This window comes from Betta splendens, chromosome 3 (assembly GCF_900634795.4).
Source record: "Betta splendens chromosome 3, fBetSpl5.4, whole genome shotgun sequence".
Classification (NCBI taxonomy): Eukaryota; Metazoa; Chordata; class Actinopteri; order Anabantiformes; family Osphronemidae; genus Betta; species Betta splendens.
Genome location: NC_040883.2, coordinates 2912700 through 3055441, shown reverse-complemented (window position 1 = coordinate 3055441; position 142742 = coordinate 2912700). Strand labels below are relative to the sequence as shown.

The window sequence follows — 142742 nt, the reverse complement described above, 5'->3', positions numbered from 1 at the left end:
ATCAGCCAGATGGTCAGACAAGGTGTTCACATGGCAACGGCGATGCAGGATGTTCCAGTCTGCTCCGCCGCGCGTCGGGCTTCGGCTCGAGCCCGTTGCCTCTCGCAGCTCCCGCCTGGAGGCTGCGTCTTAGCTTTAATGCATGCGTACGGCGAAGAAGGCGTCGGTTGAGGTTGAGACAAAGGAAGCGTGGCGTTTGACCCACGTCAGCAACACACAAGCCTGAAGTATCAAAATGAGTAATAATGAGGTAAATAATGGGATCTTCTCTTATTGACCATCTTCGCGACTTGATTTGTGTTTTCACGATGATACGAGGGTTCAGAATCGCGTGGAAACACACAGATGAGCAACAGCTCAAATGGATTCTGATTTCTACAGGAGTCTTAGAAAATGGCCAAGATCCTTTCTCATTGATGTTGTTGTTGTCGGCATCGGGGGGAGTTTCGACTTGAAATGCATCTCTGGCATCAAGAGTTACCAAAATGTCATTAGCTCTAATTAGTTGTAACAGAACAAATTCTAATTCCAATCTATGATAGGTTATAAAGCCACTGGAGAGAAAGTCAATGCAATTACAGTGCGACTGTGATACAATCAAAACAAAGACAATGGCTCCAGGAAGGACAAAGCAGGGCTAATTATATCAGGCTTCTGATGGCGATAGGAAGACGCTCCATTCTGTCACCGTCCACCAACAGTTGGAGACGGCGATAAACAGGCGTGCTTTAATTGCTCTGCGCCGGGGTCACGGCGGCGGCGGCCGCTCGACGTGCGGCCCCGATTCTAAAGATGAGCGCGTGGCATCGCAGATGACATTTCTCCATGTATGATAATGAGCCGGGCTTCACGGGCAGCGCCGCGTGCGTTAGAATGCGCCGCCGCAACTATTTTCCACACGGACAATTTTCTCATATTGTTTGGAAGAGAAGAACCTCGGCGCTGCAAAATCCAAACAAAACGGCACAGTTGGCCTGTTGCGTGAGCACAGACAGCGCTGAGTCATTAGAGGAGCCAGCCTCCTCTGCACACGGAGCTCCACAGGGGGCTGCAGCGGGAACCCAGGTGTTCTTCTGCCTGGAACGAGAGCCCAGGAACTGTGGCTCACATCCTCCCTGCAGATCCACAACATCTAGAACAGCGTGCAGAGCTCCAGGTCTGAACACTGAACCAACAGAAGGCCTCCACTGCTGCTGAGCGAGACAACATTTACTGTACGCTGAGTTAAAGAAGCCACGCGAGCTAAATAGGTTAAAAGCACACGCACGCGCGTCGTCTGGTTTCATCAGGATTGCATCATTTCTCCACAAACACAAAAATAAGCGATCAACACAGTCTCCGAAGGTGCCACGATCGCGTAAGGCAAGAATTCCCACGTAGGAACTTGTGAACAAACCTCAACAGATGGCGAGAGAAGGAAATAATTAGTCCTGCTTCACTGACAGACCCACTGTAAAAGTATTACTCCACTTAAACCCAGAGTGACGCAGGTCCCAGAGTCCTGAAAGCGATCAAATCAACATTAGGCTGCTTATTGTACCAGTGGACCCACACTGAGGCTCCTTATGGGGATCCGTCTCTAGGGGGGGGGCGCTGCAGGAAAGCACTTGTTTCTGCCCATTGTTCTTCAACCCTGCCTTTAATTTCACATCGCTGGGGCAAGAGAGACACGTCTGTCCCTTTAAAAGATATCGCCCTCATGTAGAATGAATAATTCAGATGGAATAATTCTGCAGCGGTTCCTGTGAGGTGGGACCGGTGTCGTGCCTCCTGCAGCAGTAGGACAGCCAGGAAGCTCATACATAAAAGATGAAAGGTTTGATAGCCTCCATTGGATTCGGCAGCCGGGATTGTGCACTGTACACTTTAAAGCCGCCTGGCGCCTGTGAACTGCCCACAGCCTCTCGGGCCCGGCCGCACGGGTTTTCTGTAATATCTGTGCCACATCAGCCCGGCTCCGCGCTGCAGTCAAGGGGAGGAGGTATAAATAGCAACAACATGGATGCAGGGGAGAAGGAGACCTCACGAAACCTCCTCGCTTCTAGTCAGCTCGCTCCAAACCTCCAGGAACAATGCTCTAACAGTGAATCATTCTTTAACCAAATAAAGGTAATAATTAGAGCGTCACCAACAGCAGAGAGCACATTTCCATCTCGGAGCTGGTCTGTTTTTTGCCCTCACTGCAGCTTCATGCAGCTTCGCCTCCACCGCCGGAGCAACAACAGGCGGCCGTGTTCGAGTGAAGCCTGAAGCCTCGGCCGCACAAAAGCCTGACGTGATAACCTTTGACTGGAGCGCATCAAAGATGGGCACGTTCCGACTCGGACATGTCCGGCGCTGATCCGCTCAGAACAAAGGCAGCCTCTGGTGAGGTGGGGATGAACTGACCGCCGGCGTTAACCTTCCAGCGTCCTCACGCAGCCCACGGGAACCTGCAACACTTAAAACCAAAGCTGCCCATAATCTATAAAGGGACACATTTGACTTGAAGCAGAAAAAACAGCTTAACACCAGGAAACCTGCAACTTAAATAAACCGGTAACATCTGGCCAGTTAATCAAGGTTTTTGAGTTTATCTTTGAAAAACAAACTGCTAATTGAGAAACGGAGCTGAATAAAGAGTCTAATGTTGTGGATGGAGGCCAACACATGCTTCTACCTCTGGCTGCAGCTCTGTTCAGTCTGACGGCATCTGGTGAATGTGCTCATTCGTTACTTAGGTTTCCACGAGTTGTCTCCTGCTGAAATAATAGGATGAAGCCGATTGAAACAATTATCTGATCAAAAAGGCACCAAAAGCCGATCCGCTCCGAATCTGCTGAGGCGTCAGATCCGGATAAGAACGCGCTCCCCGATGGCTGTTAGATGACGGAGAGGAAAGCATCCACCATCACTGATAATTAGGAGCCCTTCTATTTAGTGCTTTCGAGGGATGCAATCAGCTGAAGGCGCCATGTCTTCAAATGAAAGCGTTTCTTTGTACACAATTAGAGGCTGTTCTGTAGATTACGGACTCTTCTGTAGGCATTGAACGCCTCACGCTGAAGACGTCAACGAACAGCTTCTGTTTCTGCTCAATAAATATCATCCGTCCTCTGCTGCCATCAACCTGATGGTTCACACTGCAGGACACGCTCCACCTGCTCCCAGTAGTTTTTTTCCCATGCTGAGGTTTCCCGCCGTCACCACATCGCCTTTTGACAACTGAAGGTAAGTGGTGGAGCGTTCTGCGTTTGCTTGCAGTTATATGTGGAGAGAGACTTATCAACCCTGCACAGAGAAAATTGCCTCTTACTCAAACACGACACAATTCTTGGATCCCATGAGTGAAGCATGTCTGTCTTCTGCTCCCTCCGATTACATTTTTTCAAACAACTGGTGCCAGATTTGTCAGTTTGTCTGTTACACTGCAGGTTAGACTCAATATTAAACACTGAAATATTGTAGCTGTGATCGAGATGCATGATATTGTAGGGTTCTTATTCTATTCCAGGGTTGGGAGATCAGAAAGTAGATGGACATGTTTAGTATTAAGACGTATTAAACATCAGAATCTTCATACGCTCAGAGTATTTGGACTTCGCTCCATGGAGACAGAATAAATGTGACTCTATTTGGCCGATGAAGCGTTTCCCACGTCCTTTAGTTGTCATCAGCCGTCGACTGTCTGTTCTCTGCCGGTTCTGCGGCGCTGGAGCTCTTTCAAGTCTGATTTCCAATTGTAAGCAAGTGCAGAAACGGAGTGATTTCGATTTTCCCGTTCATAACGCGCCCATTTTGCCGTCTAAATATATATTCCTCCTAAAGTGGGAGTCCTGCTGCCGCTGAATGAATGGACCTCGGCGATGACCTCCGCTTTATCCCACAGAAAGCGCCAATTTCGACTTTAGTTAATTTTGTGCATCTTCCAAATTACTGCTATTACCTTCAGTCGACGCGTCCCACAAATCAGCGCTTGGCTTTTGAAGGCATTTTGTGACCTGACCTGACCTCAGAGCAGCCGCCATCTGCTGACTCGGCTCATTGTTGGTGCCTGGACACGGTTCAGCCGTGTTTTCTGTACGGGTCGAACGCCAGGAGGCCGTTTTCCTGAAGAGATGAGCAAAAGCAGCGCTGCTACAACATCCCAGTGATTTGAGTCATTTACACATGCGTTGTCGATGCACTCAAGGCTTGATGGATTAAACAAACACGCTGTAATGTGTTACTCAATGAGCTTCTCGTGACTTCATCTTACATTGACAGCTACAAAGGACACCAATATATCAAATGCTGCATCAGAGCATCACTTTTACATTTCCTGAAATACCTCTGACAGCATGGAGCGGGTTTTTTCCAAGGTGTTGAAGTCAGAGCTTCTAGAACAAAAATGGCTCCTTGCTTTAAAGCATTGTTGGATTTGTGGATTTTTGACACACGCTGTTTATGTTTCTTCTTCTACCGCTGTTTTCTCTTGGATTGTTTTTTAAACATCACTTGTAACTGTCACAACCCTGACTCACATCAAACTCCACTGTAATTTACCGCACACATTTCCATTACACTTCACATGCTCACTTTAAGCACTTGCTCCCAACTGAAAACATGCAGTAAAATTAAGAATCACCCCAGAAATTGGAACGAAATGCTTCATTCTGGACGTTGAAGCCAAACTCCAGACAGACACTGAGGATAATTGGCCTAAAATGCTGAAGGCGCAGGAGGTTTGACCCGACACATGTAGTTAGCTGGGATTTTATCAAGAGCATCGGAAACAAGAGCTAAATTTACCTTAGCTAATATCAAATAATGACAACGAATAGAAATAATGAGTCTGTTGTAATAGATATTTTTAAAATGAAAAAATGAACAATATAATTGAGCTCATATAATATAAAGTGCAACGAAGCTTGTTCCATGAAATTGTAATGTCCACTACAAAACACGTTTTTGACCTTTGTTTGCTTCTTCACCACAAATGGAGCGAAGCTAAAAAGGTTCTGTGAAAGCACCGCACTCGGCCCAAAAATTGACCAGACGATAATTAAACCAGATCCAAAATCCAATGAACCCAAAGAGACTCAAGCGTAGAACTGAACACAAACACTGCAGAAGCACAAAGTGGAGCCAAGGGACACGTGGGCGCAAACACCAATCACTCATCACTCTTTTCCATTCAGGGAGGAGACGTTCTGATGGGAAGGCTCCGACCCAACAAACGGCCTGAAGCCCCGTCTGACGCGAGCGGATCGAATATAGTTTAATGCTGAGATCCTGAGGAGGCTGTGAGCGGTGTTTGTAGAAAGTCGGACAAAGAAAGTCACCTTTTCGATTCAGATACGAGTGCAGATCATGTTCTCAGGCAGCCGTTTATGATTCTAGGGAGGAATCGGATCGGCTTGAAGTGTGAGGTGTGCGGACCAGTCTGACGGCCCAGCGGAGAACACCAAGACCAATCAAAATCAATGCAGGGGCCGAGGGGGGTCCGAGTAATGAGGCTGATAATCTGGGTTCCAATGTAGGATGAGAAACTGGGTCAGGCCTCGACGCCACAAACTTTATTAAATGCGCCGCCGAAGATCCTGCGATGTAAAAACCTACCAGCTACAACAAACGTGCAAAAAGCAATTAGCTGGGCTTTGTTCCAACACATCCACGCGCAGTGGGGGATTATTAGCATTTCTCTTTTTTATCACAAGGTCGGATCACACATCCAGATAGGGACCTTTTAGTGGAGGCAGCATTCATGCCGCTCATTAAGTGCACTCATGCATTTTCCTGCTGAAACGTAGAAGACACACTTTAATCTATTTCCCGATGTAAACCATGTCTCTAGCTCACTGGCTAAGTGGGGACTGGAGGCACTGGTCCCAGTGTCCTCCCAGCGACGCTGCAGAGCCGTCGCTCTGTGAAACTCAAGGCAACATCGCCCCCTTTTTTCTAGCATTTTCAACAATATCCCTCCACACTTTATGCAATCAAACTGATGAAATATAATATTGAGTTTAGTGCACCACCTGATTGCACACACCTTATGCAAAACATCTTGAATAATCACTGACCCAATCAGCAGCAGCCAAACCAGCACGGCATCAACTAGACAGATAATCACCGGCTGCTTGTCGCTGTAATCTACTCTAGTTCAACTTCTTTTTGAAAGAACCTATGATTTGCTGCGACCACAGTTGTCGTGTGCAGCCATCTGGACCGTGAACGCAGCACGAGGGGCGGGAGGTGTTAAATAGGTCACAACACCAGCGTCCCTGCCAACGCTCACAGGTCCAGTTCCCCCAGTGGATTAGCCTCCCGCTCGCCACGCTATCTGGCTGCTGCACCCTGGATGCCCAGAACCGCTTTGAAGAGTGTGTGTGTGTGTGTGTGTGTGTGTGTGTGTTTGTAAAGTTAGGCTGAATGAATGTCCCTCAGCTCAAATGTTGGACAGCTCCACCACAGCAGAGCCAGTCAGCCCTGGCTTTACTCACCCAGGGTCAGAACCCCAGCAGTCCAGAACACACACACACACACACACACACACACACACACACACACACACACACACACACACACACACACACACACACACACACACACAAGCGCGCAGACACACACACACACACACACACACAAGCGCGCAGAGACACACACACACGCACAGACACACACACACATTTTGGATTCAAGTTACTATGTTTGTGCCAATATCTTTGAATTTGAATATTTATACAACATTTGAATATTTATACAACAAAAAGAGATACAGTTTTTTTTGTTTTTGTGCTGCAGGAATTTGGTTCTGATTAAACCTGTTTTTTTAAGAGACACCAAAGATGATCCACTCTGTGCGTTTAAAGGTCCAACTTCCTCTGTGCTCCACATCAAGCAGACTTTACTCTCTCTCTCTCTCTCTTCGAGACGGCACCGCTGTGCCGTATGAGGCTCCTCTACAAAGGCAGAGGAGCAACGGCCACAGCAGACTTATCTCCTGACACGCGTGACACATGTGCGTCTCCACGGGGTTAACGCAATGTCGGCAGCTCCTGCACTTATCTTCATTACAACGCGTGGCTTTGACAGATGTATGTGATTATGGGGCAGGGAGCCAATCCGGTGGCTGTGTGGCCTTCAGGGTCTGGACGATGTAACACCTCTGACATTATTAACCACTTGTTGGATCACACAACGAGGGTGCGTGTGATAGAAACCAGTAGGTGTGAGGCAGGAGTCCTACAGACACGCAGCTGAGCGCGTGCAGCACCTGCTGCTCGGGACCAAGTCCCAGCGCTCCGTCCGAGTCCAATGAAAGGTGTGTCTCCGTGTGGCAACTGTTAACGAAGAGCGTGCGTTCGAACGCGCACAGCCACGGGAGACCAGACAAAGACGCCCCTGAACTTGAGCGGCGACGCACGAGGACGCATCTGTGCGCGTGTGCTTTACCTCGGAACAGGAAGGCTTTGCTGCTGTTGTGGAGCCCCGCGACTTGGGTAATTCCATAGGTGGCATTTGCCAGGTCAAGTTCGTTGATGATGTCGATCTGGTATTCTGGATCTGATCCTAGAGCCGAAGCTGGTGGAGAGAAGCGGAGGTTATTGGATGCTTCAAAGTAAAACACTTTACAAACACACAGGATCGCCGCTCATGTGCATTGAAACGGGGAAAAAGTCACGCAGTTTTTTTTATTTCGCCGCGCAGAGAAAAGCATCACGCACATCACCTGTCTCCGCTGTGCGCACACTTTCAGACCTCATATCTTTCTGCTCAACTGGACCCTCGCCGTTTTCGGGTGAACTCGATTAAAAAAAGCAACGCGCTGGCGTCCGGAGACGCCAAGAAACCCACGTCACGCGTGCGCGCAGCGTGCGATGCGAAGGACGCGAAAAACGCCAGAATCGCGTCGCCTACAAACCAAAGCCCTCAAAGACCACGGGGGTCCGCTCACTCACCTGGTTTGGTAAAAAGGAAAAGGTATAACAAAGCCACGTAAATATCCATTTGTGTTGGAGTTGCGCCGCACAGAGTCCTCAGCCGTGCGCCCCGCTGCGTTCCACGCTACCCACTCTGGTCCGTCTGGCGCTGTGCGCTGCTGTCACCCAGCCTGGACGAGGCGGAACGGTCCACGGCGCGGGCGCGGGGGGTTCCTCGCTCCGCAGCGGATCATTTCACGGCGCCTGGACGCGCGCCTTCAGCCCCTGCGGCGCAAAATGCCGCCAGACGGTCGCGTTTATTCCGGAAAGCGACTCCAGCGCGCGACGGGCGAGAAGCCGAAGGGGAACGTCTCCCAACAACGTGCGCGGCACCCCCGTCACAACGCAGGCGCTCCAGCGTTGGAGGTGAGAAAGGGGCTTTTCAAAGAAAAGTCGGCGAGTGGAGGATGCAGGAATTCTCTGAAACAGAGAGGAAGGATGCTCACTTAGAGCAGAGGAGGTTCAAAGACACCACCGCTTTCATCACAATGCCTTTTGTTCAGCGTGTCAACGCACTACGGCGTAATTTCTATAAATGCACACACGTGATCAAGAACCTCTTGCCTCCAATCTCCCGCCTCCTAAATTGACTTCTCTCCGTCTTGCCTCGGAGCATCCCTAGGATTTATAGCAAGGCAGCGCCACTCATCTGTCCTCGGGGGCGCGTCCTTATTGAGGCGCATTAATCACGCCCGCCTCTAATTTGTGTACATTGTCAGGTTGTACGGTTTAGTGGAGGAAGGCGCAGCGGCCTCAGCGCAGGCGTTAAAGCTCCGGCTCACGCTGTCCTCTCATTCCACCGCTTTAAACGTGACTGTCAAGCACAGATCCAGAATCAGCACAGAACCTGCTGGAACGATGAGTGGGTCTAGTCTCCAGCAGTCCCTCCATTTGAGCCAAACGTCTTCAGGGATGTTTGGGAACACCTGGTTCTGGACCTCATCTACAGGTGCAGTACAGGTGCTAATCATTGTCCAGTCGATGCGACCCATCTCCATTTTCCACCTTTGGGTTCTGTTACATTGTTTTGCTGAAAGGGTTTATTGTGAGTATTTGTCTGAGAAGAGTCTCAACATGCACAATTATTCTTTCGGAGTCAAAGGCAGAAGTAACAAAATGTTAGACTTTTTTTCTCTCCACACAATAACAATGTGCTGTGAGAACTGCTATTGTCACAATCACTCCTCTCTCTTCACAGCAGAGCTGAAGCAGCCCTGACAAAAACACAGCCTGCTTGTGTAAAATATATATACACACATATCAGATGTGGCTCATTTGAATCTTCATTTTTCTCCGTGTTTATATTTGAACTCGTTTCCGATCTTCCGTTAGACCAAAGCAGCGTGTTTCTGTCCACGTTCAGGCGGCAGCTGTCTGCGCTCAGATCAGCGTTTGACTCCTGAGCCCAGAAGAACTGAGGGTCGTCCAGATAAAAGCCCTCGTGTTCTTCCGCATCTTTCCTGTGGAGTGTCTAACGTAATTTAGTGGAGTGGAGCCGTGATAACCCCACCTCCAATGAGGCCAGAGAGGCCTGCAGCTCTTTGGGCAATTTCTTAGCATCTGTTTTTTACTTCCTGGATGAGCTGCACTTCTGGGATCTATTGCTCCAAGTCTTCGCCAGACAGAACGTGGATTTGTGGAGTTTCTCTGTTGTTTGGGAGACGTGAAGAGTCACTCAGGCCTAGTTACACCAAAACGCAATTATCGTTAAAGACCTGCATTTAGAGTTCGTTCAGGTCTCCTCAGTTTCAGGATTTGCTTTTATCTCAAAAGCTGAGATAAGATTCACACGTCGAAGGAAGAGGCTGAATGTTTTTACGCAGCACTGACAGAATCCTTTCCTCTGATTTCCTGGATCGGCCAGTTGTGGCACAGAAGTGACTCCCAGCAGATGCATGTGGATTTTAGTGTCTTATTATTGAGGAAAGAAATCATCGTTTGTGAACACGTCCAATATAGGGTAACTATTATCTCTATCTGTACATTTATAAAAATATCTTAGCATTTGTTTCCACTGAGGCAAACGTAGGACACGGGGTATTTTCTCTTACACATACAGAGTAAATGAAGCCCGTCATAGGTTGATAGATAATAGGGAGATAAATGGCAGCTCGTTTCATACTGACCCTCGGGGCAGCTACTACTGGCTCAGCTGGTGAATGCACAGCCTCGTTCAGCTTATTCCTCGCACCAACTCTCCTGCATCGGCGCTGATGAATGGGCTCCGAACACAAGAGTCCCTCAGATAAATAGTACGAGTCACGAGGCCCGGTCATTCACACGCAGACTAATGCACCCCCGCTAAAACTGCACGTTTGTTGACAAATACGAAACGGAAGCGGAGCGAGAAGAGACAGTGAAATCAGGCGTGAGAGGCGGAAAGTGATTGGAAATGGCAGCCGCGTGGACTTCAACAGGATTAGCTCTATAATTTAGCCCCATTCTCCAGATTGCGGTCCAGCTGCTTGTCAGCACGTGCCCGCCATCATCCTGTCGTCGCACGGTGAGGTCACTTATTACCACGGAACCAGCGAGCGGGCGCCCGGTGAGCACGAGCACGAGGAAGCGCGTCCGCCGCGCGTGAGGGAAACGCGGGTCGAAGGTTATCGGCGCTCGGAGCAGAACAGCGGTTCTATCAGCAGCGCGAGCGGCGACGCGGCGCTTAGTCAGCGATAAGATACGAGTAGGTGACAGTCAGCGGCGCTTTTACTTTACATGATGGATCTGTGGTTCACGGGCAGCGCGGCCTGGTTGCCAGGTCAGAAAGGAAACAGCGTTTTATCACCTGTTTGACGTGAGCGTCAAACGATCAGGACACAGATGATGGCGAATACGCAGAAATCCTCACATGGTTCACAGGTCAGAAACAGAGGAATCCTTAACATTTAAGGAAAGCGCTGACTGGAGTTGGCCGCATATTTTCTGTGTGCGTGTAAGTTATAAACGCAATTATATAAACACAGCGGTTCCTGACTAATGCACATTGTCTGGGAGGTACTTCCATCTAGGTGTACTGGACCACTGGGAAAAACAAAGGGCAGTACTGTAGTACTAGTACTAGTACTGGTACTGCAGTACTAGTACTGCAGTAGCTTGCAAAATGAACACACACACATTACTGTCATCATATTGTTAATCAAGACATTGTAAATGATTAATAAGCAAGTTTGACTCCTATTTATTTTTGTTTGTTTTTAATTTGTTAATTATTTAGTAAAAATTAGCAGCACATTATCTACTGGTTGTAATTAAACTCTGCAAAAATCAGTAATTAATCCGGAGTCTCACTCTAGGTGTCGCACACCTCTGTCATGAGACGGGTTTATGGTGACACCTCGGTGCGTCATTCACAAACTGTAATTAGGAAGCTGGCTTTCATTTCCTGAGCGAGAACTTTAATGACTCTGGTTCTGTGCAGTTTGTATTGACGCATGCAGCTCACACTGATCAGAATGCTTATTTGTCCCGTGCTCCAGCGTGAGGCCGCCGGCCGTCGTCCAAACACGCAGTTGTCTTGCATACCGTAACCCAGGCAACGTTAGAGAGATGCTTAGTCTCACAGCGCAGCCCTGAGCTTGTGCGCTAGTTGTTAGATGAGGATCTGACGCTCGTTCACTATAGCGCACAATCTGCATGTGGCGTCATGAGAAGCCTCTAAACTAACTTCAACTAATTTATCTAATGCCTGATTAAACGGCTGATGAGATGGACCCATTTCTGCACTCACCGTCTGAGTTACGTCTAAACCGGCGGGCAGCGCCAACCTGGCAACCTGGCACCGACCTCGACCTCGTCAGACGCTGTTGGAGTCACGTTGACTGTGACGTACCGGATCTGTTCCCAAAAGGTACATGCAAAAAAAAGTAAAAGTTGGAAATACATCGCTAAATAAATCCCAGATGAAGTGGGGGATTCTGTATGAAACTGGGCTACAACCTTATCAATCGCTGCAATTTTCAAAAGAGTTCCCTTGATTTTCGAACAGTGGAGGAAACGGAGACGCTTTTCTTTCCCGCCAACCTGCTGCGAGCGGAATGAGGCGCGAGCGCGCGCCGCCGCGGCCGATCGGCGCATTGTTCGCGGGACCTGCAGGCGGGAGGCAATTACCGGGTCACGGTGACAACCCTCACCCCTGGACGTGATGGCAGACATTGTCCCCGCAAGTTTGGCGGTTTGATCCCTTTGACAAATATAGCAGCGTGACCCACTTTCTGCCTCAGCTTTCTTCAGGCGGAGGTAAACACGAGGAAACAGCAGTGTGACTGGAATGACAACGTACTGCTGTATCACCGACGCCGGAGCTCTCACGCTGCAGACAGACGCTGTCGAACATTAAAACATACATTTAAATCAGTTTAGGCTGAGAGGAACATTACGTCCGTGGTTTTAAAGCGAGCACCAGCGTACGGTTGATAATGTGCGAGAGTTTTACACATCTAGAAAGCAAGTTTCAAAACTCCCCTCCAGACGAGACGGCAGAAAATTAACCCTAAATGATAAAACGATGTTTTTATGAAACCACTCAGTTTTCAAGTTTTGGAAAATTACCCCACTTTGGCTTTTATTTTGACAGGTTGGATGTTTTTTGTGCTGTCCAAAATGATTACAGCTCTCACTTTATTGGTTCATCCTTGAAATGGTGTTTTGAATTCCTATCTTTATGATTAGCACGTTTTTTTTTATCTAATCAATGCTCTCAATTAAATCAAGACACTATTGTCCAAATTGGAAATGTTTCAGGCCAGGATTGAGTTGATTGTAGCAGATTTTCTCCTTTTCATTGGCAGTTGTTCTGCATGAAACTAATTCTCTCCTCTACTGGTTTTAAAAGAACCATAAAAATATTATCTGCTGTAGTGAGTTATTATGTTTGTACGATGCTGACTTTCAGGTTGGCACCGATAACGCTTCACTTTTCACATTTAAAGCAGGTAAACCGTCATGTCAGTCAGTAAATACACCAGGCATACGTCTGGTTGTTACTGAGGCTGACTTTAAGTGTGAAGGACTACAGCTCAACATAGAAATGGTAAATTCAATCCTAATAAACCATCAACAGCGTCACATTTCTAAATTTGCCAATTTATTCAGCTGCGAATAATGAAAAGTGGAATGTGAGGACTCGTCTTCACACATTACAGCTATGAAGACGATGTAGTGTGGACTGTTCGCTGTGTGCTGAGCGGTGTCGCTGGCATCATGGCCCATTGAATCACCTCATTATGCTGGTCCCATATTATGCAAAGCATTGTTCTAAGCTGAGAAATATCCTTTATGTGACATGTTCATGGGAAACATTAAATACAGACTTGATGTCACAATGCAGAAAATGCTGAATATTTATAAGACTACAAGATGCAATTTTAAGCAGCGAATCTCTAATTATTAACCATTGATAAAAGCATGGCTATTATCCCTGATTGAGCTTTGCTGGTTCTCCTAGTCACAATTATTAGGTGCTAACGAAGAAGCACCTTACAGTAAATACAGGGAGCAGACACTTCATTTCCACGGACTCAAATTAACTACTCGAAGGCAGCGAGGTGCCGTGTGCTAAAATAATGCTCATCAGATGGTGTGAACCCCGCTGAGGGTCACATGGATCCCTCCAGCTCCAAATTAGAGAGTTCACACTTCGCAGAGGCTGCTGAGGTTGGAGAGAATAAGAAATACATACAGATAATAAGACCTTTGTGTGTTTTGCTCCTTCTACGGAGCAGTGAAGGGATGGACGTGCTTTAACATAATTACACAAGGGCTGTGGAGAACCACAGTACAGTATGTACCCACGGCTGCAATGAGCTCTTATTTTTAGTTTAGTTTAGTTGAGCTGTTTATATTCTAAGCCACATTTATAGTTTACAATTAGTCTTAGTGCGTAGAACTCAAGGGAGGCCGTTCCCCAAAGGTTCCATATAATGTACCATGCTCCATGGTCACTGTAGCCGTTACATGTGAGGAAATTATGGGCTGTGACTTAACGAAACACGGTTGTTTTTACTGTTTACTGCTTGAAGGAAACAACTTTACTGCATGAATAATACACGTTTTAATGAGGGTTCAAGCATTGCCTAAACCTGCAACTGTTAAAAACAGAAGTTCTAGAAATGATGTGTGAAGTGAGTTTTGGCAAATAGATTGAACTGTTTCCATCAAATCCTGGACAAACAACTGACTTCTTGATAGAATCACATATTGTGAATTTGGTAATTGCTGACTGAAAACAACCAGTTACTGTTTTTTTTGTTCGTTACTTTGATGATCTTCATCTACTGTATGATATATACTGTATGATGAGCAGTGGGGCACTTTAATTCATTTGTGCTTCACCTTTGGTGGTTGAAATGTAACAAACCCACCATTCATTCAGTCCTGCACCCATCAGCAGAAAACCAGCAGAAAAGAGTTGATCCACGTCACTGTACCTCCATGGAAACACCCCTGACCAGCGGTCCCTCAGACGGAAAAATAGAAGAATCCTCCACAGTTCACGGCCACGTGGGGAACAGAACTGAATGGACGGATGAACCAAATGCTCAGGGCTCCGTCGCCTTCGTCTAGACTTTCACCACAGAATGGCTTTAAGTCTGTCGCCTACTGTACGCAGCCACTGACGTCTTTTTAAAGAGGCCTCCTTCAGATCTGGGAGTTTTGCCACACGCTCTGCTGACACATGGCTTTTTCCTCCCAGTCTTGCTTCTGGCAGCGCGAGCGCCTCGACTACTAATGTGCACATAAATGACAATGGCAGGTTTTCTGAATCCTGCACATGAGATCAGCATCTGTGCTTCAGCTGTGAAGACGACGCGGCTCTGCTTCAATCCTCCGCAAGGTTTGTGCCTCTTAGTTCAACTTGCAGCTTAACAGTAAAAAGCAAATTGCACTTGACACCGAAACATAAAGAAAATGCAGCTACTCCAGGACTAGTGCTACGCGCTCTTACTCTGAAAGGATGAAAACGGGCGCTTGCATAACCAGCCAGTCGCAGAAAGGTCTGTTAAAGCGAGAGATTAATGGATGAGTCAGGTAGAGAGGCCCAAAGGCCAGAGAGCTGCCGACCTCGCGATGGAGTTGGGCCACGCTTGATATACTGCACTGAGATTCATCGCTTCTTTCAAACTTCATCTACAGTCGCATGAAAAGCCTCTCATTTAACGCAAAAAGGCCACGAGCAATTCAGTGGCAGCGTTTGAGTTCAGGCCGCACCAAAGAACACGCGACGGCGAACAGGAGCTGAGCCAACACAACAATGGGTCCCAGACATCAGGTCTGAAGAGCTGCTGGCAGTTTTGCACTTTGACTCAAAGGCAGCGCTAATTAAACAGAGGCAGCGTGAAAACAGGTGAGTCACGACGGACTGGCAGGAATCGTTCCTCTCCTTCCCTTCCATCCTTCCATCCTTCCATCCTTCCATCCTTCGAGCTGAGGGAGGCTGATCCTTCCTGAAATCAGTGAGCTCTCGGTGGCACGTTGTGTGTGACGCGAGCGTGAGGAACGAATTCGGTCCATGACACGGTCGGCGTTTCACCGCATTTGGAAGACGCTTAATAGATTTATACTCACTCGCTGCATCCTATAATTGAACAAACCTACAAGAAGTTATGAAACTTCAAACACTGTTGCTGTCGAAGGAATGAGTGACAGGACATTTTAACACCTCATCTCTGGTGGTTTGTGTTACTTTTTCCTTTCTTTTGCACATATTGTGCGCCCGCTGCCACTCGCACCGACTGGATCGATGCCCAGACGTCTTCTTCAGGTTTTAAAGCGCAGCGCACCCGGTTCAGTGCGGCTGCAGTGATGTGACACCAGGCAGCGCTTCCTCAACATGTGCTGCTGCTTATCGATTACTCAGCCGCTAATGCGCTGGCGATTCACACTCTTGTTCGCTCCCTGGAGACCGAAGCGGGTCGCGGCCCGATACCATGGAATCTGACGCTGCTACTGACGGTTTCCCCTGTACGTGTGCTCAAATAAAGCAGCGGAGGCCGGACAGCGTCGCTGGTCATTAAACATGTTGAGAAGCTGTTTTCTGTGGCTCCAGGCTCGATCACTCGCCACCGTTACTGCAGCTGAATAACAGCTCATTCATTTGGAGGCGCTCTGACATTTTACCTAATCTGCACCCTGACAGCTTTTAATGAATATGGACTGTACACTTACGCTGACGATTCAATTCTTACCCGTCGCTCCTCAGACAAATTAGAACTCGGACCTCCGGAGCAAGTTGGCTTTTAGGAAGTCCGTCGCTGACGACGAGGGGTCGCTCTCGACGAGGGGTCGGAGGAGGCAGCGAGGGAGCGAGGAAAGGAGGCGAGGTGATGAAGCAAAGAAACAACGTGGAACAAACCAGAACACAGCGCTGGTGCCAGAACAACAGCTGGAAGCATGTGGTTTCTGCAGGGGGAACGTGGGCAGAGGAAAAGGCCAGGAGCTCCTGGGGGGATGAAGCTGGGGAACAGGGACGGTGCAGCACAGCAGTGGAGCTGTTTTAGCATTTTTCTGAAAACCCCAAATTGAAGGAACTGACGTGTTGCGTAAAGCATTGAATTGATCCTTCTCCTTGTATTGGATTCTACCTTAAGGAACACACAGCCTGTACTTTGCTGCTCTTTCTGCTCTGTTGACCGTACGACACGGATGCCCCACATTTTACCACTAATCCTAATGACAGGCTGCCAGTCGTGATTTTCTCTCTCGCTCTCCTTCGGAACGTTGTCTCTCCAGATCGTGGAGTAAGAAGCGAATACAAGGAATCCAGTGTTTAGTTCCTACTCTAAAAAAAAATGTATTGAATCATCGCTTTAGATCCTGAAAATTCTTAAAATGAGCATCAGAGTCCTATCTCCTCAACAAATCCTCTGTCAACATTCATCCCAGAGTCCTGTGTGTTCGGCCACAGACAGCCTGCATTTTGAATATACTAACTTAGCATCACATAAAAGTACTGGAGTGTTTACATCTGTGACAACAGCGTAATTGCAGCTTCCCTTTGTGCATCTTGCCTCCTAGTTATGATTTTTCCTGGGGCCTCAAAAGCCCGGTTTGCACTGGTAAACCGTCTAAACACTGTCAAACAATCTACATTGTGAAATCTTGTCAATATTTTATTGTATTTCTTGCCCCGGCGCCGTTTCCTCTGCTCAGCTCATTTTACAGCCACCTTTGAAGTCTGCTGGGGCTTTTCATGTTTCATGTCCAACAAATGCAGTAACTGATGGAAAACGAGCCTGGGAAACACAACTAAATGCTGTCTGTGATCACCTGCAGGGGTCACGAAGTCAGAGCTCTCTGGATGTGAACAACTCGTCACAGCTCAAGCCTCAGCGAATGTCCCAACATTTAACGCTGCTTTCATTGTTAATTACCTCTTTTTTAAAATGAGGGCTGTATAGCAGCATCACTGGGTTTGGCGCGAGGAGCGACTATTAACATACTGTTCAAAGATCAGCTTCTATTTTAATTAACCCACACAAAGTTTAATATTTGTAACAAGCCATTATTTTTTTCAGCCAGAACAATTTTTCAAATTTAAATCAAAGTGCAAAACAAACAGAAAATAATTTTAGTTTAATTGGATTAGTTGAACTATTCCCAAAGCATCCGTGTGACAAGTGTGAAAATAAGAGAGAGATTGACAGAAAATGGGAAATAAATGAGGTTTGGTGCAGGCACTGAGTGGCTGCCGCGTGTTTAGATGCCGTTTGTGGAGCTAAACTAGGCCATCTGTGGAGCCGCCATCAATTGTGCCCGGCACAGCCTCATTTTAGAGTCTGACTGTAGTGTCCCTGGAGGTCTGAGGCAAACACCCAGCCAGCGTCTACAGAGGGGAGACCCGGACGGATCTGTCCTTGACCTGGAAAAACCAGAGGCCCGTCAGGGTGAGCGTTCACGTGCTCTGTTCATCTGCTCATTTTCATAAGGTCTGCTTTAATCTGTTTCTGTGGGAGCAGCAGCGAACAACTGCTGTCCGTTCTGTAACGGAGGTGGAGGTGGAGCTGCTGCAGGAGCTGAAACATGAGGTGGAGCTGCCGCAGGAGCTGAAACATGAGGTGGAGCTGCTGCAGGAAACATGAGGTGGAGCTGCTGCAAGAGCTGAAACATGAGGTGGAGCTGCTGCAGGAGCTGAAACATGAGGTGGAGCTGCTGCAGGAAACATGAGGTGGAGCTGCTGCAGGAGCTGAAACATGAGGTGGAGCTGCTGCAGGAAACATGAGGTGGAGCTGCTGCAGGAGCTGAAACATGAGGTGGAGCTGCTGCAAGAGCTAAAACATGAGGTGGAGCTGCTGCAGGAGCTGAAACATGAGGTGGAGCTGCTGCAGGAAACATGAGGTGGAGCTGCTACAGGAAACATGAGGTGGAGCTGCTGCAGGAAACATGAGGTGGAGCTGCTACAGGAAACATGAGGTGGAACTGCTGCAGGAAACATGAGGTGGAGCTGCTGCAAGAGCTAAAACATGAGGTGGAGCTGCTGCAGGAGCTGAAACATGAGGTGGAGCTGCTGCAGGAAACATGAGGTGGAGCTGCTGCAGGAGCTGAAACATGAGGTGGAGCTGCTGCAGGAAACATGAGGTGGAGCTGCTGCAGGAAACATGAGGTGGAGCTGCTGCAGGAGCTGAAACATGAGGTGGAGCTGCTGCAAGAGCTAAAACATGAGGTGGAGCTGCTGCAGGAGCTGAAACATGAGGTGGAGCTGCTGCAGGAAACATGAGGTGGAGCTGCTACAGGAAACATGAGGTGGAGCTGCTGCAGGAAACATGAGGTGGAGCTGCTACAGGAACATGAGTGGAACTGCTGCAGGAAACATGAGGTGGAGCTGCTGCAAGAGCTAAAACATGAGGTGGAGCTGCTGCAGGAGCTGAAACATGAGGTGGAGCTGCTGCAGGAAACATGAGGTGGAGCTGCTGCAGGAGCTGAAACATGAGGTGGAGCTGCTGCAGGAAACATGAGGTGGAGCTGCTGCAGGAAACATGAGGTGGAACTGCTGCAGGAAACATGAGGTGGAGCTGCTGCAAGAGCTAAAACATGAGGTGGAGCTGCTGCAAGAGCTAAAACATGAGGTGGAGCTGCTGCAGGAGCTGAAACATGAGGTGGAGCTGCTGCAGGAAACATGAGGTGGAGCTGCTGCAGGAAACATGAGGTGGAGCTGCTGCAGGAGCTGAAACATGAGGTGGAGCTGCTGCAGGAAACATGAGGTGGAGCTGCTGCAAGAGCTAAAACATGAGGTGGAGCTGCTGCAGGAAACATGAGGTGGAGCTGCTGCAGGAAACATGAGGTGGAGCTGCTGCAGGAAACATGAGGTGGAGCTGCTGCAGGAGCTGAAACATGAGGTGGAGCTGCTGCAGGAAACATGAGGTGGAGCTGCTGCAGGAAACATGAGGTGGAGCTGCTGCAGGAAACATGAGGTGGAGCTGCTGCAAAAGCTAAAACATGAGGTGGAGCTGCTGCAGGAAACATGAGGTGGAGCTGCTGCAGGAAACATGAGGTGGAGCTGCTGCAGGAGCTGAAACATGAGGTGGAGCTGCTGCAGGAAACATGAGGTGGAGCTGCTGCAGGAAACATGAGGTGGAGCTGCTACAGGAAACATGAGGTGGAGCTGCTGCAGGAAACATGAGGTGGAGCTGCTACAGGAAACATGAGGTGGAACTGCTGCAGGAAACATGAGGTGGAGCTGCTGCAAGAGCTAAAACATGAGGTGGAGCTGCTGCAGGAGCTGAAACATGAGGTGGAGCTGCTGCAGGAAACATGAGGTGGAGCTGCTGCAGGAGCTGAAACATGAGGTGGAGCTGCTGCAGGAAACATGAGGTGGAGCTGCTGCAGGAAACATGAGGTGGAGCTGCTGCAGGAGCTGAAACATGAGGTGGAGCTGCTGCAAGAGCTAAAACATGAGGTGGAGCTGCTGCAGGAGCTGAAACATGAGGTGGAGCTGCTGCAGGAAACATGAGGTGGAGCTGCTACAGGAAACATGAGGTGGAGCTGCTGCAGGAAACATGAGGTGGAGCTGCTACAGGAAACATGAGGTGGAACTGCTGCAGGAAACATGAGGTGGAGCTGCTGCAAGAGCTGAAACATGAGGTGGAGCTGCTGCAGGAAACATGAGGTGGAGCTGCTGCAGGAAACATGAGGTGGAGCTGCTGCAGGAGCTGAAACATGAGGTGGAGCTGCTGCAAGAGCTAAAACATGAGGTGGAGCTGCTGCAGGAAACATGAGGTGGAGCTGCTGCAGGAGCTGAAACATGAGGTGGAGCTGCTGCAGGAAACATGAGGTGGAGCTGCTGCAGGAAACATGAGGTGGAACTGCTGCAGGAAACATGAGGTGGAGCTGCTGCAAGAGCTAAAACATGAGGTGGAGCTGCTGCAAGAGCTAAAACATGAGGTGGAGCTGCTGCAGGAGCTGAAACATGAGGTGGAGCTGCTGCAGGAAACATGAGGTGGAGCTGCTGCAGGAAACATGAGGTGGAGCTGCTGCAGGAGCTGAAACATGAGGTGGAGCTGCTGCAGGAAACATGAGGTGGAGCTGCTGCAAGAGCTAAAACATGAGGTGGAGCTGCTGCAGGAAACATGAGGTGGAGCTGCTGCAGGAAACATGAGGTGGAGCTGCTGCAGGAAACATGAGGTGGAGCTGCTGCAGGAAACATGAGGTGGAGCTGCTGCAGGAAACATGAGGTGGAGCTGCTGCAGGAAACATGAGGTGGAGCTGCTGCAAAAGCTAAAACATGAGGTGGAGCTGCTGCAGGAAACATGAGGTGGAGCTGCTGCAGGAAACATGAGGTGGAGCTGCTGCAGGAGCTGAAACATGAGGTGGAGCTGCTGCAGGAAACATGAGGTGGAGCTGCTGCAGGAGCTGAAACATGAGGTGGAGCTGCTGCAGGAAACATGAGGTGGAGCTGCTGCAGGAGCTGAAACATGAGGTGGAGCTGCTGCAGGAAACATGAGGTGGAGCTGCTGCAGGAAACATGAGGTGGAGCTGCTGCAGGAAACATGAGGTGGAGCTGCTGCAGGAAACATGAGGTGGAGCTGCTGCAGGACCGCCTGCTCACAGACGCGGGAGAAGCATCGACGATGCAGTTAACAGCATCACCTCGCGTCATGTGGACGAACCCGAGTCCCATCGATTTCAGCTCAACAGCGGGAGACGACCCACACGTCTGTTGATGGTTTTATTATCAAAGGGCTCCATTCATTTTTAACACATGCAACTGAAACCGTCAGAATCAATCGCTCACAATGGATCAAACACGTGAGCGCAGGTTCACGGCTCCGTCCGACCCCTGATGCGCGTCCTGTCACGGGACCGGGCGCTTCCACCGCTGCCTCGTGAAGCAGCAGGAACGCACGCGGGTCCGTTTCCTCCCAACAACAAAGAGGCCGAGAGTTTTCTCAAGATAAGTTGAGTCGTGACTCCGCCTCGAGTAGCTGCCGCTCGCGCTCCTGGAGACAATCCAATAGCGAAATTGTGTGGAAGGCACTTTGCAAATTACATTGATCTTTCCCCGGACCTGCCTCCCACCTGCCGCCCATCCTAATGCCTGGCTCGCTGTGCGGCGGCCAGCGCTGGGATCCGTAATGACAGCCTGCACCGACAGTACTCAGACACAAGGACGTCTGGCCGAGCATACAAAGCACCGCTCCACAAGTATGTTTAGGAATGCTCCTGGAGCGGAGAGTGAAGATGGTTTGATCTTATCTCAGTGCAGCCATCAAAGGGAGCTGAGAATAGGTTTAGTGGATGAATGGGGATCAGTTCAGCTACAGCTTTCAACAAAATTCAGTCTGATGGTCCCTTGTGATTGGAAAATTAAAACAGATGTTGCTCAGGATTCTTAACTGACCTACAATGTTTCCAGTCATGCAGTAAGATGTTTGACGCTCTGTCTGACAGCCTTGATCAGCTCCAGTCGATTACACAGGGAGCTTTTAAAATATCTACGTCATACTGTATGATGGAATGTATTTACAGTGGAGCGCAAGAGGCCAAGACGCAGACTTCAATCCACTCAATTTAGTGATTATTCTGTCCAGAGCCCATGCACCTCCTCAGCATCTAGTGTCATGGAACCTGAACAAGACTGATGATTCCACAGCTGACCACTTATGACTGTTGTCATGACAACAGTCATAAGTGTCAAACGGTAGTTTGTATGTTACAGCAACGACGGCGTTCAGACCGAAGAGTCAATTCCAGACGAACCGGTGATGGTGAAGTCATGTTAACTGTGAAGCTGCCAACCACGTTGTGTTCATGCTAAAAATACCCTGTGGGCGCCCCGCCACAATAAAAGCACGCTGTGCACCTGCAGGAGCTGCAAACAAAAGTTTGTCGGCACCGAACAACGGCTTCACGCGTCGAGCGTCAAAAAGCACTTTAATGCCGCTTTAATGATGATGAACTGTCAGCACTCGCACGGTCTATAAATACTCAACACACACGAACCAGCGTCTCCAAGTTGTGATGATCAGGCAATAAAAGATATTATTCCACCCATCTGATGTAAATATTGTTTCACCATACACTGTTCCCGCTCACATAACAGACATTGAGCTGTTGTTTTCCTACACAATAAAACTTCATCCAATTTAGCACATGGTCTTGTTATTTATTGGCTGCTGGAGCTGCATGTGGGCTGAACCACACCGGCCCCGGCCTCCTCAGGCTCCAGAGGAAACCAGTGCAGCATCGCTGACTGGAACCAGCTATGAGACTCCACATCAAACCTCCATTTCTTCCAGCTTTGCCCGAAGCCACAATCGCAGCGCGCTCCGTTGCCTGAGCCGCTGCACATGTAACACGATCATCAACGCTACCCGTCTATTCTCTCTGGCACCCGTCACCTGCAATAACACCAGTCCATCGCAGCGACGAGGCACAGGATTTGGGGAGAAATGGAGGCGATGAGGAGGGGAAGCCTTGGTAAAATCAATTACCATCATAACAATGTGCCAGACAGTGATAAATACTGTAGGTGGGGCACAGAGTGGACAGCTGCCCGGTGGATCTGATGCTGTGTGATTACAGATGGCATTTCCACACCAGCACTGTCCACCGGCCTGTGTGTGTGTGTGTGTGTGTGTGTGTGTGTGTGTGTATGTGTGTGTGTGTGTGTGTGTGTGTGTGTGTGTGTGCGTGTGTGTGTGTGCGTGCGTGCGTGCGTGTGTGCGTGTGTGTGTGTGTGTGTGTGTGTGTGTGTGTGTGTGTGTGTGTGTGTGTGTGTGTGTGTGTGTGTGTGTGTGTGTGTGTGTGTGTGTGTGTGTGTGTGCGTGCGTGTGTGTGTGCGTGTGTGTGTGTGCGGACCAGAAGCGACACCTACAGCTGACGCTAACGTGCAGGTTTTTCCAGAAGAAAGACAGAAAGCCTCACCCTCCTCCGCTGCAACATCAGTATTCAGGCTTCATATTAATCAACACTAATGCATTTCCCTCCTAATGAGATGAGTTTATCGAGTCCTAAAGCAATCTTTGCACTAATAAGCTGTTTACAAGCAAATCAATTATGGAAGAAAGGGACATGCATAGTCAATGTGCAAAGACACCATCAAATCAGGGCACAGCAAAAATATTTAAATAATTACTGGACTTTTTCCCAAGGACATAATTGTTGCCATAATTAACTCAGTCAAGCTAAATCAGCGTAAGGTTAAAGGTTTTATAATAAGAAATAAAAAGTTTAATTCTTATTTGAAATACTGAATTATTCTCTTCAGAGGAAAGTGTGCATTAATAAAGAGCAGAGCATCAAGTGGAGGATAAATTAATTACCTTCAGTTCAGCTCCAGCTCCTGCTCTGCTGCTCAGAACTTTTCCTCCATGATAGGGAAATTAAATTAAATGAAGTTTCCTAAGTATTCTGCAAACTTTTCCTGCAGGGGCTGTTACAGACCAGACTCCCACTGTCCACGGCGCGGGTCATTATGTTTAACTGTGATGCACATCAAGCCTCGCTGATCAATCGGCTCCGCAGAGATTCACTCGCATGGAAAAACGCTTGCTGACGGCTCTTAACCAAGTGTCACCGCACTTAGCCCAGAAAATATGGATTTCCACTAGATCAGAAGCACATACAGGAAAAAAACATGCTGCAAAATACAAAAAAATTAACAATCAATCTGTGGGAAACTGAACAGGCAGGCTGCGAGCGGACCGGAGGTCCTTCGATCCGTCCCAGCAGGCCTGTGTGTTTGCATCTTTAAAGGGGAAAGGTCGGAGTGAGCGTGTGCACGAAATCACAATAATCACATTAAAGCATGAAGAAATGAAACTCGTCTGAAGCTTCAGTCAGAAACAACAGATTCATTTACAGCTCAGTGTTGTTTAGCTCTGGAGGAGGAGAACGTATTAAATGCACAACGGGTCAGGTTGCAAAAAGCGTAACATTGGCTGCACATCAAACTGGAAACTAGCTCTAAACAACAGTGAGATTGACGTTTTACACTGTGAAAGAATGGAACGAATGGTACGTTCGACAGCAGCTGAGTCGAACCAGAGCCACTGTGTGTAAGAGGCTCCCACCGTTAACGAAAGCTCATTTAGACGCGGAAAACGGCTCCACTGCATCACCTCCGCCTCGCTCCTGTCCCTCTGTGTTATAATCCCAAACTGCTTCATTTATTTGTGGCTGCACAGTGAAAATGTGGAGATTAGCAGCAGACACATCCTCGTAAACAGCACAGGAGCAAAGCAAAGGTCTTTACGTTTGTCCATAAAAACTCATTTTCATTTTCATGCAAAGTTCCAAATATTATCAGCTTTTAATCCCAGAAAAACTCAACCTGTTGTATTAAGTTCTGAACCACTTTACTGCATATTTTAGTTTTCCTACATTTCATGTGTTCATCCCAGTGACATCGTGTCGTTTTGTCTTAAGGCCTGGTCAGATTTTTGTTCCAGACACTAAACACGAGCCGATACCGAGCCCTGAATTATAAAGAGGTACATTGATCAAAGTGCTGAGAAAACTGCAGGTTTCTGCACAGAGGAAAATAAAGCGATTACAGAGTGGTCACAGAGGGAATTGTTTTTACACCGTTTAATGAAGATCACAAAAGGAGCTGCGGTTCTTTGAGACTAAAGGCCTGATGTCTTTGATTAGTCGGCTGTACTTCAGGGAGCAGTTCAAACTGCTTCAGGACCATATTTAGTAAATGTTGCCTCCCATCAAAGCCTGCAGCCTCCTGTAAAATCAACCCTACTATGATCAGATCTACACATGATGTCTGTGCATCTAACAGGGGTTTGGTTCCATTCAGACCAATCTGGTTTAATATCACTGCCGTGACGTAACGTAACCCTGAAACCTCTCCATCATCAAAGATGCCAGAAACCTAGAACCTGTAACAGGATGGTACAAAGCTGTGAAAAGAATTCTAATGACACTTTGAGGGTGTTTAAAGTAAAACAAGGGAAGCGGGATCTGGCAGAATGCAGCAGTGCACTATCAAACGAAAAGACGCAATTCACTCGTTGAATCTCAGACGAGACTCGTTAGAAAAGAGCTGCAGTGCAGACTTTGGTTCCTCATTATTCATTTTACATTGTACAATCCTACGGAAGAGACGCTCTCGCTTCCTCTGTGTAAACATAATTCAGATCGCCTCCTTTGGGAAATATATAATTTCCCATCATATCTCCCTCGTAATGAATATATGGATGCAATTGTGTGGACTGATTATGTATGGATACAGTCCATAGGAATGTTTTTATGATGACTCCATCAATAAATGGATCCACGCTCCCTCATCTGAGCACTGAGGACGCGGTTTCTCCACTTGGTCGTACGTGAAGCACGCGTGAGGCTCGGAACCTTCGATTTCCAGCGGGCCAAGTCATTTCTCTGGATCACTGCATCCACACTGTCTCCGCCGCCGCTGCCTTTGTCCTCGTCTCTGACTTTGTCTCTTCGCTCACCTCTGCCTTTAATCTCCCTCTTTCCATCCGCCGGCCTGCGTTTTCCCCGGACGGAGACGCTTTAAAAGCAAACCGCTGAAAGACGCCTGAGCACAGACGCAGCCATAACCTGCAGGAACCAGCGCCGCAGAACCACGGCACGTCAGCCGCTAGACACGCACGCGTGTCGCCGTCAGGTGAGGACGAGCTGTTGGACGCTTTAAGCCTCCAACTCACACATGGCAAAGTGCAACGCTTCCATTAAATGCACCCTCGTCACCGAACTGCAACAGAACAAAAGCAGAGCAGATGGAAGGATTTGGCACATCAGAGAAGACACAACAACAGAAGTTAAACTGGTCGGTGTTAAGAATGTGGGTAGGTTACATAGAAACACAGCCCCCCCATCCCTGTTGCCATGGCATCCACAGGAAAAAAAGAGCAAAGCCCCGCATGTCTCGCTCTGCGATGAAGGCATTCATCACTGCAGTGACATCTGTCATGGTGTTGACTTACCACCACCCAAACGCAGACACCAGCACACGCTCGTCTTCTCAGGATGAACAGAAGACTTAGCAAAACCCAGAGACAAATCTGCATGAAGGCGACGGTTGCTGCTTCAGGACGGAACAACGCAGTCAAAGGTTCCGATCTCGGCCACAGGCTGAACGGATTGAAATGTAAAGGTGCTGTGCATAATTCATGCGGCGCGGCCGTTTGCTACGAGGCAGGAGCTCAGCAAATACAGGTCAAGTCTAACTTTAGGCAAAGTAACGGAGCCGCTGCTGCTGAATTCAAAGCAGCTCCTCGTTTCCACGAGCAGTCACACTGTGACACCTGCTTCACGTCCTCTTATTGTGTCAGACTGAAACCTTCTGATGCAGATCTGCAGCTTTACATCTCACGCTCCCCAGGATGGAGCCGTGCGTGGACTCGTGACCCGCTCCACCTCCTGCAGGACACGGACCGGAACCCAGTCGGCACTGGGCACTTCCAGCTCCGTACGGGTCCAGGAGCGGAGGTCTGTCGTGGATCCGGCTGCGGCGTTTATTGTAGCAGATGAGAAACACAGGATGCTGTGGAGCAGCGCTGCTTCTGAGGTCGCAGGAAAAGCAAACACAAACCGAACAATCATCACTATTTGCTGTAAAAATCAGGGCTGAGGACGACCGGGGACCAAACAAACACTGAACTTCTCATTCTCCCGCTGGAACGAGGAGCCGCAAAGAAAACAGAACAGGAACGTGCTGCAGATGTGACGCCACAGACTCGCACGCGCTGGGACTGTGGGCTTTAATGTTCCTGCTAAAGACTGAGCTTTTTCCCGCGACCTGTCCACGCGTTCACATCAGCGTCCGCTCTTCACTGCGCCGTCGTGCTCGTTGGCGTTTAACGCGCTCAGTGGAGCTTCAATGTTGGCAGATGCAGCTGCGTTTCCAGCATCGCGCCGCCTGAGCCGACCACGCGTCCCACTTGTGAATAATGTCCCACTGTAGAACATTAAACTCTAAATTGCCTGGAAATGCTTTTATGACCCTTTCCAGGTTATTGTGCAGCAAAACTACTGCGGCCTCTCTAAGCCCATTGTTCATTTAATGGCTTAGTGGCAACACACAGACTTATATTTGCTGCGATCATGGTAAGAAAAGGCTTATAAATAAATAAAGGCTTCAGTGAGAATGCGGTTCAGCTGCTCATAGAACGTTCTTTCATGCTGTTATTTCCTTACAAGGTGTCAAAGCACCGAGTTAGTGGATGCCACCTTTCTACCATTACCCACACAGTGCTGCTCTCATTTTGGAGCCTGCACCCACTGAAAGATAAATGCTGCATCCCTCCCTCACGTACGTTTCACTTCTTCCTCCCCAGGTGTCTAAAAATGGCTTCTGGTCCTTCTTCAACCACGTTGAATCACACTCCTGGCATCAGGCTGACAGCTGTGTGGTTTAAAAAGAAGCATTCTTACTGTAGCTTGTATCAGTGTCTGAAAACGGCTCCTGACAAGTTTATTTGCTTTGGTGCTGAGTGTGATGTACTGTAAGTGGCTGCTTTCCTTCTTTACTGGACTGTGTCTATTTGAATGAGACCTTCCTTTTTCTTCTCACAGCATTGGTTAAATACCTAAAGCAGCTTTAGCATTACTATAGATTTTAGATACCAGTGGGCGTTCCTTTAGAGAAGCTAGAGTGGAATTGATGGTCTTCCTCATCTTCATCGCCTTCTGGCAATGTGTTAAAAAAATGGTGAGAATATCAGTGTTCAGTGGTTTCTAATTACTCTATATGAACAGTGTGCTGCCACCATTAGTCCTTATATAATTTGACTAAAATGTCAGTTCTGATTTGCCAAGAACGTTTTAAGAGCTTTGCCTGAATGTCAAGTAGCAGGTTCCTGGTCATAATGAAGCTTTTTCACAGGCGTCTGCGTGGTACAAGCTGGGAGAAGGTATTTACAGGACCGGATGCAAATTTGAGTAGAGCTGCGTGAAGTGGAACTGAAGTGAACAAGTTAAACATCCGAGGTAGTGAACCTGCATGAAGACACTAACGTGATATTATCCAACACTGAGTCAAAAACAGATGAAGAGAAGCTCAGAAAGCTTCCAGCACTGTTCCTTCACATTCAATGTATAGAATGTCAATATTACAGAACATGCATGCGGCTATTGAGACCCTCCACATGTTCAGTAGGTCTTCAGCGTGCTGGATTAATGTGTTATTGCTACATGCAGCACCATCTAGTGTTGACAGTCTGTCTCGCTTAGGCTGAAGCCAAATGGACGATGGCCAGAACACACACAGACCACAGCCACGGCGCCTGCTGCTGCTGCTGCTGCATGTGAGCTAATGCTCTCTGACAGGACTCACACCGGAGCTACAGCCACACGTCCCCCGTTAAAGGCAGGCACTGGAGCCACTCTGCACGAGCATGAAGGAAGCGATGGTAAAAAGGTTCCACACCAGCTCACTGGTCACAAAGAGGCTGCAGCCTCCACACACAATGGCCCCGAGTGTTAAAGTGTGAGAAGCGCTGATGTGGAAGTAGCTGAAGAAAAACAGCTGAGAACGTCATAAAGCAGAAGAAACCCCACCGTGTCTCACTTTGTTTGGGCATTTAAAGACCGGACCTTTAAACTTGTCTGCTGTCACTGAGTCACTGCTTGTGTCTCAGTCTCAGTTGAGTCACGGCGTCTGGACAACGTTCCAGAATGTGGCCACAGGCAGCAGGACACCTTTAATGAAGAGGGTCCTTAATTAAACTATGATCAACAGAGTTTGTAGGTTATCGGTGTTAATTACATTTAAAAAGTATATCTACTAATTATCATCTCTCCTCTGTCAAATATTTCGTATCTGATCAAATGTACCGCTCAGGAAACGCAGGCAGTTAAATCATCTCTGCCTCAGTGGCAGCACGTGTGCGTGTGCGTCTTCGCTGCCCTTGGTTTGCGATGAGGTAAAGTCCATGATGACGCAGGCGTTTCCTCTTTAAGCTCTGTCACTGTGTGGAGCTGGAGAAAAACGTGTTGATGATTATTGAGCGTGATTCGCTGACACATGTTTTAAGCGTTTGCATTGAAATCAGTCCACGGGGGACGCGATGAACGTCTGGGCGGTCGAGGACAAATCTGAGGGGAAGAAACAGAGGAAAACTGGTGAGCGCTCCCTCATCGGGCGCCACAAGACGCCAGAAGTTAAAGGTTTTCACGTAGCAGTTGTAGGAAACTGCAGAGTCGGCGCATTTTATTATCATTAAAATGACCAGAAATAAGTCCCAAGTAGTTTGACTGACAGGTCAGAGCTCTAAAAACAACTAATTAACATCAACATCATCTCGTGTGGTTTCATCCAAAGGTCTGAAAGCAGATAACACACATTTATGCCTTTCTATTATTGTACCAATAGATTCTTTCTGTGAGAGCTCCAAGTAAGAGCTTGAGTTTATAGATACAGTCAAGCAGCAGAGTGGTCTGACGTTTTACAGCCTGGAGCAGCGTTCACAGACAGCGATGCAGCACTCGTTACATTACAAGCTCCACATGATGCAGCAAAGACTGGGATCACACACATGTAGATGTACATATGTCCTTATACAGATGTGTCAGAATCATCCAACCAACAATATGGAACCCATTCAAACTTAAATAGGTCAGAAAGTCTGGTGGAAATGGTTGTAACAGTTAAAGAAGTGACCTTCAGCAGGATGAAAATAATCTCCTTATACAGAAACCGCACAGTTGACCCCTTCAGTGACCTTCAATATGGCTTAAACGTCAGCCAGAGCAGGTTAAAGGAGCAGAATGCCCTTCAGAAGCCAGGCCAGCCAGCGCCGCCTCTCTGGACCGCTAGCACATCTTCACACTTGAAAACGGAAGAAGTCATTAGCATTTCCTATTTCTGCCATCAGTGAGGCTCTTACAGATAAGCAGCGGGATCTGATTTGTCCAGGTGGAATGTGGAGTCGCAATTCAATCAAACCTCGGTAGCACACGTCTTGGTACAACCCTATAGTTGCACATTAGCATTTGTATTGTGCCGGCCTGTTGTTGACCAAAGCTGCTCTGCCTTATCTGTCAGCGCAGCCTTGTCAGGTCTGCACCTCACAGCGAGCGCTGCCGGCGCTTCCCATTCAGACGGGCAGCGCCGGGAGCGCTCCTCGACCCGGCTCGGAGCGAGAAAGGAGGACGGCGTCGGCTCCGCTCCATCACCGCACGCACACGAGAATGCGGGTTCGACACACATAAACACGCACGCGAATACATGGGTTCAACACACACACACACACACACACACACACACACACACACACACACACACACACACACACACACACACACACACACACCGTAGGGAACAAGTGAAGTCACTGGTGGAACAGTTCCCAAACTACTGTACAACAACTCAGATAATCTGTTTTATTATACAGAATATTAATGAATCAGGGGCTTTACGTGTCACACCATTAGCTCTTTGATTGCATTGCTTCCTGATGTGTCACATTCCTCTAAAGAAATGATTCAAACTTAATGATTTGATGCTTTGTGTTAAAGTGACAGGCGCCATCTTGCCTTTTGTGACAGACGTGATGTGAGTCGTTTACTGTCTGGTGGAACCAAACGATGTGTGTTCACTTTTTTTTCCTGGTTAGTTGTTTTAGCCAGTCCTTCATTTAAAGCTTTATTTGTGCAGGAATGAAGAGCATGGATTCGATCTGGTGGCTGCACGTCGGTGGGACCTCTGTCAGGTTCCATATATTGCACCGCAGGGAGCCTCGCGTCTCACTGCTTTTATGCGCGTCAGCTCTAAATGAACTGCGTGACTCTCTTCTGCAGGCTGCACTGTAAGTGACCAGCAGGTCACAACAAGCAGCAGCCTCCACAGGAGCATATTACCACCACCACACACGACATTTAGGCCTGTAGCTGGAGCCACCGAGCTGACATTCATGTGAAGCTTCTCTTTAATGCTCATTTACAGCAAGGTCCCAAATGCCCACACGTCAGAAACTGTTTGTTAAGAGACCGTCCTTCATACAGATCTATACAAATTAGCTTTGCTGGCCGAAATATAGTCAAATCTCCACCCAGCAACTTGGAGGTTAAATCTGCTATCAATGATATTCATCCATTAAGAAGCTTAACTCAGGTCAAATATAAAATCATTATAAACATGGTGAACGTATCTATTACGGCGTTGAAGTCAACACCATCGCGTCTCAGGACCTTCGACAAAATGAGACGCTATTGTAACGGAGTTAATATTAATTCCACTTGTGGTCAGCTGAGGGCGCTGTCTTCCCCCCTCCGGGGTGGGGTGTCACCAAGAAGACAAGGGAGAAGAAGAAGACTGAAGAGTTGTGGCGGGGAAGAAGTCAAGAACGACGCCTGATGACCCCACAGAAAAAGTAGCGATGGCAGCGTGAATGGCCAGACTGTTGTTCAGTCCAGGAAGTTTGTTTGAGTGTTTTGCACATGCGTATTGTTCTCTCTTTTTGGGAAAGGTTTTGGCTTCAAGGATGCTAACTGCATGGAGATGAGTACCTTGTGCTAGTTTCATAAATAAACGTTACAACGTGAACAGACGACGTCCTCCCGACCGTCATTTAATATATAAAACACAACGCAGAGTCACTAAAGGAGGGTTGCTAAACTAACCGGTTGGACGCAAAGTTCAATTGAGTTAGTTACATTGGTGCCGTGACCCGACGTCAAGATCATTTTTTTTTCGGCGGAGGGATTCGTCTAATATCTGGCGGTTTCTGGCGCGACTGAGGAGACAGGACCTTCCAGCGGGACTGTACTGTTGGTGAGGAGCTCTGCATTCCAAATTATCATCAGTGACACCAAGTACTGAATCTACAGGGACACGACCGAACTCATCGGCGCATATCGAGTTTTCATCGTGTCCGCGCAGCAACGGAATCGACGACGGACTTTGGGTGCAGTACCGGCTTCGGTCACGAGGGGGTGGTGTTATGCCACTTTTGAGAGAATTGTGAAAAGACACTAGCTACGGTATCCTGCCCGTTTCGTCTGGACAGTAAGGTTGGATATGAATGTTTAACTTTTTTTCCCTTTTAGGTGCAATTGCTGTTTACTTCCTGATTGTCTACACATTGACTGTCACAGTGTAGAGTATTAAGTTTCTTTTTTTTGATAATTGCACAGTAACATTAATCTGAGACTCAATATGGCGGGTAATGGAACACATGGTAGGGGGAGAGGACAGGTGACGTTCAGCCCAGTATCGCCTGTTGGCCGTGGCAGAGCAAAATTTCTATTTTCTTCTGATTCATCCACTCCTAAACCAGTTTTCGATGATCTAGCTGCTAATGAAAACATTACAGAGACCCCACAAAGTTTTTCCCCCACTCAAGGATTAAACAGTGAGGGCAAAACAGAGGAATTTCTGGCAGGCATAGCATCCCAAATTGGCCTCTCCATAGGAGAAAGCATAGCATCTTGCATTGAGTCACGTTTAGGCTGTGGGACAACTGGGGTTTTGAGAAACGCTTCTATAGATCCATCTCTGCTGAATGTAATAGTTAGGTCAGACATCACAGAGCCAGTAAGTTTTAAAGGGGACAGCCATGACACCCATACTGTTCAAGAGTGGGAGGCGGTGATGTTGGCTTACTTGAAGAAGAAGGGTGTTCCCGTGGCTGAACAAGCTGATGAAGTGTTGAGTAAGATCTGTGGAAGGGCACGTGAGGTGGTTAAAGTAGGCATACGGAGTAATCCAAGCCTGACACTGACCACAGGCCCAGGTCCCATCTTTGAAATACTAAAGCAGCACTTTAGTGACACAGTTTCATCTGGGATGCCTCTAGCAGATTTCTATGCCACATTGCCGACCCCAAATGAACGCCCTTTTGACTACTGGTTGAGACTTAATAGAGCTATGGAGGTGACAGAAGACTGCCTAAAGAGACAAAATAAGACATTTGACAACCTGTGCCTTGACCTTACTGCCATGTTCATCCGCCATTGCCCCGACCCTGAACTATCTCTCTTATTCAAGTGCAAGCCACTACAGCAATGGACGGTCACTGATGTACATGAAAAGCTTGTTGAGCATAGTAGGGACCGGAGGCAGGTGTCCCAGCTGAGAGGGGCTACGGCGATAACTGCCCAGCAGCAGGAAGCGGAGGCCCACACATGCAGTGTGAAACCTGTCACTGAACATGTTTTAGCCTCACCGCCGACTCAGGGGAGAGATGGAGCAGCTGACCGCCTTGACCACCTAATCACAATGCTGGAGCGGGTGCTACAACACGGGCCACTTCAGCCTGGACCAGTTAGTAGGAAGGATGTGAGAAATCAGCCAAGCCATAAAGCCAGGGTCAGACATACAGTGTCTTGTAACGTCTGTGGGGATGTTGAACACACCACTCACCAGCACTGCCGAGCTAACCACCTGTGTTTCATCTGCTATGCACCTGATCACACACGCAGTAGCTGTCCCAACGCTATGACCTCAAAGACCAGGGCTTCTAATCCCACACTTCAGCAGGAGGAAAACTAGTTGGCCTGCATGGGGTGGGGGGAAGTGCTAGGCCTGACGAGGATCCCCTGGTGATTGGTAGTGAGACTCTGAGTCTGTCCATCAGAGCTTGTGCGAGGAGAGAGAACTCGGGCGATGTCCCGTTCTTCAAAACATACAAAGACTGAAACCCCATGACAATTTGTTTTATGAGAACGTAACTTTGGGTGGTAAAGTGTCAGTCAAGGCTATGCTTGACAGTGGGTCTATGGCTTGCACATTGAGTTCTAATGTAATCCAAAGGCTGTTACAACAGGCTGTTATAAAGACCCCACTCTGGAACCCACTGATGTTGTGTTGATTGGTTGTGGTGGATCAAAGACGATACCGTCAGGAACATTTGACTTGGAAGTTGAGGTCTGTGGTTGCAGAGCGCTTGTGCCAATGTTAGTGGTTGATGGACAGAGTGAAGACCTGATTATTGGCAGTAACCTCCTGAGATATTTGGTTCAATGGCTAAAACAGGAGAGAGGTTCAGTGGACTGCACCCCAAGAGTGTCACGTCGTGGTAGCGACAGCCAGACAAAGTTGATAAGTTTAATGGCCGAAGTAGATAGGTCTCTGGATGGCCTCCCTGGCAAAGTTGGGACAGTTAAGTTAAAGAGAGCTGTCACTCTGGAGCCTATGACTGAGCACTTAGTATGGGGTAAACTTGAGCATACAGGTGATGTGTCACCTGGCTGCACAGTTGTGATGGAGCCCACTGGTGCTAGGACAAGACCAAGGTCAGTTATAGTAGGAAGAACCGTGGCAGTGATGAGAAGCGATGCGTGGCTGCCCCTGAAAGTGATAAACCCCTTTGACAAAGCCGTTACCCTGAAGCGAAATGCTAAATTGGCTGATGTGTATCCTTGTGCAGCAGTGGAAACATTTAACAGTCCCAGAATGGCCGCTCAGCAGCAAAGTAACTTGCAGCAAAATGCACAATGGTCATCCACCAGGCCTATGGAGTGCTACGATGTGCAAAGCTTAGCTACAGAGGCGTCCAGCTTACCTGATCATCCTCCGCTGGAGGAACACAGTAGCCATGCTGACTCACCCCATCCAGGATTGCACAACATAGGTTTGTCCGACATAGATGTTGACTCCTGTGAGGTGTCGTGTGAGGGCAAAGAGAACCTAGTAAGACTCGTAACAGAGTTTGAATCCATCTTCTCCAGAGACAGGCTGGATTGTGGGAAAGCCACAGGCCATCTCCACAGAATCCGTGTTGTTGATGAGAAGCCATTTCGGTTGCCATGCAGACGTGTACCTCCCACTCAGTATGAGAAACTAAGGCTAGCATTGAATGAGATGGAAGAGAAAGAAATCATAAGAAAATCAGCAGTGACTTTGCTTCACCCTTGGTGTTAGTTTGGAAGAAGTCAGGTGATGTTAGGATCTGCAATGATTTCCGTTGGCTCAATGCTCGAACCATCAAAGATGCGCACCCACTTCCTCATCCAGCCGATGCTCTTGCTGCCTTGGGTGGTAATGCCTTTTTCTCCACCATGGACCTTACCTCGGGATACTATAATGTGGAGGTCCACGAGGAAGACAGAAAATACACAGCTTTCACATCACCATTTGGGTTATATGAATATAACCGCATGCCACAGGGGCTGTGTAATAGTCCTGCAACATTCATGAGGATGATGTTGACTATCTTTGGGGATCAAAACTTCCTTAGCCTGCTGTGTTACCTGGATGATGTCTTGGTGTTTGCTCCCACGGAAGACCTGGCACTGAAGCGTCTGGAGATGGTATTTCAACGGCTCAAGATTCACAATCTCAAGCTCGCACCTAAGAAATGCCATTTTCTGAGGAGGTCAGTGAGGTTTCTGGGACACATTGTGAGTGCTGATGGCATAGCCACTGACCCAGAAAAGGTAGCAGCCATCACCTCACTGACTGAGGCAGATCTCATGGAGCCGGGAACTAACAATCCCTTCACCAAGGAAGGTCAGATCCTTCCTTGGAAATGGTGGTATTCTACCAGCAGTTCATTGAAGCCTGTTCATCAATAGCCAGACCACTGTTCAGCCTCACAACTGGGACCAAAAGCCCTCGTGGAAAGGGAAGAAAGCGCCAGCAGGTTCACAGGAAACTCACTGCTGCTGATTGGACAGAGGAGTGTAGGGAGGCATTTCACCAGCTGAAAAAGGCCTGTTAGACCATGTTCTTTTAGCCCACCCGAACTTCAGTGAACCATTTTTGCTCTCAGTGGATTGCATCTTGTAATGGCCTTGGAGCTGTACTGTCACAAGTCCCAACTGGCGAGTCAACAGCCAGGCCCATTGCTTTTGCAAGTAAGTCACTCAGCTATGCACAGTCTAGGTATCCTGCTCATAGGTTAGAGTTTTTCGCTTTGAAGTGGGCGGTGTGTGACAAATTCCACCACTGGCTGAGGGGACACACGTTCACCGTATGGACTGATAACAACCCTCTGACGTACATACTGTCCAAAGCAAGGATAGATGCCTGTGAGCAGAGATGGATCGCTAAATTAGCTCCATTCCAGTTTGACATCAAATACATACCTGGTCCTAAAAATGTGGTTGCGGATGCTCTGAGCAGGGAACCCTTTGTGCAGCCAAGTACATCTCATCGGCTAACAAGGGTGCCCTATGCAAAACTACTGGCCGAAGCTGCCGCAGTGTGCGATCAAGGTGTACAGGAAGCGTTCCGCTGTCAGCTAATCCACCTGATATGCCCCTTGAGGACAGCCAGCTTATCTCCAATCAGTATGCAGCTGTGGCTCGACCGGGAACCGTGTCATCACAAGAGGTGGCAGCGGGTTCTCCAAGTCCATGATCAGCAGGATCCCGACGTGGTGTCAATATGCACTTTTACTGCCACAGTTCCACAGACTGTTAAGACATCGGGGAGTGTGCTCAAAGCGAAAGTGCTATCACATGATGTGCTCTTGGAGAAGCAGAGGTGTGACACTGTTCTGAGCAGAGTGATCTCCTTTGTAGAAAGAGGACGGAGACCCTCAAGGAGAGAGCTTGACAAAGAAACAGCTGAAGTCATCAAGCTGCTGAAAGGTTGGGAGAAACTGACACTTAGGAATGGAGTGTTGTATCGTGTGACACAGAACACTGTTTCAAAGAGGAAGCTGTATTCATATGTTGTCCCACTGTCACTGCGTATCACAGTGCTGAAGGGTGTTCATGATGAAGCCGGCCACCAGGGGCAGCAACGGACACTGTACCTAGCAAGACAGAGGTTTATTGGCCAGCGGTTGAGCAAAGATGTAGCAGAGTATGTCAGGCGTTGCAGGAGGTGTGTAGTGAGTAAGTCACCAGAACCTGAAGCCAGGGCACCCCTGGAGAACATCAGAACATCAGAGCCTCTTGAGCTAGTATGCATCGACTTCTGGACAGCTGAAGATGCTTCTAATAGGTCACTGGATGTGCTTGTCGTCACTGACCACTTCACAAAGATGGCACCACGCCTTCTTATGCCCCTAACCAATCTGCAAAGCAGTGGCGCATCAGTTGTGGCACAACTAATTTCTGCATCTATGGTTTTCCCCAGCGACTGCATTTCTGACCAGGGAGCCAATTTTGAGAGTGCTCTAATAGCTGAACTGTTGAGTGTGGCTGGTGTCCAAAAGTCTCACACTACACCTTATCACCCAATGGGTAACGGATCATGTGAAAGAATGAACAGGACACTGGGAAATATGATTCGTGCTCTGCCCCCTAGAGTGAAGCGTAGGTGGCCAGAAACTCTGAAATCTCTGACATTTGCATACAACTGTACTGCCCATGAAACGACAGGTTATGCACCGTTTTTGCTCATGTTTGGCAGAGTCCCAAGACTCCCAGTTGATGTACTCTTTGGCTCTGTCATTGACAACCCTGAGGTCACAGACTATGACAGATATGTCCAGTCATTGAGAAAAGAGTTGAAGGAGGGCTATGGACATAGCGCAAGCCACGGCGTCTAAGCAGTTAAAGCGGCACACAGATCTCTATAACAAGAAGGTGCGTGGAGCCCCAGTGGAAGTGGGGAGATCGTGTGTTGTTGGCCAATAAAGGGGAGCGTGGAAAGAGGAAGCTTGCTGACCGGTGGTCAAAGACTGTCTATATTGTGATGGACAAAAATGAAGAGAGCCATACTTTCAGGATTCAGGATGCTACCACGGATCGGGAAAAGGTTGTGCATCGTAACCTAATAATGCCAGTGAACTTCCTTCCTCTCCAGGATCCTGACTCTGAAGAAGAGGTGGACACTTTCTCTTTATCAGGTTCTGGAGAACTTGATACTGAGGAGGAGACAGTTGCTGAAGTGTCTGCCGACTCAGTAGCCTATCGCACTAGAGAATGGGTGTCTACCATACTATCTGAGGCCTCTAGCATAGTTGATCAAAGCTGTAACACAGAGGCTGCCATCGGCTCTTCACCTAGCGAACAGGATGATCGTGGGCAGGCTTCTATTGTCAGTGAGCGATCACTCCGGAACACTATGCAGACTGACCCTACTGGTGACATGATCGTGATGACAAGTGAGGGATGTTCTGATGGTGCAGACAGGTTAGTTGTTGCTGATGTTTCACCTGTTCCAAGCACTTGCGCCGACAGTCATGGTGTAGTAATCGATGGTGTTCTAGAGAGGGCTGTTGTGACAGGAAGAGACCGAGTTACGACCAGAGCAGGTAGATTTTTGAAACCTGTTTCTAGACTCATTGAGATAATGCAACAGAAGACAGGTATTGCAGTGTAATACTGTATGAGCAGTGGGGCAAATTCTATTCATGTATTTATTTTCCTTTTTTACATCTCACGCTGCATGATTTTAAGATGTGGTTGTTTTTGGTTTGGTCCGGATCTTTCAGGAGATGGGTTTATTGAATCTCTGATGTCATTTTCTTTCTCTCCCCTTGGGAATGAGGTATTTTACAGTTGTGATTTGTGTGAAATGTGTAACGGGCATGTTTTTCACTGTGTGTGGTGATGGGGTCTGGCCAACCTTGTCTCATACTGATTCCTTGATGGATGGTCTTTTGATTGTGATTGCACTTATAACTAATTTGGTATATGTAACCTCATTAATGCGAATTGTTTTTTTTTATTATTTTCGTTTATTGTTGTCCTTGTCTGCCTTGTGCATAGTTGTGTTGTTCTCTGCCTGGTATGTCATCTTGGTCATTCAATTTTCTTCTCGTCATTTTTTTCTCTATTGCTTGTAATACAAGTGGAATTCAGCAGGGGGGAATGTAACGGAGTTAATATTAATTCCACTTGTGGTCAGCTGAGGGCGCTGTCTTCCCCCCTCCGGGGTGGGGTGTCACCAAGAAGACAAGGGAGAAGAAGAAGACTGAAGAGTTGTGGCGGGGAAGAAGTCAAGAACGACGCCTGATGACCCCACAGAAAAAGTAGCGATGGCAGCGTGAATGGCCAGACTGTTGTTCAGTCCAGGAAGTTTGTTTGAGTGTTTTGCACATGCGTATTGTTCTCTCTTTTTGGGAAAGGTTTTGGCTTCAAGGATGCTAACTGCATGGAGATGAGTACCTTGTGCTAGTTTCATAAATAAACGTTACAACGTGAACAGACGACGTCCTCCCGACCGTCATTTAATATATAAAACACAACGCAGAGTCACTAAAGGAGGGTTGCTAAACTAACCGGTTGGACGCAAAGTTCAATTGAGTTAGTTACACTATGTTCACACGCATGCAACGGGACGAGAGCAGAACTTTAACGAATGGCATCTACTCACCTCATCTCAGCAGAATGACGATGAGGTGGAAACCAGGCCAGTGTGAAAAGCTGACATCATTAGGCTCTAAACGCTAATTAGGCAGTGACAAACAGTAAATGTAGTGAAACCGGTGGCGTCTAGTCGTCTCGTCCGTAGTTTTAATGTTTTCCCTGCATTTCATGCAATAATTCAGTTTAAGTTTGATTTCAGTTCAACTTTGCAGGTCTGTGGTGATGTTTTCCCTTAAACAATAAAAAAGCATTGACAACATTATTGACCTGCTAACTGAGGGCAGCACCAGCATCCGCGGCTGCTGGGAGGCAGCGCTGCAGGAGGAAGCTCCTAAACAGTGGAGATCAATTAACCTCGGGGCATTGAAGAAGAGGCAGTTTAACTGGGAACTTTCACAATAATACGGAGCATCGTTTCATGTGAGGCGGAGGGAACATTGGTCAGATTAAATTTCAACGAACACGTCTTTAAAAAGAAAAATGCATCCTGGAACTTCCACTTCCACCTATAAAAACCAACGTCTTCCTTTCACTCAGCTCCAGAGCAATTTCATGAGACGTATTTACAGCCGTGATTCAACTTGAGAGCATTTAAAACGTCAACAGAACATTTGCAATGGAACAGGAATGGGCTAAGGTTAACCTTGAGTGAAAGCTGCAGGAAAACAGGCCGGTGAGCGTGTTTGGCTAACAGGTGCTAACAAGCGCTAACAGGCGCTAACAGGCGCTAAGCTGCTAGCGTCAGGAGCTGGGGTTCACTGGGAGCAGGAGAGTCGGTCAGTAATCAGTGTTTCCCCTTCGAGGCACTGCTTGCTGATGTAAACGGGGTCAACCTGCATCCATTATATCAGTTCTTCATATAATAACGTAGCACTAATTAATAACTGACATTATTTAATCAGAGAATTCAAAATGAGGCCAAGAAAACACAGACGCCAAGAACAATAGCTGGATGTTGGTGTTCACGGACCCCCCGAGCACGGCAGAGATTATAGGAAGAATGATTACAAATTACAGCAATCAACATTCTTAATTAATAGTCAGGACCTCCTCGATCACTTAGAAGCCAAATGAACAGACTAAACTTGATGGCTCCCACACCGCGGCGAGTGAGAGTGATGGCGACGACCCGATGGCAGGTAATTCCGCGGGGCCATTGTTTGTTTGACAGCAGCGCGCGGCCTCCAACTGCTCCTCTGATAATGGTGTTTATGCACTCGGGCTCCGCAAGGCGAAGCAAAATGGCCAAACTAACAATGGAGGCGTTGGACGGGAGCAGCCGGCGAAATGGCACAAATTCACCCAGAAAGAAATCAGCAGCACTCGCCGCCGTGTTAATCCCACAAACAGCAGCTCACCTGCAGGAACTACGCCGCGCGGAGGCGAGAACGCAGGCGACGCTCAGCAGCTCAGCCGCGTGAGGGGGAATAATGGGGGTTCGCATAAACAGGTTATTAGTGACGCACAGGCCGCACAATGGGGTTTTAACCTATTTGTGCAAAGTTGTGTAACTTTTTTAAAATAGGCTCCAAACAAACTCAACTTTTACAGCAACAGATTAGAGAAAAACATCAAACGTGATTAAATGCATTCCTCAAGAGAAAAAGTGTGGAAGGATTTACTTTTACCAAACAAATAAAACTTCACATCCCTGCTCTCACACTGAGGTGGTGTTGACTTATTCTGTCTGATCTGACATCTGCTCAGATACAGGGGATCCAACAAAACTGTACAGTAGAAGGATGTAAAACCGCCATAAGTCCCATGACGCGCTCCACACAACAATAACTGGTGCATCTAGAATGCGACACCGATGAACACGGTGTAGAAACACACAAATCAAAGCTCCCCGCAAATAATTAACTGCGTTTAGCAGCTACAGTAAACGTCCCACGGCCGTAGTTCTTTAGTAACAGCGTTGTTAAAGCGCCACAGCAGAGGAATCGATACATTCACGCAAACGCTGCCGCTCCAGTCAATAAGCAGTGACTGAGTCAACAACACTGGACCCTCACGACGTGGAGGCTGCTTGGTGACCAGAGCCATCAAACACGTCCTGACTCAATGTTTGGAAAGTGGAGCCATCGGCGTCTCTTCATACGACACAGGGAGACGATGGCAAAGGCAGAAACGAAGTCCAGTCAAAAGCCATTAAATGAATCAAATGCGTCAGCAGGAACCACCACAAGCTAAACTGGTCCAGAAGCTTCAGCCTGAAGAACCCAATCAAGAGCATGTATTCACAGAGCGTCTGGTTGCGTCCAATAAACCAGCAAACGGCCTGTACAGTGTTTTTACGATGCATTTATCGATGTCATCAAGCAGTTTACTGTTACACATATAGAGAGAACCATAAAACGTGCAGGGTTCTGACTGAGAAGCTCCACAGGACGAAGATGAAGACGAAGGATGCAGATGCGAGGTCGGCTTCAAGTTCCAGAGAAGGTTCCGTGCGTTTCAGCACTGCATTAGCAGCGATGGCCCCATTCTGAGCCGCGTCAGCATCTTAACAGGGACGCGTCCAGAGAATCCTCTCCAGTCTCGTCTGTGAGGAGGAGAATGAGGCGTTCGGCGTTTCATTTCTCCCTGTGACAGCCCAACTTTCAAGCGATGCACTCAGAATAAAAGGTGCTCTTAACATTCATAAATGTGCACTCACGCCGGACAATCCATCATAATCACAGGCGCACACTGTACATAGCTCAGCGAGCACAGCGCTCGGCTCCTATCTCACGTCCTGACATTCAAACAAAGCGCCCGCTCCGCGGCAGGATCCCAATGAAAAACAACAACAAATGAATCACGGAGCAGGAGCCACTTTGCTCCCGTCACAGCGCATCAAGCGTCACCGCCTAAGAGCCCCTCACGCTGATGGATGGGCCCGAGTCAGCGCTCCGCTGCCAACACAAGGCCTGGACTCCACCTCCGCCACCTGCACGTTTCACGCTCCTTTGTAAATGTCACACGCAGGTTCCATAAACAGGCTGAGACGCGACCCAAAGGGAGCGCAGCCAAGGGTTTCTGTCTTAAACAATGAGCAGAGGCTGCTCTCCGCTCCCACAGCTTTTTTTTACTGGGAACCCTTTTATTTGCTCCTCACTCAGCTGTTGCTGTGGCTTCGTCTCCGTCGTAGCTTCACCACCACTCTTCTTCTCTTTGAGCTTCTCCCATCAGGGGTCGTCGGTGAATCATCCTCCATCTCACTTTATCCTGCATCTGCAACTCACAACAGCCAACCTCATGTCCTCTGTCAGAACATCCATGTATCTCCTCCTTGGTCGTCCTCTTGTCTGGCAGCTTCCACCAATATCTTCACTCTCCCTCCTCTGCACACGTCCAAAGCATCTCATTCTGGCCTCTCTGACTTTGTTGCTAACACAGGCAACGTGAGCCGTCCCTCTGATGAGCTCCTTCCTGATTCCGTCCAACGTCGTCACTCGTGAGGAGAAGCTCAGCATCTTCATCTCTGCCTCTTCTCTTCCTCACTGCTCCCGTCTCTAACCCACAGAGCAGAGCTGCTCTCACCACGTTCACCACGACTAAGTGAGCAAACTGGTGCAAACATGAAATAGTCTATTATGCCTTTATTTACATGACGAACGCACACTCAGATAAACTCCTAAACTGTAGAACTCATAAACCAGAGTCCAGTGTTGGGCCTAATCTGCCATAAGCCACTGGGGCAAAGAGGTGGCACTCATAATTCTTCAGGCAATTTAAAAAAAGACAGGCACAAGAACTTGAAAGTCACTGAAATTAATTTGCCCCAAACATTGTCTACAGGCTCATCATGCAAAGAAAACGCAGAGTCTTGTAGGCTGAGTTGAGTGATGAGCCGAGGTCACAACCAAACATCATTACTTTATGCTGTGGGCTTGTGTCAAATTAAAAACGCCACACATCCCAGTCCACCCATTATGTAAATGTAGGACGCAGTGAACCTGAGCGGTACATAAAGATAAGAGTTGCTAGCAACACCTCCACACACTCAGCAGATCTCCACTAAAAGTGTGATGAATTAAAATGAGTAAAGCCTGAGATGGCGTTGACCTTTAGGAAATGTATGGCATTTATCATTTTCTAATTAAGTTATGTGGCAAAAGCCCACCGTGTGTCCAAAGTCTGCGGTGAAATGGGTCTATCAGCGTTAAATTATTACAAAGCCGTGTTTAATTAATGAAAATATGACCCAGGTGTCAGAGACAATATATCAGAGAGACTGTCCTGTGGCAGAGGATGAGAGGAAACCTGATGTAATGCATTAGCTTCAAAATAATTGAAGAGGAGGAAAGTTTATTTTTAAATTCTGCCTTATTGGACTTTCACTGCACAAAAGTTGGTTGTATTTACAATTAATACTTCAGATGTTACATAAAAAAATGGGAGTATTGTAAACTAAAATTGAACATTTCTTTTAAAAACAGTGATTTTCGTTTCACTCAGTGTGTCCTGTCAGACTGCATCCACTGAGACGAGCAGAGCTGCATCAGAGTAAATAACAGCATTAATCTGTATGCTGCTGTGGAAGGACTTGTGCCTGGTCATCATCTCTTCATTTCAAACGCAGCAGCAGCTGCTGCATGTGAATCGCTCCAACATTATGTACAGTATGTCCACAGTTGTCAGAAGGATTTGTCTCCACCCCCCCCCCCCCCCCCCCCCCGCCTGAGCATCCTCTCAGGATTCACTGCGATAATGGGCCGACTTTTCTATTCAAAGATATTTTTTGTGTATTATTTTTTTACACCCCTGATAAAAACAAGCTTCTTGCAGAGAACGTACACAAGCTCTGCAGGAACTAAAGGGAGCAAACACCAGCAGCGTATGTTAAACACCTGCGCCCGTTGTTTTCGATGCAAGACGGGCTATAAATACACATATGCATGAGACTCGCATCAAAGTAGTTGGAAATTTCTCTAAATCAGCACAAACTGCACCAGCCTCAGTTCATTCAAAGTGCATCATCTGATATTTGGGGTTTCAACAAATAATGTGAAAAACAAGACACCAGGCGTCGCCTCCTGTTCTAGTTCATGCCTCAATCGTTGGATCCGAGAGCCTCGTGTTGCTCTGAAGCCCACACACGCACGCACGCATGCGCACACACGCACGCACGCACGCACGCACGCACACGCGCACGCACACACACACACACACACACACGTTAACCTCCAGCCAATGCTACGTAGCTTCCATCACCAAGGACGTAAAGCAGTGACCTGATCACCTCACAGCAGCAGAGACTTTATTTATATACTACAATCTGACAGTGGGCATAAGATGTGACTGACAAAACATCGGTCTGTAGATGTGAAATCAGGATAATTTCACACATCTGATGGTTGCATAAAACTCATAATTACCCAATCAGATGAGAAGCTGATTTGATCCAGTGTCTCAGCTGCAACGGTTGAATTGTGGTTGTGGCATGACACACCGGGGAGAGCGACATGCTCATGTATGTGCATATATTTCAGGCTTCCCAGTGGAGACTCTGCTCACGCACGGTGCTGCGGTACCGAACCCGGTGAAGCTCGTCTCCAGTCGCTCAGCCACTGTAGAGGTTTGTTGCTTACTTGGAAATGTTCATTTATTACATCTACCGAACTGATCATTGAACTGTACTGGGCTTCGCTTTGAAAGCAGACGGGTCAGCGGCAGAGAGCCAGGTCCACAGGTCCACGGGACCTCAGGACCACAGGACCACAGGTCCACAGGTCCACAGGACCACAGGACCACGGGACCACAGGACCACAGGACCGGGCCGTGGAGCCAGAGAACCTGGGGCTCGTTCCCTTCCAGTCATGAAAGCAGGCGCTGTCTGTACTGGACCTGGTCCAGATTGCGTTGTGTGTCTCCTTTCATTGACTCGCACACTCACCATGTGCCGTACGTCTGTACTGTAGCATCAGGGTCGACTTCAATCAAACAACGTACAGAAAAGCTTTACTCCATCTAGAATTATAAAGAAAAAAGAAAAACAAATAAAAGCAGGGACGTAATAAAACTCAACTCTTTGCAGCTGCTTGTTGTAATTTTACTGTGGGATGTAGAAAACATGTTTTTTCGTTGGGAGCTGATGTCAACAGTTCACCCTGAATCCATTGCTTCGAGTGCCTGCAGACTTATTATCCTCTGTACAAACAACTCATGTTTACCATAAACATCAAAGATTATCCTGTATTGTTTGAGCAGTTTGTTCCGACCCGTGGACCTTCCCTCACTGGCTCCGGTTCCACAGATGGCAGGTACTTAGGATTCTAACATGTAAATGCTATGACGCTGGGCCAAGCATGCAGAGCCGGCGCTACCTGTGCCTGCTCACACCTGAATGTGGTGCTGCCTTTCATTGTTTATGCATGGATGCATCTGCTGGTGGAGAATTTGAAAGCGAGCTTCCTCCTCCTCCTCCTCGCCGCTCGGCTGGATTCAGCCTCAGCCTCAGCCTCAGCCTCAGCCTCAGCCTCAGCCTCAGCCTCAGCCTCAGCCTCAGCCTGGCTCGTGGCTCCTGGCTCTGGAACGCAGGGCGAGCGCGTTGCCAATTAGGCTGCTAATCCAACTTACATTTGTGTTCACTGCTCAGGGGCCCAGATGGCGCTGAGAGCTCAATTTGGTGCGTTTGAGGTGGCGGCGGCGGCGGCGTTGGTGATTTACACTTCTAAAAATGAGAAAAGGACCAAAAAAATAAAAATACTTGTGACGATGACACCAGCATTAATGTTACTTTCACACAATCGCAGTCTGAGCCGGCCAATAAAACCCACAGAGCCTCGCAGCACAGCAGCGATTCCTCAAATCCCACCAACATTTTCTGTTAAGTCACCGAACAGCACAGATGATGAGAAAGTATTAAGGAGATTTGTGTAATGTAAGACGGGGATGATGATAAACCAGTCGTCTAACTTCACATGGCTGCAAAAACACAGGAAATATGACAAAAAATAAAGAGGTGCATGGAGCAAACCCATTTTATGACATCTGACTGGTACAAACACTGCATAAACAGCACCTTCTATAGTTTAGCTTCTTCTGAGATCACGGTTTCAAACAATTATGCGTAATGAAGTTCTATTAGTAAAAACAGTTTTGGTTAGTGTGTACCATCATAATCAGGGCAGAAACAAAACACTGGGCATCACAGGAAACACAGGTCCCAAAGCTAAAAGCGGAAACAAAGAGGAGGCGAACACAAAGCGAGTGATGAATATGACACAGCCTTCAAACCCGACAAGGATCAGAAACAAGTGACACAAACAAAGAAGGAAGGAAATGAGGAGCTCCGCTGAAGCAAAGCCATGACAGGCACTTTGAAACACCACAATGGCCACATGTGCATCGGCACTTATCAAGCTCCAGCAGAGGAAGAGAAACCAAATGGATTCCCATCTGCATCCAGGTCTGCTGATTTATCGCCACATCTCATGAATAACATAATCAAGTAGTACAATGGGATTTGGAGGATTATCCACTTGGAGATGAGAAGAAAGAGTGTTGCTTTACACACGGCAGATTCAAATGTACACAAAGCAAGATGATGTTGATCACATTGGCAATTATTTTAGTTGACAGAATAATCTAAACAACACAGGGGAACAATTAGGCCTCGTGTCGGATCAGGGATTGGCTGCGTTCATGAGTGAGTTCATTTTAAAAGGCGACATGTTCCCTCGTCCTGAGGTGAAGGCTCTGCTTTGACAGAACCGACCTTGTAAACATTACGGCACTGATGAAATAGCTTTTTGTGGTGGGAACTCTGTTTGCCTGAAGCCGGTGCCGCAAACAGACGAGCTACAGCAACAAGTGGCTTCACAGACGCAGCTCAACACAGACCTGTGGGAGCTTCACCACTGCAGAACTGACAGACACCAGAAATTAAAAGTGCCTGAACACAAAGCATGTTTCCTTTCATGTGGTGAAAAGAAATTCAAATTTGCCCAAAATTGATGATCTTTTTTACTTTCTCTGATTCTTCTGATATTTACCTGACGTTTCATCTAGTAACTGAGAGGAAAAGGATCAAGTCCTTAAAATGCTGAACCCACGTTTATTAGTACAATGTGCAAAAGCAACTGCTTGACAGCCTTAAAGCTTAAAAAGGTAGAGAAAGTCCTGAGCAGGCAGATAATAAAGAACGTGGCCCAGAACATGGCCCAGCTTTAGAGAACGTGGCCCAGCTTTAAAGAACGTGGCCCAGAACATGGCCCAGCTTTAGAGAACGTGGCCCAGAACGTGGCCCAGCTTTAGAGAACGTGGCCCAGAACGTGGCCCAGCTTTAAAGAACGTGGCCCAGCTTTAGAGAACGTGGCCCAGAACATGGCCCAGCTTTAGAGAACGTGGCCCAGAACGTGGCCCAGCTTTAGAGAACGTGGCCCAGAACATGGCCCAGCTTTAGAGAACGTGGCCCAGAACATGGCCCAGCTTTAGAGAACGTGGCCCAGAACGTGGCCCAGCTTTAAAGAACGTGGCCCAGCTTTAGAGAACGTGGCCCAGCTTTAAAGAACGTGGCCAAGAACGTGGCCCAGCTTTAAAGAACGTGGCCCAGCTTTAGAGAACGTGGCCCAGAACGTGGCCCAGCTTTAAAGAACGTGGCCCAGCTTTAGAGAACGTGGCCCAGCTTTAAAGAACGTGGCCAAGAACGTGGCCCAGCTTTAAAGAACGTGGCCCAGCTTTAGAGAACGTGGCCCAGAATGTGGCCCAGCTTTAAAGAACGTGGCCCAGCTTTAGAGAACGTGGCCCAGCTTTAAAGAACATGGCCCAGAACGTGGCCCAGAACGTGGCCCAGCTTTAAAGAACGTGGCCCAGCTTTAGAGAACGTGGCCCAGAACGTGGCCCAGCTTTAGAGAACGCGGCCCAGAACGTGGCCCAGCTTTAAAGAACGTGGTCCAGCTATTGTGCAGTCATCAGATACAGTGACTCACTGACATAAAAGAACACAAAGACACAGGAGAAGAAGCTTTCACCCACATCCTGCTGCTTAGACCAAGAACTAGTGAGCATCAAGTCCACGACCCTGAACCCCCAACTCAACATGGGGCTCAGGTAATTGGTTAATGAGGACCGAGGCGACAGAGGGCGGGTACGGACGGCAGCTCCGACTTCCGCTCATCCGTCATGAACCACGGGAGCGGATCTGGGCTCGGATCGTGAGCAGCAGATGACAGGTGGCGTGTGCAGGGTTCAGCGTCCAGAGCTGAGGAGACACAGCGATGTCATCGTCTGTTCTGCAGAAGGTAAATAACAGCAAGAACATAATTATGCATCTCATCGGCTTGTGTTCCACCTCGGCTAATTAATAGAAAATAACAACTGCAGTGGACGTGAGGAGCCTGGAGCTCCGGGGCTTCTCTGCGAGGATCCGTGATCTACTGGCCTTTAATTACTCCTCACAGCAACGTCGCACGCTTGATATTTAAAAGTCCCCCTTTGCTTTTCTTCGTCAGACTTGGACGCTGCAGCCGCAGATGCCCGTTCATCTGGCCTTTTGTTTGTCCTGCTGGAAGTCCCAGGCGCTGGATCACCGCCTGAGTCATTTGTTACTGTAGCATTTGCTCCGCGAAGCCATGAAGCATGACGGCCCATCTGGACCGGGCACAAATCAAAGAGCCCATAACGCAGCAGACAGATGTTGTGCTGTGTTTGCCCAGGCGCTGCTCCACGGCGAGGCAGGCGAGCCTTCATTCCAGTCACACATTCAGCCTAATGGCGAGGAATCATGTTCCCAGACAAGGTTACAAATTACAGTGTAATTAGGACACTCACATGTTGATTTTTACGATTGTCCTTCAGTGACACGACCATCAAATTAAACGTAGCGTGCATGAGCCCAATGCAGCTGCACTGGAGGTCCTGTGCTCTCAGTGGGGGATCCTCCTCTAACCACAGTCCTCAGAGACACGACTGGAGTGTTTTAAACACTGCTCACTTTTAAAATTATATTTTAAATTTCAACGACGAAGCCGAACCTCGGATTTTAAATCCCACCGTCCCAGAACCAAGACTCCGAAACACAACTGCTCTGTACTGAAACTCAGCTCTTCCCTCTGGAGAGAACAGAGCGGAAGTCTGGCAGGATAAAAGGATGACGTTAAATAAAATAATAACTTTAGAATAATATAGAGAGTAAAAGCAATGTACATGCTGTGCAGTATTGCATCATCAAAGGCAAAGGAAGTCTTTCCAGAAGTAAAAAAATAAATATATATCTAGGGATAAATCCTGATGCATTTGTTGACATTAATGAAGCATATTCAATAAATCTTTAGCATGAGCTGCAGCTCAGCTCCTGGAAGTGTCCGCCTCCCATCAACACGCAGATGACGGCTCCTATATTACACCAGGGTAAATACAGTGATCACCGCTTATTGTCGATACAAACGCTCGCTGTCACTGCCGCTGAATTCATTTTGGAGGAAACGCTCAAGTCCTCTAGTGATAATAAGGCTACACATTTTATTTTTTGTTGTTTCACAGATAAACAAAAATAACAATGCTGCGACTTTAAATGGCGCCTTCGCTTCAACCTGTAATTCCGCTGTCAAACATCACACAAGCACCGTCATCATCACGCTGTGCATTAACGTTTACTTTCAAACACTTGGTGGAGGTTATTCAAGCTGCCGGTTCAACAGAGGATGAAGATGCTTATTTTAATAAAAGCTAGTTTATTTTAAAAATGACTCAATCAAGCGGACGTCAGCGTTACTTCCCCTGGTGTTTTTACCAAACATCAGACTGGTAATTTATCCGAGTGGCGAAACCTCAGAGGACAGAAAAAAAGGGTTTCCAACCATAAACGTGTTTAACGGACAAACAAAACCTTAGTACAACTTCAAACAACAAACATTATTGTCAGTCAGTGTGCTTCAACCTCTTTTCTCAAACACACTGTAATTAGTTTCCAGGAAAAGAGAGAGAGCCCCGAGTGGCTCGACGCTTCACCGCCACAGTAAAAGCTCCGATTCTGCCTGGAATGAAACAAACTCCATTTAAAGAGACGGTGGCGGCGAGACGTCCTTTACATCCACAGTTGAGCATCTCCAACGCATCCGCTGAACACAGCATCAGTCACACGGGCCTCGCTGTGACCAGAGGGACTGCTGGACGTCAGCGAGGGCTTTAGAATCTGTGGAACCTGATTCCACCACTGGAATATTGATTCTGACACCCGCGTGCGTGGCGGCCGGACTCGCTGATGCTTTTAATGCCATTTACAAGTAACCGCTCTGATTGAGCGAGTGGGAGAGTCCGCGCTTCCGATGCCAGCGCTCGCGTTTTTATGACGGCGGCTCTAAAAGGGTCTTTAGGCCTCAACAGTACGTGCAGAGACGCTCAAAGGCAGCGTTGCCATGGCAGCGCTTAGCATCCACTCACCGAGGCCTGAAACATCAGATCAAAACTCATCTGAGGTTCAATAATAGCATCAGTGGAGCAAAGCCACCGAGGTCGGAGCTCCGGAAGTGACGCTGTTTTACTGAGGGCGGTTGTTGTTCTTTTTGTCTGGGGATCGAAACTAGAAACGCGGCTTGTGCTGACAAACGGTGATGTAATCAGTTCATTAGGGTAAAACACCTCAGTGAGTCAGATCAGCCTGAACACTAAATACTCTACTAAACACATGCATCTTTAACACCAGACGTGTCTCTTGAAGTCATAGAAGCTGAAATAAATCTTGCTCCATAATAAATGACGGTTTAGTGTCAGGGAACAGGCCTCATATTGGACAGTTAGGCTTCAAAGAGGCATTTCTGCATGTTTGGCTGCACCTAGAGGATGCGAACGCTCGCTGCCTTGGACGGAGGCTCTGGAGGCCGTTTTATCTCCACACACCATTCACACAACAACAGCATGAAGGCAAAAGTGACCTCCGTGAGGCTGGAACTCGGCGGGTGGAGATGGGCACATCTGCCCCCGTTCTCGTTACTGGAGGAGGCTCCATTTGAGATTTAATATCCTCTTGTCAGCAGAGCAGGTGCAGCGCGTTGAAGGGCTGTATTACACTGGGGCAGAGCTCAGATGCCTGTCTCATCTCTGCAGTGGGATTAGAAGCAAACACATTTCAGACATGCTGCTTTGTCTGGGTCTATAGGCAGCTGCAATGGAACATGGCTAATGGAAGGCAGAGCTGAAGCAGCTTAAAAGGTTGAACTAGTTAACTGCACCAGGTAGGAACCAAACAATGAGCATCAGTCTCATTTTAGACGTCTTCACTTCCACGGCTGTCACATCCACTGATCTGGTCATTAACATCTGCAGATCTTAATTGAAGCAACAGACACATTTCGCCAGACGGTGAAAATGCAATTTGACAAAAAACATGGAACTCGTGCACGAGTTTGGTTCTTCTGTCAAAGACATAATAATAATAATAATAATAATAATAATAATAATAATAATAATAATAATAATAATAATAATAATAATAATAATAATAATAATAATAATAATTGGCCATTGAGGTTTTTCCATCATCCCCTCGACATGTGTCGCAGGAAAAAATTCAATGTTAGAAAACATGAGAGGAGCAGTTCAATCTTCTCACAAACCTATTTCACAGCAGGACGGGAGAATTCTCAGGCACAAGAGTTGAACAAATAATAAATATATTATCGCCATCCTAGAAAGTATCGACATGAAAGAGAGGAAGCCGATCGTTTTGGAACGAAACGCGATCCCCCGCCCACTCGCATGAAACATGCAGATGATGCTGCAAGTTATGCAGGACTCTGGGTTTGCGAACCTGATTAACTATTTATCGAGTGAGCCGAGCTAAGAGCAGTTTAAACTTTAAGAGTTTACTGCACGAACACTGTCAGACTGGGCTGAAAGTCCAGCGCCAGGCTCCCACGAGCCACCGCACAAAGACCGCATGAAAAATATATCAGCGCTAAATAAAAAAGCATCCATGATTGTCGGCTAAATATTTGATGCTGTTGCATATTTCCCCCCCAACAAGCCAAGACCTTTGGCACAACATCACCACACAAATTAACCAGTCAAGTGGATGTCGATATGAATATTAATACTGACAGGACAGAGGGCAGCAAGCAGCTTTCGCACAGTATGTTCTATCTGCAAATGCAAAAGACTGTTAGAAAGGAGTTAATCAAGCGCTGCTGCGTCAGGCACGTCACCAAGCTGCCGAAACTCTGAGGCCCCGCGGCCTCGCGGCCCAGTGGGGGGTCCAGGATCTCATGGAACGCTGCTGCTCAGGCGCCTTCAGAGATGAACGTTAAAGAGCACGTTGCACCGTCTGAGAGGTGGTCACAAAAGCAGCTGGAGCTCAATTTAAGTTCAGATTTGGTCGCCTTTAGATGCAAATGATGTCAGTTTGGTTCAAACTGAGGCAGGAGAAGCTGTAAGTGGTGCCAGCCTTTGTAAAACACCACAGGTTAAAGTTTACCTCACCTCATCGCTGTGGACTAGACACAACTGAGGCTCAGAGCTACATGTGCTCTTCGTCCACATGCTGATTCTACAAGTGCCTGCTTCTCACCTGACCTGACAGCTGAACTCCACAGCCACAGACAGATTTCCAAAATAAAAGCTCCCAGTAAAAATGCTCTAAAACCAAACCCGATTCACAGACAAAGTAAAAGAACAAGGGAACTCAGTTCTAGGAGAATCCATGAATCTTTTACTAGTCTGCAGTTTCATACCCAGGACATATTATATTGTGGTGAACGCAACAGGCTTCCTTTTCTTTACTCACACGCAGCTTTGTAGGTTTGATCTGCAGCGATTCTTTACTGAGCTGCAGTTCAGACAGCGTCTGCATGAGCCTCTTTCCTCCAATGCAAAAGCAGAAGCCACAGTGGTTCAACGATAGCAGCTGGAGGAGGACGTGGTTACGAGTCCTGGGTTCTGACAGAACAGGACCCACTGTTCTGTCACTCTGGCCCCGTCCCATCACCCAAAGAGACGCGCTCAGGTTAATTGGTGGTCAAATTGCCCGTTAGTGCGAGTGTCAGGAAATGGATGGATCCGAATGTGCTCAAAGTAGAATCAAACAACAATGAGACTGAGTGGTACTTTTTATTTATGTCCCACAGATGTTTTACCTGCTGACAGAGAAATCCCAAATAAACTATAGCTCTTGTGTAAAGAAGCACATCTGCCTTATTAATCTTCTTGTGGCCATATGCCAGCGCGTTAAAACAGCGCTGTCATGCATGTTAAGTATATGCTAATACAGCTGCTGGTGTAATTGACTGGTTGAACATTGAGCCGTCTACACAAGGACACACTCAGCACAACGAACGCTGTCATTAGTTTGCACCGTATGTTAAATGTGGCGTGACTATATCACTGAACTACTAGTAACAAATCATTACTGGGATTAGGATCTGGACCTTTTCCCATTATTGTAATTACACAGCCAAACAAAAGGAAGCAGCGTCTCATGGTGGTAAAGCACTGGTTCCAGTCCGACTCCTGTAAGTGGTGCCCACGAGCCAAACAGGAGCAATTAACACAACGCTGGCTTCCAGGCGCTGGTTTCTAACTGGTTGCCTTTTAATTAGTAATAATTACAGAGCATTTCGTACCAGCACTGTCAGCAACAGGCCTTCATATTTGTCATGCTGCCGCTGAATGTGTACTTTAGAAGCCATAATCGCATTTCGCCATCACGGCGCCGAAGTTGTGCCTCTCAAGGTCAGCGCTTCCCATCTTGTCCCATCAGCTTTTATCAGGCGGTAGATAAAGCATGAAGGATTCTCTTGTGGGCTAAGTACATGCAGGCAGCGTGAACCGGGTCTTCTGTCTTTAAGCCGAGGGCAGTCAACTTATTTTATCTGATGGGGAAGCAAACAAACAGGCTGCCAGGCAAACAGCGGGGGAGGCGGCCGCGGTCGGAACCATGGAAGCCTGACGACACCACCCGCAAACAGGAGGGAGAGCGGCGCCGGACGCGTCAAAGTCTGGGTTTCAGACCCAGAGTAAATGCGCCTGAAAACAACGGACTTATTCAACTTTGTGACGACTGCACGTGATGGAGCTGCCGTCAGACGGTCGCCCTGACTCCACCTTCCGTCTCCGTGCGGCTCTGGTTTCAGCTCTTTGCTCCTCAAAGGCTCCTGCGCCGGAGCTTGTGAATAAAAAAGGCTCTCGGGGGAAAAGGAATAACGAGGTGAACGTACAGCGTTCCTGCTCCTGGTTTATTTAGTCCAGTCCGGTTCTCCTTTTCAGGAGCGGAACCGCGGCCCGGTTCCTGACGGGCTCAGTGGAGGCACATCATCGTCCTCTTCCCCTTCACACAGTCCAACAGCGTTTGACTGCAGCCGACAGCACCTGCTGCTCCGCTGCAGCAGCTGATTACAGTGGTTTCAAAGAAACCTCCTGTAGCAGTAAATGCAGAGTTATTCTAGTTAATGGTAAGGCTTCAGTACCGAGCTGTTGGTACAGAATCCCAGCCTAAGATGCTCCTCGGGAGCCTGTTTGGTGACACTATCACCATTAGTGACATTGGATTTCAAGGTATTTTAGAATAATGTGTTGATAATATTACAAATCAGCTGCGCTCACTAGATATTTTTTCAATAAGCTGCTGAAGCATTTAATTCAGTAAAATCCTGCAGTGTTTCTGCTTCACAACACCGTTAAGAGACTCCTCACTGGTGTGTATGATTCACTGTAACCGCTGTGCTGCATGCTAATGAATTTAAATAGCAAATTAGCCTGACATGAAACAGGCACGACACAGCGAGCTCGTGGTACGTATCAAGCAAACAACATGCCTACAGGAGCGTTCAAATCGCTTTCTCTCTCTAATCTACTCCGCTTTGATGGCGGCGTCCCAGTAAACAGACACTGCGCATTGTTTTCACAGATCCGTGATGCCTTCAGTTGTTGAGCAGTGAATAAAAAAGCTGAGTGACAGGCTGAATGGCAGAGAGGGGACCTGTTGTAGGGTCTTAATCTGAATCGCCGGCGCATCTGAACAAAGCAAAGACGACGGAGTAAAACAATAACATTTATTTATTGATTCATAGGTTATACATTTCATGATATAATAGCGATATATTATTATTGGCAAAGATACTATAGTCCAATAGCATTTCTATACATAAATACAAAATCTGAGGTAGGGCCTCAAAGATTGATGACATTCAAAATAAATAAATGCATCTCACATTTATGATATATATCTTCTGCTTTTTTTTTTTTACATCTCACACAGGATTTAAAACATATTTGCTGTATATCTACTCTCTATTTTCAAATCAAAAGGATGATGGGCTTTTGGAGGCACATATCTATATCCATAGGCAGCAGTGCCTCACGTAGAACACACAGAAATATGACATTACTCAAGTAATTAGAAATTTAACCTATGCACTCATAGGTCACACGATAAAGTGCCGGAAAAGACACGACAGACATAACAATAGGTGTACTGGTACCATAGGAGACAGACGAGAAGCTTTTTTTCAGTGATGTTATTTTGAAGTACATACAATATTCTACTATTAGAGGACATCTACTGTATAAGGCCAATGGTTACCTGAAGATGTGTCGTAACGTATTGGCAAACATCAAGGAACACTACATGGGATATAAATGGCAGTATCTCAACCTCCTATATGCAGATGATACGATCCTTTTTTCTTCTAAGTTTTTTTTTTGTTTTGTTTTGGCTAAAACCCTAGTGAAAGATCTCCTTCTTTGGTTACCTAAACTGCCTAAAGTTGACTTGGAGGCAAAGCAAAGAGCCAGGAACTATTTTTTAGTCTTTTTTTTTTCCTTCCTCCTCCGTACGAAGGACGACGTCAGCCCTCCGTGTCTTAGTATTATGTAAAACCAAAAGTTTCCTAAAGTAAACATGCACAGACTTATTCTATTGAGAGAGAAAGGACACTGAGTTACGGCAACACAAACTGCACATGCAAGCGTGTCAGGGTTACATTATATGAAGCCACGTGGTTTTAACTGAACCCTAAGCTGTTTTTTTTTTGTTTGTTGTTTTTTTTTCCTCAAAACGAACGCAGAGAAGCCCAGTAGGAATGCGAACACAAATCATACAGCTGTTCCATTGCAGCCCTAATTGGAATCCCCTCTGTCAGGCCACAAAAGGCTTTCACCATTCACAAAGAAAAACGCGCGTGACGTCAACACCGCAGCTCGTCACAAACCCTCGTGTCCAGCGGAACAAACGGAGAGAAGCGGCAAGCTGATGCATTGTGGGAAAAACGGGGGCGCCTACTGCATAAAAGCTGCTTCTTCCGGTGACTGGCCATGCAAACATCTGACTGACAGTAAAGCGGAGCTCAGTAAAACTAACACGGAGACACGAACACGCACGCGCACGCGCACACACACGCTACGCTCAACTTGGAACAAATAGAATCGTAAGGAAAGCAACACTGGAGCAAGCAACTATTTACCAACAGGGCGTTTGTGCTCATTAATTGATTCTCTTTTGCTTTCGAACCAAAGTCACACCTGTGCTATTGTCAAGTCAAGATTAGGAAAAGCGATGGCTTGAAGAAGTCGTCAAGGACCTTTACAGTCTGAGCTACTGTTATTGCATCCGCACCTGCAGCCTCCGTTAACAACACTTGAGCCTGCGGTGTTAAAAGCGTACGGGACTTGGTGTCGACACGAAAATGCAAATCCGAGCGGTCAAAGCGCGGAGACGACTAATTGCTTCTGAGCGGTTACGTGCTTTGAAGGTAATTGCTCGGCCCACGAGGTAACGATGTGCCGTCTGTCACGTGGCAGCGTGGACGGAGGAGCCGAGGGCCGGTACCGGAGCGGCACCGGACCGGTCGGGAAACACACCGACAACGGCTCATTTGTGCTGATGTCGCCCTAAAAGCACAACTTAAAGGGAAATATGCTGCAAACCACAGTCGGCGAGTTACTCCCGTGGACGACAGCGAGCAGAACTTCAGTTATATTCAAATGAGACTGATCCGCGTATCGACAGCTCAAAAGCCAGTTTAATTTCCAGGTGATTACAAGCGCTGAAACGTTTCAGAAGGATAATTATCTATTTATTGTTCGGTTTCTAACTGCGTCAAAATAAAACCTCATCTCCAGCTACAGTGGATGAAGGTGAAGCCACTCACGCTTCCTACATAATAATCACACGGACGCTGCCGAGGTCGGCGGGAAGCGGCGCGAGACTCCTCGGCCTCCGCCGCCATCATCATCATCGCGTGGGCGCCTCGAGCCGCTACCCACGCGCTACTGATCCCACAGAACCTGCGGCGCGGAGTCTGATGAAGTCGAGTTTACCTGAGACCCTGTTTTCATGGACACGGAGAGGCAGAGGTGTGATGAGCTCTACCACAAACGACGAGAGACGAAGCTTCCTGGAGGGAGGACGCTATTTTCTACTCTAATCCTCATCTACTCACACACGGCGGCGGCTCCTAACGTCGTGAGGACGCGACGACACACACGAACTACGTGAAGATACTTCGAAGAGGCGTAGACTTTGTACAGCGCGTAGCGGGAGCGACGCGCACGCTCCCGTCACGCCGGTGATGCGGCGGTCACGAAGGAATGGCTTCTCACCGCAGCCGGACGGGTTCACAGCACACACAGCGACACGCACGGACGAAGACACACGTGTGTGACGGGGACGCGATCGGGTCGGGACGCGAGACTCACAGGTCAGACAGGAAATGAAGGAGGACACGAGTCCAGGAGGGGACGGGCTGCTTCACACTATGACGATGGAGAGAGGGGCGATCACGCGGTCTGCAGGTTCCGACAGAACTGGACCCGTCATGGTTCTGATCCGAGGCCAAAGTGAGTCCACTGGACGCAGTGAAGGTGGACGCGTCTCTACTGTGACTACGGACGCACGAACTGCGTCTAGTCTAATCTACTTGTGACAGAGCAAGAGACTGAGCTGCAGCTAGTGTGAATACAGTAAATGCTGCGTAACAGGAACAAGGTGAACGGTGAATCCCGCATCGCTGCTGCTTTTCTTTCCCTTTTTTTATTATTTGTTTTTGCTGATGGAGTTTTCTACACAGACGGAACGAAACACAGATCCTCGTTGAACCTCTGTTCTCCTGCTTCCACCACGATGATGTCACAGACACACACACACACACACACACACACACACACACACACACACACACACACACACACACACACACACACACACACACACACACACACACACACACACACACACACACACACACACACACACACACACACACACACACACACGGTGAGGCCGGTAACGCTGCAGTCTGATCCACTTCCTTTCATGATGCAGTTTTTCTATTGGAATAAAGGTTCGTGGGGACGGGTTACGGACGGATCATGACTGGGAGGCGATCGGAGAAGCAGCATCGGAGGAATGCACTCCACCTGGCAGCAACGACCACTCCTCCCTCAGAGAAGAGACATGACAGAGGGAGGAAGCCCGTCGCACAACCACAGTACAGGAAGAGAGCGAGGGGGAGAAAGAGAGAGGGGGGGGGGAGTACATGGACAGCAGGGGCAGAGCGGGAGCGGGTGCGGTGGGGGTGGAGCTACTGGTAGGAGCCCAGCTGGAAGTCCTTGGGGGGCAGTTTGAGGCCTAGAGAGCTGGTTCCCAGAGGGTCGATCATGTTCTTGTAACGTTCCCCGCGGTGCTTCATCAGGAAAGGGCCCCAGTCGGGCTGAGGCGAGCAGACCAGCTTCAGGCGCTGCAACGGAGCACAGAGCAGGTTTATAGTGTGAACACCAGCTGTGCACAAAAGCTCCCGCTTTTACAGCTGTTCGTCCTCTCACAGACACCGATACGACACAGTCTGATCCTTGTTCTGCTCAAAGACCCCGACACACGTGGTCTGAGAAATCGATCCTGCCAATCAATACACGAGCTGGTTCAAGTATCCGTTTGACTCGCAGTGTGTGATGCTTGTGCAGCTAAAACTGGTCACATGTCAATAAATCATGAATGAGGCCCATCACAAAAACTGGTGCAACGTATTCAAGTTGAGTGGCTTCATCTCAAACTGTGTACTTTGCTCCGAACCGCGCTCGTCCTATTTCATTCTCTCTCAAAGTCTGTTTCTCCCAAGAGGAAATATCAGCGTTTTAGGGACTAAGTTGATCCCATGAACCAAGCGAAAAAACAACCCAAATCATTTATCTGCAGCTTTAGTTTCCTTGTAAACATCGAGCAGCACAGGCTGTTTGCACTAATATCCCACAAAGTCTCTCCCAATAAGAAAACAAACACCTGATGACTGCATTTATTGCAGCCATGCAAATAAAAGGAATGTAAATGACGGAGGCCGCTGTCAGAGCCGCCGAGGAAACAGAGACATTAGAGCCGGCATCGCTATTATCATCATCATCATCATCATCATCATCCATTACTCAGAGTATTTAAAAGGGAGCGGCCAGAGAGCTGTCCAAATCAGTCAGACCAACTCTTTTCTAGTGACGGATGACACTGTGTGTGTGTGCGTTTGTGTGTGTGTGCGTTTGTGTGTGTGTGTGCGCGTGTGTGTGTGTCTGGGCAAACACAGAACACACGACAGCGTCACCGCGGCCTCGTGGCAGCCATTACCTCGATGATGGAGCCGGGGGCAAGGTGCATCTTAATGACGAACATAATGGGGATCCAGATGACGGAGCAGATGACCATGAGCCAGCCCAGAACCATGGACCAGGTGGGGTACGTGTAGTCCTCGTACGTCATTACCTTCCACTGGTAGAGGCTCAGGCACAGGATGCCCTGCAGAGAAATGAGACGCCGCTGTCAATAAACTGCCCCTTTAAAGTTTAAACGTGTGTCCACATGTTTAGCGCATATAAACACAAATGACCAGATTTAGCTCCCAGACTTAAAACTCAACAAAGACATTCACTTTCAGCCACTGTTGGAGGTTCCTCCTCCAGAACTATGAGACCTCTGGGTCAAAGGTCACCGTCAGTTAGCAGAGAATGATGACAAACGCCTTGAAAGACCATCTGTGCTAATTGGTCCCAAACCTGCGGGCGTGTTGTGACTTAGTGGATGTGAAGACATCACCTCTACAGCAGATCTCCTCCCAGAGCTGAGCTGAAGTCACATCCAGCAGCTGAAGCTGAGCCAGACGCACAATGGAAATTTAGACTTTCCTTTTGACTATATGCACAGTGAGTTCAAAGGAAGGACAGAGTTGAAAGGAAATCTCCTGTCTGCAGGAAATTTGTCTGAGAATTATTACAAAAAGAGACGAACAAGGAAAACAAATATATATATAAAGAAAAGAAGCCAGACGGAATTAGATTAGCCGGAGTTCTGCATCGCTGAGCTCCCAGAGGAAATGTGATCTCCTCCAGAGCAGCAGGACGACCCGACTGCTGCTCCATTTGTCTCCGTCGCCTCTGCTTTGAGGCTACAGCGCCTTCCATTACCAAAACTAGCACTGATGATGATGGTGGTGATGATGATGATGCCTAGTGTCCGGCGCTGACGTGGTTTAAACACTGCTGCTTGGTTTACGCAGACTGAATCAAAAACAGAGAATGTTGCTGTCTGGATATAAATGTACTGTATGTGGGGTTTTTGTGGCAGCTGAACTGACGTCACACAAACTATTTGGCAGGTGCTATTGTGAAAAACACAAACAACTTAACACTCAGTGACATGACAGGAATTGGAAAGAAAAATAATTTTCGATTCCAGTGTAACAGGAGCAATTTCGTCCTTGTTCCTTTCCAATTGTGAATCAATGAACTTGAAAGGCTGCACTGAAAATGGAAACGTTTCAAGCTGCACATGTCTGTGTGTGTGTGTGTGTGTGTGTGTGTGTGTGTGTGTGTGTGTGTGTGTGTCATGAGTAAAAACAAACACACCGTCAGAATCGTTGGAGTCACAAAGGCCCAGCAGAGTCTCCAGAATCGGTTTGGCTGGAAACCAATCATCATTTCAATGTCTTCGCAAAATCTCTGTAGACCTGAAAAAAAAATAGAGTGAGAGAGAGAAATGAAATATCAGAAGAGAAATGGTAACGAATCGGGCAGAGGAGACACAGAGAGTGACCTGGGTTTAATAAGGTCCCTTAAAAAAGATCAGCAAATTCAATCCATCCTCACGAGCTTGTGCATGTGTGTGTGTGTGTGTGTGTGTGTGTGAGAGAGACAGAGAGAGAAAGAGAGAGAGAGAGAGAGAGAGAGAGAGAGAGAGAGACAAAGAGAGAGAGAGAGACAAGGAGAGAGAGAAAAAACGACAGAGAGAAACAGAGAGAGACAGAGAAAGAGAGAGAGAGAGAATCAGTTTTCATTGTCCCTGAGACAAAGCGTGGGAGCAGATGGCTTCATTCCTTTGCTTTTATTGACGGATAACAGTGAGTGACAGTGAAAAGACAGAGTCGCACAATCATTTCAATATGTCACCTGTACTGATGCTCTGACAAACTGAGGCAGAGCCATTTGCTTCGCTTCCTGGCACCAGCCTCCTGACACTCACCTGAGCTCTGGGCCTGTGTGTCTGTGACACAGACGTCACAGCAGAGACACCTAGTGGCCGCCGCAGGAACAACAGGTCATACTTCACTGGTCCATTCAAACAGTTCAGGTTTCCTGAGTTATTTTTGCTGTATTTTACTTTTGGAGCATGTGACAGATGTGTTTAACAGCAGGTCATTGGATGAAGGTGAACCCTCTGTACTCACCGTAGAGGTAGGAGATCCCCACAAGCTCAAAGATGGCGATGATGACCAGAGAGTAGGAGGCTGCGAATGTGTCCACCAGCTGCAGCATGTACATCCCATTCTGTCACAAAGCAAACATGAAAGTAACGTTCACACATCCAACATCCCCCTCCTTCGTCACAAGTCGGTGCGATCACAAGAAAGGACACGCAGAACTCCCTCGGGCCGGGTTTTGCCATCTGAAGCTGTGTGTGGGGATTTTAATAAGTCTCAGTCTCCCTTGATCCGCTCGCTGAGCCTTCACTCTGAGCGCTCGGCCTGGCTTCACATGCAGAAATCTGTTGACTCATTCAAGCACAGGCGTCGGAGGGTCCAACGAGGGCCCAGATCAGCGCGTTTGCGTGTCCTACCTCTGTGATCATGGGGAATCCCAGGATGAAGAAGGAGATGCAGCAGACCAGGGTGAAGAGCGGCTTGTGTTTCCTCAAGTATTTGGGATACTCGTCCGACACGGAGGTCACGATGGTCTCGATGGTGGCGAACTGGAACGGAGACGAGGGGGAGCGGAGGGTGAGGAATCAGGGAGAGAAAAGGGAGGGCAGAGAACGGAGGAGACGAGGGGGGAGGAAGAGGAGGAAGGTTATCATAGCGTTAAATCACACCAGCGCTGCTTTTGTCTGTTTGTTTCCTATTCATCCAACGAACGCGCGTTTACTGTAACAAAGGGCATTATTCCAGCCACGAGCACGAGCGGATGAGGAAGCGAATCAATGTGAGGGCTTTAGATTAAAGCAGAGACGTGACGGGTGAAGCTGGAGCGCAGGTAAACAAATGAAACACAACGGTGAGAGGAGCTCAGACCCAGAGGACGGTCGGAGCGTGAATCCATCACGTCTGCGCTCGTCCTCCTCAGCTCCCACAACTAATTTCCCGTCCACGTCCCGAGCTCATTACCACCGAGCTTCTGTCTACAACAAAGCCAGCAGCTCCCGGCTCAGAGTCACATCATCATTTACTGTTGCTGCTGACGCGCGGCTTAATGCGCCCCCGTGCCCTCCGCTCGGCTCAGGAGCAGCTCAGGAGCCGCTCAGGAGCAGCTGAGGAGCCGCTCAGGAGCAGCTGAGGAGCAGCACAGGAGCCGCTCAGGAGCAGCTGAGGAACAGCACAGGAGCCGCTCAGGAGCAGCTCAGGAGCAGCACAGGAGCCGCTCAGGAGCAGCACAGGAGCAGCAGAAAAACAGCTGAGGAGCAGCTGAGGAGCAGCACAGGAGAAGCTGAGGAGCAGCTCAGGAGCAGCACAGGAGCCGCTCAGGAGCTGCTCAGGAGCAGCAGAGAAACAGCTGAGGAGCAGCTGAGGAGCAGCACAGGAGAAGCTGAGGAGCAGCTGAGGAGCAGCTGAGGAGCAGCTGAGGAGCAGCAGAGAAACAGCTGAGGAGCAGCACAGGAGAAGCTGAGGAGCAGCACAGGAGCAGCTCAGGAGCCGCTCAGGAGCAGCTGAGGAGCCGCTCAGGAGCCGCTGAGGAGCCGCTCAGGAGCCGCTCAGGAGCAGCTGAGGAGCCGCTCAGGAGCAGCTGAGGAGCAGCACAGGAGCCGCTCAGGAGCCGCTCAGGAGCAGCTGAGGAGCCGCTCAGGAGCAGCTCAGGAGCAGCAGAGAAACAGCTGAGGAGCAGCTGAGGAGCCGCTCAGGAGCAGCTGAGGAGCAGCACAGGAGAAGCTGAGGAGCAGCTGAGGAGCAGCTGAGGAGCAGCTCAGGAGCAGCTCAGGAGCAGCTCAGGAGCAGCTCAGGAGCAGCTCAGGAGCAGCTCAGGAGCAGCTCAGGAGCAGCTCAGGAGCAGCTCAGGGCTCTTGGAGGCCCAGCTTTATCTGGAAGTGTTTGCTCAGGACTCTGCGTGGAGGAGGTCTGGCCTTTAGCAGAGACTCTAGGTGTCACTCTAGGTGGAACCGACACAGTCCAGACAAATAGAAGCTGCTTGTGGCTGCGAAACCGGTGGCTCGTTAGCTGCTACGGCTAACGAGCGCCGAACAAAGACTGAAGGCCTTTCACAAGCTGTCAGTATTTGCAAGGCAAGTTTTCGTGTTTGAAATAACTTATTATTCTGTCAGCTTCATGATTACAAACTGTGAATCTCTGATTTGTAATAGAGTAGTACTGATGTACTGAGTACTGATGAATCACCATTATTATTATTATTATTATTATTATTATTATTATTATTATTATTATTTATGTTAAAGGCTGTAAAAATGTTTTTAATCAAGTTGATTTGATTCGATGTAATAGTCAAGCCGTCATTTTAGATGAAGCATTATAAATGTGCAGAGCTGCTTCATCTGACCTGTTGTTGCCACCACTGACCTCACTGCAGCGGAGCAGGTTCAGGGCGTCTGCTGTTTAGTCGGTACCATTAGAACACGTTTGAAATTGGGAGGTGGAACCGTACTCGGGTTCACGCCAACGCTGTTGTTGTTGCAAAACTTTAAGGTCAACTTGGTTTAATTCACTCCAATCACGCTCCTCCTTGTGCCGAGTACCTGCAGCGCTGCAGCACTTCAGCTGAAATCAGTCGCAGTGGGTGGAGAGCACGCGTAATTATGTTAATTGGGTCAATGTCAGTGTTTGTACGGAGCTGGAGGCGCCGCTGAAGTCGAGTTTTTACTTTGGAGCAAACAATGTCAAGACGCGCTCATCATTTCCAGCAGAAACATCACTCACGTCGAATTGGGAAACTGTGTTTTCTAACAAGGAGAAATGTCTAAAAGCAGAATAAACCTGCTCCTTCCTTCAGTCTAACGGCTGAGATTGAATCCAAATCCCTGGTTTATGTTACCGTGTGACACTGACACAGACAGGAGGCGGTGGCTGTTTGCAATCATGGACCGTGCAGCTCCACTGATTCCATGACACGTTCAAGTCCCGACTCTTCCACCTGCAGCTCGTCAGCTCTGAGTTGGTTCATGTTACATGGGTCAAATACACAATAGTTTCCTTCCACTTCCTGTCCAACAATCAGACTAATCGCCTGTATTTATGTGTCCAAAACACTGTAATCTGAATATTATTGTGGCTCAAAATGTGTCAGACGTGGTGGCAGTGATGTGTCAGAATTTCCACCTCTTTATTGTGAGGACTCATGTTGACACACACTCAGATTAAAGGGCCTGTAGTTCGTTACCATGGTATCCAGGCCCAGAGTCAAGAGCATGAGGAAGAAGATGATGGCCCAGAAAGGAGACAGGGGAAGTCTGGTCAGAGCTTCTGGATACACCACGAACGCTATGCCTGGACCTGAGAGGCGCACACACACACACACACACACACACACACACACACACACACACACACACACACACACACACACAGTACGTATAGAGGACTTGAGCTTTTATTCTATGAGCAGAGCTGCTGTTGCATTAGTTTTGCAGCTTACCTTCATCTGCCACTCTCTCTATCGGCACCTTCAACTCATGGGCCATGAAACCAATGACTGAGAAGATGACAAATCCAGCAAATATACTGGTGGCACTGTTTGTACATGTCACTATGATCGTGTCCCTGCAGGAAAAACAGAAGAGCGAGAGCGAGAGAGAAAGAGAGAGAGAGAGAGAGAGAGGCTAAATGAGCCACCAGCAGCATTACAATGTTTAAAAGATGAAACAAGTGTGTATTACATAAGGCGCTTGTCTTTTGTGTTAAGTGTTGTGTAGACACACTGATGCGGCATCCAACAGTGCCATCTGGTGGTGGGAACAGGAAATAACTGCAAACAGCGGGCGCTGCAGCATTGTGCAATACATCGGGTTCACGGAAGAGGGCGCTCTGGCTCGTTTGGCAAAGTGTGCGTCTAAAAAAACAGGGACTGTTCATTCCCACAGGGCACGAGTGCTTGTACTCGTAAAGGGTTTTATAGTAATACTTGAAAAATGTGTTTGCGTGATAAGTGTTGCAGATATTTGCATTAAAACCAAAACTAAAGTTCCAGGCGGAGAGAAAAGAGTTGAAACAGTGGCTCCAACGTCAGCGCCAGAAAGAGAAACAGAGCTGACATTTACCGACTCTGTCTGTGGTCAGTTCGAACGTGCCAGACGCGTGGTTCACCTCTCGAGTGTTTACCTGTAGCAGTTATTGTGAAACTTATTGTACGACGACAGCGTGATGAGGCCTCCCCACGCAGCCGACAGCGAGAAGAAGATCTGCGTGGCCGCGTCCTTCCACACCTGCAGACAAAGAGCAGGGCAGCGTCAGACGAGTGCGCGGCTGCGTGCGGGTCGGAACCAGCCCGTCCGGTACCTTGGCGTCGTTGAGCTTCTCCCACTTGGGCGTGATGAAGTAGAGGATGCCGTCACCGGCCCCGGGCAGAGTCACTCCTCTGATCAGGAGGATGACCAGCACCACGTAGGGAAACGTGGCTGTGAAGTAAACCACCTGAGCAAAGGGGTGAGAGGTGCGATCAGACCTAGAAGACTCCACCTCACGTCACGGTGACGTCACAGCTGGAAACGCCGGAGCCCGTGTGCAGTTAGAGGCTGGATGGATGCGGGGGTCGCTGTCTTCCTACTGCACGTGTGACACGATATTTTGTCTCAGCTGATGTGCGTGACGTCACCGCATCCAGTAGAGGGCAGCACCGACTAAGAATTCTGCTCTGAAGTTACGCTTGATGCATTTACCTTCACATAAAATTCCATCTACAGTTGAGGGCGTAATTATTCATACTTCTGAAGTTACTTTCATCCAAACAGCAATTTGGAAGTGACTCAGGCTTCTCTCAAAAAATAGTAAGATGATTTACAAGAGGCACCATTGTGTAAAAATGATTACTCATCTTTTATTTTTATTATATTTATATTTACTTTTAAACACAAAGGGGCATTTTCCTAATTATTCATCACTTCCCGTGATCACTAGAAAAGCCTTTATTGGCTGTTCCAGCAATCAGACGCTTCCTATAACTGCTTCTTTCACCCTTTCAGGTTGGAGGATCTCCTCCAAGAGATAAGTAATCATTTTGTCCACAATGATGCTTCTTGCACATCATCTTATTCTCTTTTGAGAGAAGCCTGTGTTATTTTTAGATAAATAAAACATGCTGATTGAATAAAAGTAACTAGAATTTGCCAGTAACGACTGTACATGCTGTGTTTTCTTAAATCCTAAGAACATCCTGCTTTTTTTATTACCAGCATGGAATCACACAGGCTTATAAAATAAATAGTTAATCTTCAGTTTCGTTTTGTTTCTTTCTCTCATCAACAGCTTTGCTACCTTTCCTGAAGACTTGATTCCTTTGGCTAGAGACGCGTAGACAATGAGCCAGGCCAGGAAGAGGCATCCTGCCAGAGGCCAGCGGAGGTCTCCTGGGTATTCAATGCCTTTAGAGATGTGCAACACATTGTACCTGCAGGTGTGAACCCAAACTATCCGTTAATAAAAAACACAATAAACAGCACAACCAAGAAATGCTCTCATTTATTTAACCATGAATGAATATAGTAAATTATGAGTTTCTCTGCCACAACATGTAAAAACTTCCTCAAATCACAGCTCAGTCCAAAGCAGCTTTTCTCGTCACTCCTAGTTTTATTAATTTTGCAGAGGACTATAAGGACTATATATATATATACACACTGTATATACTGAGGCCTATGTGTAAAACTCTTAAAAGCGCTAGTTTTTCTTATCAAATATCACATTCAAGCCTGCACTCACTTGAAGTACTCCTCGCTGGGGCTGACGTACGTCTTGTTAGTGTCCACTGTCATGTTTATCAGTTTGCTCAAGTTTCCCACAGCGTTTGCAGACAGACAGAAAGACGAGTTCCTGACAGACGTGTGGTTTCTGTCCCGCAGGATGCACGAGTCTGTTCCAATCACAAACCAGTACAGGTCAACTGGGAGAGACTGGCAGAGTGGGTTAGTTTAAAGCTACAGCTCAGACGTTCATACTGAAAGTGAAACACATGGATGTGGGTTTTAAAGGAGGCTGCAACACAAAATGGCAGATCACAAATAACAAACCCAGATGATGCAGATTGTTTTATCCTTTTCATGTAACTCAAGTTTGTTAAGTTGTCCCTGCGGCACAGGCAGAAAATGTAAATGCCTTTGTTTTACCTTAAATTAAATATACTGTTCATTTTAATTTCACACGAAAACACCAACAATACGCGTTACGGTTGAGATTTCTGTAACAAATTAGGTGAACGCCAACATTTTATATGGCAGAACACAAAGATAAACATTTTGGATTTTAACATATGAAATGGAAACGTTTTAAGGCTCCATGCAAGGATTTTCTACCCTGATATGATCATAGTAGCATGAATAAACCTGCAAACATTTTACATCCTACTGTGCAGAAAATATGAATATAAATGTGTGTTTCACAGCTTACATTTACTTGTTTTTTGTTCAGAATACATTCTGTTATTTTCCTCATTCATGGGATTGAAAATAGATTGAGAGAGAGAGAGAGAGAGAGAGAAACTACGCTGTGGAGTGGAGGTGCAGTTCGTGCAGCAGCCGCCAGGGGTCAGTGTGGGGCTCACTGCAGCACTGCAGCAGCTCCGTCTGTACAGTAAATTTGTCAAGCAAGCAGTTTTTGTGCTGATTTCACAGAATCGCTAGAGGAAAATATTACCCCAAATTAGCTTCATTTCGATATTTATTTGACGGGAATCGACGTGAAACGAATCCTAGTCAACATTTTCTCACGATCAACACAAATTGGTAGTAAATTCAGACGTATGCAGAGCAGTTCAACGCCAGAGAACAAACACGACTCATTAATAACACTTTTAAAATGACGTGTTTAAAAAAGTGTTTCCTTCCTAATATGTTTTATTTGAGCCTCTCCTGTCACATTATCAGCAGGTTTCACTAAACACGAGCCTACAGATGAATGAAAGGCTGCGGATTCGAGGTGTTGAAGGTGAAAACACCGCAGAGATCACAGGTCAGGATTCATTATACTGCAGAACACCTCAGCCGAGCGGCTCGTGACGCATTGCGCATTGTGGAGACGGGGCTGCCGTTAGTGTATGTGTGAGTAAGTGTGTGTGTGTGTGTCTTACCTAACAGCAGCATGTCTTTGTCCTTACATTCCTGCGTGTTCCACTCATTCCTACAGTTAGCCCATGGCAGTGAGCCCTTCAACGAAGCGAACAGGTAGTACAGTGTCCAGCACATTATAATGTTATAGTATATGGCTATCAAGACAGATATTATCAACATGGCAATCCCGCAACCTAAAATAAATAAATGAGACGAAATATATAAATTACTCTTAAGAAACGTAGAGAACTCGTTGTGATAAGACATGAGCTTTATTTTGAAATTGTTCTCAGCTGATTACTTGTGGCAGGTTACCTTGCAGCGCTGGGATGCATTTCCACACTGACACGGGCCCTTGGCTGGCGAACTGGCCCAGGGAGACCTCCAGCAAAAAGATGGGGATCCCGGCGATGCCCAGCATCGTCAGGTAGGGAATCAAAAAAGCCCCTGCAAGGAAACGAACCAGAGGCTGCAACGCGCACTTTACGAGAACAAAACGCCTAAAACGGCGCAAAACTCTAAAAATGGCGATTATCAGTCACTTAAATTGCGCGGAAATAGCATAGTACTATTTTCTCACCGTTTTTGCTGCATCTTTCGATTTTAATGATAACAACCATTCAAACATATGCGGTTCCACCGCATGTAAGATACAACCCCAACAAATACACGTTAAATATTAATACGCGACTAAAGAAACCAGGCCTTCAACGAGAAAACCTTTTGTTTCTGCTCCGGAATGAACTCTTACCTCCACCGTTTTGGAAGGCAAGATAAGGGAACCTCCACACGTTCCCCAGTCCCACCGCATATCCCACCATGGACAGAATAAAATCCAGTTTATTGGACCAGTTACCTCTGGCCTTATTTTCATCTCCTCCCTCATCATCATCATCGTCAGCCTAATAAGAAAAAACATAAATCCATTTAGCAAAATATTTCTCCCTGGTAATAATATTATTAATAATAATAATAATAATAATAATAATAATAATAATAATAATAATAATAATAATAATAATAATAATATATAACATACAATTATATATTAAAAAATATTTGTGATGCCACACACTTCCAGATCTGTGCCGCACACTTTAGATGTGAACCGCACACTTCCAGACATGAAGCCACAGTAACTACTGGCTTTCTAATTTATCGTTCATTCCACGCAGACGCATCGGAGTCATTGACGCCTCCATAGAACTTATGTGAGGATACAGGCCCAGGATGACAAGAAGCTGCTTTACATTACATCCTAAATCACAGACAACAAACTAGACAATAATAGACACGAACTCTAATAAACTAACAATCACGGGGGGTTTTAGCACCACTGCATCATCATCTGATGTCAATGAATGAGTAAATGAATGAAAAACACTGCATCAGTGATCAAAGTGAATAGACAGAGTTCTGCGTGTGCGTGTGTACGTGCTAGTGTACAGACACGGGGTGTGTGCGCGCGCGGGAGGGGGGTTCTCTGGGTGTGGGAACAATCCGCAGTCTTACGCACAGCGCTGTCTGTCAGAACACCTGGGCGTGTGGGACGTACCACGCGATTCTGCTCAGAGCAGGGGACGCCGGGAGGAAACAAATACACGGAATTCACTTTAAACGAGACACGAGAATTCATTCACCGATTATAATCTTCAGGCGACTGAAAAAATTCTGACGTTGGGCCTGGACTGGTTCCGACTGCTGCAGAGCAACGAGTCAAACGGACCAAGATCCACCCGAAATACCGCTTATGACGCTGTGCGCCCGGAGGCCTGACCCGGTGTAACACACACACACACACACACACACACACACACACACACACACACACACACGCACACACACACGCACACGCACGCACACGCGCACACGCACACGCACACACACACACACACACACACACGCACACGCACACGCACACACGCCTGTTTGTAAAGGAAATGAGCCACAGTCGTGGGGTTTGAGCAAACACAGCCTGAATCACGGGGAGACAAAGTAATGACACCACCTGCAGCATCTTCTAAGCAGCTCAGGCCCCGTGAAGCATTTCTGCCCCACGGCCTCTGATCATTGCTCCATTCTTAGGTCATGACCCGAATGTCAAGTCAGCAGCGTCCACCATCTGTAACTCAGGGGTTATAGTTATAGTTCAGACGCATCTATGCACAGATTAAACCACGAACCGGGGGACATCACATTCAAGGCGCGAGTCTTAGTTACAGCACTGACTCAACTCAGACTCGCGCGTCTCACGCCCGCAGCGCTGATCCCCGCAGCTCCGCGCGCTGCTGAGAGCTCCCCGGGGTCGCACCTTCCCCGTCTGCGGCCACCAGGTGAATCCAGCCAGCTTTCTTATCGGCGACACGCCGAAGCCCCCCCGCCCCCCGCCCCCCGCCGGCCGCTGCGCTGTGCGCTGAGGAGACGGCTCATTTAGCTGACTTACCCCCGCAACGGTGCCGGGCTGAACAGACGTGTTCCCATCTGTTCCCAGTATGATGGTGGTCTGGCTCATGGCCGTCCAGTTCGCCGCCGTGTTGTTCTGCTCCGAGCTGGCCCGGAGCGGGTCGCCGTAGTGGACGGACCCCCCGCGGGCGGATCCGGCGGAATCCTTCCTGAAGGCCGAGTTGGCGGCCGCGGATCCGGGACCCGTCGGCGGGGTGTTTTTAAACGTCCCATACGCTTTGTTCGCGTCCGGTTCTCCCGGTTTATTCTCCGTGGGACAAAAAGTTTTGCTCTCGTTGCACGACGGCGGCGGCGGCTGCGGCGCCGGGTGGTGGTGGTGGGGGGCGGGCGGCGCGCACGCCGCCGTGTTGTCCGGCTTGTTCGCTGTAAGTCCCGCAGCTCCGTCGGGCTGCTGTGTGGGGATGTAGCTGGCCGGCTGTTTGGCCATGTCTCTCTGCTCAGAGAAATCCTGGAACATGGGAGGAGGAACGGATCAGCGACACAAAAAGCCACGGAGACGCAGAAAGCGTGAAGCCGCGAGGCGGCTGCGGCGCAACTCTGCTCCTGGACTATTGTTCGATTCTGCAACGTGTTTCTGCGGCATGTTCTGGACGCGGCTGCTCCGTGGTTTCAGCTCACAGTCCACAGGATGTGTTGGAGTGTGTTTGTGTGTGTGTGCGTGCGCGCGCGCGCGCGCGCGCGTCAGGGGAAGGGGGGTTGCGTTGCTTCTCCAGTTCTCGCTTTCTGCAAGATTCTTTAATTTTACGGCCCATTTCCCCCTCATGTCATTCAGCCACACGCATCCACTAATTTTATGGGCAATAGACAAGCTGCTGCGGGTCTCCTGGCAGCTCCGCTCTCCCCGGCAGGCATGCAAGATCACCGGCGTTACAGCAGTAAGCGGACCCGGGGCGGCGGAATTACAAATGACTCCCCGAAATGTAACTTCACAAGGAGGAGAAAGGAGCTAGAAAACGACCCAGATTCTAAAAAAGGCTCCTACCAATAAGTTAATTGATTAAATCTCTGTAAATATTGTGAGGGAAAATAATGGGACGTTGCAAAAACTCTCCTATTTAAGTAAAAAAATAAATAAATGAAGCAAAACGTAATAAAAAACGTAAAAATAATATTCCCATTTAAATCTTTCAAATGTAACATCACGGGATTTTGAGGAGGAAAAAAAAATATTTGTGACAGAAACGAGTTAGGTAAGTTTCAAATATGGAGACGCAGCTGCATTTCAGCACCTTGGACAGCACCAAAGTAAAAAGTGTTGAATCAACATACAACAGATCCAAAATGCATTTCCCACAAACAGGAGAAGCCGTAGATGAAAAAGTGAGAAAAACACCAACACTTACCATATTTGCGTTGTGCGGACAGGCTGAAAAGAGCTGTAAAAAGACGAGGCGAGGACTGGAAGCGCACTGGTTGTAATCACGCGAAGCGCCAAGTGCAAAGCTCTTCTATAGCTCCGTGGGAAAGACTGGAGTTTGCGTCAGTGCGGAGCAAGGTGCCCTTCCTGTGACATTTTCTTGATAATAGGAGTTTGATAAATCATTGGCCTTGGATTCGGATTTTTAAAGGGACAACCAGAGCCGAGACGACGGAGGCGCGTGTGTGCGTGCGTGGATACTGCGCGCTCGGGTTACGCACGGTCGATGCGTGAGCGACTGGACAGACCCTCTGAAAACTGATTAACCCAATGGTCTCCAGGGATGTGTGCGATGCGCGCACGTGGACCCGTCCCGAATGAGCCACGCAGGTCGTTCGGATGAAGACTTTCACACTCGGGCTTTTGTTGCAGAGGAATAATGAACTTCACCAGGGCACGTGCACAGCTACAATTACAGTAGCGACTTCTGGGGAAGATGATACAAGCCACTGTTTTATGGGAAACCTTGTTCCTCTGCGTCAACAGCTAAGCTAGAAAAATCAGACTATAGCCGGAAATGTTTCAAGTGTTATATATAGAAGACAGTTTTAATTCGCAGTTGTATAGGGGTTTAATATTAGTACACAGTATTAGTCATTTATTTTAGAAAGTTAAAAAAAGACTACTAAAGTACTAAAAATGTTCTGAACCATAAATAGTTTTTACACCTGGCAGGTTTTACGCACGGCGCTCACCGGCCTCTATACGTTCCTACGTGCGTCATCCCATAAGAGCATTAATCAGTTTTCTTGTGGGCGAGGTCTTTATACCACTACTCATTTCTATGGTGTTACGCAACACGGAGGCCTTTTTCCTCACATCACGTGTGTGAGCACAACCTCAGCCAACCACTGGCGCCCGGACTGGAGACAGTGACGGCTGAGCGGAAAAGGTGGAATACTGTGGATCCCGAAACACTGCATTGCGCATCCCACTGTCCAAGACTCCATTTAAACGGATAATGCGTAATTAAGCCCTTTGTGTGGCGCCTCATCCAAAAACCCAAAACACACAGGCATCGTCGTGTTTTCTAAGCAGCTCAGGAGAAAATGTTGAAAACATAAATACGTAGCTGTAACTGGCCTCCGTAGAGCAGAATGGAGAGGAAGACGAAACACCCTTCACACACAGAGACACACACGGTGTAACACAAACAAGGTGGTTAAGAACTACTAATCACGTTATTCGCATCGAGGCAATTAGCCTTTAATGTATATAAGGAGGCCCGAAAGAACACATTGGGTCTGAAACAGAGAACGCACATCTACAGCGTCCAACAAAGCGGAAGATCCGTTCCCCCTGACTGAGTCCGAGGGCCTGAACACTGGACGACAGTCTCAGACCTGACAGCCCAATTACAGATGTGTTAACGAAAATTACCGGCCCGTTGCTTAGCAACCACGTTGTTTAGCTAGCCTTTGTTCGAAGACTGGTGGAAAACTCAGACATGGGGCATAAAGGGCCGAGTTGACGATATAATAATAATAATAATAAAATAATAATAATAATAATAATAACCGTATTGTTTATTATGTTTAAATAATATATTTAAGAAAACGATTTTAATTATAATTTATTTTCGCAATTATTTTATTTTTTTAACAGACTATTTAAATACACCGATCCAAACCCTGACAGAATAAAAACATATACCTACGTTTTCTTAAACCCACCAGCTCATTCATTAATTTGCAGCTTCTCGCCGTTTCCTGCTGCGTGTCCTGCTCTGGTTCTGGGCCAGTGTCGCTGCTGGGATCAGTCCCAGTCGGGGCCGTTCGCTTACTATGCGCGCTGCGCCGTGTGAGCCTGTAAATCTCCCTCCGTTCCAGATAAGAGGCTGAGGCGGGTGTATTAGCCGCCGCCCTGGGTTTAATTACATTGTCAACAGAGAATAATTGTAATTGATTTCTGTTCCTCTTTCCAGAGCCCGCTGAACACACGGGATGACACGGGTGCGTGCGCGCGCGCATCCTGCAGAGACGACGTGGTTTCATTTCAGGATGTTTTGTCCTAAGTTTCATTAAAATAAACAGCGGGAGGAAACTGAAAGAAACGGCGATTTGGTTGAACCACCATTTTCGTTTCCCGTCATTTCCCCAAATGTGATGAATTCCAGACAAACCTCAACTTTAAACGGTCGTTCACCTCGTCACTGTTGTACTATGTCCCAAACCGTGTCGTCTCAGGCTTTGTGCCTTTGTGAGCCAGGCGACGTCCCGACAGAGCAGCTGGAACCAGCGCTTGGAGTTGCAGGGTGTCTGTTGCTCTTCGTTAATTGCGTGAGCTGTAATTAATTGATCACTGCCGCTGTCTGCTGAGATAAGAAGCTGAATCCATCCAAAGCGCCTGTGAAGGAGGAGGAGGAGGTCATTGAGAGGCCCACTAGTCGCTTCAACACCATCATCATCATCATCATCATCATCATCATCATCACTCCTGCTCAGAGACAAGACTTTCCAATTCAAGTTCAGGCATTTCCCACTGCACAGTTACGTGCAGTAATTCTAACTCCAAAAGGTAAATCTCCTCCTATTCATTTAGGTGACTGATTTTCTGAGCAGGCCACACCTCAACATCTGATAAAAGGTTATTCTCTATTTGAATTGCCACAAAAGGTTGTTGGACTAATAAAAACCAGCAGTCAGGAATTCTGCAAACATGCTGCTGTCTGTGGTTTTAATAGCTGATAAGACGTTTACGTTACACACCATGTGCAGGACACAGAAGCAGCAGAAATACGTCAGAGGAGACTGTCAAATCTCCAATAAATGGGCTTTCAGCTCCTCCTCCTCCTCCTCACATACGACTACACTTTGTCAGAGCCTAAAATTCATCATCTCGGGCACAGACGCAAGAAAAAATCTTTAATTGTAAGCAGAGCTGTGCAATGAAGTATGTAAAGAGGCTTCAGTCAGCCTTTTTAAAGCTTAAATTCATTTCGCATTGTCCCTGCAAACTCGTGGAAGATTGATGATGCCCCTGTTGGGATCTCATGCGTCTTAAAGTGGGACAATAACGAGGAGAACATGGACGGAAGCTGGCAAAAAGCGCAACAATGAGCCGGCGTCCAGTTCTCCAGTGGGTCCAGTGGGTCCAGTGGGTTCTGTCTCCCTGGACATTCTGCTCTGACGGTTTCATACAGTCTGAGTCTGTAGCTCTCCTTCAGCGACTCGTGGTTAATCGAAAAATAACACTAAACGCAAAACAACCAATTAGAGAAGAATTCACCTGCTTTAAAGGGACTCACGTGTGATTGGTTCCATCAACACTGAGACAGCTGCTTCTCCGGGTCCTTCGTTCAAGCTTCAATGTTAAGTCTGAGTTTACCAGACACATGTGAGACAGGCTACAGACCACATGAAGGAGGCTGTAGGGTTCTGGAGGGTTGAGGAGGTCACCAGACAACCTGAACAGTGCGGCGGCAGCCTGGTGCTCTGGGGACGCTTCTTAGCAGCTAGACTGTAAAATGAAACAAAACCAGGAAAGAACCCGATACGGTTTACTGTAAGAGAACTTTGAAGTGGGGGAAGAACACGTCCCACCAGCAGCTGAGACTTCAAAATAAAATTAATGTCCTGGAAAGGCCGAGTCAAAGCTCAGATCCCAAACCAGTGTGAACGTCAAGTCTTCAAAAGTGCATGATTCACATTGAACCAAATAATTTATGTAATCATGTTAGTTTGCTTAAAAACACACAGAAGAGCAATTTATTTTTTTATTATTAGAAAAACATTTCCATTTCCATCCTGCTTCCACATGTAGTAATATACAAACAGGCCATGAGAACGTGGGTCGTGTGTGTTTGAAGCTGACGCTACTGCAGGCTGTACGTCTGCTTCCGGTCTCTGAGAACCAAGGTGACCAACAGCGAGCGCGGGTCCTTCCTGTTTTTACGCACGGTGATCTTTCCGTGGAGCTCTTCTCCTAAAGGTGAGACAGAGAAGACACAGCGTGGGAGGACGGGTCGCTTTGAACCGGAGAGTCCCTCGTCCCATCATCCCACTGCAATGACAGAAGCTTTGCTCCTTTCCTACTATTTACTCTGATGTCCTGACAACCAAACACACTATTCCACATTTAAATGAAACCTCTACAACGCAGGACCGCTGATGATCGTGTTTATAATAAAAGAGCCATTAATAATGCTCCTAAAGACAGAAATGCCCTGCAGCACTGCAGCGATGCTGAGCTCAGGCTTCTGCAGCCTGAGCATAAACGCAGCAGCACTTATAGAAACCATGACGTGCGTGAAGCTGAATGTATGTTAATGAGCGACGCTGAGCGTGTGCGAGACCTGCACCAGAGCGTTTACGGCACCAGAGATGATCACCGACGATCACGCCTGACGGCTGGAGGTAAATTAATGTGTATCCAGATGATCTCACACACACACACACACACACACACACACACACACACACACACACACACACACACACACGCTGGAGGAGGTGAGAGGAGGACGAGGAGACGAAGTGCTGACCGCGGCACTTTCTCCAGCCAAGCGTCCACCATCACTGCTGTCACGTCTGGCGTTTCCATGCCAACGCCGCTGTCACAGCCTGCTGCTGGCGCCACACTCTGGCCATTCAGCTGCACTGCAGTGAGGCCAGAGGGCTGCAGAGGTTTCACCTTAAGAGCACAAAGTAAAGGCGCAGCCCGACGAAACCAAAAGAAGCGATGCTGTACGCACACTCCATCACCAGTGCAATTAGGTGGATCAGTGGTTGATACTGTGCCTGCATGGCAGCCCAGCTGTAACAGGAAAGGTTACACACACGCACACGCCTGGTTAGTGTTTGTGGCTAAACGCTGATCGTCTCCTTCTGAAGATGGATGCTATGGTTTCTGTTGACTTTGCCGTCCAGTAGTTTCAGCTCCTCCTTATTCGGCTAATCTGGTAAAGGTCTCAGCCTCGTGACGGCAAACCACTGCCTAAGATGTAGCCATCAGTCCCACGGTAGCAGATTAGAGACCAGATACTGTCAAACACCAAGTAGCAGGATGTGAGAACACACTGGAATAGTTCTCTGAATGTTTCCCTTCAATGTCTAGAATGTCCTGTGAAAACAAAAAGCCTGGGCCTCGTGGGCAGCGCCACTCAAACTCAAGCTGGCAAAAGGCAGATAAAGGTCAAAAGAATAATTGCTTGATCTTTTCTAACCTTTTGTTAAAAGTAAACTGAAAAAAAGAGGCTTGGGACCAAAGAAATAACTTTATAAGAACCCGTCTAATTAATCCGTCAAATTCAGGTTGAGGCATTAAAACATACGATAAATCACCGATCAAGGCTCTGTTCAGTCGCACAACTACAGAAGCTCTGATGTAATCAGTCGGATCCGAGTCCCGGAGGACGAGGGCCTCAGCGCCAGCAGCGAGCCGGCCGCCGACGCCGGGAGAACGAGTTAACCATGTGTGGAAATGAGCCGCAAATGGAGCCGGGTGCTTCGCCGCGATGTCGTACATCAACATGCCAGCGCCATTAAATACAAGCGTGCCTCCAGGAACAGCCTGTATCTGCCCGGCACAGCCCCCATCCACCAGATTACAGTGGAAACACACAGAAGTGGTCACTTCAAACCGCCGTCGGTGGCACTTCAGCATTCAGTATCTGCAGATCCCACAAGTCCTTCACAATAAAGCTCAGCATTTTCTAATCGCTCATGAGGGCAGAGATACAGTCACACACATAAAACCTAATTTACGATGGCCCCATATATTTGGACGAGAAGAAGAGAGAGTCAACAACAAGGGTTAGACATAAGTCACTATGTTATTGATTCAGAAGATATGCGTTCCTTTAAATAATAAATCCACTTAAATCAAACAGGACCCTTTAACTTTCTCCAACTTTCAGCCTTCGCCAGCCGTGCAAAGTCAAAAGCAAAAGCCTCTGGATGAATTACAGTCGTGGAGAAGCAGAGTCTTGGCTGATGCCGTTCGACAGCTCAAGGACCTACAGAGGCAATCCACCAGGGAGCGGAACAGGCGGAACAGGTGAGGGCGGGTGAAAGGAGACGTTCTCTGAGGGCAGGAGGCGAGTCACGAACGTGGGCAGAAACTAGCATCGAGCATCCGCTGGAAGTCCTGCAAGGACGCCGGCCACGCCTCACGTAACAGAGGGGCATTCTGGGACTTTTGGGCTCAAAAGTGTGACCTAATTTCTTGGATAAACATTAAGTAGGTAAAAGTGTGAAAGAGGACCCTCCTCTTCAATACTGGAGCTTCACAAACACAGCAGAGCATGACAAATGATTCGCTGTTTAATTTATTATGCTGCCAGCTGGGAGGATTTGCAGGGATGTTTTGTTCCAGCCTGCTGCGTACGCTCCCCTCTTCCGCCGGCACCTCCCACCGAAGCGCAGCCTCGGAGTTAATTACTGCTGCACTCGTACCAACATATCAAATAGGATTCGGTCTCTGTCACAATAAATCACCGCGGACGCAGTCAGTATTAAAACAAACCGCTGGATGTTTACGCCCGGGCCTCGCTGCTGCAGCCGACCGAACGTCCGGGGGGGAGAGGCTGCTGTGGGTGAGCGTCCGGGGGAGAGAGGCCGCCCTGCGTGAGCACGAGGGAGAGTTCTCCGGTCTTCAAGGTGACTTTACCAAGTGGTGTTATGGCCAGAAGCCAGGTTCATGTGGACCTATGCAGGAGCTTGTGAATCTCAGTGTAAAAGGAAAAGTGTGTGTGTGTGTGTGTGTGTGTGTGTGTGTGTGTGTGTGTGTGTGTGTGTGTGTGTGTGTGTGTGTGTGTGTGTGTGTGTGTTGTAAAGCGGAGCAGGCAGCATGAGAATGCCGTTAAAAACTCCATTTCTGGTTTACAGCCCCCGGAAGAGGCCGGGGACTGTGGGAGCGCCCGGGTGGAGCGAGCGCATCAATAACCTGCTAGCACTCGCTCATTTCCTCCTTCCTTAAAGTCCATCGCTTCCTCCTGCTCGCTTCCAGGAGCTGCACACTTGATTTCAGAGTCAAGCTGTCTGCTTGTGCCTAGCGCTAGCGCGCCGTCGTCCTCCGTTTATCTGACACGGCGCAGAACGAAGCGCATGATAACGTTTGCGCCGAGTCAGAGGTCCGGAGGTTTTTATCTGAGCGGCGCTCGGCCGTCGCTACAGGCCGCGGACGAAGGCGCCTCCAACCCTGTGTAGGTCGTTTATTACCGCACGCCACATCTGATATCCGCTCAGCGCCTGGACAGCCTCAACTAAGGCTCATCCATCCCCACATCAACGGACACATCAGCGATTCCCATTATGATAATGCGACGCAAAATGATGTGTCCTGTATGTCCTTATTGGAAGCTTTGAGTCTGAGCGAAAAACGCTGCAGAGCAAAAGAAGCTCAAGAAATAAATGACAAATCTTCCCAGAACGGAAAAGGAGGATAAGTGAGTTGTTTTCATTGCCACGTTGCCAGACAAGATGGGCACAGCTTTTTATTCTGTACATAAATAAAGTTACTATTGATTTTCTAAGTTGCCAGGCTCATTTGTCTGATCCTGATACCATCTCGTATCCACTGGAGCCACAGCAAACAGGCTTTCAGGATTTTAATGACCCGCTGAATTTAAAGTCACCAAACTCAACCTGCTTTGACGCCCACCACGGCAGTCACTCAGCTTGAACCTGCTGTTATTACAACTTGCTTCAGGTATAACTGCAGTTACCAAAAGCTTTAATGTGCTGCTGCCGGTCAGTTACAAAGCGTGGGCCTGTAACGCGTCATTATTCAGGCCTGGGACCAGCTATCAGATGAAGTTTTACATGCTGTCTTTGATGGCTGAATGTGATTTGTTTTGATCCCTCACTGTCTCCGTGGGTGACAGATGACGAGTGTCAACCAGCCTGACTACAGCTCCACCACAGACAGATTACCGGCTGCAGTCTACGTGACAGAAATTAAATGACAGGAAGAGGAAGCTCAAACAAATACAGCACTGTGCCTGATCCAGGCTCATAGGACTGGGAGGATTTGATAGAACTCTACTGTTGGTTGAGGTCACTGACCTGCTGTGACAGAAACAGGCCTCTCCAGCAGGAAGATCGTCTGTTTCCAGTGTGTCTTTGTCACTTGAGGTCCTGTGGAGAACATCACCTGGTGCAAAGAACAGAAGAAAGCGCCTTAAATGTCATAGGTTTGTTTTTATTAATGTCAGGTCCAGTGGAAAATAAAATAATGCTGTGTCTCTAAAACAACCATACAGTTGCAACGCTGCAATAAGCAGCGCTCAAATCTCCACCTGGAGATAACGTTATCTCCAGGTGGAGATTTGAGCGCCGCTTATTTACTGGGCTTTCTTTGATATGCAAGAAATGCAATCAAAAAGCACGTCTTTGTTGCTCACGGAACTTAGCATCAGCTGTTTCGGGCGGCCGCCTCTGCAGGGTAAGTGCTTATATCAGCATTCAGCTAGGACATTCGTCGATTGCCAGCGAACACCTCAGGGAGGAGGAACACGCTAAAGCGTGAACGTAATTGAGTTTCCGTTAAACGCCTCGGCTGTTGCCGCCGCTGCTTACCTTGTTGCTGCAGCCTTTGTCAAAGAAAATGTCAAAGTAGCCGACAATAGCCTGCAATGAAATATGAGGGACATGTTAGAATGTGACAGTACAATAAACCGCTGGATTTGTTTGACTACGCTGCACTTCTGACACGCGGACCTGAGGAAGAGGAATCAGGTGGTTTTAATGAGCCGCTCCGTGTGGAGGAAAGCAGGAAAGCCCACAGGAACCAAAGTTACACGTCCATTTCACTGGCATTAGATTAGTTTAGCTTAGTCTGGTGTCATCCTAGAGGCAATCCTTGCGTTTCCCATGTAGTGTGTGGTCTAGAGAACTGCTTCGGCCTCATGTTGGGCATTATTACGACTCAGCACCTATTTAGGTTTAAGAGTAGGTTGACTCAACACATCCCATGTGCTCCTTCTCACTACTGGAAAAAAAAATTATGACAAAATTGAGAATTTTGCTGACGATAAAATCATTTTCAGCTGGCTACACAATTTAGTGAGAGCGCTGCAGCAGTGAAACAGACAGAATGAATCCTGTGTTTTCCTTCGTCTAATGTTTACAAGGAGAAATAAAACCGAGCGACTGACTAATTTTACTTTTATGTTGTTGAGGCTTTTTTGGGGTCTCATATGTGACTTTGTTTTATAGACTACGTGTGAGTAACGCTAATTAACAGGTAGCAGATTCATTTTGAAATCTGCTGTCTGATGGAAAGGCTTGCAGAGGCATAAACACACTGAGTTAAAACCAATTCATCCATTTAAACAAACAGAGGCTGGCCGTGGTCAGAGTGTCTTCAGGTGACCCCTGGCAGATATGTGAGGGAAAAACCACCCCCCAGGCTCGTTTTCCTCTCCATTCTCCCCCCACTGGAGGAAGAGAGGCACTCCATCAATCTCAGGAGCGCACTTGTAGTGGCAATGATGCAGAACTAATAGCTTTTAATCCTGACACAGCTGACAACTTGGAGGCCAGGTCTGTGAGACAAAGAAGAGCCAAATCAATGCAGGAGGGAAAAGGAGAAAAGCAGTGATGAGAGAAAGAGGGAAACGCAGGAAAGCAGAAGAAGGAAGCCAATAAAGAGGGAGAGTGGCTGCAACCATGAAAGGCTTCGTATTCAAGCAGACTGGGGTTGTAGTAAAAGCTAAGTGTTGTCATAAGGCTCCCAAACTGCACATAATTATAAGTAGGACTCAAATAGAAAACAAGCAGATCAGATTATTACAGTGCTGTCAGAAGCTGTGTCCAACACTCTCCCTGCACAGAAGCTTCAATCAACCTTTATTGACTCAGACAGACGGGGCGGCGTCAGTAGCTTACAGCTCAACCACCGGAAAAGAACCCGAAGTGGATAAAGGAGCATGTCAACGCGATGCAATTATGGCATTTAATGAACGCTAAAGAGAAGCTCGCTGCTGAGGTAATTAGGAAATTAGCCATAATCACTCGTCAGCCAGGGCGGATTCACCTCTGCCACCCATAGAAGCAGGGATCACGGTTGCTGAGGCTCGTCCATGACGGCGCCTGGTGAGCATGATTGATTGTCAGCTGAGTGTTGGGCAACTTCCACACGGCAGAAAACTTAAAAATGGGGCCACAAAGTGAAACTTTCCAAAAAGAAGAGCAGCAAACATCCACTCATACACAAAAGACGGGTTCTGATTAGTAGTAAAGTACATCTGAAACATTCAAACTGAAGTTTCTGAAACTTTCAGTTACTTCCTAAGCCACGAACCTTATTATGTCTGAGGATCAGTAGGTGTGTGCACTAGTGCCACTGGTTTCCTCAGGAACGGATCCCAACATAGGATTACATCACATACTATCGTCGTGCGCCAGGTCAAAGGTTGGGTCAATGTGGGCAATGAACACACACTGCAGTCATGCAGAGTGGCCACAAAAACAACAACAACAACAGCAGAGTGCTCTGCTTATTAAAATAACTCAAGGGTGGCTGGAATGTGGTTAATGTGGCAGCAGAACAAGCAAATGTGCTGTATCACCAATACAATGAGCTCATATGGGCTAAAAAAAACCACAAGGGAGTTTTCCTGCATGCTCATCAGACAAGTCATTTCATCAATTAATGAATGGTTCCATCGTCAATGTAGGCGGTCATCATATCATCAAAATGTAACTTAGACCCACATTTAAAATCTACATTCTATTAATTATGATCATTTAAATAACCCGTGTTAACAGGGTTTACATGAGAATCTTTATAGTCTGATTGGATCAGTCGGTGTGTGCACAGCACAATAGGAAGAAGAGATGCTTAAGAGACACACACAGACACACACACAGACACAGACACACACACAGACACACACACACAGACACACACACACACACACACACACAAAAAACCAGGACAAATCAGAATGAGCGTCTTTCATTTCATCAATGTTTAGCCTTGGGCCCCAGCTCTGTCTGTGATAAGTGATGACAGTGGGCTCCTTGACGGCCCACGGAGGAGGCTTTGTAATACTGCAGCTCTTCAGACCCCATTTTCTGGGAGGAGTGGTGGGAAAATTAATAATTATCATCATGGATAACACCAACAGAGAGCAATTCATCATCGCTCCCCTTTCGCCCGACTGTGTGTCAGTGAGCCGCATGGTCCGGCCAGATACTATTATACAACAGCGTGAGGACACGGAGGGGGAGGTGGGGGAGCAGGAACGGGAGGAGCACTCGGGGGGAGGGAGGAGGGAGAGCCGGGAGGAGAGGGGGCTAATGTGCTTTTGATGGGGTTTATTCAGGCGTGGAGGCTTCAAGCACGACCACCTCCCAGGCGGGTTGGTGTGAACCCCCCCAAACACCTTCTTCCTCCCAGTCCCTCAGCCCAACTGCTCCCAGTCCAGTGGGGTGGAGCATGAACCAGCCTCGGCCACAGCAAAGCTCCCATCAGCGTAACTCCAGATGAACTGTACCAGATGAAACACTATGATTATTCCCTTATGTTCTAAAAAGTCATGAATCGTGGAATCGTGAGTGATGCTCCCCTTTCATTAAATGTTGCTCCCTTGTATCAGCAGCATCGAGCCGTCGTCCCAGCAGCGCAGACAAATGTGTAGCGAAGAGCAAGCCAGTGCATTCTATCACGGAGCTACATGCATTCATTCAGGCCAACTAATATCCATCTCCATGATTGCTGACATTTGTCATAATCCTCTCAGACAGACCTCAGCCTGCTCAAAACACATGCACTTGACTGTGTGAACATTTTTTCTAGGTGAGAAAATTGCCGCCCATTGTTCAAACCTCACATATCTGTTGGCAGCCCTTCATGATGCGTCAGTATCACCGACCGTGCACAGCTCCTAAAAGCAGATTTCAAACCTGACGAACTCTAGCAGAACACGTGTACAACAGTTTAATGTGGTGCATTACCCTTTATGTTAAATGCTGAGGTTTATGAATTATAATGCATGCAAAAAAACAAAAATAAAAACATACTGTGTAATAAACTATAGAACTATAGAAACTGCAGAACAAACTATCCATCAACAGCATCCAGACATTACTGATCTATCTGAATATGTCTGTCACTTGGTGGAACACTCGCTGATACGCTGTTAGCGCTGTTGGTGTAGTTTTCATTAACGATACTTCTGCTTAATGTGATGAAAACCGTCCTTGAAGTTGACAAATGCTGGTGCCGTCATTCCAGAAGGCCGTTTCTCCCTCAATGCAATTTAAATTTGATGGAAAGCAGGTAAAAGATGAATTGCCGAGTCATTTTTCTCTTTAGTGGCACAGTAGCTACATCACCAGCACAGAAACCACGGGATTCACATTAATTACACACACACACACACACACACACACACACACACACACACACACACACACACACACACACACACACACACACACACACACACACACACACACACACACACACACACACACACACACACACACACACACACACACACACACACACACACACACACACAAACTTTAATTCTCCAACGATTCCATGAGGAACCTTTAGCAAATTCTGTCCTGATGCGTTTGTGTTCACGTGTACATACTGTACGCTTTACGGGTCACGGAGCCAGACTGAATGCAAACGCAAGGCACCAAGAATGTAAGGTGTAAAAAGAGAGAGAGGGGGAATTAGAAAGCTGAAGCGAGAGGGTTTGTTTTGTGCATGAGCGCTGCAGACGCAGGGTTGTGCTGTTCATTTAATGCAAGGTTAGGCAGGCTGAGCTGATGAATCGACTGTCGGCGGTGGAACAGAAGCGGGCGTTCCATCACCGGACGGGAGGCGCTGCCGCTCCCCGAGCACTGGTCCAGGAACAGTTTACCCTTCAAAGACCCTGAGCTCCGCTCCCACTGAGAGGCCGACTACAGGTAATTCTGGCGTGACACAAGGCGTACAATCCTGCTCTGCAGAATACCATCACTCTTAATTATGAGAGCCAGAGCAACAAGGATGAAATAAATACGATCGTCTGACTGGGTCATCAATCCCATATATAAGACGCCAACACAGATATAAAGGCTCCTAGATATCAGCACTGGAGCTGATGGTTGGAAGCTCAAAGGGAAGTAGGAAAAAGCTGTTGAACGCTTAAAAAAGGAAACTGAAAAATCGCCCGCGTCCCATATGATCCCATCATCTGTTTTGCTGCCACAAACCTCCAGCAGGAGTAAGTCCAATCATGTTCTATTTCAGAAATAGGAACTGTTTTTTCCTATTACTGGGCAAAGAAGACAGGAAAAATGAGAGGATGTTTACAAACGCCATTAAATCTACTGGCCTGACCCAGGGAGCGCAGGCCAGATAATAACCACCTATTGATTATCCATTAAACCACTACACAAGACAGCGTGGCAGCAGCGCGGCTCAACACCAGGCCGCCGCCACAGACCGATTACTCCTCACACGGCGGCGGAGGCTGCAGGAGGAGGCTGCTCTGACTCCAGGATGGCGCTGGACCAGAGAAATGTGGCTTAGAGACGGGAGCACGTTGAGGAGAACTGGGAGCGGATCTGGGGGGGGGGGGGGGGGGGGGGGGGTTACAGCTTCAAAATAGACTCATAAAACACTCTCCATGCTTGATGCCTGTAGCTGAACCTCAGTGAGGACACACACTCCAACTGAGTCAAAGCTCAGGTCGACTCACACACCAGGTTTCGCACGTCCTGCGATATTTACAAACATGTACAATCACATGCGGGTCGTAATGGGAGTCACTGTGGAATTTTCAAAACCATTTCTCAACAATGAAAGGTTAGAAAAATGAAGACACTTTTCACTTCACTAAAAAATTTCCATTAAACTACAGCACTGAGCCTCAAACACATTTGAATTTCAACAGCTTTATGATGTGATTAAACCAAGACTAACGTACACAAATGATGACAGAACGATCAACGACTGAAGGAGGAATGGAGTGAAAAAGAAGAAAATGATGTCCGTGAGTTGCTGGAAGTGTAAATACTGTAGAGGAAACACGACAACGCGCTGTGGAGGCCTTCATTCCCTGTTCAGCTGGTTTTTACATTTACAGAAAACATTGTCTCATATCTTCAACTGTGTGTGTGTGTGTGTGTGTGTGTGTGTGTGTGTGTGTGTGTGTGTGTGTGTGTGTGTGTGTGTGTGTGTGTGTGTGTGTGTGTGTGTGTGTTACTTACTGTGCACTCTCTAGTGTCCTTTATCTTCAGGCAGACATCTGATGTAAACTCCAGTTCAGAAAGACACACACTGTTACAGTCAATCGTCTGTGAAAAGGCAAACACACGTTTCGAGGACGATCAAAAACACTTGATCGAGTCTGAATGCAGCATGTTCATTAAAGCGAGTCCTTCCACCATCAGCACCAGCACATTTACAGAGTTCATGTGGGAACATATTAGTATCTAAGCAAAGCTGGCCTGGGTCAGGTGCCTGTGTAGGTGGATACAGTCCATCCATTATCTAAACACTCGTTGTCATAGGGCTTGTGGGCGCTGGAGCCTATCCCTGCTGTCACTGGGCTAAAGACAGGGCAACACCCTGGACGTGCGCCAGTCCTCCACAGGTCTCATGTAACAATAACACTATGCAATGACCTCTGGTAGAAGAGGAGCTGTAGACACTGCTCCACTACTGATGGAATAAAGCCGAGCTCAGGCATTACTCCTAAATGTGCATTTGTGCATTAACGTTAACTCTAAGCAAAAAAGCAAATAATCTTAGTCATTGGTTTGAAGTAAACCTGAAAAGGAAAATTACTATCTATTACCAAAAAAATCGTGTTTCACAGAAATGTATAATTCAATGAAAGGGTTCTCAATTTTCCGGAGTAGCAGCCAGCTTTAATGGAATGTTATTGGATCGTATCAACAGGAGGCAATAGATGAGAGTCCATGTAATTTGGCTGGGGGGCTGTCCATTTGTCACTGGAGGGGAGAAACTATTGATTAGTGAATTCAAATTCCATTACATCAAGCTCCCCCCTCATTCATCACATCCACGGACGTGGGGCCGACATGGCAGTTAGCAGACAGGCCGACTGGCGAAGAAAGGCAAAGCGGCATGAGACGAGGAGGAGGCGGCGCGTCCTCACGCAGGAAGCCTCCGGGGAGGAAGCTCTTCCACGCCAGGCTCTGCCCGGGCGTTTGCTTTATCTCTGCGTAATGTGTGTGCTCTCCCATCAGCGCCGTGAAAACCACTCTATCCACGGGGGGCTGAGAGTAATGAAGTTTCCTTGAGAGGAACTTAAACAAGGATTAGACAGATCAATCACCCAGCGCAACAGCATCCACACACACACATACACGTGTACACACACACGTACACACACACACACACACCTCATTCTCTGTCTACACACTGACAGTTTGCATCCTGCAGACTCCGTTTTCCTTGTGCCAAGTGTGCGAGTGTCTGAAGAACTGAAATGATTCCAACTGGATCAACTACTTATTGAGAAGGTTTACTGATCTCAGCATCTGAGTCTAGTTAGTAGTCAATGACTTATTAATACTTTATACCTGTTACTAAGTTATTACTCTACGTATTATTATGCTATTGCCTCATTTTCCCCACATTCACACTATTCTTACTGAGCTGTATCTCATATTGTTACTGAGGTGAGCTGATACCTGTATGACGGTGGGTTCAGAGATGAGGGTGTCTGCCTGTATAGTCTCTACTACAGCCTCCGGCACCACAGCCTTCTTCATGCAGGCCATGTTGAAGCCATACACGTCGTCCCAGAACGCTATGCGGTCCTGGTGCTTCTGTGCGTCTCCCACTGCTGCCAAGCTGATGCTGCAAAGGTCCGGATAGACTGTGGACAGACGAGAGATGAGCAAAGTCAGCCTGGCAGTGATGAGACTGGAAACTGAACGCACACGGCACCGGTGAGTACAGAAGAAAACTTTCACTTGTACCAGAAGGGTATTTAAACCTTCCAATAATTCATTATTAAGACAAAGTCAAGTCAAGCACAGAATGAAGGCCGAATGTCGCTGCATCTCAAATATGCTGATTTATTGTGCTGGACTCCGCTGCCTGGTCAGCTATGAGTGAATCGGGTCAGGGATTCATTTGGCTCAGAACAAAACATCATTAGTCCTAACGAGAGGAAAGTACGGCAACATGACACTTCATATAAACTCATTTTACGCTTTTCAAACTATCCACTAAATACAAACAAAATGCCTTAACATCTTGTGGGTGGAGAGCTTTGCATCAATTTTAAAACACTGCTGTAATGACTGTATCCATCACAGAGAAAACTCATCCTACCTCTGGCTTTACATTAATGTGAGGTTATTGAAAATGAAACAAAGAGCTTCCACATGTAAAAACAGTGCGATTTGGAATTCTTTGGAAGGTTTTAAGGCCTTAATTAAATTAGGTTTTTCTAAAGGAAACTCTGGAACATCTGCCTAAAAGGAGCATGAGCACAGAGAGACTGTTGTCATATGACAGAACCCTAAGTGAAACTTGAATAAACATTACCCTTGCATTAAAACGAGCTGTAATGTTCCTTCATTGTGTTTTCACATCTGAATAGATTCTTCTGTATAGTTAATATCCTTGGTGATTAAGTCAGATGCTTGGAGTCATTGGTGTCGCTAATGTGAAGTAACATTAAGCAACACGAAGGCCAACGGCCTGAACCAGAGCACAGAGAACAACTCTAGATACACGTGAAACCCATGGTCTGAACACGGAGCTGCTGCTCAGTGTTACTGCTGTTACTCTAGTCAGTGACTGGACGTCAAAGGTACCTGAAGGAGCAGGTTGTTAAGCTATAAAAATATATCATCAGTTACCTGTCTTCTATATTTTTTTAATACCATCTAAACCTAGAAACTAAAGTCACCACAAATTTAACATGTTTTTATTCTGACTGTTCATATAAGAAAGGAAAGTTGGATGTGAGACGTGTTTTGACCAAATGACAAATCATCTTATTGGGAGATAGATTATGACGTAGACTAGAAGAGTGAGGAGAGCAGCAACTTTACAACTAGATGTAACAATACTTAAGGTAAATACGGATTCAAAAGAGCAGGTTTTATTCATGTGGCCCGGGTGCGTGCTCATGCTCAGTGTCACATAACCTTGGTGGCACTGGGCCATAAAGTGTGTGAATGGATAGTGACAGGCCAATGATGGGCAACTCATGGCCTTTCATTATTAGCTGAGGCATGCTTCGTGACCCTGTGAGTGTCAATCTACCTAATGACTGTGCGCACACACACACACGCACACACACACGCACGCACACACTCACGCACACACTCACGCACGCGTGCATACAAAACATTGGATTTGTCACTTCATTTTACTCTGATTACTCAACCAAATAGGTTATTATAAGGCCTGTGTGAGAGAAGGGAGAAATGCTGAATGGGCAGAATCGGGACAGGCCTGTCTGAGGAGAAGAAATGGAGACCAAGAGATGAATAGGCGAAGGGGCGGTGTGTGTGAAAGAGAGAGAGAGAGAGAGAAACTAGGGGGCCTGTGGTGTGTGTGTGTGTGTGTGTGTTGGGGAGGGGGGGTTACGCGGCGTCCCCAGATTCATGGCTTTGACATCTGCGTCCTTCTCGACTCACTGCTCACAGCCTGTTTGTCATGCCCCCCCCCTTTTGCTCTCCCCACGTCCCCTATTGGTCAGTGGTAAGAGAGGAAAACACACCGTGGGAGGAGACTTGGGACCAAACAGATCCCTTTTCCTGCCAGGGGCAAGTTTAGGTGTGAAGGGGAGCATGTAGGTTCATGGCCACAAACTCTCGTCTAATGCGGCTGAGACACAACAGCTGACTCAGCACATACACACTAACACACACATCATTTGCTTCATAAATTCTTACATTATTACAGCCTTAGGCATGTTTACCTCTAAACTAAACCCCTCCCATAAAGGAGCCCACACCAGCACTGCCGGGTCTTTAAAGCCTGGCGCCATAAGGAGCGGTGCTGCTGTAGGGTTCCTTCTTTAGCAGGTCTAAATGTGAGCATCCTGCATAGAATCACGTTTCACAGAGAAACACAAAGAAAGGAAAGTTCAATGTCCTCTAACATATAAGGTGCTACTGCCTCGCCACGGAGAGCAGCGTGGTGGAGCAGCGCCTTAACTGGGTTTAGCACAAAGCTGGGATGACAGGACCCGGAAAACTCACACTCATGAATTAACCGAAGAACTGAAATCATCATCATCTGAGAATCCGCTACATGAGTACAGTCGACCACTGCACACCTTTTCAAATAAAACATCTTTATTGCTTTTCTCTGTTCTTTGTGTCTGCTTTGTCCTTTTCCTTTATGGTTAGGTGTCACATAAATTATTATAAGTGAAACTCCAGCACAATAACTGCCCAGCATTATATAAAGTGGCACTCAAAGCCAAGTAAGCAAAGCAAAGCATGAAAGCAGAGACGCCTGACTCGGGTTTCGGAACACTGTCCAGTTAAAGCGCCCTTTGACCCAGAACAGGACTTTCTATATGTCCTCTCTTTAGTAAGAGGCCTGGTTCTGGGGTTAAAGAGCACAGAAGGCACAAAAAGTTTAAAAAGTTATGGTCATACTTTCAGACGTGAGGATGAAAAGCAACAGTAATTACTAGCAATAATTGTACATAAACTCTTTAGGAAATGACTCGGTGTTTCCTAATGAGCTGGCGGGGTAATGTCCTCCTAATGTCCGGCTCCGCCTGGCTGGAGCATTTGCATTCCCACATGCAGCCTCTCCGGGGAAAAGGTCTTAAAATGGCTTGAGTTCACTTTTCCAGAAAGCGTCGCATCCTGAATTGCTCTTGTGTGTTTAGATGTGACCTACCTGAGCCACCCTCAGCCAGGTAGAGGTCTCTGGCATACAGGACCGAGTCCAGCATGGACTCAAACAGCAGGAAGTAACCCTGTGAAGAGAAGAGGTGCTGAAGAGTTAACGGAACCAAAGAACACGTTCATTTATTTGTTGATCCAACTGTGGTCCAACATTAAATTTGTTTACTCAAGTAAACCAAACATCAGGAAAGAATCTTCATTCTTTTTGCTTAAGTAAAGCAGCTTCTCATTGGTGTGAACTCATCAGCACTCAAACCATGAAACACACCTGTACCCGTTTACGTCTATGAGGAAGCCAACATCTGTACTTGCTCTTCAGTTGAGGAAGGGATGAACAGGAAGTTGAGGGCCAGGACAGAGGATAACGCTAATGAGTCTATGAGGGGAGTGTCTGTGTGTGTGAATTACGATGATAAAGAGAAAGATGAGGAAGCGTGAGGAAGAGTGATATAGAGCAGAGCAGTAATTCACTGAGATAAGAACCTTATTATTCAGCTAAAGACGAGACAAACAGCCCGGATTAATAGGTCTAACTCCAGAATCGCCGCCATCTTTGTCACAGGTCTGTTGATAATGACACTGATGAAGCTGATCTAATTGTCAGCGAACAGAAACCCCCTCTTTGTTCAACGACGGGGAGCTGCCGGCGGATCTTTTGCTGACGGCTGAGGTCCGGCTGACGTCCTCAGCGGCAGGCCGGGTCATTTTAGAACCCTCACACAGAGAACACCAGCCTCGTAATTTAGAGCCCAATTTCACGGGAGAGTGCCTCACTTCAAGGAACGGGGATACGAGCGAGCGAGACGCCTGAAAGCAGAGATCAACCTCATTTTTATGGTCAACAATGTCCCAGGATCTCTGTCCCCCGCTGCCGTATGTGCCACAGCGCTTAATTTATACATCTGCAATGTTAATGGCCAAGAGGACGGAACCTTGGACCGCGGCCTCCGCAGCGGCCCAATCAGAAGTTGGTAAAGAAGTATTACACTGCATTAGTTAGTAGTTTGTACAGATTGACAGATAACTGCATCAAAATCTACAGAAAATACAGAATCTACACGATTCTGTATTTTCTAGGTTCTCAACCACCACCAATTTTCACCAGAGTTCTCACAAGGAACTTGATTCCTCTGCTTTGGCTCAAATGCGACATGATCAGCACCAGTTCATCGAGGTTTGGACACAACATCACGTGAACATACTGGCTCTATTCTGAATTCTGTGCCAAAGTCGAGCACGGGCCAAATGTCTCATCACGTGTCACACACCGACTTCGTCAACTGAAGGAAGACGCTGTAAAATCTCGACACCAGAGGCGTCTTCTGGTCGGATCCGTGGTCTCAGCTTCGGCTCGAGGACACAGAGCTCAGCAGGAAGTGGAGCATGTCCAGCGCCGGCCGTCCAGACGAGAGCGGGCGCCGCTCTGCCACAGTCACCGTGCATTTCCATAAAAGAGACTAATGAAAAGCTAATGAGAATGGGCTGGAGCGGCTTATACACATTAAGCAAATTAGCATATAAAACACATTCCTCGGAGCGGCCTGCCCCACACGTACACGTCTACATATGCAACAACAGATACAGACAAAAGAACAGCGGCAAATACGCTTTTACAGCTGTGTTGTGATGGATTTCAGCCGCTTCACTGCATCATCAGCAGCGCACGCACGCACGCACGCACAAATGCTGCGTTTGTTTGTGAACTCCACAAAGAAAACTTTTAAGATTATTGTTTTCTCATCTCTAGTTGCTGGAGGCGAGAGACGAAACATCACAGTCCGCGTGTCCATCAACCCTTGGGAGAAGGTCCGTCATTTATAAAGTACCAGGAGGCCATTTGTTACCAAATCTACATCAGCAGTTTAGACTTTTCCTTCGCCCTCCACTTCCTCTGTCCTTCTGCAGTCAACACACGTATTACTCAATTACTGCAGATGATCATCACTTCCAGTCCCAGGAGGGCCAAGGCAAAATAGAGGAGATGGTGTGTGTGTGTGTGTGTGTGTGCGTGTGTGTGTGTGCGTGTGTGTGCGTGTGTGTGGTAGGAAGGTGTTATGCTTCAGCGACCACTGAAGGCTGTACTTTTACATCTACAAGCCTTTTCTATACTAGTCCGTGGCCAGATTACACCAAATTAGCATAAACATATCCCGCTCATCCTTAATAGATTCTAACGCTTGTTGAGGGAGCGCCGTGCAGCTTCCAATATTAACCTCATTTACATTTAAAGCCACGCGAATGACAGATCGAGGAGAGAGATTGTACTGTAAGTAATTTATAAACATACAGGCTTATGAGAAGAAGTCGCACCGATCAATGGGGACACGGTGTTTCTGGAAGCGATTACCATGACTTTCTTCCTGTAAACATGTCAAATATGCTAATTATTTTAGGATCTGAAACCCAAGGGACCTGGTGAAGCTCAACCACTATGTTACAATTTCTTTTGCTACACTTTAGCTTCAACTTGAACTATAATCACATTAGTATTATACTGTAGTATACAAATATTAGGACACTACTCTTTATAGACATTTGTGCTCAACTTGGCAGCTAACTCTAAATGCCACAGAACAAATGCACAAATAACTAATATCTGTTGTGACGAGAAGCAACAGTGGTTTAAATTCAGAGTCTCAGACAGCAGAATAAAAATAAAAGTGTTTGGCCTGTATGGAAAAAGTTGAAGCTTTGCATTTCCATATCCAGTAGACAATAGAAATCCCAGTTCAGCAGTCTGAAATCATTCTGGACGATGCCTGAAACGGGTTGTCAAACCGAGGAGAGAAATCCAACATTAGTCCGCCCATTATCCAAATCACTTACTGGATTATTTATGGTGGTAAATAAAATTAGCAAGAACTCATTGGTGCCGCTGTTGCTGTGAGTGCACTCGATTGTAGTGTGCTGCATCCTAGTCGGTGTCTATCTGTACGTGTCTGTGTGAGAGACTGACAGCGAGTCAGGCTGTGGGACAGGATGACTGATGAGCACCACACTCCTGCTGGGCAGCTGAAGCTCCCGACGCTGATAATAAGGCTCCCATTCATTTGACTCCGCACCTCTACCGCACACCGTGTGTGTGTGTGTGTGTGTGTGTGTGTGTGTGTGTGTGTGTGTGTGTGTGTGTGAGAGAGACGCTGGTTCATTAGTCGCGCTGCGTTCACCTCAAGGTAAAATATTGCAGAAAGTGAACCGAGCTCTTTGACACTTTGCTTGTTCAGGGCTCCTCTCACATTCGTACCCTGGGTGTGGCTCAATAACAGATGGATGATCTGAAAGCGCTGCTCCAAGGTGAGCTACCAATTACACAACCTGAATAAGTTGGCCTTCGCCTCTGCACACATACTGTTCTCAAAAGACAGATATTATGCAGCTTCAGGATCCACCATTCGCCTGAATACTGCCTCCAGGTATTTGAATGTTTCTCGTAGCTGCTTTATTTAATGCATCCACATTATTTGCACTGTGTTACACACATTTAATCACGGACCTGGTGTCACCACAACTTTGCATTAAAAGCACAACTCTTTGTTTACTCCCCTAATTTGCACTCTGTTTTCATATCAAACTTCCATTCCTCATCTCTCATCAAGCTGCTTGATTACAGCACCATTACGCTGCGAACGTTACCTGAGCTGAAGGACTCCTTTAAAACTTTAAAACGCAGTGTTCAGCTCATCTGCTTACACATTGATATGAATACCCCTGAGCTGTTAAACATCAAGCTAGCAGGTCTGTCACTTGTAATTAATCCAGGAGTGGCGTCTCCTGCCAGCTTTGCCTTCCACCCGTCAGCTTTTCGGCCTCTTATCAGTTTGTTTTGTTGTACTGAGAGAAAGGAGCGATCAATGCTGTGAGTTATGAAATGACACTGGTTCTGCTGAAGGCAGTCTCTCAAACACTGCCATAACAGACAGACACTCATTTGCCCCCTTCACCAACGCCACAGATACACCACATTCATCACACATCCCTGTCCGTTAGCCCCGTAAACACTGTCCATCTGCTCCGTCAAACAACCCTGACAGCCGGACTCCAATTATATAATCCTGTACTTTTTCTTGTCACTCTCTTACATTTCCTGTCCAGTCCATATGTCTAGTTCTGGCTGCTAAACACACCTAAAACTGGATACTGCTTTAGCTTCAGTAATAGAGGGAGCGCTGACACCTGTTGGTTAAGGTAACACACACTCCCCTTTAAACTGAAGTGCTTTTCTACCTGGATATAGGACTGAGCCGTAACATTTGTACTCTGGCCTGAAAGTCCACTTCTGTGGCAGCTGACACAGGAAGATTGGAGGTCCGGTTTCAAAGTTCTGGCCAATCTGAGAGATGTCTGCCAACGCTGCCAGGATGAGAAGTGACTGGAGGATTCTCAGATTTATTAACACCGTGAGCCAGTGCCATCGCAGATTATGCACACTATCCCTCACCGTTCTACTGACACATCAAGCACCGAATTTCAATTTCCCCGGTGAGAGGCTGGGAAGGCTCTGGCTGGCGACCCCTGCTCACGACCCTGGGGCTTGAGGATGGATGGGGGAGGTGGAGGGGGTACAGATATGCGATGCTCATGAATTAAGGATGACTTCAGCTGTGCGCTCAACTTTGGCCGTCCCGCCTGTATCACTGCAGAGCATCTCCCTGATAAATGGGCATCAGGGCGATGAAGCCTGCTGCTCTGGTTAGGAATTCAGAGGCGCTCATGGTCAGGTTCAGCCACGTTTAAGCCAGCTCAATGCTGACAATACGCTCCCAACATCTCCCATGGAAACAAACAATGGTCTTATAGTAAAATGCAGACAAAGACATTGGTAAGAGATAAAAACAAGTGTCACAAGAGTGAGTTCAGGTTATTAGGCAGCTCAGCTGTGATGTTCAGAGAGGACTGAAGTTATTAATGTATGACTGCGAATAATCAGGATACTAATGTGTTTCCTTGATGGAAAGTCTACAGAGCATGAATTAGCACAAAACAGGCACTGACCATCCATTCTGAGATGATGATGTCCACCTTCTCCACCGGGAGTTTGATGTCTTCTATGCGGCCTTTGATGAAAACAATCTTGTCCTCCAGCTGGTTGCTCCTGAAAGAAGAGACAGAATAAGTAGCAGCACCGATGACAAGCAGCTGGTGTTGGGCCTCAACAGACACCTGACAGTAATTTGAAACACTGGTCCTCTTGTTCAGCCTTGTTATGCTGCTACATCTGCTATCTATTATCAATAACTATAAAACATGACTACAGGGTTGACACTGGAGCATCAGGCGATCATTCTCTTTGGGTTTATAACAACTGTTCATGTTCCCCACAACCAGTAAAAATAAAATGCTGCTTTCACGTCTAACTGAAGCCTTAGCGGCTGTGCTTTAAATTAATCAGAGTAACTTGTCAACTAATGTTAGGCACATTATGTATGTGCAGATAAACATCCTAAAATCAATTCCCAAAGTTTTTAAAGTCATTTCCAAACTTGCTGAGATCAGTAAAGCAGCCTGTTCTTTGCTTGTGTATTTGCAGGCTCCCCTGATGTGAGTGAAAACTATGAGTGTGTGCCTGCAGAGGTGTCAGCCTCAGGTAGGAACTGTACGATCAGTGCTGCTGTTTAAATGATCCTTCCTTTCACACCGGCCAGTTTGGGCATCAATCTCCGTGAATATTCCATTATCATGACAGCTAATGTTACCGAGGACAGAACAATTACTCACAGCGACCCAGAGTGCATTTCTGTAGCAGTGATCCTTATCTTGAACTGTCTTCTCCTCTCTCTGCTGCACTGCTGCCGCCACTATCACCTCCTAGCAGAATCTAACACCCCCTCACCCACAGACCCTCATCTCCTCCACCTTTCACAAGAGGGAAACACTGTAATCTCATTATTGGGGTAATTTAGAGGACAATGTCAGGACTCTAGGGAGAGAGGCGGTATCTGTGCTGGTTTGTAGATGTGTGTATGTGTGTGTGTGTGTGTGTGTGTGTGTGTGTGTGTGTGTGTGTGTGTGTGTGTGTGTGGGCGCACACTAGTGCATGTGAACGTGCACACATGTAAATGAGAAGCTTTACTTCATCATAGAGAACCAGACCCGACTAAACACTGCTGCCTTTTGTGTGTGAATTAGGGTTTATTACAAACATTTTTTCCTCTGCTGTGGATACGCGTTGTATATTATATTGCTGTTTTCTATTACAGTGTTTTATATGCATTAGATTTTTTGCAACACAGCAAATATATAAGGACAAACCCGACACACTGGCTTCATTTCACATATTGCCCATTTGCCCATTATTCAAATTTTAAAAAACACTAAGTCGCACATAAAAAGCATTTAGTAGCTAAATTCCTTGTGTAGAAGACACTTGCTTCATTGGGTGCATTTCTGGGAGCTACGAACACAATCCTCTATAAACATGCACAAACTAACAATTTGTCTCTTTACTCAATACAAATCACCATGAATTTGCGCTTTACCCATTTATGTAAAATATTATCTTTTTCTCCACGTTGTTCTTACGTTTCAAAGCATCCGATTGGATAATCCATCAAATCCAGCCACTAAAAAAAAAACTATTTAGACATTCTCCATTAAGGAAGTGACTGTGAAGAAAGAAGTCACACTTTTCATTTAAAATACAGCGATGGAGTGAAGACAGACGATGGATGCGGCTGCCCAACCAACAGGAGCCACTTTAATTACAATCTGATATTAACATTAAGAGGAAGACTTAGACAAACACACAAAAAAATAACTCAGACCCACACAGATCTAAAGGAGCCAAGGACTCAATATACGCCTCTGTAAGTATGCGTGTGTAAACTACTTGTGTGTAAGAGACTTGGAGCAGACATCTTTCTTTAGCTGAATCTTGACTGCTGGCAAACCTGCGACACAGTCTGCATGACAACACACACTCCTACAGAGAGTCAGTGGGCTGTAAAATTAAAACGTCCTTTTCCTTTAGCAGACCCTGTTGTTTCGCTCATACGACACTTTCTTACATAACGGTAATAATAGCGGTCATAATGGGTCTTAACTCAAAAGTGCATTTTAGAGGCGGGGTGTGATGGAGGCAGCCGTGGCAGGTAGGCACGGGGACGGCGCAGGCTCTGGTGGAGGTAAATGGAGAAACAGCAGCTGGAGAACTAGAAGCACAGCCACTGAAAATGGACTGAGGAGTGTATTAAAATGTCCCAGCAGGGAGTCATCTACATGTTTGTGTGTTTGTGTGACTGCAGCTACTGCAGGGAAGAGCAGGTGAGGGGTGAATGAGTCAGAACGCAGGAGTAAATTATGTGCATTACGGGCACAGCACTGACAGCGGCTCTATTGAAGTCACCCAGCTGCAACAAATAAAAGGCTAGTGGAGGTCACACAGGCCTCTCCTGCCCGCTGCTCCGCTCCACATCCTGCAAGGCAAACCTAGCAGCTCTCAAAGGAGCAGCATGCGGAAGCCAGGGGGCGGTGGGCCTTTTCATAGCTCCACATCAGGTTCAACTAAGACAGCGGCAGTGGAGCCTGTGTTCCTCACCTGGCGATGTCCATGGCCTGGTAGATTATTTCTGACTGGTCAACTGCTATAACGCTCTTGGCCCCAGCTCTGGCCGCAAACATGGACAGGATGCCAGTGCCACATCCCACATCCAGCACCACCTAGAGGACATGGGAGCCAATTAGACAAAGGTTCCAACAAATATGAAATATGACGAACTCAGGTGATGCTTTCTTAGACGCGTGGAACCACACTCTAGGAGTCATTAGGAGAAAAGTGCAGTTACAACTAGCCAACTACAACTATTGGTCAATTAACCAATTAACCCAGAAATAATTTAACTACAGGAAGCTTGATCATTTAGTTGTGTAGATAGGTTTAGTTTGTGACCTCTGGCTGCTTCGGCTTCCATGTGCAGGGCAAGTCATCTAAATGAATGGTCCCATACGTTTATCCTTCTGACCCCTCATCAATCCCAGGGTAACTTTTTAGCTCTACACAAGTTTGTTGTTGAGGGAGTTGTTAATCCCATATTTTAGGTTCCCATAGGTTTCATTTAATTGGTTTGTCTTTGTCCCCAGCTGCTGCTAAATCGCTGCAACACAGCTGCAGGGTTAGAACACCCATCTATATGTAGCTCTGGGTTTATCCGTGTCTCTATTTAAGGCTAATTTAACGTCCCTGTGAACATCATGCTGTCTTTATGGGTTCGCGACAGGTCGCCAACACTGCTGACTCAATGCGACACCGCGCTCCCCGCTCCTTTCTCCATCCGTCCACCCCGAGCACAGAACCTGTCTGATCCTCTGGCCGCCACTTTCTGTGGAAGGTGACACTCTCTCTGTCGACTGCATCACTGACAGGAATAATGTACATTCCCATCAACACAACCTGCCTCCCTGCTCTACAGCCTCATCCAAGCACTAACCAGCAGCCATCCATATAATGGATGGTCATGATCCAGGCCACTGCATCCTGTAGCTAAAGGCAATTGAAAACAGAGGGGTGATGTGAGTTGAAAGGCTTCAGTGTGTGCGTGTTGTTATGGTGAGGAGGAAGGGGGGTTGTGTGTCTGTTATCAGCACACTGCAGTCGACATTTGAGGTGCTTATTGAGTCACACTGTTTTAAATCACACACCGTGCCCTTATTAATGTCATTCCTGCAATATGCACATTGCTTTTCTAGGCGTCGCTTCGCTTGCACGTGTCCAAACATGAAGGGACACTGTCACTCTTTTACATTTGGATACGGCGTTCAGCTGATGGATGAGCGGCTCAGTGCGGCGAGCTCACCTTGTCTCTGAACACGTCGGGGTTGTTGTACATGAAGTCACGGTAACTCTCTGTGCGCACTTTGTCCTGTGGAGAAACAATTCAAAATTCAGATAGTCTCACTTGTAGCTGCAGTAAAATAAACCTCTTTATGGGTTCATTTGTTCCTACGAAGAAATAAAAAAAAGGAAAAGGGGGAAATCATTTTGCATGTAGACTGTGGGGGATACGTGAAAAGTTAAGCTAGATACAGCCGGAAGGAAGTACAGTATTTCCCTACTGGAGGTCAGCACTCTCAAATTAATCTGCCAATCAAAGACGCCCAGAAACCAAAGCCCCCCCAGGGAGAAATGACAGGTACACGCCTCAGTGCCAGACAATCAAAATGAAGTGTTATTTAATATTTGGTTTCAACTAATCTAGGAATGTTGGATATAAAAATTAAATACATTGTGTTTATTCAGAACAGTCAAATTCACTTCCATATTAGCATCATTCAATAATAAGGCCACTTTAGAAAATATATATGTATAATCTTTGTGCTTTACTTGTCTAATCCAGTAATTTCTAAAGACGCAGGATATTAATCACATGTATCAATTTAGTTACTGATGTATGTCATGTCACAGTAAATATGGGACCGCCTACACACACACACACACACACACACACACACAAACTGAACAGACTAGTTTAAGCAAGTACTTCAAAACTTTCTATAAGTTTCTTTTCAACTTCTGATATTTAAGATGGATCAGCTTTATCCCATTGGACTCATCATCTTCAAAATGAGACTTCAGCTTCCCATGAGAGTTAACTCCATTTTCATCTCTTTCATGTCCCATTGATTAGTCAAACTCTCAAATTTTAATCAGTGTGATGATATAAGTTACAATTTCATAGAGGACTCATTTTAGAGGGGCCTGACATCTCCCAGAGAACATTACCTCCTGCTCCATCATTCACGCATGCACCCGCCCCAAGTGCGTCATAGGTGATGCACTTCAAAGAGTTGACCACGTTCTACTGCAAAGCCCTGCGCCACGTGTCCCTGGCTCCTCCCGAGGCTCTGACGGAGTTTACAGCCTGACGCAAACTCACGATGCAAAACTTAACAGCGCTTAGCACCAATCAGCACAGCAGGCAGGAACATGTCTAACCACTGCAGTACGTAGAACAGGTAGGGAGGAGACAGAGCTGCCCCCCCCCCCATGTGCGTGCGTGAGCGCGCGTGCACAAACACACACACACACACACACGCAAGCACGCCTCCAACTTGCTGATTTATTCATTGTGTCAAGAGTGTAAAAATTAATTTCCACATATTGAGCATCAGCCTTACAGCGGCAGTGCCGGTCTGAAGTCTCACATGAGGACTCAACATTTATTGCTGATTTGTCACTTTTGAAAAAAATGTCTCTCGGTATCGGCGTGCACATAAAGATAATCACTTTCATTTACGAGCTACATTGGAATCTTTCAGCCAAGACATACGCTGATGAAGCCAGTTTTGCTGCACCTGGGGGAGGTGACAGTAAGGCCGGCCAGTGTGCGTTTGTGTGCATTTGCAAAGCTCAGACCTTCAGCATCTCCTCATGGATGCCAAAATGGCCGTAGGAACTGAAGTAGGCCTCGTCCTCATCCTCTCTCAGCTCCGCCACCGGGCCCAGGTTGCCAGGCGTACAGGTTTCTGAATTCAGTATCAAACTCTGAGTCAAAATCCTGAAAGAATAACGGAAACATGTTAGCAGAACTTCAGAGTACAGAACAAAAGAGGCAAGCACACACAACCTTCATGCAGGACAAAGCAGTAAATGGAGGAGATGGGACACATTCATCTTTCTAACTCTCCTCCAATCCTCCCCAACCTCACTTGCTCTGTAATTTTCCCTTATTGCCCTCCTTCCTAACCCCCTCCCTGCTTTAACCTCCATGCTGCAGTGGAATTTTCCCTTCCCTTTTTTTTTTATCTTTCCCCTTCCTCTAAACTTCTTCCACAAAGTACGCTAGATGTGGTTCTGCAATAACGGGCTCACTGTGCCCCTCTGCTGGACAAAGTTAAGAAACACATAAGCAAAACACTACTACAAGAAGAACAGAAAAGGAAAATACAAGTACAATGGGATCAACATCATCAAAATCATAAGCATTTACAAAAGAGCATGAAATAAAAAAACAAAACAGACTGTAGTTTATGCAGGTCTTCTGTAGCTCTGGCCAGAGCCTCCTCTGCCCGACGGACTCTCTCCTCAGTAGGATGTGCCCTCTGCAGCAATGCATCATGGGACTCAGACCCCTCGCTGCCACAAAGTTCCTCGGGATCTGCCATAAACAGAGGAAAGACATAAAGTAATGATAAATAAATATAGTGGGCTAACACAAAATATAATAATCTAAAATATAAGGTAAGAGAAATTAGACTCCGCTTTTCTTTTCAGCACAACTTCAAAAATCCGTATCAGGACATTGACATTCAATTCTAAAAACATAGCTAACAGGATATATAGGATGTTTGAATGTTAATCAAACTGCCATCAGTTCTTCAATAAGTTAAGAACTCTGTAATTTACTGTACCTGCTTGCAGCAGGGGGTCATCCTGTATTACTGGCCGCAGAAACTCTTCACTTTCCCAGGGCAACGGAGCATCTGGCAGCACCGTTAGACAGGACGGATCACATTTCTACAAACACATGTGTGTAACTTCACTTTGAAGATCTTGTATACCAGCTACCGAACAAAACAAAAGAATGTGCTTACCGATGAACGTATGAAGTTGATCATCTTTATGTAACCATAGTCGTCTAAATCTAAGAGTAAACAAACGATGAGTTGGTTCAACCTATAAAACCATCTTCGACTCGTGTTGCTCAGAACCTCATTGTCCACCTACGATGTTTTCTGATCACATCTACAAGGTTGACCTGGTGCTCAGCTGTGCAGTGCTGCAGGACAGCAGCTACAGAGCTCATCGAGCTGGAAGGAGAGTTAGAAAGTCTGTTTACATACAGAGTCTGAAATATAGAATAACAGGATTGACTTTGTTTTGAGTATTCACAGGAAACATCTGGGTATCTTTAATGAAAACTACTTTCTACCCATTAAAATAACGCAATTCCAAAATTAGACATAATAAGATTCAACTAATAAAAGTAGTGAGCACTTTATCTTATATTAAAGTAAATACTTGAATAAACTGCCTTAAATTAGCGGTGTCCAACTTTTGCACATCACACAATAACCTTGAGTATTATTAAGTGATGAAACAAAAGTGTGTCAACATAAGGATGAAAAAGCGCATTAGTGAAAAGTTGTTTTAAAAAAATATTTATTCGTTCATTGTACTTTTAGGGTTCTCACCTGTCACAGAAAAGACAGGTAACTGTCTGACTGTCCTCCTCCATCCACTGCCACTGCTCCTCATCATCGACCACGTCATCATCATCTTCAGAAAGCTCAGGCATCACTTCAGCAGCTCCGCCGTCCGTCGAAGAAAGCCCTTATTACAGCCACAAGGTTACAGTTACTTAGCAAGTTTTACACTAAAGCAACTATTATCCTTAAAATCCTATAAATGATAAATCCGGGTTTCCGTTACAACCGCTTAGCTTTGCCGAAGGCTGCTCACGAAGCTAGAAACGCCAGAAAGTACATGATAAATAACTACATACACAAAAGGCAAAAAGACAGACAATACGAGTGATTAACGTTCTAACATTTGCGGGATAACGTTTGCGTTTTACAAAACTCACGTGGGTCTGTGTACTGTGCCATGTTTTCGCCTCACTTTCAATTAACTTCCGGGTGACGTTGTGTGACGCAAGAAGGGCCGGGCCACGCGCGGACCGGCACCTCCGCGTGCGCGCCACAAGATGCCGCCACACTTCTTCGACGCCTGTGACCCAGTGACTCTGTTTAAGGACAGTTCAGCGTCTGCTTGTTGGAAACCAGGAAAAACAGCGTCTGCTTCACTGCTGAAGAACCGGTGAAGAATAAAATAAAATATAAATAAAACGGTCCTAAAATGACGAGCAACTTATAAACAACATAAATACGGAGGCCAATAGGAGTTGTTCTATAGCAATTTTTTTCAAATTGTTAGAATGTGCTGTTTTCGTTTTAGACACGTAAATGTAAATCTGACGCAAAATATAATTCCAAAGCTTTTACTTGTTATATAAATTATAACAAAAATAGAACCAACGTTCGTATCTAGATCGGTGAACAACATCCAGTCACAAGAGGGCGCTACGAGATCATGGAGAAAAAATCTGTTTATTATCACGCACCAGCAAAGTGCTTTACATAGAACAACGAAATGCATTCAGCAAGATAATGTGGAGGATAGATAGAAGAAGAAACGATAGAATAAATCGAACGGAATAAGAGATGGTAGCGCTTAAAACTTGTAACATGACTGTTCTTACAAAGTAAAGGGGTGATGCTCTGTAAACCCATGTGCAATTATGTAGAAGATAATGTTCCTATATTTATTTTAGTTAAATTATTAATTTACATTTTTTATATTACATTCAAAATCCATCTTAAATGGCAGCATGCCACCAGCATGTGCATTAAATTCAATATCAACCAGCTACTGTTTTTTAAGACATTCATGTCATTGTATGTATGTTAAGATACAATAGATCATAATTAAAGCTGTTTGTGAACTGTTAATGACAAACTTTTACAAATTAAAATCTAAATTGATTAACTAGTCATTAACATGAAAACATTTACTGTTGATCTGTTGCTACACTACACAACATGCGTAACATTTGAAACATTTTCAATAAATATCCTCAAAGCAAAGAAAATCACACACAAGTGCAAAATACATAAGCAAACTTTAAACTTTACATAAGCAAACTTTAAGATTCCCGTCTCAGAGCCCAAATGATTAAAAAGCACAATAGTTCCCTTATGAAAAGATTTCACTATCAGTTTAACTGTATGAGCTTTAAAGTGTTCTGATGAGTTCTGTGATGAATATTTTCAGTATGTGATCATATTTGTTTGTGTGTTCTATCTAAATAACTTGATAGAATCACGGAGGCAGCTAGAATCAATCCCACGTCAGGAATCTTAGCTTGGACGTAGCGTTGTCGGTGTAACTAGCTAATCTTACTGTTTTTTGCTTGCTCTCTCATTTCCCTGCACCCTTTCCCAGGTTACTGATGTCTTTGTTCTCCAGGATCTCTGTTTTATGATTAGGCTGAAGCAGAGTGTTTGACACCATTGCTTTCGCCACCTCTTGAATTGAGATGGACATCGATGGGCAAACAGGAGATAAGACACTGAAGAATTTCCTGGCCAGCCACTCACTCGGCCGACTCTCCTGCCGGTCTACCAATAAAACACTGTTGGGAAAACACAAATGGTATTAATGAGATACAGATCAAACTGATTATGTTCAACATGAACACATTTTTTAACTGGGACACTGAGGATGTTGGTAATCTGCCAAACTACGCTAATTGAGATCTACTCACCCTGGTCTGTAAATCGCAAACCTGTCAAAAGCCAGAGCCTCAATATCTGCTTCCACTTGGCCCTGAAAGACAATTATTCAGGATGAACCTCTGAATGTCTCATGTCACCTGATGCAAGGTTTGCTCAACAAGAAATCAATTAGCAGATAGACGGCAGCAGAGAAAGAAAATCAATTACCTTGACTTTGAGATAGAGAAAGTTGCTGTTTTTATCGGCGCCTCTGGATGACTCCAGGTGGAACTGTGCACAGCCTCCAGCTTTGGCAAGCTCAGCTGACTTCAGAACATAGTCATGGTCCACGCGGATGAATCCCTCCTGAAGGAGAATCACAAAAATGGAAATTCTTTAATAGCATAAGTCTAAACCAAAGCACTTTTATTGGGAAAATTAAACATGTCAACCTTCACTTTGGGGCATGACATTTCCTGTGTACCTTGCGTGGCTGAAGGGGCCATGCTTATTGCAGAGAATTGCACAGTTGTTCATTCTGAGTCTACTGGTACCAGTTACCCACTGGTGGAGAACGTGTGTTAGATTCTTTCAGCTCAACTCACAGCTCCTGCCTTTGCTCTGGTGGTTCCCAGGCAGCAGTAGCCAACGTCGTGACCCTGAAACGCAGCAGCATAGTCGTCGAGCTTCTCAAAGTCCACCACCTCTTGTACCTGCAACAGAAAAAGTGGGTCATGCACAATATATCTGATTACACGTGGTCTTGTTTTGTCACCCACTGACCAGGTTTCCATACGCTTTGCCCTCAAACGTCAGTGGTCTCCTTCCTATCAGAGTGATCTTAGAGAAGAGGTTGCGCTCCAGCATCTCTTGAAGCAACAGCCGTCCAGTTTCCCCAGAGGCTCCGAGGATGAAACAGCTTCTGTTCTGCTGCCTGAAGTTTTCCTCCAGGACCTTCATGTCCTCAGACATGCTGAAAGCCACCAGGTGGTGATGTTAGCGGAGCTCAGACTGGTTTCGAACGGGTGTATGAAATAGCAGGCGCTAATACGAGACATTTATGAAAACATGTCGACGATTGTTTTAACAGAGGTTTGGCGTGATGGAGTGAAATCAAGCGTTTGCGTTTCTAAACCAAAAGGGCAGATATTAATCTCACTAGCTAGAGTCATGGTGATAGCGGCTACGTTAGCGTCCGCCTTTAAATTAACGACATGCCGCGTCTTTACCTGATGGACTTAATCGGATCAGGGTCTTCGAAATAACTCAAAACCGCTGCAATTACAGCAACTACGAGGGCTAAGAGTCCGGCGGCTTTTCCCAGGGTGGAGCTCAGCGCTTTCATAACAGACAGTGGTTGGGCTACCGACCAAAACCACTTCCTGGTTGCCGGGTCTGTTTACACATAGTCAACGCCGCCTTCCAGCTTCGTTCACGGGCGGAGGCTCAAATCTGATACGTCATCTCAATGAGACAAAAAGATCGCCACAGACATGTTGTGTTTAACGGCTATAATACGATGGTAAACCCAGAAGAGCAAGATAGTGCTATATCCCTATTCTCCCTGGAAATCACGCACTATAGAACGCGCATGCGCACCTGCAGTTAGAAACGCCCCATCCAGTAGCCATGTGTTTACGAAGCATCGTCCCTAAAAAGTAGCATGAGGCTGTACATTACGACTGTCTCTATGTTGGACGTTTATTTACTCCGTGTGACATTTCAAAACTCGCATTTAATTGGTAAGGAAAATAAATTCTAGTTCTTTTTATCTTTATTATATTGGAATTGTCCCCTGTAATTTGTTTAGCTGTTTTGTGGAGAACCTCTTCCAGAGACAGAGGTCTTCATTCATCCATAATCTCTCTATCTGGTGCGAGGTGCAGTGTACACCATAGACAGGTCATCGGTCCATTATGTGGCTTGTGCACGCAGACTGACCACCATTCACATTAATGGGACAGCGCACACAGCAGGGTGTGTGCAAAGTCTCCTGCACAAATAAACTAGAGTAACTGGCAGAAAGCCATGCTCAGTGGCACAGACAAGCTCTTATCACTGCAGTATTAGCTGGTTAGTTCTGGATGCACTTGGACCAAACAGAACCACTAGGTGTTTTTTCACTAACATCTCTTCCACTGGGGCATCCATTCAGGTGGAGGTTTGGAAGAATGAAACCATTGTGCACCTGTTGAATTGTACAGTAAAACAGACAGAACTAGATGATCTGATGAGGATTGCAATACAGCACAGCCAATACAATGTCTGCTGTGTTGTGTTCCAGGGTAAATCTGAACCTGCTCCTTCTCCTAATACAAAGGATAAACACAGGGCAGGGGTGACTGCTGCTGGCAGGAAGCACGTCCTGGAGCAAACACCCGAATTTGTCTGGGACAGCAGAGTTCAGGTCTGTTTTCCTGCCCCCCCCCAAAAAAAAGTCTTGCCTTTATTGAAAACCAGGGGGTTTCATTAAATAAAACCTCAACACAAAGTAAGCAAGTGCAGTCACATGCAATGAATTCATCAACACCCCATGTTTTTAACACCCCTGCCACTTCGAGCACAAGGCATCGACCCAATCTAATAGAATATGACGGAGCCAGGGATGATCCTTTAAAGATGTCAGCAGTGAGAGACAGAAAGAAAAGAGGCTGAGGCTGAGAGAAGAGGCCTTAAACTGGCACTCTGCTGAAATGAAATGTCGCCTCTTTGTTCCGTAGCTGCGGGTGCTAATTGGACCTGTCGGTGGGGAGGACGGCTGCCGCTGGGCTCCTGTCCGTCGCACCTGTTGAGTCATTGTTTCTCACATTGATCAGACAGGAAGTTGCAGTAAGAAGGCTTATGCCTCAGTGGGTGCGTGGCAGCGACGTGGTTCAATTTCCTTTTAAAACGCCGCTGCTGGAGGTGGAAATGCCAATGGTAGTCAATGCTCAGTCGCGTTTGAGCATTGATTCATTTACACTAAAGGACGTATGGATCAGAAAACGCTGGCTTTCACTGCCTTGTTCGCGTTCTCCATGCTTCAGTCTCAGCTGCGTTTCAGCATTGCATAATATGTTTGATGTCTCCGCTGCTGCTGCTCGGACACACTTCACCTAAAGTCCTATTCAAACAGGATTAGCTCCTAGAACAATGGTTGGGACATAATTGCTGACAGAGGTCATGGTACTAAACGCAACAAGAATCAATGACGCAGCATTGAGAAGGTGATACAAAAGTTACCCCACCATTATCAGCACAGAACTGAAGATCATCTTGAATGTTGGTACGGACGTTACTGACATCATGTTTTATTACCGTCCTCTGGCGGCCTTGGTTTTAACATGACCAAGAAACAGGCACCAACAAAAACCCAACTGAAGCAACTGGTCTCAAAAGTCAGACAATCAGACTTTGACGTCTAGATTTTAGATGTAAGTGATATGAAATTACAGTTTACAACTGTTAATGACATTATTAATTCTGTCTCAGACACCGACCCTTTGGATTCCATGTTGCCCTCAGATTTTATGATCAGGTATCAAAAATTCTTTTCCACCTTTGTCTATGAACACATATTTATACTTATATTTATATTTTATTTATTTTTTGTTTTGTTTTATTTATTACTCATTGTACTAACCATTGATAACCACCACCACTTACCTAATTGGATATTCTAGAGTACAACAAAAGTTTTTTTTACTAAATTTAAATGAAGTTTACTTTACTTTTACTATTCTGATAGAAAATTTAGAGGGAAATATTTTATACACAGATTTTTTCCTAATGTAGCACTTTTACTTAATACCTAAAAATACTGTCATTAAATTTTTAAGATCTAATATGCTTATATTGCTTTGAATTGAAAGGTCTTTTCAAAAGACATTTTACCAAATTTATCATGTAACTTATTTATTTATTTAAAATGTATTTTCTCGGGGTAAAAATTATGTTCTATCCAAATTATTATTGAAAATAATGAGAAGATTCAATCATATTCAAACAAAAATAGTAAAAGCAGGTTGCAGGTTGTACGTGCCTATATAGATGTTTTTCTCACACACACACACACACACACACACACACACACACACACACACACACACACACACACACACACACACACACACACACACACACACACACACACACACACACACACACACACACACCTTAAGGCCTGGGACCCCTGTTTCACAGACTCTAGAGTGTGATGCTAATGATGGTAATTAATGGAGCCTGACAGCACAATCTGCTGCCCATTGTCTCCCAATAAACAGCTTTACAGTCCACATGAGCCACAGAGGGGACAGGAGACAGGCAGAGTGGAGGGTCGGACCTCAGGGGACAGCACTGATCCTGAAGTAGGGATTAGCTCAATTAGAGAGGCACTGTCTGATTTAGATGCAGTGTGTGTGTGTGTGTGTGTGTGTGTGTGTGTGTGTGTTATTAGAAGCCTCCATCATTAGAGCCCACTGTTGCCTCTATTTGTTGCTGTCTGATGCAGCTGCTATTGACATCGTCAAGCCGATACCTTTAGCTTTTACTCATTTCAATAACAATTAATCTTCAGTGCGTCATTGTCTAAATGATAACATATCCATGAATATTTCAAAAGGCAGCATGTTGTTGAATGATTTCCTACATTGGTTACTTACCGTACTCAATGTATATATCATACATTGTGAAATCAGTTTCTTTTCCTCAGTTAAAAGAAACAATATAAAATAAAAATACAAAGATTTAAATACCAGCTGCCAGATCTGGTCAGTTATGAAAAAAAGCACAATAACACAGTAATTCCACAAATCTCAGAGTTTTCCTCAGCTTGGCTTTGTAACAGGTCTAGACGCAGGACTCAGACCATCACAATATGTTGGAGAAGATGCTGAGTGCCAGCGGTGCTTCCCTGCTCAAAGAGCTGCAGCTAAGCAGCCCTGAGACCGGCTCTTCCTTCCCCCAGGAACAATGAGCCCAGTAAAGGAGCAAACAGATTACCACCATTTTCCTTTAGAGGCTCCTAAAAAGAGTCTGGGAGCCGTGGGCGAGCAAAGAGGGGAATACGCTTGCACATCTGGCGAACCTTCTGCCGCCTACTGGATTCAGTGTCTGCACGTTTTGTTTGTAGATTTTTCTATAAGAAAATACAAAATTATAGTTTTCCACAGTTTCTGATCTGCCAGATCAGATGTCCTCATTTTAACAACACATTTTTGAGTTTGATTAAAATCAAAACACAGACCACAGAAGCAAAACTTGTAGTTTTTAGGTTTACACATGGTCGTCAGCAAAAAGAAAAAAAAAGACAAAATCCAAACCAGTCACATTAGAATAAATTCCTTCACCTCACCATGGATGACTTGTGGTCGACAAGACATAATTGGTTATGATCAGACTTTCCCAGGAGAAAATCGAACTTGAAACAGTTCAGTCTGGATGTCCTTTTATGGCAGTGACGGCATAAAACACCAAAGCTTCTTAGTGGATATTTGTGTTAGGCTTTGAGTTTTCACTATCAGATCTATTTGCTATCTTAAATCTCCCCTTTGTGGCAGGACGGTGAAGCTTAATGAGTTCTTTGAACTGCCGACATCCCCAGTAGAATGGCTTTAAGAATGTCCACCAACTAACCTTTAGTCTCTTTCCCACATCCAGCAATCGGAGAGGGCACCTAATTCCGATTCTGCAATTCCTGCACACCTCCTATATTCATAATGGGCTAATCATAGTTCATCTTCAGAACAATCCTTGTATGTTGTGGTGACACTAACACTAACACAGACCTACCGCATTCTGGCTGTTTCTGCAGATAACAAATCAGAGCAACACTCTGATAGAGTTATATTTATGAATTTTATGTTTATCCCGAGCATTTTCAAGCCATGAGGGGACAGAGGGACAGGTGTCTGAGAGCAGCCACGCAGTTGTGAAGATATGATCGTTTCATTTAGTAAAGGGTGTTTACATGGGTTTCTAAAAATCTGCTTACTCTTAGTCAGTTTTTTTTTTAGTTTTTTTTTACTATTCAACAACAAACTATTAATGGTGGTACACATTGTTAGGTAAAGACATTTCACCTGAATTCAACAAATGTAAGCTCTCAGTGAACTATCATATTAAATAATATTAATTAAAACAATCCTGATTATCTGTGAAAAATGTTGTAACCCAAAGTGAGACAGAACAATCTGATGTTTATGGTTTTATTATAGCTTTATTATTATTGTTTTAAATTAGTTTAAGGACTAATTTAAGGCAGAATTCCCTTATTAACAAAGTTGAAATGTCCCCAAGATTTGTCAAGTTCCAATAACACAATCGTACTAGAATTAAAGGACTAAATTATTGCTGAGAAATGATGTAAGGTAAATTAACATGGTTAACTAATAGTATTGAATATTAGCCACACGATCTCATGTAAAGGTATTTGACCACATGCTGTAAGGAGTTGTGGATAAGGTGCTGGAATAATGTGGATGGAGGGAAATAATATGAAAAGCAAAACTCCAATCCACTACTTTACCACCGACACTGTCTCAGTGGGTTCTTCTGGCTTTCCTGTGTCTCATTCTTGGCGCTGGCTGGGTTTGTCTCATGGATGGACCCTGCTGTCCTCCGGCCTACAGAGACGGTGAAAGGAGGAAGACGGGAGATCATGTTGGATCATGACAGACCCACCACAGCACACAGACCTCCCTGCCGATGGGCTAACACCACTACAAATGGCAGAGCTGGTGGGACAATCACTGGCTGAATGGGAGCTAATTAGCTGGAGTCTAATGCCAGTTTACTAACACCTGTATTAGCGTGCTCACTCAGCAGGGAATCAGCGCTGGCCAACAAGTGCTAATCCCTCATAAGCCCAAAGTACTCCTCCCAAGAACTGGAATTTGCATATTCTGCTTTAGCCAGCTGTTGCCAACCTAAACCCAGTACAGCGCTAAAGTGTTAGCTCTGATGGAGGGAAGGAGGAAGCTGCATAAAGCAGCAAAGACAGGCGAATCCCCATGATGTTTAGTGTTTGAATCTGCTTTTGGAGACTCCGCTCACAGTCCCAGGTGCGTACAGTGCTGTGCTGTGAGTTGGTCAGCGTGGGTTCTCACGTCTCCTGGGAACGCTGCCACGTGAACCCGCTGCCTGGGTGGTGCAGTGATTACACAGTCGCTGTGTGCGCATCAGGGCAAGTGCGAGGCCTGTGTGTATCGGGGTGTGTGTGCAAGGGATTAGTAAGCTTTAGCATTAACATCATGACTGGACCGGCCACATTCCCTCACTGCCAATAATTTGAGGGGAGGAGAAGGCGGCCAGTCCATTAGCTCAGCCTGTTTGCTCAGGAGTTGGCCGACTCTGATCCCCTAATTTCTCTCACCGAGTCCAAGAGAATCTCTGGCTTTTGTGATGGAGGGATGGGAAAATAAAGGATGAGACCGAGGGGCACATTGATTCAGAGATCACCATCCTTAGGACATTCTGTACACTTACCAAACTAATCAGCGTGAGTAAACACAACAAGGCACGCTGAGAGCTGCTGGCTAAAAGGCCGGGGTCTCCGGGGTTGATTAGGAAGAGCTGTTGATGGACCACACTCAGTGTCTGCGTTCTCTGATGTTCAGACGACAAACAGGCAAACTGTGAGCAACGTGTCTCATTTGCTGGCCTGTTCTGAATGATCCTGGGCTTTGAGTCAATCCGTCTTGGATCTAAAAGTTTTAACAATGGCTGTGTTGTCAGAGTCAGCGGCAATGCTACGTGATAAAGGATAGATTCATTTCACTGCAGTGTTTGATCCATGTCGCTTTCCCAGATTTTAAAAATCTCTCAAAGGCTGAAATCAATTTTGTGTGTAAACTTTAACTCTCTCACAACAGATGTGTTGTCTTCGTTTGGAATTAAACATAACATTTAAAAAAAAAAAAAAAAAAAAAAAATATATATATATATATATATATATATATATATATATATATATATATATATATATAGAAGAAGGCTACGGAAGAAACATATACAGGCAAGAGGCCAAGTCCAATGCTGCAAAAGGTCCATCAGTAAACTCACTTATTATCACTTGAGGACAAACTGAAATCTCCAATAAAAGTCTAATAAATTAAAATTCATGTACACCGCTTTGAAGAATTCAGACAGAACCCAGTTAAAAATCAAATAAACTTTCAGTGCAGTCAGTGGCACAGTTTTAACAAATATTGTGAAGTAGGTGCTGTACATTTTAAATCAGTGTGAATACATCTACAGACAAGAATTCACCTGAACCACGATGACCAGACGTAGACCCAGTAAAACACTCCACCAAAGGAAAGAAAAGAAAATCTGTATAGACGCAGGGGACGAGTATTATAATAACCCATCAATCATTGGATTCTAAGCCACATCCCAGGGGAAAACTTCTGTCAGCACACGATGACTCAACATACTCTTCATGTTAAGTGGACATCAGATCAGATGTCACTATCAATTCCCAGAAGCTGAGACCTCTCCTAATACCCCTCACAGCCAATTAGTGCAAGCAATGGCTGCAAACCTTCAATAGCAATGCACAGTAACTGCTTATAGCTACATATGCTGCCCCACTAGCGGCTGGCAGTGGGGACAGGGGCTAATGGGCAATCACAGGGGGGCTTATGGTGCAAATCAGCCCCGATCTTCAGGAACCTTCTGGGGATTCCTGTCCAGTGTCGCCCCATTCTACAGCTTATGATCTAGTAATGGGTTCTTTGGTGGAGATCTGAGTGGGTCCACTGGGAACATGGTGTCAAACTGGTGCAGACTTCCTACGACTAAAGGGGACTTTGATAGGCAAAGTGGCACGGGGCAGAAAACAGGTGCCTGCTAATAGGATGCGTCACTACCCGCTTGTGCAAAACAGCTGACACCCACAGCGGCTTCTAGATCCAGAACAGTGTTTATTTAGGATATAAACTGAAGCCTATATTGATGGAGGGCAGAGAAAACAGATTATTTCCATCCAATAGATGTGATTAGTAAATATTTTACATTTGATCAGGGCACATTCATTCTTTTACATACAGTCCATGAATCTAGTCGCGCTTGTGTCATGCATCGCTCTCATCACTCAATTCGTGTAATAGACCACGATGATCTACTGTATATTATTGATTAGTGTAATACTAGAATGCATGTGTTTACTTGTGCAGTACTTATGCGAGTGGGGCTTTAAGGCTGAGTTATGGGGGTTTATGCCGTCTGTTCATCCTGTCAGCGAACGGGTGGGTTTGTGGTGAAGAATGGTGAAGGCAGGTGGTGTGACTAAAGCGAGGACTGGACCGAATTGGAAGGATGCAGGGCTTTAGCCGAGGGAGGAGGAGATGGGACGGGGTGTCACCAGTCGACAGGGCCTGTCCGAAACAGCGCCGCACACCACACCCACCCAACTGTTTCTCTTTCAGCGCCCTTCTGCCCGTTTCTCCCCGTCTCCTTCCCTCACTCCCTCTGTCTCGCTTTATCTCTCTCCTCCTCTTTTCTTTTCTTTTCAAAATGCATTGTTAACAAAACGGTTTACAAACCCTGGCTGGTACATTATCCACGACCGCCTCCTGTGAGATTGATTTAGGCAAATGGATTCAGAAAGGGAGGGAGGGATGGTGGTGGGGTGCATGGAAAGGATGGAAAAAGGAGAAAGTGAAAAGGGGTGTGTTCCTCCGTGCAACCGCTTTACAAAACCACCACATGGGCCACGTTGAATATTCCCTTTTCTCTGGCATTTTGAGAGGCCATACATTAAACGCTCATTATACAGCCTTTATGTGCAGGGGGAGGCTCCATCTCGGAGGGCAGAGCGGCTGAGGATGGACTATGATCTCTCTGCATATGCATGCATGGAGCATCTTTAGAGGCTTTCTGGACATGTATGATATCATCATGACTGAAAGATTAGACTTTCATAAAGCCCGATTCCTGAAGGAAGGGTGTGTCGGTTGCACGACTGATTTTTACGGTGAACCAGATTGCGTGTTATGTTTAATAAGGAACGTCTCAAGCCAGGAGAGATTTCGGCTTCTGAGACGTCAGGTCATTTGTAGAAAGACGTATTTTTAACGAGAAGGTGGCGATAACCACATCCAGTTCCCCTTCTCAGCTCTCATTTTCAAAATTGTGACAGAAGTTTGTTTGTTGCCCTTCATTCTCACACTTTTCAAAATAGACACACTTCAGCGACTGATGAATTTCTTTGACTTTTACTTTTATCTGACTTTTTAACTATATCGTTTCGCTTTCAACTCCACTTTCATAGTCCTCTCTTCTTTTGCAAAAGCAGGAGGAGAGCAAAGGTTGAACTGGGCATCCCATCATGATAAATCACTGGTTAATGAGGAGTCCATTGTGTCCTCACACATTGTGTCCTCCTTCTTCCTCCTCCCCCTCACCCCCCTCCTCCTCCTTGTGTCCCTTAGACCGCTACCTTTGGGTTGTTAAGCTGACACAGATAATGAACTGGCCGCTTTGAACTGTCCTCACAATATTGACTGGTTGCACACAGCAGATGTCTCCCTGGCAGAAAGCAACTGGTAAAAGCACATTAGGTTAACAAAGAGAGCTTTGCTTTGCAGGGGTGGAGACTGGAGAGGAGGTGGCAACGGGGTCTGTGTGGGTGTATGGTGGTGGGGGGGGGCAACGGGATAGGGGGGCAGAGGGCAAGCTTCAGAGTTGACAGATCTTGGGGATTATATCAAAACAACACGTTTGTCGATTATATGACGAAGAGGAGACGTGACAAAGGGGACATGGTTCGAAACCGTCTTCACAGACTTGGGTCGTGTTATGGATCTTCTCTGGATTATATACTTCTGATTTGTTCATGGTTGACTAAAAAGATATAATTGGAACATCCACCTAATAGAACAGCAACGTTGAAAATCCAGTGTGTCAGATACCAAGGAGTTTTATATACATTTACTATCTCTGTTTCTACAGAATAGATACATGCACTCACTGGTTATCACTTACATCTGAATGGGAACTATTTACCATACTTCTGAAACTCACTCAAAGCGGCACATCCTGATAATTGTGTTATGTTTTTATTTGTTAACAGGAAAAAGTGTGTGGCATCATGGTTTGTTAAAGGCTTAGAACACACAAAAGGTCGGGTTTGGACCTTTACAGATAACAATCTGAATCACACTTTGGCACAGACGAGTTTGTTCATTTTGTCTATAGATAACAAAATGATTAACTTCATTTTCAGTCCCCCTCTCGTTATTGTTGTTCGTTGAATGCAGAGCGGCCTGTGAGCCAACTGGTTTCTTTCTGGCAGTGGGATGGGTGTCTAATGGGTCAATAATAAGCCGTGACTAACCATCTCCCTAAGGAGCAGCTTGGCCAGACACACACTCACAGAAAGCAGCAGAAAGGTATGAGCCACCAACACTGATTACCATATAATTGCAGCCATTGTATTTGACATGGAGAATTAGTAGCCTGCTAGGTGGCTAACTGGCCTTTTATTCAGCTTCAGACTGGACAAAAAACACACCCACACACAGACAGACATACACAACTCATACTGGACACAATATGCATTTATGCGCCCACAATTATTTGGGAGCACACATTACAGAACCTTGCATGGATACCTAAAATCTGAGGTCCGGACATTTGGAAAGATGTGAAGCACAGACAAAGGGCCAGAAGAGGAAGAAGTTCAAACGCTGACAATTCAACTATTTAAATGGTACTTATGAAGTAATGGAAATCAACACATAAGTCAGGTTCTTTAGAAATTAATGTCCAGCCTTTGTGTCCTCTTTCACACCTGTTTCTGTTGAGCCACCACATCAGAACGAACTAGAAATGCAGACAGAAATCTTTTGTCCTGCTGCACTGCTTCAACAGTCCGAGTTCAGGGATCAGTGTTCACACACTCTGGATAATCTGCTATATCCTATTCAGATTCCTCCTTTCCACTTTGAAAATTACACACGTCGGCAGTTGTGAAATTGTGATCGTTTCCCACACGAAGCCACGTCTTCAGACTTGGGGGCACGGAATAATTTGATTTGGTCTCTGGCATACGAGTCAAGAGGGTTAACAAGACCCACCGCCATGGAGTCCCTTCACCCCACGTGTGGCTAAACGATCACTTCCCTACGTGCTTCACATCGCAACAAATCTCTTTTCATGATCACTTTTCACTCTTTCTCTTTCTTGCCTGACTGGGTCTTTTTAAACTGGGAGGGAGACGAGTGAGAGTCAGGGAGAGAATTTCTTTCCCTCTTAAAGGTTTTGTGTGAGGACGGCTGAGTGAGCGTCCATTATAGAAAAGGCCCAGACCACCACTGGATGACCCTGCTTGGAGTGACAAAACCCAATTGGTCATGGCCGCCAGCAGCTAATGGGCCAGAGAGGAATAGCCCTGGGTGGGTAATGACTGTATTCTCTGCCTTTCTATTTAGGCCCCTCTGGTGCCCCGTAGCCCACCCCACCCCACCCCAGCAGCCACCAGCCCTGTGCCCTGTGTGCCCTTCTGGCCTTCTCTTCTGGTTTCATGTACACTAGCGCACACTTTTACACAATACTGCTGGTCACAGTGTTTATCTGTGAGATGCGCCTGGCAACAAATGCTGCTGACGACCGGACCACACGTAGGGACGATAGAGCCCCTGTGCTATTGGTGCATTAAGACCAATGTATTTGGTCTTATTTGCTGCTACAATTGTTCAGAAAAAATATAATCTCACTATTTGTTTCAACGAGAGCGCTGAATTGAAACAAGAAAAAATACTTCTGTCAATGCCTCTGACCGAGTCTTAAGACTCGTTTTTTACAAGTTATGATCAAATACAATTACAAGAACATGACACAAATAGTAAATATGTCTTTGCTACAATCACTACAAACTTACAATTTGATTGATCTTTTTCCAGCATTTCACCTTTTGCAGCCTTGTGTTTGTTCGTGAAAGTGAAGTTGAAAACAAGGCACTTTTTTATTAGTGGGCCGGTTGGGGATGCGGTGGTGGAGCGGATGGCAACAGATAGGAAGGGTAAAGGGAGAAAGGAGGAGGAGGTGGTGGGCAGGTCACGCTGGCTCTATTCAACCCCTAAGACAACACCACACAGAATGATAGACTCCTCAGGATTGTTTGTCCCTCATGGGCCATTCTCTCCTGGCGCTCTCAATGGCACCCTTAGCCGCACATGAGAGACTCTCACAGGTACCAGAGTGTGTGTGTGTGTGTGTGTGTGTGTGTGTGTGTGTGTGTGTGTGTGTGTGTGTGTGTGTGTGTGTGTGTGTGTGTGTGTGTGTTTGAAGGGTGGAGCACGGTAGTGGAGGTGGGGTTGTATTTTAGAGATAAAGCCTCCTAGTCCTATGGTTGATTGCCCCGCTATAGACACTCACTCAGTGGCTCTGAAAGGCTCCCTCAGACACCAGTGAATAAACTCTTACTCTTACGCTTCCATACATCACCCTCCACCTCCCCTCCATCCTCCATCCTCCTCCTCCGTTGGCAGATCCACCCCCTCCGCTCTCTCACTTTGTATTTTTCAGGGATTTGAGCACCACCCCTCAAACCCTCCTTCCTCCCGAAAGTATCCACTGCTCGGAAAAGGCCTTCATCTCAAGCTTTGCATGTTTACAAGCTTAAATGCATCACACCATTATTGTTCAATAATCTCTGGAGGCTTTTGAAAGTAAAATAATTTAAAATTAGTGAATGTATGTGGGATTTTGCTTTCGTTGGTGAATGGTTTTTAAAAAGTAAGAATTTTTTTATGAAATGTAACATTGCACTCTTTGATTACATTTTGTGTATAAAAAAGAAAATGCCGGAGACAGAAGTGCAGCCCTCGGTCAGTCGTCTTCCTTCCTTCTGACACATGAAAGAGACGGATGCTGAAACGTCTGAAAGTTACCCTGTTAAGCTAACCATTAGCCTGCATCTCTAAAGACCCTAGTTAGCGCTGTTGTGGCTCCTGTCAGCAGTTTCCTCCCTGCAGGAAGACTCCATCTAACTCTGACCCACCAAGATGAGCTGACTAAGTAATCCTGAATACTGACCTGAGGCAGAAGTCACTAATTCAAGCTAAGAGAGGATGCTTTATATTAAATTCAATATTTTGTTCAAGTTGAAGGACTTTTGTGCTGGTGTGTCTGCTGTTTTAGTAACAAATGTGTTCATCCTGACACTGAAGCCCTGTCAACATCACACCCCTGATGCCACATCACCTTCTGCTTTAGGGAAAACCTCGACAGCGCAGTAAAGTCCTGGTCCTACAGTTGGTCATACAGACAAAATGAGTCGTGTGACGCCCACGCAGACCTGACCGACACTTAGTGAAACAAAGTTTTACAGTTATTTGTTTGTTTAACTGTTAATTACCCTTTCCCTTTCGCAACTGTGACACTATACAAACTCTCATTTCCATTCTTAAATCCCCGACTTCCCAGTCACTGTCAAACATTTACATTTTCTAACCTTTATATGTAAAGCCAAGTTGCTAGAAAAGCTGAATGTTGCCTCCTTATGGTGCAGCCCGGTTTAAGCCATTCAAATTCAGCCTCAGCGTGGAGGTGCAGAGCTTTGCATATTCCACAGGGACCACAGCACTGGCAGCTTACCTTTGTCTGCACCTCCGCCTGTGGACCTCTGGGAGTTCTTTACTCTGATCAGGCTTCTATTTAAACAAGTGAAACAAAAACAGCATTTAAACCAACCAGGTTTCATCCACAAGAGCTTTATTTGCAAGCTGTTGCCCTTCTGCTCTTGGTCTGATGGTAAATGCTAATTCCTCAGGTCTTTACATTATTTCTTAATATAAAAAAACATCTATTTATATGCTTTTTTTAAACATTGTGTGTAAATGTGTTTTTATTTAAAAACCAGAATGTGAGTGATTGATTAGATGACTTATTTTCTTTTTAACCACACATTCAGCTGCTTAAAAGAATAGTCAACAATAGATCTAATATGGTTTACTCCTTCATCCTTTCCCTCACCTCTTTTCCAATCAACTCATACACTTGGGAGCAACTATGGCTAAATTAGTCTGCTTAGAAACAGAGAAGTGCCTTAATTAAAACTTCATCCTCTCTCTAAATCCCACTCTCTGCTTTATTCTCCTCGTCCTTTTCCCTTCTCTGTGGCACCGTCTCATCAGGCAGACGGAAGAAGGGCATCGTTGACTTGCACTCCAAGGCCTTCGCTTGTTTGCCGGCCTCAATAGAAACTCGCCGTTAGATACAATGACCTTGCAAATTAAAGGAATGACTGTCCAAATTAAATCAAGCAAGGCAGCCCCATGCAGGCAGCTGGGCTCTCTAGTCCGAGCTTAGCCTGCGCTCTGCAAGCTCCCCCTCCTTCCAGCCCTTCAGTCTTTCTCATAAGTGAGAGGTGAGGGGAGCGAGTGAATGGAGGTTTTCTTCACAGTCCTCCTTGAGATGCTACTTCTTGCTAATTAACTGGCGCTCTTTGTCATCTCCTCTGTGAGTATGAAGGACTTTAGGGGGGGACTGAATAGAGCTTTCTCATCTGGCAACCCATGCCAACTGTCTCTTGCTCTCATGCACTCTTCATCCTGCGCTCTTTGTCAGATGTTGCAATAGTAAATGAAGTGATGGCCATTTTCTAAATTAGTTTTCTTGCACATTGTCGGTGTCATTATCATTGTTTGCTTGTGAACTTTTGGAGGGAAACGGCTGATTGAGACATTTTTGTGTTTGCGGTTCATTAAAAGGAATTTTCATATGAAAGAAAAGTATAAACAATAAATTAAAGTATGTGTGTGTGCGCTTGTGTGATGTCTTTGCCTGTGAATGCACCTATGATCCCTCACACGGCCTATCGTGGCCTGTCATCACTAATCCTTGAAATATTGTCCCTGTTCAATGAATGGTATAAAATTGGAACATATGTGTCATTATTCTGTAAGTCTTTCATTGAACCATGATCTCCTGAATGTAAACTCATGTGAGACTCCTTTCACAGACCCCTCCTCCCATGCTACAGTAATTATTCCCAAATAATGTTTTTTTTTCCCCGGGAAACATGCAGAAAACCGAGTTTCTCAGATTGCATGAATGATCATTGTGGATTTACATCAAAGAACAGCAGGAGCAAAACTATTTGTCTGCCTCCAACAACCATAGCAAGGCTATCATTTCACTATCAGTCTGCTGGGATCTTGGAGATTGTCTGAGATCTGGCCAGGCTGTGCTCGTTGGACACACATCATAAAGCTAATGTGCTTGGACTCCCAAACTGTGACACAGAAATTTGCCTTTCCCTTGATCATTCGTTTCCACATGTCCCACTGTATCACCCTCCGAAGACAGACTGTAAAGATCCATCCAGATCCAGCTACAGACACAAAAGCACAATGATGGAAAGCGTTCAAGGAAAGTCACAGACATGGATTAGACGTGGAATCACATACTGGCCAACTGAGAAGGTAGAGCTGGAACCCAACACTCCGTCTGCGTGTGTGGCTCAAAAACAATAGGCCACTCTCTGAACGGAGTCCTGCCTGACCAAACAGAAGGCAAGGTGTGAGAGCAGGTCAAGCTCCTCCAGTCGTTGACCCTGCTCATATTTTCCCAAATGAAAAGATTACCTAGTTTCTTCAGGTTTTACCTCAAGTGATTTTTTTGAAGCCAAGTGAAAGTTTCAAATTCCTGTTCTGCGGCTCGTTGTCTTTGGAGTGGACTTTCTCTTAGCCCTTTGTGCTCTTCTTGACCTTAAGTGTCTTATCATTTGGCCCCGAGGAGCAGAGGTCACTTTGCAATAGGTGACCCTCCCCCCCGCTTACTTCATTGGCTTTTGTACAAGTATGAGAGGAAGACATTCAAGATGAAGATAACGTACAACGTAAAGTACTCAGAGACAAATCCCATTTAAAAATAAAATAAAATTAAAAAGTTCATAAACAATAATTCAAAACAAGCAGCATGATTCGATTTAAAGTGTTTTATAAAAGCTTGTCTCCATCCATGGCTTAACCTCACATCCTGGCCATGCGTCCATCATGAAAGGCCCGTTGCTGTAAAAGTACTCTTTTGTCTCACTATGTCTTTAACGGTGCTATTTCTCGGTTATTAGGCTGAAGCGGCTCCAAGCTCAACATGGCTGCTAAACCTGAGGAGAGAGAAGGCGTGAAGAAGAAGAAAGGGGGAAATGAACTGCAGGAGATAGTGAAAGGAATAGATGAGTGATGGTTTGGAGAAGTGACAAGCAGAAGCAGAAGGGGGGAGTTAACGACCTGATGGAGCAGAGGTCACATCACCTAGGGCCTGTTAGAGCCCCCATAACGCAATGATGGGATCAATTACAGGCCACACTGGGACCGAGAACCAGCACAGGCCAGTGGCTCCAAATGGTTCCATGTGACTTTGAGACGCACGACTCTGACTGCTGCAGGAATTAGACCCGGGAGGTCCGCTGTGTGCAAAGTCAGGCACACTGCATTATTTGGGTCTGTATGACCAAAGACCCTGACCGTCCTGATGGTCATTATGCCTCAGAGAGTTTGAACGGGGTAAATGGACCAGCTCATGGTGCACATCCGGGTTGAAGAGAAGTGTGGTGGCTGGGCCAGCGCAAGCTACCACCTACAGCTGTTAACCATTTGAGAGATGTTTGATTTACTATGTCCAACTATAATATAGAGTTTATACAAAGAGAAAAAGTATTAAGAAAGACTCACATTATAAAAAAAATTATATATTTATATATATATAAATTTATAATTTCCCAATGATGTTTAATATTTAATAACAGCTAATAAATAGCATTTTATTAGCTTGAACAGCTGGAAATTAGCATTTTGACATTAATGTTATTGTTTCTTTTAAACTTAAATTGGCTGGGGAACAGACAGAGATCAGGGTGATTCATGTAAATGTTCACTGTTGGACTTTTGCTGTACAGTAGTTTAGTGCAGTACTTGAGGTGGTTTGCATTAGGACTGTGGATTCAGTTAATGTTTACGTTCATTTTATCATGATCAGTTATTAAAAATCAATTATTATGCCACATTACAGCCTCTATTATCTGAATGTAGGAGGTGCATAAAGTGAAATAAAGTCAAAATTTTTCATCTTTATTGTTTCATTGAAATATTTGTAATCAAATTGTACATAGAAAAGTCAATTGTGCATTTATTAAATGCACAATTCAAAAATAAATGAGGAATCAAATAAAATGATCTGAGTTTCAATATTGATCAAAACATTCATGGTTATAAATTTTGGCATAGTCAGTTATTTTGAGAGATGGTGGAGGACCGTGTGCTTGAGATCTCACCCAGTCCCACCATCACCTCTGCTTCAAACTGTTCAGATGAACCCACAGAATGTGAAGGTCGGCTGTGTTTACTTTGGGCGTGTACATTCACGGCAACATCAACAACGATCTCCTGCTCCGGGCTCTGTTTTTTTATTCGTTAACGTGAAAGAAGATAAGTGGAAGGAGCTAAATGTTGTTTTGCTTTGTTGTTGATCTTCGATTAATCATGAGAGGCCAAGTGCAAGAACCGTGTCCAGTCTTGTTTATGCAGGGCTCAGCTAGGGCCCTTTCAAACACACACACACAGACCTGCATGCACGCACACACTTGTGTAGCAGGAGCAGCAGTAGCCCTGAAAAGATCACTGGTTTCCTCCTGTTATGCAAATGCATCAAAACGCTTGACTGAGAATTATATATGAATCCAATGAAGCTTTTTCTCTCTTTTAGAACTGCTTAGCCACAAGTACTGAGAGCCCTCAATGGCAAGCGTCCGCTTCACTCCCTGGCCATGCGCATTATTCAGCTTGACGAGATGCAAACTGACATAAGCACCCAGGCTCACTTTCACCCACTGGCAATCCGATTATATGGCCAACACGGCATCAATGCTGCAGAGCCAACAGGCAGTGAAGTCCGTCAAGCTACCCCTCCTCCACCCAAGCCCCTTCTTTCCCCATTCATACCTTCTTCTTCTTCGTCTTCTTCTCTTCCTCCTCAACTGCCTTGCACAGCTACCCCTCCCACACACACTCATACATTTCACATCTCGCGCCCCAGTAAACAGCAAACCTCCGGCCTAAGTACTCGTGTGGCTTTGAAAGTCGCCACTGAAGTAAAAGAAAAACAAGACATTTTTAACTTTAGTTGTTTTTAGTTTTAAAAATTCCTGCAGTTTATCACTATCTGTTATGGTAGAACTTAAAGAATATGTTTCATTTCTTTTTTAAAATCTGTCTAAGCCCTAAAGCTGACTACGCAGCTCGGCTGATCACAAAGAAAGCATTAGGCAGCTGCATGTGGTGGCCTTCTGAACCCTGTCCAGTGCCTGTTCATTCCATAATAATCAGATATTAGCGGCTATATCTATATCAAACCAGTGCTACACGCCGCTCTGCCCGGGAGAATAAATCTCATGACGGGACTCCTAAACTAGTGTTGACAACCACACAGCCCGACCTTCTTCTCTGCGCTGCACAGTGACGCTTGGGTCTGCACAAGGGGCACCCGCTGGAGTGGTGGGTATTTACACGACGCTACCCGAAAAGGCTGCCAGGTGCTTGGGGAGGGGGGCTGGAGCGAGGCTGGAGCGAGGGGGGGGGTCTCCTCCTGCAAATCGTCCCGCATCCGTGAAACTAATGTAGAGATGAGATTAGACTACGAGAGAAATACATTTGCAATTGATAAATGTTGAGCCACTGTGACAAATTCATGTAACTTTAAATGTGTGTGTGTGTGTGTGTGTGTGTGTGTGTGTGTGTGTGTGTGTGTGTGTGTGTGTGTGTGTGTGTGTGTGTGTGTGTGTGTGTAATACACTCGCATGCTTGAGAGCTACTCTTACATGTGATGCTCAATTCTGCGTTTGTATTGTCTTAGTGTTTTGGTGTCAGGTAGAGTTTCATGAAGCGGTGGAAGACATACCACCTGCCTGCCTGTCCCTCCTAAAACAAGGATTTAGAGGACTACTGTGCTTCCTCTGCACCCCTCTGCTTTTAATGAGCAATTAACTTTGCATACAAGGTCACGGACAATGGTATTGGTTGTCAGATTATGCTAATTCTGTTGGCTGTGGCTGCAGTGAAAGGGGACAAGGGATCCCTGTGAATAGAGAGGGTTGTGGCCTTTCTCCAAGATGGGAAAATGATATGCAAACTGTACCAACATGCTCTTTAAGAGGATTAGGACACCACTCAACATCCACACTGACAACTGCTAATAAATGAACAGCGAGAAAGGGAAAAGTGTCCTGGACTGGACCAGAAGAAGCAAACTTTTCCTGAAACTTTCTGTGGTTGACTTGGGACATTGTTTTATTTTAAAATGTGCAAATATGTAAGTGAGTTGATGAGCTTTAAAAGGTGGGTGGGTGGATGGGGGGGGGGGGCAGCGAGGAGGAGATCAAAAATGATGACAAAAGCCCAACTGAAAGAATTCAGTGTGGGGTGAAGCAGATGAAAAAAAGACCCCGGGGTGAAACTAAGAAGTTGAACTCCCATGACCAAGAGAGGGAACAGGTGCAGCCAGAGTTCATACAGAGCGCTTTGTGTGCCGATATGGCTCAAGTCCATTTGGGGAAGAGGGAGGGGCCCATGTTTAATACAAAGTTAATATCGATTTAATGCTTGTCACCGCTCTTCTGAATCTTGCGGCATTGCTAATTCGCTCAGTGTTGAGCCGGGCTTTTGCACCTCCTGCACCAGATGCCACAGAGACCTTCAGTACCACCGGTGAGCTGAGGTGAAGCCTCGGCCAAAACACCCCGAGTGGGAGCCGCTACCGGGGCGAAACCCGGTCACAAACTCAATCCACTGAAATAGTTGTTTGGTTAACTTCACATGGCAGGAGCACGGATTCAGTTTAATTGATCTGAGAGTTGTGACATTTTAAACTGTCTGACAAGGTGGAGCAGTCGCAGAAGTACTCAGAAAACCCCTTTACTACAAGTGAACGTTCTGCCCCCAGAACTGAACTTGAAGCAGAGTGATGGGTAGTTTAAAGAAGTGAAAAAAAAGGGAAATAACAATTATTCTCCTCTAATGAGTATTTATTGGCATTACATTATTAGTTATAAAACTATTCTTGTCAAGTTTGTTGCACTCAAATGTAACTTTAATACTCTCTCTCTGTCTCCGACATGAAACATTGCTGTCAAATATGAACTTATTGAGTAGAACATGTTTCATAATGAACAAATCCATTATTCGATCAATAATCCAGTCAGAAGACGTTGAGGCTAAGTATTGTGTATCGAGCACATACAGACTGACTGCTGTTTATGCTTGACATACACAGAACCGTTGTAAACTACAACGCTGTATACAACTTAACCTAAAACACAAACAGCTCCGATCTGCAAAACAGTCACATCCTCAATGGTGCTTATTTTCTGTGTCAACAACGTCAGCAGAATGACAGACATTCAGCTAAATCCATGCAGACAACGCACGATAACGCAGGTGTGTGAGCGGGTCACATCTCACTCACCCTGGACGAGGAGGAGGCTGTTGTGTCACTGAAGTTCTCAATGTTCCTGTGCTGCTCTGGCCTTTAATTCCTCACAGTCAGTGGACTTTTCGTCACGGCTGAAAAGTCTGTCCCGTCCACACGCGATCCTCAGGTGCGTTTTTATTCTTTTTACACGGAAAAATGAGTTTTGCTGATGTTGGATGAGGCTAGCAAGCTAGCAGCTAAAGGTTAGCGCTAATTAGCAGCAAGCTGCAATATACGGACATGCAGTATTTAATTATGTACTGGATAAAATACTGTTTTCAGAAAAATATTCTGTCATAATTTCATAATATGTTAATGCTACAAAGACAAACCCGCTAAAAGTGACGTTGGCGCTATCCTATTATTTAATTGGCGTGAAGCCAAAGAACGGCTGACTTCCGGTGACAGACACCTGGCTAATCACAGTTTGATAGTTGTGTGACGTCACATCATTTGATTGGTTAATTGGTTGCCTCCTCCTGACACCTTTTTTCTACCGCACAGTCTGATGAAGGAGGAGACGCCAGTGTCTCTCGGCCTCCAGGAGAGAACAGCTTCAGTACAATCTCGTATTTAAGGCCCTATAAAATCAACACAACAAAATAATCCAAAATGGTCCAAGTGCATGTTCAATTACTCAAAAACGGTATTATCGGAGATATTATTTTAAGGGTAATATTTAAAAAGAAAACAACATTGTACCTATGACTTCTTCATGAGGACAGAAAGACAGTTTGCCCAGAAGTTGTAGAATAATCTATTTTATGTGCATTCAGCAAAAATAAATATCGATATTTTATCCTTATTTTACTGGGGCGTTAGCCCGGACCGGAAGAAGCAGAAGTCAGTATGCGAGGCAGTGTTTGTGAGGCATTTCTTTTACCAAAGTCTTGACGCAGCTGGATGCAGGATGAATGGCTGCACGGGTGAGATAGATGGACTTGTGACTGGTGTCATATACCGGGCTGCAACCAGTCAGCACAATCTGTTCATACTGGGTTAAGTGAAAAGATGGGGAGTTCCCCTTTCTGCGGCGCGTCCACGTGACGGATAAATAATGAGGGAATAATAAACAGTTAACCACCTGTCGGACCCGCAGGACAATAGGACGGCCCATAGAGAGTCTCTCATGCATGGGTAACATATTTACTCAGGCCTTTTTACTTAACGAAGCAGAAAGAGTCCAAGACAATAGTTAAATTCAGCTATTTGGTAAACTGGCATGGAACTGTATTCCAGATTTCAAGAATTCTGTAATAAAACGATTGCCCAAATAAAGCTAGGACATCAAGATTTTAAGGACATTAAAATCACGTGTGTAAAATCACGTGTGAGATTCCAATGATTAATGTGACTATTAGGCACAATAAATACATATGGGCTAAGTGATAAACATCAGTGAATAATCCCTGAGGGAATAATGGACACAAACGGTGCCAGTATGAAGGTAAAGATATGAGCTGATACCTTTACAAGTAATATTTTACATATATAGCACTACAACCACACTAATTATCTTGTAATCTATATGCATAATTTAAACTTGAAGATGCTGAATCCCTATAGGGTGATCATACTACAGTTAGGGGACCTTAGTGGGCTGTGGGGGGGTGACGGGGCTGTTGGATGTAATGTCCCAGAGATGTGCTTTTAATGGCTTTAATTCAGCCGCTACCAGCTGTTTTTACTCGGCTCGGTGAAGGAGCGGGGACGTGGCAAGCTTGCAAAGCTCGTAGAAATTGGTCTCGGTCAGACAGAGCAGCCTGTGCTTCCTGCTAACCATCTGCTTAGAGCTCACAAAGGGAGGATTTCGGGCAGCCAAGTAAAGGAATATGGGCTCATAAAAAGCTTTGAAGGTCTCGTTACTTATTGAAGGTGCAGCCGCGGTGACTGAGCCCCGTGTTAACGCCTATTTGTGCGTCCCGTGCAGACGCGATTCTGATAAGCGTTGACTCTGCCCTAAAGATCATTTCACGGAGGCGTTCCCTCTTAATTATCGGATTGTGGCCAGTTTATATTAGATTGATGTTACAATACGTATCATTATTTAAACTGCGGTTTACTTCTCATTTATTTATTTTTGATTTATATAAAAGCAGAGAAATTAATATCACACAAAGAGTTCAATATTTATGCGCACGTTAAAACAACGTCATCAACGTTTTAGTTGTCAAACTAAACCTAATTTCTTGCATTCATGAAAAAAAAATATTTTTATATATAAAATATATTTGCGCAGAAACTCTCATAAGGGTTTATTTTATGGATAGTTTCATTTTTACCATCGAACTTTATTTATTAGAGCGGAATTTAACTAAATATTTAGGCCTGCTTCATGTGAACATTTTTTAAGTAAACGTTAATAAATAAATCACCCAAATATTTCATTCTTAAAGTGTTTCTAAATCTAACGTAAACTTTTTACATGTGCTTAATTTTACTCGTCCACGTCTATGGAGGCCTTTTCCTCCTACGCGTTGGCGACGCGTTTTCGCCCGATTGCTCTGCTTTAACAGGGTTTTCAGAGTAAAGCTGACAGAACACGACTATCAGGATCCAAGTAGCTTTAATAAGAGTTTTATATGGGGTCTCAGTGTCCGCTCATATGAATGCGTTTTAAATCAAATCACAGATGCACTTTTATTCAGCCGGTTAAAACAGCAGAACAAAACCGTCTTTAGAAATAAACCTTTTTTATTCTACTGAGCTTTTCTGAAGCCTAGAAAGGGAAGGAGAGAAAGGCTGAGGGGCGCCTCCTCCGCAGCTGAGGGTGACAGTTAGTTCATGGTTAACAGGATCATGGGCGCACGGCTCAGGCCGCACACTTCTGTTCGCGCTGAGCTGCGGCTCTACGCGCTGAATGAAGCCTGTGCGAAAAGAGTGATATTTAACACATCTGTTAAAGCGTTTTGATAGCAGAAATCCGTTTAAGACATTATTCCATGACGAAGGCCAGATTGAGTGTTGAGAATCCTATGAAACCCTTAAACTCATTTACATTTGAGACGCTATGCATGGCGTCTGCAACCAATACAGAGAATATTGATTTAAGAAGACATGAACTGCATTATCCGCTTAACTTTTAGTATTTATTTTTCAACAGATTAATGAACCTTATAATAATAAAAATTGTATTTTTATTAAAAAAAAACAATATATAAAAAGTCATGTTTCATCCAAAGTCCTTTTTAATGAGTGCATCTGTAAAGACTGCTCTTTAATTAGGCCTCTTGCATCTCCCAAACAAAAGAAAGTGCAAAGAAAGTGGTGAACATGCCAAATTGATGACTGGGACCCTTTTGTTGTCTTTACTTTGTGTGTTGCTTGCTTATGAAGTCTAATGCAATCATAAATTGCGGCCTCTGGCCAATCAGCGTGCCTGGAGATGCGGCATGAAAGCGACCCATGTGGAGAACTTTGTTGAGCCCCATTGTTGAGGCTGTCAGCCCTGAGAGGAGGGCCGGGGGGGCGGCTGCTATATAGCTGCTCTGCCCGGAGTGAGGAAACCAGAGGACTTAGCAGCTATTCCTACCACTGATTGTCCCCGAGCTGACACGAGGAGTACTTCAGATTTCTCACACTGATTTTTATGGCCGGGACCATGATGATCCCAAGCGTCCTCGCGCCTCCTGCCCTCTACCCGGGGCTGTACCGACCCGCTGCGGCTCTGCCGCTCCAACAGACGCTCCCGTCGGCTTTCCCGACGCACTCCAGCTTCCTAGTGGAGGACCTGCTGCGGATAAGCCGCCCTGCCGCCTTCATAAGCCGGACTGTCCCATCAGCGAGCGCCTCCCTCCCCAACGCCTCCACGACCCTCTCTTTCAGCGGCGCGCACACGGAGCGCGCAGTGCCCGCGACCGCGGTGACGCGCGAGTCGTGCTCGCCAAAAACCTCGATGCAGAATAGCAAGGACCCGACATTTCTCAAGTTTGGAGTCAACGCCATCCTCGCACCTTCACCAAAGACCGGTGAGTATGAGTTTCAGGCTCCGTTGTGAACGGTGTTACTTCGTGTTGCACGTTTGGAACCATTTCTAACACGCGTGGTGTTTCTTTACAGCGTCATCGCACCCCGCAGTCCACAGCCTGCACTCCAAAACCTTCCCCGTCCCCTGCTTTGACGCAGCCTTTCACCCCATATTCAGGACGCCTTATTTACCAGGTAGGCGCACGCTTTACGCACTCCCGCTGTTCGGACTCACCTCTGTTTAGTCTTCAGAAATCTGCCTGCACTAATTGCATTTAAATGTAAAACACTTCCACCCCCTGTCATATATTTTAACCAAAGTAGACGCAGAAAAGGGACAAACAGCCAGAAAAAAAGAAATCACTGTCCTATTAATGGGGACCTCGGGCTCTGCCCTTGCCCGGACCCACCCACCCACCCCCTAATTAACCAATTATCCCAAATCGTCACGCTCTAAATTTGAGGCGGGGTGGCCACTTTTAGTCCTCCTGCTTCCCATTGGGAGGCGTTTTGGCATTTCCCTGGCTCCCAGTTTTCCCACAGCGCCCGGGGGGCCACCGGGCCGCCGTGACGGCCAACAAAGCCCTCAGCACCGTGACCAATTTGGTCAGCTCCCACCGGGCGAACCACCCACGCACCCCTGAGAGTGACTTTTACCAGGCGGGCCAAAGGCGTCAACTAGTCATGCACTAATTTCCCTATTAGGCGCTATTGAGAGTTTTCAATATTCTCACAAGACCACATAGCGCGTCGTTGTTCCTAATTCCGCCGTGGCCGTGGGGCAGCTACCGTCGGGAGGAAGTCCAGCCCGCGGTGCGCAGAGGAAACGCGGGCGGTTTGCGCCGCGGGATTTAAAACAACGTCGAGCCAAAGCTTGATCCCGAACCTTCCAGCTGGGTAAAAGTTCGTCTCCGCCGCGTTCGGCGTCACCGCTGACTTCTCTCCACTCTCTGGGTCCTAAACGTTCCTCTTTTCTCCGAGCGGACCAATCAACCAGCTGAGATGAAGAATAATCTCCTGGAAAAGTCTATAAAGTCGCTAGTCCGTGCTTTCATTCCGACAAATCATAATGGAGATAAAGTCTTTTCATGGGCTCAGCTGAATGCCTCGACAAAACAACGCCAGCGCGCTGAATAGCTTTTCGTGTTCATTTAATGAAAATGATTTGAGGGCGCGGAGAAAAGAAAACTGCGCCGTTCCCCTGCGCTCCTCGCGCCCCCTCCGGGCATCAGTATTCTGGTATGCAGTTGTGTTTAGTTTGAAAGTGTAAATCTCCTTTTGTTGCCATAATATATGGCCTTCGCCGCCTGTCCAGAGTCTTTTCTGCGTTAGTTCATTACTACACAATTACCGTTCACGGTTTATTAACTCCTCTATCCGCCCTCACAGCGCTCCTTAAAGGATATGCTGCCTCTTTACCATACCAATGCAGTTGGGGACCGGCCAATGTGCTAATTAGTCACCTCGTGCCATTTCACTCAAAACAGAGACGCACTGCACAGCTCCGAAACGGGACTACTCCCAATTATAACCAGTGCAAAGAGAAAACAACACTTTAATATAGAGCTTCCAATTGTCCGAACAGCGCTTTGATTTACGAACAAGATGATAGTTGGGCACTTGAGTTCATTTCATGAACAATAGACGCGTTTCTTCTGAGGTGCTATCAATAAAACAAGGCTAACAGGTTTCATTTCCTCCTCCCGCAGCATCTTCATCTGTCGTTCCGATCCCCGGGACCTTCTCGTGGCCGCTCGCCGCCAGAGGGAAACCCCGCAGAGGCATGTTGCGGAGGGCGGTGTTCTCCGATGTTCAGCGCAAGGCCTTGGAGAAAATGTTCCAGAAGCAGAAATACATCAGCAAACCCGACAGGAAGAAACTGGCCTCCAAACTTGGCCTGAAAGACTCACAGGTGAGCGCAGAAGCCCAGTATGTGCATACAGCGTGCGTAAGTCGCGCGCATGCTCAGTCCTCTGCACCTGGCGCAGATCTGGTTCACTCATAGTTGATCGCGCGTTGTCTCCAGGTGAAAATCTGGTTCCAGAACCGTCGCATGAAGTGGAGGAACTCCAAGGAGCGGGAGCTGCTGTCTTCCGGCGGCTGCCGCGAGCAGACGCTGCCCACCAAAGCGAACCCGCACCCGGACCTCAGCGACGTGGGCAAGAAGTCCTCAGCGGAGGACGAAGATGAGGAGGAGGAGGAGGAGGAGTTCAGAGGGGAGCGAAGGAGCGCGGCGGGCTCCACGATCTCCTCTCCCTCTCTCTCCAGTAAGCACTCGGACTTCTCAGAGTCAGACGAAGAAGAAATAACAGTATCTTAATTTATTTTGAAGAGCAAATATAGAAATATAATTGTAAGGCCCCACAAACTTCATTGTTAACAGATACTCAGACTTGTTGCATGCTGACTGTACAGGATCAGGATCCGGAGACACAATTTGCTGTTTTGCACAGCTTTGTTCAATTGTACAGTATTTTGTACAATTTTGTATGGAATTTTATGCCAAGAATATCGAGTTACTTTTGCCCTGAGCTTAAATAGAGTTGTTTATTAAAATGTAGCTATTCCGTTAATAATTTATATGAATTTGTTTATGTGCTGTATATATGTTTATTTCACACTTTTTGTATAAATACCAAATAAACGTGTAAACAATTATAGGCAAAACCTTTGTTACTGTTGTTGTTTTTAAAGATGTTGACAACATTAAATCATAAATAGTCATTATTTTATTGAATCACAATAACTTAAGACTAGTACAGTGATATCAGATTTTATATTCCAAGCCCTGGACAGACCAGTGATGACAAACATCCTCCGTCTGCTCTGATGTAAAGAGACTATACACAAAATACTCCTTTTCAAGTACAGTAATAATTCGGCTAGAAAAAGTCATCAAAACACTGCGAGAAACTATTTACAAAGTTATGTTACATCTAAAAATGAGTCAAAAGGGGTTGAACATTCATTTGAGTTTGTGAGTAATAACAGATCGTCTACACCTCTCAGCAGAACCAACACTCAGAGGGTTTCTTTGTGCTTACAAGTACCATGACAGGGGCGACTCTGGAACACACGCACACAAACGCACAGAACACTGGCCACGGACGTACAGGTGGTCACAGCGTGGGTCCAGGCTTCGCGCCGCCGCAGTGCTGAAACCTCCCACGTGCTCAGTTTTTGGCTTCCGTTGGACGATCAGAATGACGGTTGCATAGGCTCGGTGACAGAAACACAGAGCGATGGCGCCGCGCTGACCTGGGCTTGGACCAGGAGAAGCCCCACACACAGCAAAAGTATATCCTTTATAGTTTTAAGACACACAAATGGTGTCAAACTGTTTTAAATTATCATTCAAGTACCTTTATACCTTAAACCTCCAATTAATTATATTACTATAAACAAAGCAGCATATACACTCGTTTCACTTAATTCGGTTTGCTAGTTCATTCATCACAAATCACAGACAGACATCGATCATGGGGAAAAGCACAGGCGAAGGATGAGGATGAGGTATAAAACTCAACACATCTTAGAATTTCCCTCAAGCAATCGACCCACGGAACAGAGGTTCTGGTTCCGAGCACCGAAACGCCCCTTTATAGTTTTCTTCCTTGGTAACGGTCAGAATATTTACACCTGGGTCGTACATGCATATAAGTCAGGTTGGAGCTCAACGTTCATTCACTTCTCCTCCGTCCCGCATGGCAGCGGTGTCTGATATGACGAGAGGCCGCCGCTCCCCAGGGGGCGGTCCCCCCACAGCCCTGTTAGGTTTACAGCCACTTAGACAAGAATCGGTTAATGCACGTCGTATGTTAGAAAAGAGTAAGGCATTGTTGGAGTCAGTCCAGCACCGTGACATGTTTGTGCTACAACAGCCTTTTGGGCCAATGTGCATGGAGTTCTCAGGATTATTAAGGGGTTAAAGCGAGAACTTAGAAGTGATGAAGGCATTATTTCTATAAAACACACAGGAAGTCACAACATGGAAAATGACTGAAAAACAGTAATGGATGAATTCAGCTGTGGTGAATGTTCATTTACGCATTCGTACCTTTACTTTTTGTCCTTGTTTCTATAATTAGCTGTGTTGGTCAACGAACCCTTTGTTTAGGTTCTCGTTTCAGCAGGTTGAGTCAGGACAACTTTCAGCTTTGTGCTTTTATGTGAAATGCATTTGCTACTTCTTTGCCAACTCCTGCATAAAACATTTCTAAACCACCTGCAGGCTTTTTTTATCCACCACTGGTTTCAAACGCGGACTCTAGATCACACGGCCTGGATCGGCCATGTCTAAAGCTTGGGAGGTAAAGATGAACAGTCTGTAGGAAATGTTGGTAAACGAGGGCAGGTCGAAGGTCCGAACGCCCACTTTGGCTCATTTCATCCTCCACCAGTGACACAGGCAGCTTCAGCTGCAGGGAAGCAGCACAGAGAGTCCGGCTGAGCCTCCACCCGTCCCTCCAGCAGCAGCAGCAGCAGCAGCAGCAGCAGCAGCAGCAGCAGCAGCAGCAGCAGCAGCTTCTCTGTTGCTCTCAGGACCCGATGAGCCAGAGGCGACGCTGCTCCTCGGTGACAGATGGAGGACGCGCGGCTGGTGTTAATGAATGAGGACGGCTGGTGATGCTCTGAAGGTGACGCCTTAACAACAGCGTGTGCTTCTATTCAGTCTGTGAAGTGGACGTCCTCCCGGCGGAGGAGCTCTGGGCAACAGCGGTGAAACGAAAAGACACAAAACCCAAACAGAAGCGCAGAAGCTAACTGTTTTTTTTTTCTTTTGATTTTGGGTTACCTGCACCCAAACGAGGCGGCTGCATGTTTGTGGCAGGACATTACACTGAGGAACAAGCTCTCAGAGTTGCTCCTGACGAGTGATCTGCGTCTCCACGTCGTCACAGGGTCGACTCTAGAGACGAGTCCAGGATGTCGTCCTGGTGGCTGGTGCTGTTGGAGTCGCTGTCGTAGCTCTGCGGACTGGACGACGTCGCCGCTTCCTTCAGACGCATCAGCATGTTCATCTGGCGGCAGAAACAAGCGTCAGCGCGGTCAGACTCCGAGGAGACGCCTCAGGAGATGGAAGTGATGGGGGGGTCTCACCAGGGGGTCTGCGTCGCTGTCGCTCTGCGGTGGGTCTTTCCTGACTCCTTCTCTCGGCACAGAATAGCCATCGAAGCCCACGTCCTCGGGGCGGAGCTGCAGCAGCGGAGGCCAATCAGACGCAGTGGGCGTGGCCGACCAGGGGTAGGTGTCGATCACCCAGGCGGCGGGGTCCTCCCACGCGGCCCTGCGGCCGTACAGCTGCAGAGACGGGAGGCGGAGGCTGAAGGATGCTCTCAGGACATGCTTCAAAAGTCAGTCCAGCCGCGTCTGGAGAGGTTTTAGACTAAATGTGAGCGTGTGTTACCTGCAGTCCTTCTCGCACCGCCTCCAGCATGTAGGGGATGATGGAGTAGTTCCAGAGGTCAGTGAACCAAACCCTGGATCCCTCCACGTCCATGGGACACAACAGGAAGAGACGGGGTCCTGCAGAGCAGAGCGGGAGGGTGAGACACGAACGCACCGAGCTGAGTTCACAGACTCGTGGTCGCGTCCTACCGATGGTGACGTCGGAGGAGCTGTGCGTCTCCAGGAAGCGGTTGAGGTGGTGCCACACGCGCGGGATCCACTCCACGATCTTCACCAGCTCCGTGCTGCGCGTGCGGCTGCCGATCTCCGTCTCCAGCAGCTTCCTCCTCAGGAAGCGGCCGAGGAAGCCTTTCACTGGCTCCATGTGGTTGACGCACAGCACCCACCTGGTCGAGGGGGGGGGGGTCACACGTTCAGTCACCTGCATCCACATTCAGCCGCCAGGAGACGCAGGGATCGATCAGACGCTCTTTACCTGAAGTTGTGGTGAAGCTGCAGGTTGGGGGCGGACGACGTTGCCTGGCTCATGGTGCCGATGATATAGGGACTGAAAGAAACAACAGGAAACACCTGTTAAAATCAGGACAATACATAATAAGAGCGTTGGGTGAACGAGCTGACCTGTGCTGGTAGCTGCAGTTGAAGAGGCCGTTGAAGATCTCTCCCAGGGAGCTGACGTGGTGCAGGTTGTCCAGGATGACCACTAGGGGGCTCTCCGCCCCGGCGACGCCGCTGCACTGCTCAGCCAAACCTGTCAGGTACTGACGCAGCTCCTACACACACACATGTTACAGTTCAGTCTGCGGTTTTGCTGATTCACCTATAGCTGAGGCGGCGGCTCACCTTGCTGGACTTGTGGTCCACATTGAAGGTCACGACGGCGTGCGGGCTCCAGGGCCGGCCCTCCGACAGCAGCAGGTGCCGGGACAGCTGAGCGGCCAGGTAGGTCTTCCCTGTGCCACTGGGGCCCGACAGGATGACGCGCCGGTGCTCCTTCAGCAGCGAGACGTAGCGCTGCAGCATCGGCTTGGGGATCAGGGAGTCGAAGACCAACGAGTCCACGCTGTCGCTGCTCACGCCTGGAAACACACGCGCACATGCACGCAGGGTGAGCTCACGTCCGTGCAGGCAGCCGGACCTCACCTCAGCTGAACTGGGAGCACTGGTACCTTTGAGCCGTATGCTGATGGTGTTGCTGTCTCCCACCAGGTAGCCGCAGGGCAGCAGCTCGGGGGTGTGAGCCGCGCTGGGGCTGCTGGGACGGTGGACGTCTCCGATGTTGTATCCCTCCACGCTGTCCGAGCTCAGGCCCAGTTGACTCACGGGGTCCACGTGCGTAACGTACTCCTGTCAGACACCCAGCGTGGCTTGTTCACATGTTGTACTGATTGTTGCGGCTGGGATGACCTCACGTCAGACATTTACCTTGAAAAGCCGCCGGACCACTCCATCCAGGACGTCCCACTTGGTTTTGCCACTCACACCGATGCAGCCGATCAGAAAGTGACGCGTCTGCGCTTCCTGTTGAAGAAGCTACAGGTGTTAGACGCCTTCTATTCACAGGGACAGAACGATCCGATCAACACAGACCCGTCCCACCTCTCCCCATTTTGCCTCCTCGTCCAGGCTGACGACGATTTTCACGTGTCTTCCCTCCTTCCTCACTCCTCCCTCTCCACCTGTATCGTCCAGCAGCATGTCTAATGGGACGACGGGGAGATTCATGAGTCACATGCTATGGGAATATGAAGAACAGTCTGATTCAGTCATGTGTTCACCCAGACTGGTGGACTCGCTGGTGGTGAGGTTGAGGCTGTGCTGGGAGAGCCCCGGTCCGGGTCCTGGTGTCTGGTTCTGTGCTTGGGGCGGGGGAGATGATGAGATGGAGACCTGGGAGCCCGTCCTGCTGCCCTCCAACTTCAGACGGTCGTTCTCCGCCTTCAGCTTCTCGATCTCAAGCTGCAAACACATACGCACAGATGAAGTTGGGAACAAAGGATTTACTGAACCTGAATGAGCGCCTGACGTCACAACTGCCTTCATCTGCATCTCCGTTGGTTCCGACCTGCATGCGGTTCATGGCCTCCCGGAGCTGGTCCAGCTGGTGGGCCGAGCTGAGGGCCTCCAGGCGGATGTCGGTCAGCTTCATCTCCTTCTCGCGGAGCTCGCTCCGCAGCTGCATCACCGTCTCCGCCTCTCCGTCCAAACACTCAGACAACCTGAGGACGAACAAAGGCGTCACTTCTGAACGCTGGCCCAGGACAGACTGCAGCTCGTCCCCGCGGCACCGACATACGCACAGCGCGTTGGAGTGCGTGCTCCTGAGCATGTGGCCGGCGGTGGCGGTGCCGTTGTGGGGCAGTTTGGGCGACGACGGCAGCGACGAGTCCGTCATCTCCTCGATGTCCGAGTGGGACGAGGCCGATTTAGGAGACTTCTTCTTGCTGAACGCTTGCTTGAAGGAGCTTCGCAGCTGCAGAAGACGGAGGACGAGAGACACAAAGAGAGAGAGAGATGGTGAGCGTGAGCAGGCTACCGTCAACTGTGGCTGAAAGGAGGGAGGAGAGAGGAAGAGGAGAGAGGAAGAGGAGAGAGGAAGAGGAGGGAGGAAGAGGAGAGAGGAAGAGGAGGGAGCAAGAGGAGGAGGGGGAAAGAGGAGGGAGTAGAGAGGAACAGGAGGGAGAAAGAGGAGAGAGGAAAAGGAGGGAGTGGAAAGGAAGAGGAGGGAGGAAGAGGAGGGAGTAGAGAGGAAGAGGAGGGAGGACGGAGGAAGATGAGGAGGGGGAAAGTGGAAGAGGAAGAGGAGGGAGGAGAGAGGAGGGAGGAGAGAGGAACAGTAGAGACCTTGACCCTTAACAGGAAAGTTTAATTCACAAAAAAATATTTACAAAAAGTAGAGAGGAAGGAGGAGAGATGAAGAGGAGGAGGGGGAAAGAGGAGGGAGGAAGATTAGGGTGTAGAGAGGAAGAGGAGGGAGGACGGAGGAGGAGGAGGAGGAGGAGGAGGGGGGGGGGGGGAAAGGTGGGAGGAGGGTGCTGGGAAAGTGGAGGAAGAGCAGTGAGAAGGAGCAGGTCTGCGGTAGAAGGGGATCATGAGGCTGCTGCCTTTGCACTGAGCTCTAAACACTGACACAGTCGTCATGTTTAGAGACAGAGCAGCTAATTCACGATCTACTTTAAATCTGAGTCTGAGTTTAGAGGACAAATCCACCGTGAATACACACAACACTGATGTGAGATGGTACCAATCTCTTTGCATTTTAGTAATTTACAAAATCATTTTGAGCAACTTAAAAACATTTTGCATGAGAACCAGAAAGCCGAGTTCTCTTAGACGTTTTCTAACAGTGCTCTAAGTATTTTAAGGCGGACTTGTCCTTTTGAGAGTCAGCTTCAGCTTCACAGGAGCGGTTTTCAGGGAGCAGCAGCGTTGGAGAGGAGAGGAAAGGATCTACAGTGGAGGAGGAGGAGGAGGAGGAGGAGGACAAGGTCAGTGCGGGAGTCAGGCAGCTCTGGTTCTGTCGTCTCACAGATCACACAGCACCGTTCTTACCTCATAGACCTGCCACACGAAGCGAAGCAGAGGAAGACACAAAGACAAACAGCACACGTTCATGTCAGCTGGGCTTCGAGTCATGAGGGCAGTGACTGAACCGGGAATCGATTCAAGACTAGGGCTCATCTCATTCAACTTCAACGGAGCTACAGCACAATCACCTTGAGACAGATGTGAACACACAGCTGCTGTAAGCGCTACATGCTAACGTCTGAGCAGCACCTGGATCAAGCAGCAGACAGAGGCAGACACACACACACACACACACACACACATGTACACACACACGTACGTACGCACACACGCACACACACGCACGCACGCACACACACACACACACACACGCACACGTGCACACACGCACGCACACGCACGCACACGCACGCACACACGTACACGCACGCACGCACGCACGTGCACACGCACGCACGCGCACACGCACGCGCACACGCACGCACGCACGCACACACACACACACACACACACACACACACACACACACACACACACACACACACACACACACACACACACACTCTAGAGGCTCATGTGTCACCTACAACAGGGAACTCTACATGGGCTGATGCTTTTCAACAGTGACCACACTGCACCGCTACATTTCACCCAAATCTGGCTCAGACACAGAGACCACAGACAGCTAACACAACACGCCTGCGTCTACGGATCAGAGCAAAGAGCCGCATACGTCGTTATCTCTGACTTGTCCTCCGGTGCACAAAAACGCCTCCCAGGAGCAAAAACAAACATGCATTTACTGAGTGAAGACGTGTAAGAGAATGCTTTGTATGATCTCAGGTAAAACAACTAACGACTTGCTGTTATGACGACGACTACGACACCAACTGCAACCAACTTGGACCCAATAACCTTCATATGACTTCACATTCAGCAGGTTTATGTCTATGAAGCTGCATTCACCTTCTCCCCGGTGAAAGACGCCTGCAGGAGCAGAAACACACGCAGAGGCTCAAGCACAGCAGTTTTGCGGCTGAGGACAAAGCGAAGCCCTCCTCCGGTCTTACCCAGTTCTTCTTGTTCTTCTTCTTGTTCTTGGCGTCGGCGTCCATGTTGGAGCCCACGCTGGAGTGGCTGGTGGCGCTGGCGACGCTGCTGACGCTGTCGGACGAGTGCTGCCTGCGGATGCGCAGGTCGGGCGGCTGCTTGTGCTGCTGCGCGTTGCCGTTGCTGCCGTTGCTGCCGTTGCTGCCGGCTGAGGAGAGAGGGAGGCTGCTAAAGAGCGCTCGTCCTCCCGCACGCGGGACCCAGACTTGCAGAGCCACGTACCTGTCCTGTCGCCTCTCGGCGTCAGCTCAGGCGTGTTGATGACGCCGTTGATGGCGGCCTGAGCCACGGCGTTCTGCTTCTTCAGCAGCTCGATGGTCTTCCTCAGCTCGTTCAGCTCCGAATCCTACACGGCCAGCGAAGATCACATGAGTGTGTGTGTGTGTGTGTGAGTGTGTGTGTGTGTGTGTGTGTGTGTGTGTGTGTGTGTACCTTCTGCTCCGCCGTCAGGGTGAGAGACTTCAGTCTAATGGTCATGTTGCCCAGACTCTGCTCAAACGCTGCCACCAGATGAGCCTGTGAGGGAAAAACAACACACATGTATTGTCTTTGTGGAGAAACTGCACAAACGCCACAAACTGAAAATGGCTCAGCGATGGAGACGGCCACTGTTTATTGTCTAACACCGACTCCTCGCCTTGCTCTGTGGCTGTACTGCGTCTGCATCCAGTTTAGGAGGCTGTGAATCGCATCCTCGCTGCTTCCCCCGGCGCCCGCCGCTGTTTGTGGACGGGTACGAGTTCAGAGGCGTCCAGAGCACGGCGCCGCCTGCTGCGGGTGGCTGGCGGCTGGACGCCATGGAGCAGTCGGATGCAGATGCAGTCAGAAAAGTCAGATCCAGATGCAGTCAGATGCAGTTGGAGCAGTCAGATGCAGTCAGATCCAGATGCGGTCAGATCCAGATGCGGTCAGATCCAGATGCGGTCAGATGCAGTCATCATCAGCCCAGAGCAGCGATGCCGAGGCCCGACCAGGCTGCAGAGGCAGTGGAGCAGACAGATCCAGATGCAGTCAGATCCAGATGCAGTCAGATCCAGATGCAGTCAGATGCAGATGCAGTGAGCATCAGCCCAGAGCAGCGATGCCGAGGCCCGACCAGGCTGCAGAGGCAGTGGAGCAGACAGAGGCCTTGGGGGAATGAAAAGCCCAGACAGACGTCTGAACAGCTGGATGCA

General features: G+C 46.9%; 6 protein-coding genes and 1 long non-coding RNA gene across 24 annotated transcripts in view; 1 reads left to right on the top strand and 6 right to left on the bottom strand.

The window, feature by feature from the left end:
- LOC114851766 (protein kinase C-binding protein NELL1-like) overlaps nt 1–8422 on the bottom strand; it is a 126816-nt gene extending 118394 nt beyond the window's left edge. Inside the window, exons 1-2 of one of the 2 annotated variants that reach the window (XM_029143450.3) lie at nt 7920–8422; nt 7414–7542 (exon numbers count right to left, since the gene is read on the bottom strand). In XM_029143450.3, coding sequence (XP_028999283.1) covers nt 7414–7542; nt 7920–7968 — 178 coding nt within the window. In that variant the 5' untranslated portion in view covers nt 7969–8422. The remainder of the gene's footprint in view (nt 1–7413; nt 7543–7919) is intronic. The other variant, XM_029143449.3, reaches the window with a different exon arrangement.
- A 47095-nt stretch (nt 8423–55517) lies between these two features.
- slc6a5 (solute carrier family 6 member 5) lies at nt 55518–76657 on the bottom strand. Of its 3 annotated transcripts, XM_055507491.1 has the most exons (17): nt 76335–76657; nt 74745–75433; nt 71651–72118; nt 69959–70109; nt 69523–69654; nt 69228–69401; nt 67865–68015; nt 67421–67553; nt 66446–66580; nt 66269–66372; nt 65586–65710; nt 65331–65443; nt 62569–62700; nt 62180–62279; nt 61362–61462; nt 60088–60255; nt 55518–59215 (listed from the first exon to the last, which is right to left on the bottom strand). In XM_055507491.1, exons 3-17 carry the CDS (start codon nt 72095–72097, stop codon nt 59060–59062), a joined length of 2322 nt encoding a protein of 773 aa, XP_055363466.1. In that variant the 5' UTR covers nt 72098–72118; nt 74745–75433; nt 76335–76657; the 3' UTR covers nt 55518–59059. The 3 variants fall into 3 exon arrangements, with proteins under 3 accessions (XP_055363466.1, XP_028999971.1, XP_028999970.1); XM_029144138.3 differs by lacking the exons at nt 74745–75433; nt 76335–76657 and adding an exon at nt 73014–74527; XM_029144137.3 differs by lacking the exons at nt 74745–75433; nt 76335–76657 and having other exon boundaries at nt 71651–72995.
- A 131-nt stretch (nt 76658–76788) lies between these two features.
- prmt3 (protein arginine methyltransferase 3) lies at nt 76789–104558 on the bottom strand. Of its 4 annotated transcripts, none has more exons than XM_029144139.2 (16): nt 104415–104558; nt 104023–104161; nt 103556–103638; nt 103423–103472; nt 103240–103345; nt 102851–102986; nt 102245–102386; nt 100686–100751; nt 99431–99552; nt 96889–96988; nt 91889–91967; nt 88699–88886; nt 87247–87333; nt 81607–81657; nt 81094–81181; nt 76789–77011 (listed from the first exon to the last, which is right to left on the bottom strand). In XM_029144139.2, exons 1-16 carry the CDS (start codon nt 104434–104436, stop codon nt 76902–76904), a joined length of 1569 nt encoding a protein of 522 aa, XP_028999972.1. In that variant the 5' UTR covers nt 104437–104558; the 3' UTR covers nt 76789–76901. The 4 variants fall into 4 exon arrangements, 2 of the variants coding, with proteins under 2 accessions (XP_028999972.1, XP_055363467.1); XM_055507492.1 differs by lacking the exon at nt 104415–104558 and adding an exon at nt 104379–104409; XR_005897441.2 differs by having other exon boundaries at nt 76950–77011; nt 81094–81526.
- Nucleotides 104559–104918: 360 nt separating this feature from the next.
- On the bottom strand, nt 104919–107692 carry htatip2 (HIV-1 Tat interactive protein 2). Its single transcript, XM_029144142.3, has 6 exons — nt 107334–107692; nt 106888–107077; nt 106710–106817; nt 106333–106470; nt 106155–106216; nt 104919–106022 (listed from the first exon to the last, which is right to left on the bottom strand). Exons 1-6 carry the CDS (start codon nt 107447–107449, stop codon nt 105809–105811), a joined length of 828 nt encoding a protein of 275 aa, XP_028999975.1. The 5' UTR covers nt 107450–107692; the 3' UTR covers nt 104919–105808.
- Nucleotides 107693–112085: 4393 nt separating this feature from the next.
- LOC129603903 (uncharacterized) lies at nt 112086–127686 on the bottom strand. Its single transcript, XR_008694249.1, has 2 exons — nt 127549–127686; nt 112086–112706 (listed from the first exon to the last, which is right to left on the bottom strand). It is a non-coding gene; the product is annotated as an uncharacterized LOC129603903 (long non-coding RNA).
- Nucleotides 127551–134211, top strand: dbx1a (developing brain homeobox 1a). Its single transcript, XM_029144140.3, has 5 exons — nt 127551–127681; nt 130891–131522; nt 131614–131715; nt 133230–133432; nt 133547–134211. The coding sequence occupies exons 2-5, from the start codon at nt 131144–131146 to the stop codon at nt 133838–133840; spliced, it is 978 nt and encodes a 325-aa protein (XP_028999973.1). The 5' UTR covers nt 127551–127681; nt 130891–131143; the 3' UTR covers nt 133841–134211.
- A 20-nt stretch (nt 134212–134231) lies between these two features.
- Nucleotides 134232–142742, bottom strand: part of nav2a (neuron navigator 2a) — a 101047-nt gene continuing 92536 nt past the window's right edge. For 9 of the 12 annotated variants that reach the window (XM_029144128.3, XM_055507489.1, XM_029144120.3 and 6 more), the window contains 15 exons: nt 142000–142083; nt 141790–141913; nt 141528–141715; nt 138995–139402; nt 138708–138888; nt 138529–138629; nt 138355–138450; nt 138099–138276; nt 137773–138008; nt 137551–137702; nt 137405–137476; nt 137119–137315; nt 136928–137046; nt 136621–136821; nt 134232–136541 (listed from right to left, as the gene is read on the bottom strand). In XM_029144128.3, coding sequence (XP_028999961.1) covers nt 136416–136541; nt 136621–136821; nt 136928–137046; nt 137119–137315; nt 137405–137476; nt 137551–137702; nt 137773–138008; nt 138099–138276; nt 138355–138450; nt 138529–138629; nt 138708–138888; nt 138995–139402; nt 141528–141715; nt 141790–141913; nt 142000–142083 — 2463 coding nt within the window. In that variant the 3' untranslated portion in view covers nt 134232–136415. The remainder of the gene's footprint in view (nt 136542–136620; nt 136822–136927; nt 137047–137118; nt 137316–137404; nt 137477–137550; nt 137703–137772; nt 138009–138098; nt 138277–138354; nt 138451–138528; nt 138630–138707; nt 138889–138994; nt 139403–141527; nt 141716–141789; nt 141914–141999; nt 142084–142742) is intronic. The other 3 variants (XM_029144124.3, XM_029144134.3, XM_029144135.3) reach the window with 1 other exon arrangement.

Excerpts from the sequence above, each read along its gene's own strand:
- slc6a5 (XM_029144137.3), bottom strand. The coding sequence starts at position 72,127 with ATGTTCCAGGATTTCTCTGAGCAGAGAGACATGGCCAAACAGCCGGCC. Across the intron at positions 62,701-65,330 it reads CTCTGGGCCTGGATACCATG|TTCGCCACCATCGAGACCAT; the intron begins GTAACGAACTAC and ends TCTCCGTTCCAG. Across the intron at positions 60,256-61,361 it reads TGACTCCAACGATTCTGACG|GGCATCCTGTGCCTGAGCCT; the intron begins GTGTGTTTGTTT and ends ATTTCTCTGCAG.
- prmt3 (XM_029144139.2), bottom strand. The coding sequence starts at position 104,436 with ATGGCACAGTACACAGACCCAC. Across the intron at positions 103,346-103,422 it reads TCAACTTCATACGTTCATCG|AAATGTGATCCGTCCTGTCT; the intron begins GTAAGCACATTC and ends ATGTGTTTGTAG. Across the intron at positions 96,989-99,430 it reads CAGGCCATGGACATCGCCAG|GAGCAACCAGCTGGAGGACA; the intron begins GTGAGGAACACA and ends CTCTTCTTTCAG.
- htatip2 (XM_029144142.3), bottom strand. The coding sequence starts at position 107,449 with ATGAAAGCGCTGAGCTCCACCCTGGGAAAAGCCGCCGGACTCTTAGCC. Across the intron at positions 106,818-106,887 it reads GCAAAGCGTATGGAAACCTG|GTACAAGAGGTGGTGGACTT; the intron begins GTCAGTGGGTGA and ends TTTCTGTTGCAG. Across the intron at positions 106,471-106,709 it reads CCAGAGCAAAGGCAGGAGCT|GAGGGATTCATCCGCGTGGA; the intron begins GTGAGTTGAGCT and ends ATTCTCCTTCAG.
- dbx1a (XM_029144140.3), top strand. The coding sequence starts at position 131,144 with ATGGCCGGGACCATGATGATCCCAAGCGTCCTCGCGCCTCCTGCCCTC. Across the intron at positions 131,523-131,613 it reads CGCACCTTCACCAAAGACCG|CGTCATCGCACCCCGCAGTC; the intron begins GTGAGTATGAGT and ends GTTTCTTTACAG. Across the intron at positions 131,716-133,229 it reads CAGGACGCCTTATTTACCAG|CATCTTCATCTGTCGTTCCG; the intron begins GTAGGCGCACGC and ends CTCCTCCCGCAG.